The sequence below is a fragment of the Zootoca vivipara genome, chromosome 7, assembly GCF_963506605.1.
Source record: "Zootoca vivipara chromosome 7, rZooViv1.1, whole genome shotgun sequence".
NCBI classification, from domain to species: domain Eukaryota; kingdom Metazoa; phylum Chordata; class Lepidosauria; order Squamata; family Lacertidae; genus Zootoca; species Zootoca vivipara.
The window spans coordinates 67,698,367-67,838,399 of record NC_083282.1 but is presented as its reverse complement, the minus strand read 5'-3'; the positions used below and the strand labels follow the sequence as shown (position 1 = coordinate 67,838,399).

At 44.0% G+C, this 140,033-nt stretch overlaps 1 protein-coding gene across 1 annotated transcript; it reads left to right on the top strand.

The window, feature by feature from the left end:
• The first annotated feature begins 31,256 nt into the window (after window positions 1-31,256).
• On the top strand, window positions 31,257-112,695 carry NECAB3 (N-terminal EF-hand calcium binding protein 3). The gene is made up of 13 exons (XM_035122948.2): window positions 31,257-31,527; window positions 60,372-60,396; window positions 63,685-63,793; window positions 75,842-75,867; window positions 76,795-76,892; window positions 99,596-99,732; window positions 101,250-101,371; window positions 103,827-103,906; window positions 106,530-106,586; window positions 108,514-108,626; window positions 110,460-110,537; window positions 110,844-110,935; window positions 111,567-112,695. Exons 1-13 carry the CDS (start codon window positions 31,411-31,413, stop codon window positions 111,593-111,595), a joined length of 1,083 nt encoding a protein of 360 aa, XP_034978839.1. The 5' UTR covers window positions 31,257-31,410; the 3' UTR covers window positions 111,596-112,695.
• The last annotated feature ends 27,338 nt before the right edge of the window (window positions 112,696-140,033 follow it).

The window sequence follows — 140,033 nt, the reverse complement described above, 5'->3', positions numbered from 1 at the left end:
GGTGTTGCAAAACATTTGGTGGTCTTCTCTAACTCTTCTACTTCATAGTTACCATTCTGGTCACTGGCAGACCATTGCAACGGGGGAGGTAGTTATCTGTGTTCTCCGTATCCTGTGACTTTCACAGAAGGATCCTGTGGTATGTTCAAAAGGCACACTATGAAATGTGGTCATCAATAATGAAAGCTAAAAGACAGCTGAGATAATGAATAAACCACGAGTGCTTTGTGGTGTACACTCCTTGCTGCACTGCTCTCTCTCTGATAGCCTCCCACAATTTTGCCTATGCTCCTGGGGGGGGGGGGGGGATACTGCTGAAGTATCTGAGAGCATTTAGCCTTACATGAGAATAAGTGCATCTTTTGTTCTCTGTGCTATGTCAGGAAGGAATTTGTTCTATCCATAAAAGAAATGAAGGGTGAAAAGTTACTTCCTCAGGCATGTATGCAAGGTGTGTGGCAGAATAGCATTTAAAGAGCTTCTACAATGGTTGGGAAACGGTTTTAGGTCAAGGGCCACATTCCCTTCTGGGCAGTTTCCTGAGGGCCACATGCCATTGAGCGGCAGGGCCGCAGGTAAAAGTGGGTGGAGCGACCTTTGTACAATAGGCTAATTTCTACATACACTTGCATGCACTGCTCTGTCCTCCAGGCAAGTAAAAGTCATGATCAAGGACACATTCCAGCCAGGCAAAGGCACTCAAGGATGATGAGAAGGAATGCTGGTGAGGAGTCGTCCCTTTAGGAGAATTCCATGGGTGCCTAGATGCAAGTTTGGGGCAAGTTCTCTTTGGGGAGAGAGCCCCAGCAGAGATTTAAAATCACAAAACATGCAGCAAAGTAAAATGTGGAAAAGTAGGCTGCTAGCTAGACCTTTAAAATATCCTCTTCTAAGTTTCTTCCAAACATAGAAAGTTTGGTATGTTTAAAAAAATGGTTTACTTACAAACTCTTCACAAGGTCAGATTCATGTGCTTTCCCATATAGCAGCAAGCAAAGGCAGGCAGTTCAACTTAGTTTCAAAAAATGGTAAATGTTTCTAAATTATTTGTATAGGAAACCAAAGATGGCTTGCTAGGGCCACATGATCTGGGCTTGGAGCAACTAGCCCAGACATCCTTACTGGCTGGTTCACACAGTAAAAAGGGGGTGGGGGTGGAAAGAACAAAGAGTTTGGTAACCCTACCTCCCAATGTGAGGGTATGTGGCCTAGTTAAGCCTGGCAGGATTGCTTACTCTATGGTCTTAACCTCTTCATGCCTTAGTTGTTAGTCATGTTGGTTATATGAGGCTGATTTATATCAAATAGGCAACTCCACTTGCCCCCCCCCCAAGTCTGAGGTTCCCCATCCTTGTTCTACATTGTCAAAACTTTCCACATTCTAAGAGACGAAGTTCATTCTCGGCCATGTTATGAACACATGAAATAACAGAATGACTTTCATCATATGGAAATTCACCTGACACCTGATGGGGAGGCAATGCAGGGAATGAGCAGGTCGGCTAATATGCTCTGGACTTTTGTGAGTCCTATTCAATTGTTTCTCTGTATCTGATTGCTCTATTTACCTATGTTGTCCCATGCTTCCTTAATTCATATATTCCAATGCTGGCCCTAGAAAAACTAGTGCTAGGTCAGATTTAGACCAGCTTTACTATGTGTGACAATATTCGTTCCTGAGTGCAATCAACCAATCACACTAAATCAAATTATTATTCTGTTTTTCCCTACTAGAAAAAAAAGGAAGGGGAGAGAAAACTACCCATAAATGTTTAGTAACTCAGCTGACTGCATCTGCAGATGGTACAATGATGCACACAGAATTCTAATGAATTTTATATAAATGATGGAGTTTCCTCTCTCTGGTCGTTTTAAAAGCCACAATATTTAAGGTTGTAGAGGAGGAAAAGCTCTCAGCATTTGCACCCGTAGTTATGGGGGAACTACTGGTGAGAAAGCATCACCCAAAATATTCAGTGGCCAGGTAAGTTATTACATTCAGGGTAATTATATATATATATATTAAATTAATATGCATTTCACATTTGGACTCCCATTTCTAGTGAACTAATGGACTGACTGCAGGTTTATAGAAGAGTTTGGATTTGATATCCCGCTTTATCACTACCCGAAGGAGTCTCAAAGCGGCTAACATTCTCCTTTCTCTTCCTCCCCCACAACAAACACTCTGTGAGGTGAGTGGAGCTGAGAGACTTCAGAGAAGTGTGACTGGCCCAAGGTCACCCAGCAGCTGCATGTGGAGGAGTGGAGACGGGAACCTGGTTCCCCAGATTACGAGTCCACCGCTCTTAACCACTACACCACACATTGTCACCTGGTCACCTAGGGCAAGAGAAAACTGCTTCCAGGAGACCAAATAGAGGCACTTGACAAAGGTCGATCTCTTTCTTTTACTCACACAAATGAGTGTCAGGGGTGTGAGCAGGTAGACAGGCTACTACTACACTTTTGTGGTCATATTTTCAAAGCTGAACTGACCAAACAGTAGCTGCACAGAACACACTGCGAGCTTATTGGCAGTCTGGCCATTCCTCTTCTCTCATGCTGAACAGTCGAAGGGATACCTGAGAGCTTTTAGAGTTCTGCCATCCTTTGCTCAGGAGGACTTCAGTCTCTGTGGCTGAGTGCTTTCTGTGCTTCTGTTAGTGCTAGGGCAGCTATCTGCTTGTTTGCATACGACTTTCCACTTGTTATTATTTAATCAATCTGATGAATATTTCACTCCCGGCTCACTTATGTAAGATTCCTAGTGGTGCTTCAGGTTCCACATCTAGTTGGGAGTCCTTTTTTTGCAAGCTGTTATTGGGTGGCCTATAAATGTCACAAACAAACAATTTTCTGTCTGCGTGGAAAAAAAGCTTAAGTGTGTCCAGTGCAATCTCAGGAAGGAAGCTAGAGGAAACTCAGCAGAGGATTTCTCTCAAGTGCCATTGTGGCAGAAATAGAAGGAAACGTTTACTACATTAGCTAGAGCTAGTCTAGATGGAGGTTTTTTTGGGGGGGGGGGAGGTGCTGGCTGTATGCCTGAGACCTAATTCCTGGAGCCAGCATGGATCCAACTCTTGGAATAGCCAGACTTGTTTCCTGGTAGTAATAATAATAATAATAATAATAATTAATTAATTAATAATTAACAATAGCTTCCAACAGACAATACAATACAATAATCTACAATACAACAATCTATTAAACATTAAAAGCTTCCCTAAACAGGGCTGCCTTCAGATGTCTCCTAAAAGCGGACTAAGTATGGGTCATTAAGGTAACAAAGGAAGTGGCTCTGTGCAAAAAAACAAATATGTGGGGGCCCCTCCCACAACTGCCTGGTAGTTAGAAGACAAAGGTGAGAGTTGTGTGGAAGCTGGCAGGCTGGGCAGCTTGGAGCCAGAGCTATGTCTGATCGCTGTTGGAATTTAAGGCTGTAGCTATGGGACAAGCAAGATGCTTGCTAGCTAAACAATCTAAGGCCTTTTAAACTAAGAGGGGCATTGTTTTGTTTTTTATTATGTTATATATTTTGAGCTTTTGTATTGCAAGCTACCCTGCGATCCTCAGATGAAGAGTGGTATAGAAATTTAATAATAAAATCAATACATTTTTTCCATCACACCCACTGATCTGAAATAATCTCTGTATGCATTTCCCCATACCCTCAGGCTTCACACTCCTGGAAGCAGATATTCAAGCTTATAAATTTTATTATTAAAAACCCTGAATTTGTGCAGTTCCACCCATGCATGCCCGCTAGCCTTTCCAATACATTTTATTCCGGTGTGCTGAAAAACCAGGGAAACGGATTGCCGGGGATCGAGAAGTAGCCAAGGAAACAAGAGAAATATGCTACTGCCACAAATTTTGTAGGGCAGCGAAGTGTTTGAGAGATTTGATCTCTACCATCAGTTTTCCCATATTGTCCTTGACAGCTTGCACCCATGTTTAAAGAAACAGGCTACTTGCACCTGTGAATTTCTGTGAACCAGCCTGAACATTGCATTTTTAAAGGTGTACACCCAATACATGTGTAAATGCAGCAAGCGGGTGTTTGAAAATGCATGCATTGTGCAAGTATGCTTGTCAGAGATATGGGGCTGGGTGTGGCTCCACACTGAGCGTACAGTTGCTGGCAAAGTTGCAATTGCTGCCGTGCATCGTGCGCAGGAGTCGGCAAATTTTGTCTGGCCTTGGTAGCCAACCGAAAATGTGTGGTTACCTGAATCCTGCAGAAGATCAAGGGCAATTCCTTCTCCCCAGCTCCCTGGGGGTTGGGGGCTGTAAGTCAGGCTTCCTCAACCTTTGCCCTCCAGTTGTTTTGAGACTACAATTCCCACCATCCCTGACCACTGGTCCTGCTAGCTAGGGATCATGGGAGTTGTAGGCCAAAAACATCTGGAGGGCTGAGGTTGAGGAAGCCTGCTGTAAGTGAACATCTGCTAACTGCAGGGGATGATGCCATCTCCCCTCCCCAGCTTCACAGTCAAGGAATAAGTCTGGGACTTGTAACTGGGGCATGTGGCATGCGGACCCTGAGGAGCAAGTGTCTTAGACCAGCACAGTGATGAATACCTCTTCCTCCACCCCACCCAGAGTATCCTGCATCCTCCTCTGTTGCAGAGGTTTGCCTGACACCTGCGATTGATGGCTGATTGTCAGTCTCCAGAGCCTACAGTCTGACACTTTTCATCAGCAGTCAATCCGCTTAATTTCAGTTTCCAAAATGTGTCTCAATTTTCTCCAGCGTGTTGGACACAGTTGACAGAGCCTGCTCTGTTTGCTTGAGGCTTGGCAAGTAATTAAAACAGGGAATGCGATAAAAAGGGATTTGAGCATTCGCTCAGAATTATGAGGAAGTACTAGAGGGGGGGGGGTAGCCCTGCCAGCTACAGGAAGCAGAGGAGATAGGCTCTGAAGTTTGTTCTGGGCTTTTGGTATTTGTTATGCAATAGAAGCTGGCCCAGTGCAAAATGCAGACTGAGGTTTTTATTTCCACTTCTCCTGCACTGTGTGAGCACAATTATGGTACTTTAGCCACATAAACTATAGTCTTAAAAAACGTGTTTATCCTGCAGATAATGCAGAAACAAGACAGACTTATGAACAAACATGGGCATGGGCTGGAAATAAACTGATCTATCCAGCCCTGTCTATCACTAATATTATTAACAGTGTTTGCTTTTGCTGTCTGAACGCTTTCCTTGTTTCGATTTAACAATATTTATAATGCTTTGTTCCTCAAGAGCCCTTGTAAGTGTAGTGAGAAGGAGATGCATTTCTAAATGAATAAAACAAGTTCTGCGAGTACAATTCTGCATTGGAGGCTGATCGGTTGGTAGGTTTTGCTTGCCAGCTATCTATTCTGTGCTTTGCAGAGTAGTCCCTACACACCCACTTCCTCATTGTACTGAATTTGGGGATCTAGTGCTGGTCAGAGACTGATATAATAGCAAGGAATTAGCCATGAAGCAGCTGAAATATTCCATGGGCAAACAAATAACAAGCTTTGAGCAATAATATTGTTCCCCTCCAGCACTCTCTATAAATCAAATATTTAAACTGTCAAGAAAAATTCTGTTTGATGCTGATCTCCTAAGCCGCTAATAGAGGGATTCACAATTGAATTCCATGCTCCTGTGAGAGATGCTATAGCACAATGGATGTTGGTGATACAAAGATTCAGGGCTTCTCTTTTTGGCGAATATTTCTTTCTCTAATAATCTGCTTTTTTAAAAAAATGTAACCAGAGTTGCAGATCTTTTGAACAAGACTAATGTCATTCTGCTTCCATCGCAGGGACCACAAACTACACATAATACAGGTGCATCTGTTTTATGCATAGTCTTCTTCTTTTTTTGTACTTGTGAAATCCTTTCCAACTATTCTCTGGCTATGTCAGCAGTGGTGATTACCACTGTGTCTTTTGTGTAGTACAGTATTGGTTCACTTTGCTTGTACTTTTGTATCTAATGATCTGCTTTTTCCAGGATTCTCATGTTAGAAGCACATATTTTTCTGCATATACTTTCTTATTCTGGGGTCACTGAGGAGCCCTTAGAGAAACCTACGAAGCAGTCTTGTTACCATTCCTCTGTCTGTGGCCTGCTCTACACATACAAAAGATTGAAGAGGTAAAATCCTGAAATGGTAGAACGCTCTCTATCACCTCAGATCATGGCTGGAGGAATGTCATTGTTTAATGTTCCCTACAAGTAAAAAATTAGTACATCAGGGAGAGAGTTGGTCTAGGCTCTTCCTTCTGGAAGTGCTAAATTTCCACTTGCAGAGCTTTTGAAATAGATCTACAAATCACCAGTTAGCAATGTCCATTTTACCTGCTCAGGAAGTTACCACTGCTTGATGTGTAAATCAGACATAAGTTCTTCTCACTTATGGTGGACAGAGCTGTACAAATGATTGGTCCAGCTGCAATATCAACATCAATTGTATTTCCCATTATAGACATGGTCAAACTTCATCTCAACAACATTCAATGTTACGCAACTTACACAACGTATCGAACAGAAAAGACTGCCATAAGCCTCTCTGTTTGACCACAAGAAAATGAATTATTATTATTTTACTAGTGGATTTTAGCCCGTTTAAAAACGGGCGCTAGAGGAAGCGGCCTGCCGGGACTGGCTTGGCGGTGGCGGGTCTTCCCGCCACCACCAAGCCAGTTCGCAGCGGGGGCTTTTCGCCGTTTGCCTTCCCCTGAGGGGGAGGCAAACGGCGAAAAACCCCGCCGCGCCGCAATTCGGCTCCGGGACTGGCTTGGCGGTGGCGGGTCTTCCCGCCACCGCCAAGCCAGTCCGCAGCGGGGGCTTTTCGCCGTTTGCCTTCCCCTGGGGGAGGCAAACGGCGAAAAACCCCGCCGCGCCGCAATTCGGCTCCGGGACTGGCTTGGCGGTGGCGGGTCTTCCCGCCACCGCCAAGCCAGTCCGCAGCGGGGGCTTTTCGCCGTTTGCCTTCCCTCGAGGGGGAGGCAAACGGCGAAAAACCCCGCCGCGCCGCAATTCGGCTCCGGGACTGGCTTGGCGGTGGCGGGTCTTCCCGCCACCGCCAAGCCAGTCCGCAGTGGGGTTTTTTCGCCGTTTGCCTTCCCCTGGGGGAGGCAAACGGCGAAAAACCCCGCCGCGCCGCAAATCGGCTCCGGGACTGGCTTGGCGGTGGCGGGTCTTCCCGCCACCGCCAAGCCAGTCCGCAGCGGGGGGTTTTCGCCGTTTGCCTTCCCCTGGGGGAGGCAAACAGCGAAAAACCCCGCCGCGCCGCAATTCGGCTCCGGGACTGGCTTGGCGGTGGCGGGATGTTCCCGCCACCGCCAAGCCAGTCCGCAGCGGGGGCTTTTCGCCGTTTGCCTTCCCCTGGGGGAGGCAAACGGCGAAAAACCCCGCCGCGCCGCAATTCGGCTCCGGGACTGGCTTGGCGGTGGCGGGTCTTCCCGCCACCGCCAAGCCAGTCCGCAGCGGGGGCTTTTCGCCGTTTGCCTTCCCTCGAGGGGGAGGCAAACGGCGAAAAACCCCGCCGCGCCGCAATTCGGCTCCGGGACTGGCTTGGCGGCGGCGGGAAAAAGGGGAGGAATTCCTCCCCTTCTTCCCGCCGCTGCCAAGCCAAAGCGGGCCTCCCTCCGCGCCCGCTGCCGCTTCGGCTTCCTCGGGTTCCCCGAGGAAGCGCCGTCCCATGCCGGAGGTGTGCGGCAAGGCTGCCGGGGGGGGGGAGCGCTTCTCTCCCCCGCCGCCTCACCGCGCACCTCCAGCATGAGACTGGGCTTCGGAGCGGCGGTTGGCGGAGCGGCAGTTGGCTGTTCCCTGTGTCCCGAGAGCACGGGTCCAATCCCTGTGTCCCTGGTTGTCCCTCCGTCCAATCCCTGTGTCTCTGGGGGACATGCGCAGTACCCCAGGGACACACGGGACATCTGGACGCAGGGACAACATGGACATTATTATATAGGATTGTTATTTATTATTTATACCCCGCCCATCTGGCTGGGCCTCTCCGGCCACTCTGGGCAGCTTCCAACAAGTAACAAAATAGATTAAAATACAGTATCACAGATTAAAAACTTCCCTAAACAGGGCTGCCTTTAGGTGTTTTCTAAATGTTAGGTAGTTGTTTATCTCCTTGACCTCCAATGGGAGGGTGTTCCACAGGGCGGGCGCCACTACCGAGAATGGCATGATTCAGGGGGTATATGTCCACAATGTTCAGAAGTCCTGCTAAACCATAGTTTAGTGTGGCATAGATAGGCCACAGTGAGTCTTGGACTTACACACACACCCTTCCCTCTTCTGGAACAGCTGTCAAGGGGGGAAGGGAAGGTGCTCAAGAACCCAAGGTTCACTGCAGCTTGTTTATGATGTGCTAACCTGGGGGCAGAGAACCTCAGACCCAGGGGCCAAATGTGGCTCTCTCTCTGGGTCTCCAAACTTTCCTTATGTTAAGGTTACCAGATGTCCCCTAACAAAATCCATCTATTTAGTAGGAAGTTGAAAAGTGTCAGATTGATCAATGGGAGAAATTGTGGAGTCAAGATATTAAATTTACGGCTTCGTACAGTATAAAAGAAAATTTTATTAAAATGTACCATAGGTGGTACTTAACACCTGTTAAATTGGCTAAAATATATAAATTGAAAAATAATATGTGTTGGAAATGCAATAGGGAACCTGGCACATTTATACATATGTGGTGGACATGTCAGGAAATAAAAAAGTTTTGGCTAATGATACATGAGGAATTAAAGAAAATGATGAAAAAATCGATAAGAAAAAAACCAGAAATTTATTTATTAGGACTGTTAAATGAAAAGATCCCTAAAGAGAATAAAAAAGTGTTTTTATATGCGTGTACAGCGGCCAGGAATATAATAGCCACATATTGGAAGACACAAAAAATACCAACAATGGAGGAATGGATTAGTAAAGTTAGTGAGTATTTACTGATGGCCAAATTGACAGCAGCAGTGAGAAACCAATCGAAACAAAAATTAAGAAGCGAATGGGAATGTTATGATGAATACATCAAAAAATATTATTTAAAAGAGGGTATGCTCTCATGCTTAGGATGAAAGATATGAAGTGATATAAGAAGTAAAGAGTGGAGATAAAGAAGACAAGGATATAGAAATATATAAAAATAGAATGCATGCAGAGAATGTATTTAGAAGAATATGTAATTAATAATATCTACAGAATTAGAATAAGGTTGGAAACAAAAGTTGAGTAAACAGCGGAGGGAAGTCTGAAGGGGGGAGGGGGGAATTGGTGATAGGGGGTAAATTGTATTTTGTGTTCCTTTTTGTTGTATTTTTGTTCTTGAATAAAATATATTTTAAAAAAAAGAAAGAAAGAAAAGTGTCCCTGGATTCATTGACAAAAATCTGGTAACCTTACCTTATGTCATTTCCCCTCCTCAGGCCACACTTCCCACCGGCCCTACTCCATCCCCTCCTCAAACGCTTTTGCCTGGCTGAAACATGTCCTTGAACTGTGGTAATGTGTCTTGCTTGCCTATCTGGAGGTCTGTGCACACATTTGAACCTCTCGTTTTTTGTGTGGCTGTAGGCTACTGTAATAAAGGTAAGTATGGTTGCTGAGCAACAGCATGCAGAGCTCAGTGAAGTGGAAGGCCAGCCTACTGGAAGAGACTCTGAGATGTACTTGCCTGGAGGCTGAATCAGCATCCAAAGTCAGGTCCAGTCTTAGGGTCGGGCAAACAGCAATTTCAGAGGTCAGGGAATCCAATGATCGTGGGTTCAAGGGTCAAGATGAGCAGGAAGCAGCAAGGTCAGACCAGGAATTACAAGCATTGTTACCAGCATCTGACCATAGCTGCCAAGTTATCCCTTTTTTAAAGGGATTTTCCCTTATGCTGAATAGGCTTCCTCGCGAGAAAGGGGAAAACTTGGCAGCTATGGATCTGACTGCTGCTGGAAGCTCTGCTTAAGAAGGCTGCAGTCAGCTGGTTCTCATCAGCACCTTCTCCTCTGTATCCTTGAAGGCTGATCAACTGCAGGCAGAGTCACTCTGCCTTCTCCCCCTTCAGGCTGCTGTTCAGCAGGTGAACACCCATCGCTGTCATGTGTCCACTGGAAGGTTCCTCACGTGAGAGAATGTGGCCCTTGGGCAGAAAAGGACTCCCCACTCCTGTGCCACCCTAGCCAAATGTGGCCAGTTTCTGAATCAATGGGGTGAGGGTGTCTACCACATGACAGCAATAATTTACTGCACAAGTGAATGTGAAAATGAAACACTTTCTATCCATGCAACAGGTCCTGTTGTTCCTACTGTACCCAAATGGAAAGTAGAGGCTGCCTATATTCTCCCACAATGAGTAAGTATTGGCATGCAGAAGATGCTGCTTTTGCAAAGAGCACTCTATCCAACCATTTCCTCTTAGGAGGACAGAAGCAGAACCAGCCCTACAATTGGGCAGAGTGTAGTGGCTGCCTCAGGCAGCTTTTGTTGGGTGTCATGAAAGGACAACCAGTTGTGAATTATGTAATCAATGTATTATTGTTGGTGCAATTTTACTCCCAGGAAGATATGCTTCTGGGATTTCTGAGCTCAGGTTACAAAATAATTTTGCCAGCCTTTGGCACAATGCACCTGGACAGGAGATTTGTTTCACTGAATGCTGCAATGATTTCCAAACTGCTTACACTATACCTGTTGCCCACACAGGAGTACTTATAATCTAGCATTGCAAGGGACTTCACAGATGGAGTGTGCGGTTGAAAAAGTGCAGTGATGAGAGGCTCTATGAGAGCATGCCGTGGTGGAAAATACAATTTCAAAATAGCTTTTGTATGGAATTGATTTGCATAGATGCATATGGCAAGACAGGTGTTCCATCCAAGAGTAATTGCATTGCAAGTATCACATTTCATGCAACAGGACATTGTATCCTTGTAAACATGCTCTGGTCTGATAAAAGTGGAATCCAAACAGAAGGTGAATTAGTTTCAGGTTCCGAATTGCATTGTTGTGGATGATATGCGGACACCCTACATTATGTCTGGGTATAATCCATCACCTCTTTGCCATGCCACTTAATCCACCTGCTCCTTAATCTATGAAAACTGAGTGCAGCAAAGAAAACTGATCAACTCCTGTAAAAGACATGAATTTAATGTTGCTGAAGCACGAGGGTTGCTTCCAGGTGGATGCTTATTATGGCATGCATATTGCTCGTGCATACAAACTTTTCCACACTTCATTCCCCACTTCAAATCTGGATTTACCCTTTTTAGGGGGGGGGATCTGATAATTATTTTTTGCCAATGACACAATGGCCCATTTACAATATTAAGTCCCGATCTTAATATTAAGTAACCTTCATATTAGGCTTCTGGGTTTTTTCCCATAGCAAGATTGCCCGTCCTTTCTGTATTCATATTGTTATTGTGGGCGCCCCCTCAAGCTTCTGGTAGGCACTGCATTTTAAAGGGCATTTTCAGCACGCACCCACACATAAATATGTTTTTTGCTTTAGGTTGGTTCTTAATACCCAAATGTAAAGGCTGTATTAACATGAACAGTCTCTTTTGTACACTCTCTCCTGCGTTCGTACAAGACGCACATGCACGAAGCACCCACGTGTCTTTTGAATGTACTTGACTAGGGATCAATCCCCTTTCAAGTCAATTGAACTCAGTCCTGAATAAATGTGCACACTGAACCTAGATACTGTATCACTGAGCCCTATTTGCTGTCATGGACTGGCTGGATGCAGAGGAGGGCTGGGAGGCACCAGTTGGGGAATTTCCAAGGGAAGAAGGCTCAGACCCAGGTGATTGGTGATGGGATGATGATGAGTGGTCAGGGGGGGGGGAAGAGAGAGCAGACTGGGAGGACAAGGTGTCAGAAGCTGAAGAGGTAACAGGCTTTAGTGAGCAGGAAGAGGCAGTGGCAGAGAGCAGTCCAGAATCAGAGACTGGAGAGGACGCACGCCAAGAGGCAGCAATGAATCAGGCTGGTGAGGCAGCCAGGCTGTTTCCTCCTGCTGCTGTGACCAGCTCCCCTTTCCACTGTTCTCCCAGAACCCAAAGAAGCATGAAGAGGGTGGAGCAAAGACAAACAAGGTGGTGGAGTCTCAGATTGCTTGGAAAGGAACCAGGAAAGGAGACTTGGGGAGTTGTGGGAAGGCAGGGACCTTCAGTCCTCACAACTTCCTCATAGGGGCAGGTACTCCTGGGAAGAGTTGCTGTGCTCACTAGGCATGGACTCCTGGACTGTCTTGTTTCTTTGAATAGAATTAACTTCACTGAAGCCGCATGACTTATTGCCGACCTGCCCCTGTCATTTGGTCTGGCTACACTGCAGCATATCCCTCTGCAGTCTGGAAACGCAAATGAAATTTGAGCTAGTGTGGTGTAGTCAACAAATTCCTTTGTAGAAGCCAAGTTGACATCCACATTCACCCATAAAGTTCACTGGGGTGACTGTGGGCCAGTTGTTCTTTTTCCCTTAGCCAAACTACCCTCACGTGACTGTTTAGTTTATTCCTAAAACAGGGTGGGGGGATTAAACCCCTCTGATTATTAAGGTAACAGTTCAGGGCATGTGTTTGCTGCATCACCGGGGAATATCAGCTAGGGAAAGAAGTTGTAGGATAACAGCAGAAAGTGGGAGAAAATTTAAACATATTGCACCACTTCTCTGCTACAAACTGCATAACAACCCTACTGTTTAGCTGGTGTTGAACCAGGTTCTCAGGTCCAATGCTGCTGTCATTTCAAATCCGTAGTTAGATCCTAGCTGCATGAATGGACATTCTCTCAAATAACATTTCAATTCCTTCTTAGTAAGGCATGAACTGCTCCATCACACCTTCATCTATGGCAAAGAATATCAGTTAAGCTCATTAGCTCTCATTCACAAAGCTCTCCACTGTACTGGGTATCACTGTATGTCTTGCCATGCTCTGGAATCGTTTCTATGCTTTTCACCGCTGAAAACTCATCTCCCGTGCTTTTGAAACTGCTGAGAATATTAATTAATCAGCCAGGCAACGGAACACATCCCTTTCTATTTGTAGATAGAAAGAATTTATCATTCATGTGCAAAGAACCTTGAATGCAAGTCATATATAGCAACACTTCTGCTGCTTGATCACAAGTGGATGCTCATCACTTAGTGAGTGATCAGCCTTATTAATCTAACACTCTTGCCTAATCTCTTGACTTTGTCCTGTGCACTGGATATTACTTGGGGAATTCAGCCTTGATCTGGGATCCCCTTTTTTATTGCATGGAAATGCATTAGCTGGTGTTAAGATGCATATATATGATTTCCCCCCCCCCCCTTCACTTCCCTCTGTGGCCCCCTAGCCTCGTGCTATGGCCCCTATTTACAATTTTTTCACCTGTGGCCCCCTTGGAATATTCTGGGCCCCTGAAAGAGGCCACATGGCCCCTGATTGGGAAACACTAGTCTACACTGGCAGAAGCCTCTCCCAGCCTTGCCTGGGGTAGCCAGAGATTAAACCTGAGACTTCCTGTGTGCAAATCAGGTGGCCCGTCCCCAAATGTAATTATTTTCGCACTGACAGCCAGGTGGACAGATAGGCCACATCCACACCATACATTCAAAGCACATTTGTATCACTTTAGCAGTCATGGCTTCTTCCAAATAATCCCAGGATCCTTAGTCCACCTATCACCGAGCTACAGCTTCCAGCATCCTTAACAAACAACATCTCCCAGGATTCTATTAAGGAAGCCATGCACTTCAAGTGTATAGTCATACCCAACAGAAGTTTGACCAGACTTCCATTGAAAGCCTCCAAGGAAGGAGATTCCACATTCTCTGTGTGGTGGGCAGCCCTTGCAGTTTGGAAGCTTCTTCCAACATGCAACCTGAATCTGCTTCCTTGCAGAGGAAAGGGCCATAGCTGCCAAGTTTTCCCTTTTCTCTTGAGGAAGCCTATTCAGCATAAGGGAAAATCCCTTTAAAAAAGGGATAACTTGGCAGCTATGGAAAGGGCCTCCCTGCTTAAGGGCAAAAACAGCTGCATCGGCATCTGTTCTGGAAACAACAGTGGCTATGCTGTGTTAGCCTTTCCCAACCTGGTGCCCTCCAGAGTTTTGGGACTACAACTCCCATCATTCCCAGCCAGTACTGCTGTGCCACATTAGACAAAGCTAAGCATAATGTGACATCTGAACATTCCATCTCCCCCACTTCCCCCCCTCCTTTTTAAAAACTTTCACTCGAAGAGGGGACACATACATATAAGAATTGCTCCTGTGGCTACCTCTTACACCCTTTCCCCCTGAAACTGTTATATCTTCCTATGATGTTCACGTTTGATGCTAGCTAGTATGCCTTTGGCAAGATGAATGCAGGCTGAATCTCAGCAGTGGTAGCCTGAGTCGGGAGCTTCTTTCAGAATGTCTTGTGTCTCTGCTGTTTCTCACAAGCACCTTTCAAGCGGCAGTACTGGAGGCATCTAGCATTCTTATCACTTCTGCTTATTTGCAGGTAAGCGTAACAGCCAAGCTGGCAAGCACACAGTCACACACTATTACTCTTTAAAGCAACATTAGTTCTTCCTAAAGCAAATGACCCGGATCTGCACCCCTCCCTCCACTTTCTGGTAGCTGCAAACCTCAGGGTCAGAAAAAAATTATATTTGGGTTTGAAATGTTGCCTTACAACAAGGTGGCTAACAGGTGGCTCTCCATATGTTGCTGGACTCCAGCTCTCACCAGCCACAGCCAGCAAGGCCAAGAGATGCTGAGGCTGGTTGTTCAGGCATGGGGGACCCTTTGCAGCCTGAGGGCCACATTCCCTTCTAGGCAATGTCCCAGAAGCTGCATACTAGTGGCAGGTGGGGCCAGAGGGAAAGTGCACTTCACTTTAATAAAGTATGCTAGTTTCTACACATCTCTCTCAATTCTCCATCCAGTTAAGCAAGAAACATTTGTCAGAGTTCCAGTGACCCGTTCCAGCCTGGTGGAAACACTCAAGGAGAGTGCAAAGCTGTAGAGAGTGTGTAGCCTGGAGAAAGTCCCAGGGCCTGATAGAGAGATCACGAGAGCCGTATATGGTCTCCTGGCATGAGGCTCCCCATCCCTCTGGTAGTCTAACAACATCTAGAAAGCCACCAGAGGCTATCCACTCCTTAGAAAGTACAGTCCTATTCCAACCCACTTGTGAATTAATGCTATTCTATTCACTGACTTTTAATTACGGATTGTATGGCTCAAGAACACCCCATACTGAAGCTGCCTGGCCTAGCCAGCGTAAGCCAATGTCCTGCTTATAATGAGAACAATTTTGGAACTCTCTGGGGGTTATTCTGAGAGTGCCTCCAGCACGCAACTCTTTGTGAAATACGGGGAAATGGTCACTCACAGTGATGAGCTTGCGTTTCAAACACATCACACCTGAAGCCCTTGAGATTTATTCTGTTCAGATGAATTTGGGTAACTGTCGCAGCAAGTGCTAGCGTTCATAGCAGTTTAAGCCTGTGATTGGATTTCAATAGGGAAAGAGAGCAATGTCACACAGCCCTCTTTGTCCTCATCTGGCTAAAGAATATATACACACCACCTTTCCCAAATTAGCATTATGGTTCTATTGCTCTCTCTTTCATCACTTTGATTTTCTGGGAAGGTAGTGTGAAGAAGACACCAGTGCTTTGTTCCAATTCCAGCCCTCTTTCCTGAACTTGCTGTCTTTAAATTGTGGGATTTCCTAAATGCAGATCTCCAGGGTCTTGCATGATGGGCTGCTTAGCCCTGGGATTGGGTTTCAGAGCAGCCACTGGAAGCAAAATAAAATAAAATAAATTCCTTCCAGTAGCACCTTAGAGACCAACTAAGTTTGTTATTGGTGTGAGCTTTCGTGTGCATGCACACTTCTTCAGATACATGCTTCAGATACATAACTTAGTTATTAGGGACGCGGGTGGCACTGTGGGTTAAGCCACAGAGCCTAGGGCTTGCTGATCAGAAGGTTGGCGATTCGAATCCCTGCGACGGGGTGAGCTCCCGTTGCTTGGTCCCTGTTCCTGCAAACCTAGCCGTTCGAAAGCACGTCAAAGTGCAAGTAGATAAATAGGTACTGCTCCAGCGGGAAGGTAAACGGTGTTTCTGTGTGCTGCTCTGGTTCACCAGAAGCAGCTTTGTCATGCTGGCCACATGACCTGCAAGCTGTACGCTGGCTCCCTCGGCCAATAAAGCGAGATGAGCACCGCAACCCCAGAGTCAGTCACGACTGGACCTAATGGTCAGGGGTCCCTTTACCTTTACCTTTAAGGTGCTACTGGAAGGATTTTTTTTATTTTGTTTCGACTACAGCAGACCAACATGGCTACCTATCTGTAACTAGAACTGGAAGCAAAGACTCCAGAGATAGCTTTCCAACTCCTTCTGCCCTAAAACTTAAATGTGTTAATGAAATGCATTGTAGGAGAAGTGAAAGTGGATTGGGCATCACTTGACTAGCACAGAGCAATTGGCTTTGAAGCTGGCAAGCTCAAGGTAAACGATTTGGATTCTGAGACTTCTAATCACCCTCCCAAAGGGAATTCTTGTCAGTGATGAGCTTTGCTTTTTCTGACATTCATCACTTAACTGTTGAGAATGAGGACATTTCATTAAAAAATGATGGCACTAAGCATATCTCCTCAGGGCTGCCCTTTTCCCACAGGTAAGTGGTCCTGTGGGAAAACGGGCCAGCAGAGCCACTGGCAAGCCTTCAACTAAAGGTGAGAAGGATCCTGACATTCCTTTTATTCTCAACTTTTATAGCATCATAAATATCATGGAGCGTGACTTCTCCAGCTTTGTGTGAAAATTGTTTCCAGGACTCCTGGGGCAAATCAGTTGCCTCAGGGAGGAGATGGTGCTTACTAAGACCAGATGGACCCACAGGAGCTCGGCTGAAGTGTGTTTTGTGGCAAACTGCATAGCTGGCAATGTTTCACAGATAAGAAAATGGGAACATTGGGTGATATTCAACCAACTTTTACCCACAACAGACCCGTTGAAAATAATGGACTAACTTAGTCATGCTCATTAATTTCCACAGGTCTATTCTAAGTAAAACTTTGTTTTACCCACTCGTCTAACATGAAATTTCAGTACCAAAGACAGTTGCTTAAACAAGCCTGCAGTGCTCTGTTATGTGAACACTTGATGTCTGCCGTATTCCTATATTCAACTATAGCCACTCTTTCCAGGAGTTATTGTCCAGAGAAGGGCTTCTTTTTGCTACACTGTAAAAACATTATTGTCTTAAAATAGGTAATCCATCAGCCAAAGCAGACCTCTGCAGCTGCCGTGTGTGAAATGGCAGGCCGTGCGTTGCATTTTCTATGGTGTTGTGCAGCATACATTTGTGCCTGCTTACTCTTAAGTAAGTCCAACTGAGTTCAATAGAGCCTATTCCCATGTAAGTGTGAAAAGATGGCAGCCTTTGTATTTTATGTACATGTGTCTGGCCTATAAGTGCATCCAAGATGGGGTCCACCCAACCCCCCACATCGCCCCAGAAGGCCTAGATAAGACACAAAGAAAAACTGGGTGAATTATTATTATTTTCTAATCACAGGTGGAGGCCCACCAGTTAGAACTGGGACCAGTGCCTTCTGTTTGCCTTGGAAGAAAAGCTTCCATTTCCAGAGGTCTCTCTCTCTCTCTCTCTAATGCAAATAGCAGGTGCTTGGACCCCTCCTAGTCTGGATCCAGACCACAGAAAGGGACAATTGGTTAAAGACCCCTACCACCATGGCTGTGATCTAGATTGCCCCTCCTGCACCTAATATGCACTTTTAAAAAGTAATTAGAACCACTGTTCATTGTGTGAAATATCATCTTATCTAGATTGGGCTTGAGATGTAAGTACTAGGGACTCTGGGAAGGGTGATTCTAATGACTCATGCTAAACAGATTAACAAGGCATGTTATGCCTAAAGGTTGAAATTTGGAGAGGAACACAGGGAATGATTTAGCAGTGACAATACCAGAAAACAGGGATTGCCCCTGTAAATAGAGACAGTTGGTGGTGCAGATGGCAAAAGAACAACTCTGCCTCCTGAAAAAACATCATGACCAGAGCTTATTCTTTGAACTGAGCAATTAAGGTACCCCTACCTGCCTCAGAAGCTGCAAAATGTCACTAAGGCTGGATCTAGACACATCAAAAAAGCATTTCAGGAAAATGTGTTGTAAACTTTATTACGGGAAGTCACGCTGGCAAAAGACAGGGCTCCACAGTGCCATCTGGTGTCACCGTGTTATAACACATTTTTTCCTTACAATTGTAGCTGAGTCCTAAGAGCAACATAGGAAAACTCCTGATAGACCAGACCAAAAGGCCCAGCCAGTAGCATCTTGCACTCACAGTGGCCAGCCAGATGCCTATAGCATTCTCCCCACTTGTGATTCCCAGAAACTGGCATTCAGAGACATGCCAACATCTCCAGTATGGGAGGCAGTACACAGCTATCATGATTAGCAGCTGCTGATAGCCAAGACTTTGTCTAATTCCTTTTTACGGTGTCCAAATGGGTAGCTGTCAGTAGATCTTGTGCCAGCAAATTCCATAGTTTAAGTACACACTAGGTAAAGAAATGCTTGCTTTTGGCCGCGCTGAACCTTCCAGTGCCCAGCTTCATTTGAGAAAAAAATTGGGAACCATTGGCATCAAGGATGCCAGAGAACAAGGCCAGCTTACTATTCTGTATCAACTGGTCCTTATACAGAAGGGATCAGTGCTTTTTTCCTAGAAAAAGAGGTGCAGGAACTCCCACCTTTTTTGGATGGACAACCCTACATTGTTCAGATTTTTTTTAGGGGTGCCAATACAAAGGTACCTCTGGTTACGAACTTAATTTGTTCTGGAGGTCCGTTCTTATCCTGAAACTGTTCTTAACATGAGGCACCATTAGCGAACGATTACTGCTCCCGCACACGATTACTGCTCGCATCCCGGGGCAAAGTTCGCATCCAGGAGCAACTACTTCCGGGTTAGTGCAGCTCGTAACCTGATGTGTGCACAACCAGGAGCATTCATATCCAGAGGTACCACTGTACTGCACTGCTTGCCGCAACCCAGCAGCTTTCCTGCCAGAATGATTGCCGGAAAGGGGAAGAAAAGGCTCCCTCTGTGCACAGGATAGAAAGGAACAGCCCTCGGGAATCCTGCCTGCTCTCTCACTCCTCCTTTCCCCAGATGATGCTTTTTCTCTCTTTTCCTGAGCTCCAGCTGCCACTTGACAAAACATTCTGAATTCTGCAAAAAGCCAAACAAACCCCAACAACCCTTCAATATTGGCTGCAGCTTGCTGGGGGAGAATCGGCTTTCACACCTTCCCCGTCACAGGACATCTTCACTTTCCATGCTAGTGATAAAATGATGGCTCACTTTGCATAATGCTGAAAGCATTTGCTAAGGTTATGGAGAGGCCTCTGGCTCCTTGGGGATGGCAGAGACGAAAAGATGAGGCCGTGATTAGAGTTCTGTTGACTGAAACAGAACAGCACCAGGCGTCTAGGCTGATTTGGGCATTGGCAACATGCACCTAACCTGAACATAAGATAAGACCAAAAGGCCTATCCAATCTGGCATTCTGTTCTCACAATGGACAACCACCAGATGCTCCCTGGAAAGCCCATCTACTGCTGCTCTCTTTCTCTCTCTGTGTGTGTGTAATTTACTGACAGTAGCTGAGGATCCGTATAGGCACAAAGTGCCTTATAGTCAACAACTCGCCTGGCTGCCATAGGTGACAAGAGATTGCGTGCATGTAAATACTGGGAACTGCATTCCTGGCGGACAAGAGATGGTCCTTAGTGGTGGAGCATCTGCTTTGCATTCAGAAGGCCCCAGGTTCATTCCCTGGCATCTCCAGGTGGGTCTGTGATAGTGTTATCTGTTGATTGCCTCTTTATCCTGTGCTTCTTACATTTTCATCCTGCCTCACCGTGTACATGAAGTGGCGTGCAACAGAACAAATAAACAGCACCTTTGGATTTAAAATGCAACCCTAGAAACAAGCTGATTTGCTGGGGGGGCAGCTGTTCTTTTGGATTCAGGGGCAAGTTTTATTAGCTGCACAGCAAGTGTTGGCCTTAAATGCACATACATAGTCACTAAGGCAAACTACTGAGCATTTAAGCGCTATCATAATAAAAAAAACATTTCCAGGCTATTTCATTCTTACATTCTATCTGTTGTTGGGAGAATCCTTAGACACGAGTGCAAATGATAGGCCTAGAGCCAGTTGGTGCATAGCACATCCTGGGCTGTGCTGGCTTCCCTGTGTCTGTGTAAGAGTAACAGTGCTCTAGTCTATCATATTTATACAGTACTGTTAAAGCCAAAAACATGGCTGACAGTTATGCTCCTGTGGTCATCCAGGGGAAGTTCTGATGGTGCCATCCCATTCCCATGTAGGTCCAAGGGTTGGCAAGCTGCCCTCTTCTACTAGGTTCTCCTAGTCACCGCGATTCTCATGACCTTAAAGAGTTAACCATGAAAACATGGCAGCGGAGATGGCAAACCCACTAGCTTATGAGCTCTGATCTATAATCAGGTTCTCATTCTTTCTCAAATATTTTAGTGGGCTTTGGACAGTCAGTACAGTAATTTGATCCCCCCCTTCATAACCACTCATTTTAATTTATCTTCTCACATTCCCTTATCATAATTGTCAAGAACTCTCAAGCTAAAATGAATAGCAAAGCAGAAAATGGGCATCCTTGTTTCATCTAACCAATTAATCGTCTAAATATTACAGCCCTGATATTTGCTTTGGATAGAACTTAGAAGGAGAGACTTAAATCCCCACTCCCCATCAAGTTTGGCAGAGAGAGAAGGGATTCTGAGTTTGGGTAGGAGTGGTAGTTGATCTCCAAATAAAGCTTTACAGTAAAATCCAGTGCACATTTACTCAGAAGTAAGCCCCATTTAGTTCAATGGGATATACTGCAGAGTACAGTATGTGAGTATAGGACTGCAGCCTCACGGAGCCACCCTGGCCATTCATTCATTCATTCATTCATTCATTCATTTTATTTGTATGGAACTTTTCCACACACAAAAATATTGCCAAAATTGGCTTACAACAAAGAAAAAGGGATGCATTTCAAACAAACACCACAAAACAATTCCATAACAACATAGCAAAAACAATAGCAAATATAATAAGATAGCTCCCAAAACCCCACATTCCAATACTATAACAAGATCACTGAAACAACATGCAGCATCCAATAGCAAAAATAACAAGGGATCTTCGCAGTTTCATCTTAGTCCTAGAAGCACCCCTCCCTGATGTTGCTCAGTGTCCCACTCCTGCAGCAGCTTCTTATAAGGCTCCCAAGGGCAAAGGGTGGGGGAGCCAGCATGGTGTAGTGGTTAAGAGTGGTGGACTTGTAATCAGGTGAACCGGGTTCGCTTCCCCGCTCCTCCACATGCAGCTGCTGGGTGACCTTGGGCTAGTCACACTTCTCTGAAGTCTCTCAGCCTTACTCACCACACAGAGTGTTGTGGTGGAGGAGGAAGGGAAAGGAGATTGTTAGCCGCTTTGAGACTCCTTAAGGAGAGTGAAAGACGAGATATCAAGTCCAAACTCTTCTTCTTCTTCTAGCTGAAAACACCTCTCCCATGACAGCCATCTGTCAGGAATGCTTTGATGGTGTTTCCTGCTTGGCAGGGGGTTGGACTGGATGGCCCTTGTGGTCTCTTCCAACTCTATGATTCTATGATGCTGTTTCCCCTCTTCATTCTCCTTTCCTTCTTTTTCCAGGCCCTTCCAAGTTCTGCAGTGCTTTGAATCCAGTGTAGGCTCACCTTCACTTTAACCTAATCCCTTCAAGTGGCATAGATCAGGAGGTTGAGGTCACATAGTTCGTTGATTGAGCTCTGGTTTAAAATGCGATCCCACAGCCACTTAAATGGGAGAAAGACTGACTGAACGCAGGATCAGGCTACTAATGGCCTCCATGCCTAGTTTTGCTTGATAATTGCACAACTGTGCAGTGAGAGCAAAATTAGGTATTTCATCACAGCAGCGTTTGCACAGGCCACAATGCTTAAGGCAGGTTTGCTGCCGATTTGCTGCTGATCTCATTGCCTCATTGCTATTGCGACAGGGTTTGAACTTTGTCAGTGGTCGCTCTGTGTTGATTGTTATGCACTAATAACCACTTGGGGATTCGGTAGTCTGGAGGGAAGAGCACTGGGTGCCTGAGTCCCTGTAGTTGCTGCTATTGTCATAACAAAAACAAGTGCTTTATGCCAGGTGTGTGCGGAGGGGGGAACAGCCACACAACTTTGGAGAAACAGCCCTCTATAGTTTTCCTGTAAATAGCCCATATGGCTGTTGTTGCAAGGACAGCTGGAAGCAGAAGTATGAAAAATGTTAAGTGTTTGTTAAGGCCCAGTGCTACACAGAAACAATTTGTCAAAGACTCCAGCTTTTGTATCCAGCTTTTTGTGTTGGATAACAAGAGTTAAAATGTATTTCACCCCACTTCCCTTCCAAGAGGACACAACACATGGTGAAAGGATCCCCTGCTGCTACCAAGTGCATTTGAAGGACCTTGTGGTCATTCTCATCTCTGTTACTGATTTTGGAAACATTCCAAATATAATCCATCTAGAGTAAAAAGGAGCCATTTAACATGCCAGGTTGAGGAGTCTCCCAGGAAAAAAGGTAGAAATGATTCTTGGCTCACTTGTTGTGTGCTGTTGTACATACTCTGGTTATCTCCCGCTTGGACTACTACAATGCACCCTACGTGGGGCTCTCTTTGAAGGTGACTCGGAAACTACAACTAATCCAGAATGCCGCTGCCAGACTAGTGACTGGGAGTGGCTGCCAGGACCATATAACACCGGTCCTAAAAGATCTACATTGGCTCCCAGTACATTTCCAAGCACAATTCAAAGTCTTGATGCTGACCTTTAAAGCCCAAACAGTTTTGGACCTGTATACCTGAAGGAGCATCTCCACCCCCATCGTTCAGCCTGGACACTGAGATCCAGCACCAAGGGCCTTATGGCAGTTCCCTCACAGCAAGAAGTGAAATTGCATGGAACCAGGCAGAGCGCCTTCTTGGTAGTGGCACCCACACTGTGGCACCCAGTCAGATGGTCAGGGTATAAATAATTTGTTGTTGTAACAAAGGTCTCATCTGCACTATACATTTAAAGCAGTACTGTACCACTTTAAACAGCCGTGGCTTCTACCAAAGAATCCTGGGAACTGTAGTTTGTTAACGGGGCTGAGAGTTGTTAGGAAACCCCTATTCCAGGCATCCCCAAACATAGGCCCTCCAGATATTTTGGACTACAATTCCCATCTTCCCCGACCACTGGTCCTGTTAGCTAGGGATCATGGGAGTTGTAGGCCAAAACATCTGGAGGGCCACAGTTTGGGGATGCCTGCCCTATTCCCTTCACAGAGCAACACTTCCCTGGGAAGAGGAACTGACTGTTAAATCACTCTGGGAACTGCAGTGACTAATTTGGGGGAAGGTTTGTTGGGCAAAATACGCACCAACCTGAGTGGCAACAGCGGCAGGGTCGACGAAATAACAAAGTCGTCTTCAGTATCTTTGCTTGCTTTTATTTACAATTATATACAACACACTCCTCTACTCCTTTCCTCTCATTTCACAATACATCACCACCACCACACCCATGAACCATTTGCTTAAATACAGAATTCAAAATAGTCAATTACCCAATCACATTACAGTAAGCAAACTCTACCATCAATTATTCAAATTAGCAAAAGCTCACAGGTGTGCTATCATTCAGAACAAGGTTACAAACACACATCTCTGTGTAGCACCATTGACCACATCAGTCTTAAAGGAAAAACCTAACAACCCCCTGCTGGTCAATGATGCGTAGCAGTAACATTCAGCATCTTCTGTGTATGTTTAAGATGCGTAGCTGTTGGCAAAGCTTTTGTGAAAATATCTGCTATTTGCTCTAGTCCAGCTACATATTCAAAAGTAATAATTTTTTCATTAATCATTTGTTTTGCAAACTCCAAACGTAATCGTAACGTTCTGGTACGTTGGGTATTGCCTTCTGATGTCAAAATGGCTATTCCACTTTGGGAATCAATGTGCACAGGTATTGGTAATTTTACTTTTATTTTTAGGTCTGCAAACAACTGCAAAAACCATTCAATGTCTCTGATGGCTTCAGAACATGCACAAAGTTCACTTTCTGTGGTTGACATACAAATTATACGCTGTCTGCGTGTTCTCCATTCAAATGGACATTCATTGTATCTATAAACAAAACCGGACACACCTTTATATTTGAAATGTTCAGACGCATGAGATGCATCACAAAAAATATCGAACCCTGTGTCATTATGCGCCTTAAAATGTAACCTGTAATGCAGTGTGTGTTTAAGATAAAGCACCACTATGGCAAGTTCTTAAAGAAATGGGAGTGCCTGATCACCTAATCTGTCTCCTGAGAAATCTCTATGTGGGACAAGAAGCTACAGTTAGAACTGGATATGGAACAACTGATTGGTTCAAAATTGGGAAAGGAGTACGACAAGGTTGTATATTGTCTCCCTGCTTATTTAACTTATATGCAGAATTCATCATGCGAAAGGCTGGACTAGATGAATCCCAAGCCGGAATTAAGATTGCTGGAAGAAATATCAACAACCTCAGATATGCAGATGACACAACCTTGATGGCAGAAAGCGAGGAGGAATTAAAGAACCTTTTAATGAGGGTGAAAGAGGAGAGCGCAAAATATGGTCTGAAGCTCAACATCAAAAAAACCAAGATCATGGCCACTGGTCCCATCACCTCCTGGCAAATAGAAGGGGAAGAAATGGAGGCAGTGAGAGATTTTACTTTCTTGGGCTCCTTGATCACTGCAGATGGTGACAGCAGTCACGAAATTAAAAGACGCCTGCTTCTTGGGAGAAAAGCAATGACAAACCTAGACAGCATCTTAAAAAGCAGAGACATCACCTTGCCGACAAAGGTCCGTATAGTTAAAGCTATGGTTTTCCCAGTAGTGATGTATGGAAGTGAGAGTTGGACCATAAAGAAGGCTGATCGCCGAAGAATTGATGCTTTTGAATTATGGTGCTGGAGGAGACTCTTGAGAGTCCCATGGACTGCAAGAAGATCAAACCTATCCATTCTTAAGGAAATCAGCCCTGAGTGCTCCCTGGAAGGACGGATCGTGAAGCTGAGGCTCCAATACTTTGGCCACCTCATGAGAAGAGAAGAATCCTTGGAAAAGACCCTGATGTTGGGAAAGATTGAGGGCACTAGGAGAAGGGGACGACAGAGGACAAGATGGTTGGACAGTGTTCTCGAAGCTACGAACATGAGTTTGACCAAACTGCGGGAGGCAGTGCAAGACAGGAGTGCCTGGCGTGCTATGGTCCATGGGGTCACGAAGAGTCGGACACGACTAAACGACTAAACAACAACAACAACCACTCTTTTTAACGCTCGAAAACACTGCTTGGTTGGATTCTCCACAAATGTGGAAAGAAAATTAAAACTGAAAGATATGTCTGGTCTGGACACGCGCTGAATAAAGTTCAGCTTTCCTAATATCGACCGGTAAAGTGTTTTGTCATGAAAAGGTGCATCCTCTTTAGTAAAAGTAAATCCACATGTTAATGGGGTTTCTTTTCCTTTTGCGTTCTCCAAATTCAGCACTTCTATTAAATCTCTTATTTTTGCAGTTTGATGTACAGCAAAGGAACCATCTGCTTCCCTGTCTATTTGCATGGACAGGTAATTCTTAACTTTCCCCAAATCTTTTACATCAAAACGTTTACAAAGTTGAGAAATAAACAACTGATATTCCTTTAAATGTTTACATGAAAATAATAAATCATCAACATAAACGGCCAATTTGACAACAGAATTATCACATTGTTTGGTAAAAATGCAATTATCAGCTTTCCCCTGCACAAATCCAAATTCAATCAAGGTTTGTTTTAAAGTTTCATGCCAATTCCTGCCACTTTGATGTAGGCCATACAGAGATTTGTTTAATTTACAAACTACTCCAGGTGCAGCATCTACACCATCCGGAACTTTCATGTATATGTTTTCATGCAAATCAGCATTAAGATAAGCTGTGGAAATGTCACAATGGTACAATTCACACCCATTTTTAACAGCGTCTAGCATCATCAACTTTATACTTTCAAACTTCACACTCGGAGAAAACACATTCTCATAATCAATGCCTTCCAATTGTTGGTAACCCCTTGCTACTAACCTAGCTTTATATCTCATTACTTTATTTTTATCATTAAGTTTTACTTTGAACACCCATCTTGAGTCTATGACCCGCATATCAGGTGTTTGCTTCACAAAAGTCCAGGTGTTATTTTGATTTAGAGATGCAAGCTCAGAATCTATCGCTTTTCTCCATTGTTGAGCTTGTGACTTTGGCATGGTGTGTATCTCTTTAAAACTTTTTGGTTCAAAATTAACTTGGTTACAGTATACATTGTTTGCAACTCCTTCTATTTCCTCATCAACAGTAGCAATATTTCTACGTTTAAACAACTGCTCCTGTCGTTTCTGCCTTTGTAGCTGTTGTTCATCGATGTAACGCTGTGGCTGTCTAGTTATTCTACTGGAGCGTCTAAGCTCTGGTAAACTTTCACTGTCAGCTTTTAAATTTCCTTCCAAAACTTCAGAAATACGGCTAGTAGAGGGCTTTGGACTTAAAGTATGGTCTGAGTTGTCCATTGCCTCTTGTTCCTCTTTAAACTCACATTCTCCAATCTCTGACTGATTACTGTCAGGATCGGTATCAACTGGCTGCTCGTTAGCATCAGCTGTACTCTTTGGGGATATTTCTTTAAGACCATCACTATCTTGAAACTCAGCTACACCATCCCAGTGTACTGATGGTATAATGCTACGGGTAAGGTGAAACTTTTTTGTGTCTGGTAAATAAATGCGATAATTCCCTTGTTGATATCCCATAAATTTACCTGGGACACCTCTTTCCTGCAGCTTCCCTTTAGCTGGGTAATGCATCATAACATCACTGCCCCAAACACACAAATACTTTAGATTGGGACGCTTTCCAAAAAGCATTTCATAAGGTGTTACTGTTAATGCAGAATGATAGGATCGATTCTTTATATGGGTATAACAGCTCAAACATTCAGCCCAGAAGCTATCAGGAAGTTGAGCATCATGGAGCATTGTTTTTATCCCAGATTGTAGGTTTTTGTTAACAACCTCAGCAATCCCATTCTGCCAGGGACTCCTGGGTGAGGACACTTGGTGTACTGTCCCCTGCGCATTTAGGAACTCTTCAAAATCCTGCGACATAAATTCACCTCCAAGATCAGAGTACAGATTTTGTATATTTTTACCAAAATGAGTCTTAACCCAGTTGCAAAACTTTTTATACATTTCTAGTGCTTGAGACTTCTTAGAGATTGCATATGTCCAAACATATCTGGTTTTCTTGTCCACAAGTGTTAGCCAGAATCGGGACCCTCCAAGAGATTCTGGCAATGGTCCTACTAGATCACAGTGAACCCTTTCAAAAGGCTCTGCTACTTCTCTCATAGTGCTTTTGCCCTTTCGTGCCACCTTAATTTTATGTTTGCAGCATGACAGGCAGTTCATGTAAAATTTACACGGTTTAATCTCTAGACCATTCACTATATCCCGTGTTTTCAAAACATCTGCAAAGTTTTTATGACAAAGCTTGCGGTGAGCTTCATGTAAGCAGTTTTTATGTGGCTGGCAATTTGCCAACCCCTGCCTGCTCCTATTGGCTACACCACAACAGCTATTGCTTCCTCCTGAAGGGGAGTGAAACTTGAGCCTGTAAAGCCCATGAGTCTGTTTTGCATAGAGAACCTGCTTATTGGCCCGATAAAACCGGCACATTTTTTCAGTAAATTTAGCTCTAACACCTTGACGTGCAAACTGATAAACCGATAATAAATTCCCACACAATTCAGGGCAATAAACAACATCTGATATAGTAATATTCAAACTATGCAGTTTTATAGTACCCTTTCCAAGTGAGGGCAAAACTATTCCATTCGCTAAATGCACATTTCCAGTCTCTGGTGTGTAAGTTATGAAGAGACTGCAATTGCTGCACAAGTGCTGCGATGCGCCACTATCGATGATGAAAAAGTCCCAATTACCTCTTTTAACCTCACAAGGCTGTGGTTCTGCAAAGAATGCTTGTGGCTCGGGTCGACTACCTCGCTGTGGTCGCTGCGAAGGCTTCCACGCCTGAGTGGCTGTGCGTCCCTTTTGCGACCTAGAGGAAGTCTTTTTACTCTTTGCTCTGCATTCCGAAGCAAAATGTCCCAAAAGGCCACAGGCAAAGCATTTCTTGTTGGCTCTTAAAGCTACAACATCCCCATTGTCATTTGAATGCACATTCTGCTCTTTGGGAACCTGCATGATTGAGGCATCTCGCCTGTCCAGCTCTGCCATCAGTTTTGCAGTCACGCCTTCGATACTCAGCTGGTCAGGAGGGACCAAAGCGAGCTGGCTTGCGACTGCGTCATACTCTTTGTTTAATGAGCAGAGGATTATAAAACAAAATTGATTAACAGGAACCACAATGTCTCTTCTCAAAAGCTCCAACCTGATTTCCTGTAAATGTCTCAGGTGAGCTGCCAAGTCACCGCCAGGTTGCAGTTTTGCCTGATAAAGCTGGCGGTAAAAAGCCAAGGCTGATGCGGACTCTTTTCTCAAATGGACTGCAGCCAAACTCGCCCACATTTCTTTAGCCGACGTTTTATCTCTGATATACACAACTTGCTGGTCGGACATTGCCATGTTTATAAAAGCTTTGGCTTTGTTATCCCCCCGTATCCATTCAGGGGTGATTATCTGAGGAGGGTCATCTGTGGCGTAGTCAAACAGGTCCTTACATTCGGGTAATCCTCTCATTCTAAAGGACCAAAGAGTATAATTACCATCAGTTAGTTGAGGAAAGGTAAGCGCCGTCTTTTCGCCGTCATCCATCCTGGATATACTTCCGGCTCCTTTTTGACCGGCAGATAGCTCAGCTTCGCAGCCCTCTTAGCAAGCAGTTCAAACACCCATGCGCAGTTCCTGGGCCCATAACCGGATGTTGGGCAAAATATGCACCAACCTGAGTGGCAACAGCGGCAGGGTCGACGAAATAACAAAGTCGTCTTCAGTATCTTTGCTTGCTTTTATTTACAATTATATACAACACACTCCTCTACTCCTTTCCTCTCATTTCACAATACATCACCACCACCACACCCATGAACCATTTGCTTAAATACAGAATTCAAAATAGTCAATTACCCAATCACATTACAGTAAGCAAACTCTACCATCAATTATTCAAATTAGCAAAAGCTCACAGGTGTGCTATCATTCAGAACAAGGTTACAAACACACATCTCTGTGTAGCACCATTGACCACATCAGTCTTAAAGGAAAAACCTAACAAGGTTACCCTCAAGAATAGGAACATAGGAGGTGCTGTGGGTTAAACCACAGAGCCTAGGGCTTGCTGACCAGAAGGTTGGCGGTTCGAATCCCTGCGACGGGGTGAGCTCCCGTTGCTCGGTCCAAGTTCCTGCCAACCTAGCAGTTTGAAAGCACATCAAAGTGCAAGTAGATAAATAGGTACCGCTCCAAGCGGGAAGGTAAATGGCGTTTCCGTGTGCTGCTCTGGCTCGCTAGAAGCAACTTTGTCATGCTGGCCACATGACCTGGAAGCTGTACGCCGGCTCCCTCGACCAATAATGCGAGATGAGCACGCAACCCCAGAGTCAGGGGTCCGTTTACCTTTACCTTACCCTCAAGAATAGCTCCAATCTGTTTTGAGAAATAGCTGTCCTGTTGACGCTGCTGCTGTGGCAATAATTTCTGTTAAAAATCTGGCTGTCTTTTTTGAGGAACGGTTCTTCTTCTACTGTGAGACACTAGGAAACAAAGAGCTTGCTCACTCTCTGAGAACATTTTGTACAGAATACCAGAGCGAAATGAATTGCTTATCAATGTGCATTTATGCCCAAGATCTGAACCTGAGCAAGTTGCTGTTTGCAATCTTGACTCAGCTGTCTACTTCTACATAAAGTCTCCTGTCTCCAGTCAGCAGCACATGGGAGCTATGGCACATAGGTGAACTAGGTGGCTGCCTTGGGTGACAACATTGTAGGGGCCTCAACTGTCAAGGTTGAGAATTGTGGTAGGTGGGGAAATGATTTCCTAATGACTCTCACAGCATTTGTTTGCTCTCCCTCCCAGAAAAAAAGACTAGCAGCTTTGAGTCTTGAGGCAGACTTGTGCCTGTTTACTCAGAAGTAAATCCCACTATGTTCATGGCAAAGATGCTTTCCCCTTTCCAAAAAAAGACAGAAAAAGGGATGCTTTGGGTTGCAGCCTCACAGGCGCCTGGTCCAAGCTTTTTACAGCTTCTGTGAAGCAGGGACAGCTAACTAGAGTGGCTGCATTGTGAAGCCTGTGGAACTCAGTGAGACTTGCTTATAGGTGCTTAGGTGAGTGCAGCCAGTGGTTGCAGCCTGGCTGGCCCAGCAGTTGTTGTTTTTTTGGGGGGGGGGGAGAGCCATCTCTGTGGGAAGGGATATCATTCCTCATGCCAGCTCTCTCACACTGGACCAGCTCCAGTTCCTCTCCATTTGCTTCATTGTTCTAGGGAGGGAAAATTGCCTGCCACTGCCAGTCAGTGTAGACAGTACTGAGCTAGATGGACCAAAGATCAGACCCAGTAGAAGACAGCTTCCTATGTACCGTAACTAACTGCTTGGCCACTTGTTATTCTAACAGCCTCCTAGGCCTTCCTTCTGACATCCTTCCTAAATGCTCAAAGCTGTCAATGCACCCCCCTGCTTTCTTCTTCTTCCCTCCCCAGTTCTTTCAGCAGTTCTTTTCTGACTCCTTTCCTGCACATCAATCAATCAATCATCAATCAATCAATCAATCAATCCTCTTCAGACTGACTGGTGTGACCCAGCGCACTGCCAGGAATCAAGGATCTGCACTCTCTCCTGCTTACAGAAGTGCAGCCTGCAATCCTCGAAGTCAATCCTCCTCTCTGAAGAGAAATCTCTTGCTGACTTTGCCGCTCTGAGGTGATGACGAGAGCCTAATAACAAATCCTGCCACTCAAAGGCCCTGACCAATCGGTGCAGCCAAAGGGAGGGCATTTAGACAGATACACCTACACTGAATGTTGCCGAGAGGCTGGCAAGAGCATCTCTCAGTGCACAGTAGTTGCTGCTTCCAACAACTGCAGAGCAGGCTTGTTCTCTGACAGTCACTGAAACCAGGGCATTCAGCGTGCCAAGCAATCCGGGAAGGCTAGGGTAACTGAGGGACCAGCCTCCCAGCATCTGTGAAAGAAGAACGCAGCAATCTTCAGCGAGAAGATGATGGCATGTACAGAGATGCTGACAATGTGCTTGCTCTCTGCCAAGCACGCGTACAGCCCTGAAGTCAAAGACAGCCTGCAGAACTATGGCAAGGGACTAGCAATCTTCCACGATGTAAGTAGCTGCATGGCACATGTTTTCCCTATGTTGTAAATGGAGAGTGGTTTGAAGAGAAGTACTATGAATGTTTGATTTACCCGCTGCTTCACCTCCCATTTCAAGCTTTCTGGATTTCGTAATTTCCTGCTTCCACCTCCCCTTGGTATGCTCAGAGGTCTGGTTTGAAAAACTTGCCAAGTTCCAAGGAGCAAGGCAAATACAAAGCCCTCGAGTGTTTGTGCTGAAAGTCTTCATGCTACACTTTTGCAGAGAAATGTGTATGTGTGTGTCTTGGAGAGCCAGGGATGTAGTAGAGAGAGAAAAAAATCATGGTATGATTTCAGAATCAGATTAGAAAGAGTTGGACTCTTGTCCCACCTCTTCAAAGTGATCTCCGGCAAATTGTGGTGGATCAGTAAGTTACCCAACTCTACCAAGGGAATAAGAGTGCACTGCATGCAGACCAGTACTTGCAGTAATATTTCTGCTCCATTCACTTTTCAGCCCTCTCCCCATCCTCAATCTAATTTGTATGTATTTCTTCCTGCTGGAATTGTGAGCTTAGTTTTCAAGCTTGCCAAAGTTGAAATTTCACCTGTGCACCCTTGTTCTCGTCAATAAATTATATGGAAGATGTAAAAAGGGAAGGATCTTATACAGGTCATAAAGTAACCTGGTGCAGTTTATACTACAGAAATTAGCAGTTGAAAATTAACAAAATGTCCAAGTGAATGGACATTTAAAACATTGACTAAAGGGTCCACTGGCAAAATAGGAAGAAACTGCAGAATGGCAAGGAAGGAGTGTGAGATTTCTGCCTAGAGAAATTGTGGAATAGTTTCCAGAGCACCATTAGTCCGTTGCAGCAAAATGAAGGGAGAGTCTTGCGGCATGTTAAAGACTAACAATGTTTATTTTGGCATAAGGTTTTGTGGACTAGAGTCCACTTCAACATAAAAGTAGTTCCTCAATGAAGGACAAGTTATTTCATGGAAAATGGAGCCCTGATCTCCCTGTGCTCACACTGTGCTCAGTAGCATTTTGTGTGTGGGGTAGGGAGGGTATCGTTGGTCTGGGGATACTCTAAATGGAACAAATAATATCTTACCTGATCAATGTGCAAAGTATGAAGGAGAGTTAATGCAATGCAACTTCAAGTCTGTGAAAAGCAAGGTGTATTTTCAAGTTTGCTCATTCCTGGAAGTTGCTGTCAAAAGACAGCTCATGCTGCCTCAGGAGTTCCCATCTCAGCTGCTACACTTTCACAGCAAATTGATCGCCTGCAGAAGCAGCTGGTGGTAGGGTTGCCTCCAACTCAGTCCTACTCAGAGTAGACCAATTGAAATTAATTGGCCTAAATTAATCATGGCCATTAATTTAAATGAGTTTGATTTGCGTGGGATGCAATCCAAGGAATGCATCAAGGTTTAACTGGGGTTAAGCATCCAAAAAGAGGAAATGCACAAACCGGGGCTGAATAGGCTTCCTCGCGAGAAAAGGGAAAACTTGGCAGCTATGGCTGGGGAGGGGGGGTGGACAAAAGATTTCAGTGATTTTGATTATATTTGTATATACCAATCTATATGTATGGATGCAAATTTAGAAAGGATTGCTATAATTTAAATGGAATTGCAATGCATTTCACCATAGTGGGGAAGACTGTGACTGTGTGCCTGCTCAGTATAGCTCTAACAAAGGCCTCTTCCTCTGGGTTGCTGTGATCTTTTTTAAAAAAAACTTTATATGCTTTTGTTGTATTGTTTCATCTTGTTTTTACTGTTACACACCACTTTGATAAATTTTTGTGATATGGCGGTACATAAATATTTTTATAAATAAAATGCAATGAAAATTGTACCATGCTTTGAAAATGTTCAATGCACTATGCTTGTTTGATACCATTGATATTATTAGTTTATTTATAGCATTTGCATACCACCTTTCAGTAAAAAAACACACACACAAAACACCCACCACCCGAAGTAATTTATAATCAAAGTTACATAGCTAAAATTTAGAAGAAACATAAGCCCAAGCAACTGAAAACTACTGATAAGTAATAGCAAGACAATTCTGAAAGCATGCACTTCAAAAACAGGGGCCTATGAGATACCAAAATGCATGAGTTTGGAAGCCTGGATCAGTGGTTCCCAATTAGCAAAGTACCATGGACCCCCTGTTTTTCAAAAAACGAAGCAATGGTCCCCTTGCTTTTGAAAAGAAAACACCAAGATATCTCTATGTCAGTTTTTGTTATGTTGATGGTGCCACAAACAGACCCCCTGGGTTCTGCGGACCACCAATTGGGAACCACTGGCCTAGATTATATTAATATACACACTTAGGGGTGGGTTGGTTTGTTTTTATGTGGGGGGCAGGAAGCTGAAGTCTCCATCACCTAGACTTGGAAAAAACATTTTCCCAAAGAAAAGAAAGGGATTTTATTTGTTTGATACACTTTCTCTTTAACAATGTAGCCTGGCCATTGTGTTTTTCCATACTGCAAGGTAGTTCTGACTGCCTTATCTGAAACTAAGTGTCCTTCTGAAATGCAATCCAAAATAGATTATTTTTTTATCAAATCATCAGCAATAACAGATAGGGAGGGCCTTGGGCATGTTGTATCTGCGGGAAATTATGACTGGGAAACGTTCACTACTAGCTTGCGAGTTTCAAGAGAACAACAAAATGAGACAGAAACGGTGGGCTTAAAATGAATTATAAAGTGCCTCTGTTTCCCTGCAGTTATATTTAAAACAGTGACTGCCGGATGGGGAATATTTGAAAACATTTGCTTTCCAAATTTATCACTGATTTGCAGGGATTACCCAGCCACGATTGCACACACTGCCTGTCTCATAAGCTTAAGGACTGGAGACGGTTCTAGATGATGACTGGACGGCTGCGGTTTTCTGCATGCTTCTCTTGAGAGGACATCCCATTGAATGCAAAGGGATTTCCTTTCAAGCCAATGTGCACAAGGTTTCATAAGAACTGAATGATGCAGACAGCTCAGAGCATCTATTAACACTTCCTCCACTCGTGGGCACAGAGAAGAAGGCTTCGGATTTAAAGAAGTTTAAGCATTCAAAACAGTCTTTTGTGTTTGATTCTCTATTCCTACAATACAATACAGACCCTAGCTGAAAGCCCTGTAGCTTCCTGTGCAAAAGCAAAGCTCATAAAAATTTAAGGAGTCGCATATTTCAGCCTACTTGTGTCAGTGCTGTAATGAAACACAAATCTTATTCTACAATAGATTGCCTTTTGGAGGTTCCGGTTTCCGCCGGCAGGAATGGCGGACCTGTTTTCCATCCCTCTGACCTTCGTAAGGAATTTGGCGGTTGCTAGGGGAGTAAATGGCAACCCCCTACCCTCTCCGGGGGTTACGGAGAGGGGCCGCTGGCCCGCGATGCCCCCAGACCCACTCCGACTGTTTATGGAGTGGGGGGAGCTTGGGCTGAAAAGCACTTACGAGGGCCAGGACTCCCGGACGCTAATCTGCATGGCAGGGATTTCCATGGTTAAAGAAGATAATTAGGCTTAAATCTATGGACATACTTCAGAAGGAGGGGAAGAAGCGCTGTTTACTGCTGAGAAATTTATGCTGCTGAGGGAGAGGAGTCAAAGGCTGTATTTCATCTGGAAGAAGGATTGATGGGGACGGAGCGATAAGGGAAGTGAGTTTTTTTTTTTCTTTTCCTTCATATGAGTTACTTCGTACCTTCCCAGACGCGATGTCCTGGCTTGTTTGGAGTGAAAGAGAAGCAAAAGACTGTGTGAGTTGAACTTTATAAACTGTTGTTACTGAGCATATTTTTTAAAGATGTGGAGTTGCCGATGAGAAAAGCCCCCCCCCTAGTCGGACGGAAGGAGTCCTGGACGCGTTCGGAGGATTTATGAGCTGTGACGCACTTTGAATTGGAGCAGCGACCTGAAGCTAAGTTCAGCTATAGGGCAAGGAGATCCATTAATTTACCAAGAGTTTATGGTTTGATGTTTGGGTCTTCTGCCTGGAAAAGCTGTAAATTTTATAAAGATCGTTAATCTACATGGCTATGAGAGAAAACGAAAGTGATTTGAGCTTTTTAAGATGGCGCTGCTTCGACGCAACAGGGAGCTCCAGACTAAGAAGATTTATGGGGAGGCTGGACTGATTAACCCACACAGGAGAAAGAACATCTGTGAAACCTTGTTTGATATTTATCTCAGCAGCTGGGAAACAATCGGTTGAAAGTGGAAAACATCTATGTGACTGTAAGGGGAAGATCTGGATTATTATGAACTTGGAGAGACGATTTGAACTTTAGAAAAAAGACGGCAGTGGACGGTTGCGAGGAATCCCCAATTTCTTGAAGCATGGGAACCCCAAAAAAATTCTCTAGATGATTTGGCATAACATTCGGTTTGATTGATATATATATGTGTATAATTTGAAATAATGAATGTGATATAATTGGTTTTAATTGGAAAATTAATAAAAAAATATATTTTTTAAAAAAATAGATTGCCTTTTGGAAATGCCTAGAGCTCATTATTATTACATGTCTACTCAGAAGTAAGTCCAAGTTCAGTGTGGCTTACTCCCAGGTAAGAGGGTATAGGATTTGCAGCCTTAAATATAGCTAAATTAACAAATCAAGTGCCAATTGCTGCAAAGATGCTATCATAAGCATGTTGCCATGTAAACAATTGTTTGCCCCAGGGAAAATCGCTTTTTTTCATAGAAGCTGGATTGGTGTACTCACTCAGTGTAAGCAAAAAGAGAGGATGAAATCATCCAGTAATTAACCATTTTACTTATGACAATGGCCATAAATCTTAGGAGTGTCTGTTGGAAATGACAACTCAAAGAATAATAATTCAAAGTAGGTCCAGAATTAGCCCTGAAATATGGTGCATTAAAATGTGGAGAAACATAGTTCTAAGTGGGTGTTTTGAATTAAAAGAATGGGTAACAATTTATTATTTTTAATTGTTATTGTTTATTAATTTATATGCTACTTGATTCTGTCTTATTGGGGGTTTTCTTTTTAAAGGGAGGTTCCTAAATAGTTTTATTTTCATAGTTCTGCAAACCTTCTGCTTCCCCATAGCCTATGGACACCTCCCTCTTATTTCCCAGTGACTCTGTTTCAGCTGCAATTCCGCGGGCAATCATTAGCAGAGTTTCCTAGTAGAGCGAGTGATGCCTTCTCATGACATTAGGTGAAAGCGATGAAAGCTAAACCATTTTGTGATAACTTCACTGTGATAAAAAGTAACACGGGGACAAGACTCCAACAAGCCTTCAGCAGTATGGCCATACAGTTGCAACTTTCCCCCAATCACCTTAAGATACCAGATACCATTTTTTAACAGCTGAGCGGTGGAAGCCTTGCTTTGTTGCGCCATTTTCTTTATTGGTATGACATTGTGTGTCAGTGCTATTGTGGGGATGGGTGGTAAATGTCACCATATGTGGATTCCCCCCCCCCCGGAACAATGCAATGAACCTCTTTTACTGCGGCATCTCCTTCTATGCAACTTTTAAAGGAGCAGGTGCGCCAGCTGGGAAGTCAAGAGGGGATGACCATGCTTTGAGTTTAAAAACACTAGTCCCTGGGATTGGTACCCTACAAAAGGGTAGCCGTGCCTCCTACTTTGCACCATGCAGTGTTATTTTTATCTGCTGAGAAGAATAATCTGCACCCAGGGTAAGGTGGCTGTTTGCACTTCAGCAAAAAAAGATGAACTGCATCACCAAAAAGAAGAGAAAATGACATTTGCAGATGCTAAAGTATATGCATAGATGTGAATTACCATAATTTACTTAAAAAGGACAATACATCTCACAGTAGTGGGGAAAACTGACAGGGTGACCTGTGTGTCTCTATTGCCCTGGTGGTAACTGTTGATGGGCAACCTCCAAGCTCCTCCTTAGAGTCCTTCATCTTTTAACTACACTTGGACCAAACAGCTCTTCAAATAGAAAACAGTCTTCTGTAAATATAGGACAGCTGCCCACCCCCCATATGGTTGCTGAAGGGATAGAGGCCACTGGATTATTCTGGGTGAGGTGTGTAGGAGGAGGACCTTGGTTTGGTGGAATGGCCAGTCCGGATTGCAGTGCATACTGCAGAGCTTTAGCATTCCCAACGTGGGTGAGACATGGGGTGGGAGAAGGGAAGATTTGACAGGAAGAGTAAATACTCAGAGCCATTAGATTGCACCACAGCTCATCAGCTTGGTTCAGACATAGTTAATGAAGCTTGTACAATGAAAGCACTCTACTTTGTAGCAATTAATCAGTCTACAGAATTATCTTGCTAATTAGTGCCAAACATCTTGGATTTTGGCTAACGTCCCTGCCATAATGCAAATTATATTTGCTATTTTAGAAGTTAAGACATTCTAGGAAAGGAAAGCAATCATTTTGGACTAAGTGTGTGAGAGAGTACATATGTATGGGTATATGACACATTTGCACACATGTGCACATATGTTTGGCAAGGCAGAGATTAAGATGTTGATGTGTAAAGAGCACTGTAAGTGTGACAGAAATGAGAAGCCATGTTTATTGTATAGTTCCTTTGCAAGGCTCAACAAATATGCCCAACAATGCATGGAAATGATGCTGCTTCTTTTGAAGTTTAGATGCTAACATATTTACATATACCCTGGTCTATTCAAATGATGCAAATTATTGCTGCATTGCAGGGGGATGGACTAGATGGCTTTCGCGGTACCTTTATAGAATTCATGATTCTGTAAATTTATGAAATTTATGAAATTGTTGTTAGAACACTGTATAGCCAGGAGACTAAGACATGTGTCTATCTGTGTGTGATTTTTTTTTTTGTACCATTACCTGTCATTTGATTGAAAAGCAGGGTCTAAAATTCCAAGAAGAAACAAACAAAAGAGAGATCACAGCTTATTATTGTGTGTAAGCACAAAACAGGTAATGTGCGGAATTGATGCAAGTGATTGAAACTGAAACACTGGAAAACCAGGGACAATAAGATTGCAGTAGTCAATCAGGGCATTTACCAGAGTTTTATCTGAGGGGACAAAGAGGAAGCCTGTATTTTTGTAATGGAGAGTAATACAGTATGATTTAATAATGGACAAAGGGGGAAGGGTACAAAGGAGGGGAGGAAAGTCAAAGAGAAAGCCATGGCTTTCTGTGTGATCAATAGTATTGATGGTGTTGTTGACAATAGATAAAAAGAAAGGAATGTGATCTTAAGACATCTAGATGGTTGTAGAGCATGAGGAAAATCTTGTCCAAAGCAGCAAATAGGTGAGAAAATTGAGAATTTGCAGTACCTTGCTCTTCTTAACAGAACTTGACACTAGTTCACTCTTTTATCTAGGACACCATCTAAAATTAATCTATAGCTTTGGTAATATAAAGACTACCAAGTTTCTCCTTATATCCTCCCACTGCCTCACAATGCATCTGTGTGTTCCTCTTAGTCCTGGAGACAGATCTGAGTAACTGCTACATTTTATTTTGGGGGAAAAAACACCAAAGAAATGTGGGCAACAGCCTTTATTGTTTCTTTGCTCCAGAAATCCTAGGTGCAAAGTTAAATACTTTTTGCACCTAGCAGGGTCTTATCTAAATCTGTCTGACACATCAAATGCTCTATCTTAAGTCAGTTACAAACTCTAGACTTTCAGGTGTCAATGTCATGCCTGTCTCATCCCACCTGCATTTCTGATTGAAAAGAAAAATCCCGGTAATAATTTTATTGTGGGGTCCAAGGGGTAAATTGAAAGGAGCTGCTAATAAAATGTTAGAACAGTAGATATGGCTCAACAGGGTGCAGATGACAGCTTGGTCCATCATCTGCTTAGCTCTTTTTATCACTTACTGAGCTAAGAAAAGTTGCCAGCTCATAATCCCGAGGAGCCTGTTTCTTTAAGAACTGCGTAAAAGAGAGACAATCTCACCAGGTATGGATTCTTTTATCATTGCACTTCTCCATGGGGTTGTGGGGCAGCACACTGCAAATTTCTCTCTTCTAAGCCAGTGTTTCTCAACCTTTTTTGGGCCACGGCACACTTGTTCCGTGAAAAAAATCACGAGGCACACCACCATTAAAAAAGTTAAAAAATTTAACTCTGTGCCGCCCTATATAATTATGACTGTAAGAAACACTTGCCAAATATTGCTTTCCGGCGGGTCAGTGTTGGTTATTGGCGGCCGCCAGGCTCGTTTGCAATGAGCTTTGGGAAAGAGTAGGAGAAATATTGCTTTCCGGCGGGTTAGCGTTGTTTATTGGCGGCCGCCAGGCACGTGACCATGCAAATCGCCCTTCTCGTCGCGGCACGTCGCGGCACACCAGCCAGCGTCTCGCGGCACACTAGTGTGCCGCGGAACAGCGGTTGAGAAACGCTGTTCTAAGCAATAGTTAAAGGTGCAAGAGCCCACTCAAGGTCTGCAGCCAACGATCCTAGGGGCAGGTGATGAAATACACCGAGTGACTCACTTTTAAGATAATACACCTTGGACTTTTTCCTTAGCGGTTGCTACCTTCCTGATCCTACTTGACCTTGCCACTTCCATGGCAACTTCCTCTGCACTTTCCCGTAATTGTGGACAAGATGCTCCTTATGCCCAGAAGCATCTGCCTGTCATCCCTTGATGCATCTGTGCTGCTTTGTAGAGAACATTATATATAGCAAACAAAAACAGCCTTATTCCTGGCAGCAGGTGTTACTACTAAGCAGCAGGAAGGTTTAGAAGAGGTAGCAGGGTTGCCAGGGGACAAAGGCAGAGACGTCTGTATTATTTAAACCTGATCTACATTGTGCTTGTAGCTCCACCATTATCAGAGTGTAAAATGCATCCTGATCTTCTTTGTGCCAGTTTTGCAATCTAGGTGGGGCAGAATGGGATGCGAGACTGAATATGGCTCAGAGCCCCTGTTTTGCAGGAGGATCTCCCCCCCAAAAAAGGTGCAATTTCTATCATCAAGGTACAATGTCAGGAAAAATCAGACCTGTCAAAGGTCCTCCCTTCTTTGTAGTTATTAAAGTAGCCTGGTAAATAGTCCACAGAAGCTGCAAAACAAAAAATAAAAATAAAATCACTAGCTTGCTGGAAGCTACTTACCAGAGGAAGGATGGTATGGACATTACTCTTCCTCTAGCAGCCCAATTGATTTCTACTGTGGTAAGAATTTACCTCTATACCACAGGTCCTTGCCCAGGTGAGGGAATAAACTTTTAATAATAATAATAATAATAATAATAATAATAATAATAATAATAATAATAATAGGTGGCATCCAGCAAAATATATATTAAAAAATTAATCAAATATTAAAAGCTTCCCTAAACAGGGCTGCCTTCAGATGTCAGCTAGTTGTTTATTTCCTTGACATTTGATGGGAGGGCGTTCCACAGGGTGGGTGCCACTACCGAGAAGACCCTCTGCCTGGTTCCCTGTAACCTTACTTCTCGCAGGGAAGGAACCGCCAGAAGGCCCTCGGAGCTGGATCTTAGTGTCCAGGCTGAACGATGAAGGTGGAGATGCTCCTTCAGGTATACTGGGCAAAGGCCATTTAGGGCTTTAAAGGTCAGCACCAACACTTTGAATTGTGCTCGGAAACGTACTGGGAGCCAATGTAGGTCTTTAAGGTACAATGTACCTTACATTGTACAAGGTGTAATATAAGCACGAAACCAAGAGAATAGCAAGCACAGTGTCCTGTAGGAGGGATGGAGTGCTCTGCCCATCCTCTCCTAGCCCATTTAGTCACATGCAGTATTCAGAGGCAGTTCCTGGGAGTTACATATGGGCAGAGCTCTCAGGGATTGCTTGCGTGCTTCCCACAAACATCTGGTTGGCTATATGAGAACAGGATGATGGACTAGATGGGCCATTGGCCTTATTTAGCAGGGTCTTAAGCTCTTGTGCATGCAATTCCTTCACACGCACATTGCTGGAAAAGTGAGGAGACCTTGTCGCTGCTTCTCCTCCCTTCTCCAGAGCTGACCCCTGGAAAGTGAGGCTTTGATGGTGGTGTGCTGGGATGATCACCTTCTCATTTTGCCCCAGGCTGCAAAATGGAACAGGTCGCCCCCCACCACCACCTGTTACTGTTTTCACAGCCTCACAAAGCTATGCTCTCCCAAGGATTTGCCCAAACTCTCAACTCAGCCATGAACTTATTGCACAGCCTTATATGCCTCAAACCTTCCGCCCACCCTTTCTGCAATAGGGGGTGGATAATAATGCTGGCCTATCTTGCAGAGGTGTCGAAAGGGTGACAGAGACAATATATGTTGAGCCCTTTGAGCACCTAAGGAAAAACACATTCTGTGAATGCTAAAGGCCATCGTAAATATGTTCTGCTCTTTTTGTTAACAAGAAAGCTGAACGCCTTCTTTTTATGCAACAAAATAGTTTCCAAACAATGCCTTAAAAAACCTGATGCTAAACAAATAAACAACCCCCCCCCCCGGGTTTCCCATGCATATCTAAGATGCTATTGTATTTTGAAATTCTGCCACCTCATTAACCTAGCATGGTGTGAACGAGCCCTTGGGAAAAGTGGGGTGCTTTTGTTAGTACACCCAGCCTCTGCGCCATAGAGGCAAAGAGAACAAATGTGCAGGTGTAAGGCTCTGTCTTTATCGAATTGCTGCTCTGATCATTGCTACATTTTAAGGTCAGCCTTTTTCGATGGCCCCAGTGTTTGCTTTGTAGTTCTAAGAAACCTGCGCTTTTACAAGAAAAATGTGAAAGGTGCCAACAGATGGAATATTTCTGCTGCTGTCTTTGAATGCTTTCAGGGTTTTCTTTTTTTAAGAAAGGTGTTTGGTACGTTTGAGCTAAAAAGACTCAAAATGATAACGCAAAGCAGGAGGTTGCAGCAAAAGGAGCATGGAATGAATGTAAAATTATAACATTTTAGAGTTAGACAGGACCCCGGAGCTCATCTATTCCAACCCCATACAATGCAGGCATCTCCACACATGGTTTCCCCATCCAATTTGAAACCATATTGGACCCTGCTTAGCTTTGCAAATGTGCTGGCAGTTTTATGTGAAGGGTTGCCCTGTAGAAGGTGAGAAAGAAAATGGGGGCAGGTGGAAGGTTCCTGTATAAAGAGCTCTAATGTGCATGATGTGCGATTATGCTATGCAGGTAGAGAAATTGCACAGAATGCAGCATCCTAAAAAATATCAACTTTCCACCCGCAAAAGGACTAGAAAGTTCTGGACAATGCCTAGCTCATCAATAGCTAGTTATTTGATATAAATATATTAATTGATACAGGTCTCATAATTCAGCTTCTCTTAGAGTATTATTTACATTCCTTTGCTTTTTTAAAATCATAGGTAGATGAACATAGTCTTGCCTCTAAGGTTCCAGTGACTCCTCCCAACCTAGAAATGTGGCTTCGGTTTAATCCAATGCCAGTCCTACTCAGAGAAAACCTATTGAAAATAATGAACATGACTAACTTGGGTCCATTAATTTTATTGGGGTCTACACACAGAGTAAAACTTAGTTGGATACCACCCACTGCTTCTCTGGATGTGTTTGACTTTCATTTAGATATCACATTGGCTTGGGAAATGAAAACTTAGCCAGGTAATATAAAAGCTGGCCAGCTTTGCTTAAAACAAGCCTATAGGATATCTTGCTTTGGAAAATATTCCCATTTTTGCTCAGCCAGGAACTCATTAGGGTAATAGCATGTTGTAGGCCAAATTCTTAAAAGGGATTCTCAAATTACTAGATGCTCTGCAGCTTGTGTCCAAGGTAATTTATGACACCTGGAAAATATGCATGCAGAAACTGTAGATCCATAAAGTGTTTTGTAGAAAGAAAAATGAGATCCAGGTGCCTTGTGCCTTTCCCCATGTATTTATGTGCACATTTCTTTATTTTTAGCCGGACCTACTCCCATCAATGTCCTTCCTTCAGAGTTCAAAAATGGCAAAGCGAGGGCCAGGGTCATGAGGATAAATCACAGCAGCATTCCAAAATAATGCTCAATGAAAGTGGGATGGGATGGAGCTGGTGCCCGATTCCACCCCCACCCCCAAATGCACATTCATTGAACTTTTTTTTTTAAAAAAAACACTTTAAAAGGGGCTTTCGATGAGGATTTAAGAAGAAAAACAATTAAATAAAGATGAGCATCTTTGCCATTTTTAAAAGTACGTGAATGGATGATATCCACATACGCAGATTTTATCTTTTATCTTGCAAGCCTCTGCTATGCTGTGTCTCACACTCATAGGCCCTTTTTGTATGGTCTTGTCCCAGGGCACAGCTTAAAGATTTTCTCTTGCTGTTAACTTGGCAAGCTGAGCCTAGGAACAGAGAGTCATGCTGGGTTCTCACTGACTCATCCACCATTATCTGTACCAATAATTCTGTCTTTTGAACAACTGCACTGATGATGAAGGGACCTGAATAGAATCCAGCTCATCATCCCCGAGACACATTGGCTTCTTAGGAAGGGAAATAGCAGGAGGGAGCATGAGATGAGAATATTTGACCCAACTTAGACAGGGAAGCAGCACTTTTCAAATAATTTTTCTTAACCGGTCGGCAAGTGCATTAACACTGTCAGAATGGAAATTCTAGGTCTTAGGGACAAATACAAAAAGTAGGAGGAGGACAAAGGGTTAATGCAGCTGCTTTTCTTCACCTTGTCAGTATATTACTACACTTGTGTGAGGGGGCTATTTTGACCAGAGAAAGGAGGGGTGGATAACCCTTTCCCCTCCTCCTGTTTTTGTGCTTGAAATTGTCCCCATTCCAGAAGCACTGTTTGCTTGGAAATCCTGTAAGGGGGGTGGGTTTGAATCTTGAAAAACAGCTTTTGGGTCAACTTGGAGCAGAAATTACAACCTGAAAAAGAGACAATGCATGTACTTTTGTAAACCAAGAAAATCTTTAATAAAAACAATTTTTTTTAAAAAAAATGGAGCAGAAATCTAGCAGGTAGCGGAAAGATTAAGCACTCCTTGCTACTCCTATGTTCAAAACATAGTTCAGAACTTTCTGTGTGAAATGAATTTGCCTCTTTTATTAGTACTAAGGGGCCATCGAGTTGGATGAGAAAAGGGCAAAAGAATGTCTCTGCCAGATTAGTGGATGCTTCTGGAAATAATTCAAGAAGTCAAATTTCTTCCTGCTTTGTCATATTGTGATAGACGCATTGTGAAAAATTAGAGAAAAGCAATAATTTTCCATTGCACAGCTCACCAAGTTAATTTATTGCCTCTTCCTTATATAGTTTGAAGCCAATGCACTAATATAAAAGGATTTGAATCAGCCAAGCTTTTTTTAATTGAACTGCTTTTTTTCTTAAATATCTAGGCCAAAGTCATAAGTACGTTCCATTAACAGAAAATGTGACTCGGCTTACTCGTGAGTAATGCTGCAACCCGATGCACATGTGCTAGGGTCTTAATCTCCAAGTGAAGCAGGCCTCTTTCCTTCCTCCTCAACCCAAATCTTTGGGGAAGGTCAAAAAGCATATTGCTCCTGTGTGGGCCATCACACAGCTCCAATGCCATAGATGTGAATTTTGCCAATACATACAGTAACACCTCCGCGAATGTCCACCTTGTCTAGCACCCATTCCGACGAACGTTCAGTTCTCCATCATCCCTCCCTGGAAGTCTGTTTGTTCATATTTTTTTTAGTTCTCGTGAAAAGTTGTCAGCATTTTAATATGCGTTTCTCCAAAAAACACAATTTTTGCCTGTGTGCAGCATTGCCTTAATGTACCCATTTTTGCAAGCAATTTCCCCTAATATATTGCACTTTTGTATTTTCACTACTATGTCTTTTTATGCACACTTTTAACATACACATTTTTATGTGCATTATTTGACTGACAAGGTGCAACACAAAATATGCAGAAGGGAAAAAAATTGAAGGATAGTTATGTTTCAGTCAGCATATTATTTTGGGAAGTGCAGAGTAGGTAGGCTCATTTCAAAATGTGAACCTGACTGGATTCCCAGCCCCACCCCCAAAAGCTGGTGATCGAACAGGAGTAGTCCAATGCTTTGACTGGCTGGCCCAGCAAACGAAAAAGTTGATTTTTAGGAAATACATTAAGCAACTTGTTGCTTTTTTTTTAAGCTACTGTAAAACTTTGGCTTTTCTCATCACATGGAAAGCTACTGCAGTATATTGCAACTATATGCAAATATTTAACTGTGTAGCCAGGGGGGCTAACATTGGCTGCTGTAGAGAGGATTGCAGCTGTCATTCAGTTGCCCATTCTTAGGCATGAAGATAGTACTAATTGAGATTGCTATTATTAGCATGCTTTGTTCTAAGGAATCTAGATTAGATGGGATGGCAGGTTATCATTTCACACATCGAAATTTATGCTTGCATTAACTCAAGCCATGACAGCTTCCTTCTTGTTGAACTTTTCTTTTTCTCCTTATGACACCCGGTCTAACACAACTGGAAATTAGTCAGAGGGGAAATGGTAAAAAAATGAGAGGCAAATGAGAAGAGGAACTTTCCCCCAATAGTCTGATACATGCAGTCCTCCAAACACTTGGCACAGAATCAGAAGATGTGTCTTTTCCAAAATTTGACAATGCTACAGTTCGCCATGACTTCTAGTACTCACAGCGATGTGCAATGCATCTCTCATAGATTTATGAGGTTGCAAGTAACTACATTCATCCACTAGGTGCTCATGGTTTGAATGGCACTGGGGAGCTTTGCGACTAAGGCTCAAACATCAAAAAACTGTTTCAGTTAGACACATTGTAAACTTTATTATGGGAAATCACATTGGTGAAAGACAGGTGTCATCTGGTGTCACAGTGTCACATATATACAGTCAAACCTCGGTTCCTGAACGCCTCCGTTTTGGAATGTTTCGGCTCCTGAACGCCAAAAGCCCGGAAGTAACTGCTCCGGTTTTCGAACGATTTTCAGAAGCCAAACATGCTACGTGACTTCCGTTTTGAGTTTCCCTATTGTTTCAGTTTCAGTTTCCGGTTGTCAAATGTTTCGGAAGTCGAATGGTCTTCTGGAACGGATTGCGTTCGACTTCCGAGGTTTGACTGTACAACACTTTTTCTTTACAAATGTACCTGAGTCCTAAATCTGCAATTCATTTAGCTAAGCAGGATGGGAGAAGTGGAAGAGCAGAGTCTTTACTGGGCAAGGCTTCCTGCTTCACAGCCCCTCAACCACCCAACAGTCTGTCCTCGCTTGACAGATGGTGCAAGAATTTACAGCGCAAGTAGGTCAGAGGGCCTTTTACGACAAGTTGCTCAGGCTCTTAGCACAGCAACCTTGACTAGTAGCCTTGCTATTTCAAGGATTGCGAATCAAAAGGAAGAGCAGCTGTCAGGCCAATTCATATTTAATAAGAGGATGCATGCTGCGAATGTAAAGGACAGTTTGTAGGGAAATGCCATCTCTCTGCCATGTACAGCTGTAAGTGCTTCCTTTTTTGTGTATATGTGTTGCTCTTGGACACTTCAGCCTAGCCAGGCAGTGTACAATAGACAGGAGTTTTATATTAGCAAATGAGGGATAATACATCCCACCTGCGGTCTGCACCCTCCCTGTACCTACACAGGGAATATGAAATGCCAACACACTGCAAGATACTATTATTGCCCTGCCAACAGCTGCTCCTGCAGAAAAACAACTGATGAGCAGTAATTGTACACAGGAAGAAAACAAATTCAGTGCATGAAACACTCCTCTCTTTTTTTGCATTCATTATTACATATTCGGCTACCTGAAAAGGAAGTTGAATCACCATTTAGGTAATGAACTTTTGTGCTAGGAGAACATTTGTAAAGATTTATTTAAGAGACTGAAGAGAATTGCACCAAAGTCTGGGTCACTTTTGAGCTTGTGAAAGTTCCAGAGTCAAGGGAAAGCAAATCCTCATAGGATAAGGGCCCTCTTAAAAGCATTCACGGAAGTTGCAGTCCTGTGCACACTTACTAGGAAGGAAGGCTGAGATCCTAACCCTCATTAAAGGTAAAGGTAAAGGGACCCCTGACCATTAGGTCCAGTCGTGACCGACTCTGGGGTTGCGCGCTCATCTCGCATTATTGGCCGAGGGAGCCGGCGTATAGCTTCCAGGTCATGTGGCCAGCATGACAAAGCCGCTTCTGGCAAACCAGAGCAGCACATGGAAACGCCGTTTACCTTCCCTTACCTATTTATCTACTTGCATTTTGACGTGCTTTCGGAAAAAAAGGTAAAGGGCCCCTGACAGTTAAGGCCAGTCACGAACGACTCTGGGGTTGAGGCGCTCATCTCGCTTTACTGGCTGAGGGAGCTGGCATTTGTCTGCAGACAGTTTTACTGGGTCATGTGGCCAGCATGACTAAGCCGCTTCTGGCAAAACCGGAGCAGCACACGGAAACGCCGTTTACCTACATGCCAGAGCAGTACCTATTTATCTACTTGACTTGATGTGCTTTTGAACTGCTAGGTGGGCAGGAGCTGGGACCGAGCAATGGGAGCTCACCCCGTCATGGGGTTTCGAACCGTCAACCTTCCGATCAGCAAGCTCTAGGCTCAGTGGTTTAGACCACAGCGCCACCCACAGTAAGCCCTATTAAATAGGACTTCAGAGTGAATTATTAAGATTGCACTGTTAAGTTCCATCAAACTCAGTAGGGGCTTATTTCTGGGTAAGCATCCATCCAATTGCACTGCAAAGGCATACTATCCACCTTATGTAACAAATTGTTTTCAGCTGGCCAACAAATAACTCTGGGAATTCTAGTTTGGTAAAAAGCTGAGAATTCATATTTAGAGATTCCTCTCCCTCCAACCTCTACAACTGAACTAACATTCACAGGCTTTCATTAGATGAAATTAACATCATAGTTAAAGACCAGTTTTTAAGTCTGTAGTGAAGATATGCTTTGCAGAAGATATTCTGTGAATACTTTAAATATATATATAAATTCAATGATTATAATGAGAAAATGCAAGACCCCCGCCCCCACCCCTCTGGGGACAGAAGTTTATAACTACCAGAATAGAGCAAAAAAGAGGACATATTTGTAGGTGGGCTGGAGCGGGGGAGAGAAAACTAGTCATAATTGTGTGTGTGTGCAGTAAAAGACAAAAGGTGTATTGAAATATTTAATAATGGTAATTAAAAATGAAAATGGCATACCCTCCAACATTTTGTGAGGAAAATTTGGGGCACCCCCCCATCCTGCATCTCAGTCGTTCACCCCCTCCCTGCTGCTGACCCCTTCCTCACCTGCCTGCTCGCCCCCTCTTCTCTCCCCTCTTCCTTTGCTGTCTTTGGCCTTCTGCTCATGAGATGTTGCTTCTCTAGACGACGTGAGGCTGAGCGGCCATGAAAAGGCCACACCAGGCCTGGCGGCCACTGGACACAATCCAAAGCCTAGCACAGCCCCTGGAAGGCCGCTTCAGGCCTTGCAGCTGCTGGAGACAACACAAGGTCTAGTCTAGTGCATCCCCCTGCCGGCTGCCCAAAGTACAGACGGATGAAGGTGAGGAAGCGGTGACAGGGCCTGCTGGATCCTGAGCCATTCTTACTGCCATTGTGTGGAATCATTGGACCTGATTCAGGCATGATAGCTGTGCCAGTGATTCAGCCCAGATTGGGCCCAGTCACTTTGCCTCCCTTAGTGGCTCCACCACTTCACCAAGTCCTGGTGGCAGTGGGAGGAGGTTAGGATTGTGTCCTAATAGTGCACTCTCATGCATAGCTACTCAGAAGTAACTTCTGTTGATTTCAGAGGGGTTTACTCTCAAGAAGTAGGCATAGGATTGCAGCCTAAATGAGTGAATGGCAGTTATAGTGACTCCCAAGGTGGTTTTGTTTTGTTTGTTTGTTTGCTTGTTTTAAACCCATTTCCTATTAGAACAGCTCAAGTCTTAAAACAAATCTAGAAACCAACAGGGGGAAAGTTCTAACCAAACAGCACTAACAGCAGAGCAGTTGAAGCGCAATGTCGGAGAAAGCTATACGACGATGAAAGAGCAAAAATAATTTGCTGAATCTAATGATGGCGCTGTGGAAATTGTAGAATTGTATCGTCCACTAATTTATTTAAAAGATTTGTAACCTGTCTTTCAGTATTTCTATTCCTAGGCTGGCTCACATTTTATCACAACTGCAAATAGTTGAAACTAATTTAAAACAAATTAAAACTGCAAAAGCAATAAAAAAGAAGGGTAGCAGCAGAATAAAAGCAATTTCAACAGTCCTGAATTTTTTAAAAAAAGGTATTTACTTTGTGCCCAAAAGGGAACTGAGCTGGCGGCAAGCAAGCTTCCTTGGGAGAGAGGGGGCAGGTATTTCTGAGGTGGGTGCTGCATAACCTTATTTCTTCTTGAGTAAGATGAGTAAGACTGTCTTCTGTGAACACGGTCTTAACAGGTAGGCAGCCGTGTTGGTCTGGTATAGTCGAAACAAAATAAAAAAATTCCTTCCAGTAGCACCTTAGAGACCAACTAAGTTTGTCATTGGTATGAGCTTTCGTGTGCATCCACACTTCTTCAGATACACTGAAACAGAAGTATCTGAAGAAGTGTGCATGCACACGAAATTTCATATCAATGACAAACTTAGTTGGTCTCTAAGGTGCTACTGGAAGGAAATATTTATTTTGTTACAGTCTTAACAGTGAGTCCATAAGTGACTGTGGAGGCCAATTCTGGATCCACGCGCCCTTCCAGAGTGGGGACATAGGTTTCTGGGCAGGAGTTGATCATGGTAGGGCTTGCTAAATGTGCCTTCCTCTTAGCACGTTTCTCCCTTGCGTCCTGAGTTCGAGCATCTTCAAAGTCCATGACACCTTTGATGAAGGCTGTTCTCCAACTGGAGCTCTTGCAGGCCAGTGTTTCCCAATTGTCAGTGTTTATCCTACATTTTTTTTAGATTTGCCTTGAGAGAGTCTCTAAACCTCTTTTGTTGACCATCAGCATTATGCTTTCCATGTTTAAGTTCGGAATAGAGTAGTTGCTTTGGAATACGATAATCCGGAATCCGAACAACATGACCAATCCAATGAAGTTGATGTTGAAGAATCGTTGCTTCGACACTGGTGATCTTTGCTTCTTCCAGTACACTAGCATTAGTTCACCTATCTTCCCAAGTGATATGTAGAATTTTTCAGAGACACTGTTGATGGAATATTTCGAGGAGCTGGAGATGGTGTTTATAAGTGGTCCATGTTTCACAAGCGTACAGTAAGCTTGGTAGTATAATAGCTTTGTAAACCAGCATTGTGGTTTCCCTTGAATGTCCTGGTCCTCTCCTCAAACACTCTGCACTTCAATCGGGAGAAAGCTGTACTCGCAGAGCTCAGGTGATGCTGTATTTTGGCATCAATGTTGGCCCTTGTGGAAAGATAATTGCGTAGGTAGGAGAAGTGATTGACACTTTCCAACGTTACACCATTGAATAGGATTTGTGGAGCTGCAGAGGGGTTGTTTTGTGCTTGTTGGATGTTGAGCAATATGCCAAGCTTTTCATAAGCTTCTGCGAAGATATTTAGGATGGTTTGGAGTTCGTCCTCTGAGTGTGCACACACTACATTGTCATCAGCATACTGAAGCTCTATGACAGAAGTTATGGTAACTTCATTCTTTGCTTTCAGCCTACTCAGATGAAAGAACTTTCCATCTATTCAATATATGATATCTAATTCGATGGGGAGTTTCCCTTTGACAATGTGTGGGATCACGGCAATGAAAATAATAAATAGAGTTGGGGTGATAACACAACCCTGTTTAACACCTGATCCCACTGTGAATGGTTCACTTTGGGAGCCATTGTTATCTGCGATTGTTGCTGTCATAGTATCATGGAGGAGCTGAAGGATGTTCACAAATTTATCTGGGCAGTCGATTTTCAGAATGACAGTCCACAGGGCATTATGATTTAGTGTTGAAGGCCTTAGGCAGGTCAATAAACGTCATAGGGTTGGTTTTGCTCCCTGCATTTTTCTTGAAGCTGTGAAAATAATGTCCAGTGTCCCCCTAGAAGGTTGAAAACCATTTTGGGATTCAAGAAGCGTAGCTTTGGATAGAGTTAGGAGACGGTTTGCTAAGATCCTTGCAATAATTTTGCCGGCCATAGTTAATAAAGAGATGCATTGATAGTTTCTGCAATCCATTCAATCACCTTTTTGAAAAGAGATCCATAATTTTGGCACCCCTAAAGTCTGCTGGGATCTCCTCTCTCTCCCAGATTCCCCCCCCCCAAATGAGCTTGAGAAGTTGTTGTGTAAGTTCCATTCTGCTGCCTTTGAAGACTTTGGCAGGTCCGCTGGCTTTGTTGTTTTTCAGTTGGTTAATAGCTGCACACAACTCTGTCAGATTTGGCGATACTGCAAGCTCATCTCTAATTTGTTTTTGCAGAATTTGTGAGAGGACCTCTGCAGCTGCGGGGGAGTTGCGGTTAAGGGGATACTGGCAATGTTCTTTCCAGTGCAATGCAATAGCTGCTTTATCTTTGGCATCACTCAGTGATATCTACCTTTGTCCACTTGTGGATGTCATAATGGGGCTAACAGGACTCACCTGACCACCTGATTGCAGTCATGCCATAATACCCCTCTTGAAGCATTCTCCTTTGGAGTTAATGCATTGCTGCTGCTAACTGGGATTGGGAGGGGAAGGAGGAAGGCGGTGGCAAGGTTAGTGCAAACACTAGTGGAGCCAATCCAATGCTCCCACCATTTGCTACACAATGATCTGACCAACACCTTGTCTTCCCCCTCTGCCTCCCAGTAAGCAATAACGTGGCTGATTGGAGGTCAGGTGAGCACTTCCACTCACCAATAAAAGTGTTTCCAGCTACCAATCTCTGCTTAAAAAAATATTAGTATATGAACAAGGATGGGCTTGGTTAATAGTTCAACGGCTGTACTATCTAATCAATTTAAGAGTTTTAAAATCTCAGATGCTTTAAGTGAGCAGATATATGCAACAATGAGCAGACCATGACTAAAAACATAACAGAGCAGGGAAAGAATTAAACTAAAGGGGGGGGGGACTTTGATACACCAAAAAACTGTAACTGAAGAATCCCCAACCAATCCATACCTCATTAAAACCTCAGAAACTGCAGTGACCCACTTATTAGCACCCCCTCCTTGCTAAGCACGTCTTAGTAGCTGCTGCCCCATGAAGTTCTTTGCGTGGTTCTTCACAAAAGGAGAAAGGGAGCTTTGAAAAGATCAAACATGGGGACAGGGCGGCTGTCTGCTGTGTTCCTGTGCCATTCGCTTACCCCCTGTTTCCCGACCATATTTCTTAACATTAAAGCTACACTTTCGATTCACCTCAGGCTCAGGACGTTCATATCGCTTTTGGTAATGAACAGTTGTTGCCTCCCTGAGCAATTTCCTGAAACTTTGTCTTTCTCATTTAAACACCAACACACAAACAGCTGCAAAATGCACTACTAGGTAATGGAATGTGCTGAGTAATAATTACTGGTGAGAAACCAACCTTGCAGGTATCCAGAGATCAGCAGATTTGGGGCTTTGCTGAACAATGGAGAAGAAATGAACCTGAGAAAGAAAGGGCTTGGTGGAAAGGAGTTTGTTGTTGTTGGTTTGATTGCAAGGAAGGAGGGAAAGAAAGAGAAGGAGTCCCCTTTCATTGGACTGCTACTAGCCTCTGCTTGTAGAGTTGTTATTTCTTCATAATGTTGCTTCTGAGCTTGGCCAGCCCGAGGTATTCTGCTGCCTGAGCCAGAGAAGAAAATGGACCCCCCCCTAACGAGATACATGGTATTGAAGGCCAGATAAACTTATGCCGGCAACTGAGCCAGAAAATCTCACAAGCACCTCTCCTTTTCCCTGGCTGAAACATTTTATAATAATAAATTAAACAATTAAAAGTTTGCTGCCGCTTCATGACACTCAAAATCATCTGCCTGAAGCAGTCACCTCACCCTGCCTCATGGCAAGGCCAGCCCTGACCATGTGCATGTGCGCACACACCACACCACCCCGCATTTCACAGTTCCTATAATTGAACTGCAATCTACCACCCGCGCTCGCTTGTCACTTGGGCACCAAAAGGTACATGCCTCCCTCTTTCACTTGTCACATACCCTCTAACACTTCCCAAATGAAAATGCGACCTGCGTGTCACTCTGCTATTCTCGTACCAAGGAATGATGCGGAAGCTCCACACACACACTTCACATCACATATTATGAAAACGGTCCATCTGCTCTTTGCTGTATGAATTTTCTCAGCCGTAACCTGACCTATGCTCTCTCTTTTTAAAAATAGTTTCCCCCCCTTTTGTATAAAGAGATGCTGCTGGGGCTGGGTGGGAGGGATGTCATTGTCATAGGAACGGAGGAAGCTGCCTTATACTGAGTCAGACCATTGGTCTATTTAGCCCAGTATTCTTGACCCTGATTGGCAGTGGCTCTGCAGGGGTTCAGGGAGGACACTCTCCCAGCCTTACCTGGAGAAAGAGGGGATTGGTTACTGAGGATTGCAAATCAGGGTTTCTACCACTCCCTGGGGGTGTGCACTACATGGCATGTTAATATTGGTTAATGTACATAGCACTGTGTGTGTATTAGAGTCAAGGTACATCTTCCTCAGCCTTTGCCCCCAAATGCAAGAGATTTAACTTGTATAAGTCGGGGAAAGATGGCTGGGTACCATGTAGAATGGTAGATATAGTAACCCACACTAATCAAACTTGGGCATCCACTCTCAAAGGGGGGGGGGAGGATAGTGACTCTGCTAGGCAGTGTGGTGGAGTCTCCTTCTTTGGAGGTCTTTAAGCAGAGGCTTGACAGCCATATGTCAAGAATGCTTTGATGGTGTTTCCTGCTTGGCAGGGGGTTGGACTGGATGGCCCTTGTGGTCTCTTCCAACTCTATGATTCTATGATTCTAGGCTAGTCACACTTCTCTGAAGTCTCTCAGCCCCACCCACCTCACAGAGTGTCTGTTGTGGGGGAGGAAGGGAAAGGAGAATGTTAGCCGCTTTGAGATTCCTTCGGGTAGTGATAAAGCGGAATATCAAATCCAAACTCCGCTTCACTTCTAGGCACACCCAACTCTCATAGATCCCGACAGGGAAATTTCAATCCTGCACACATAGGGCATGTAAGTCCAGGCAGTTGTATATCCCTTAGATCTTGAGAGCAAATCATTAAGAAATAAACACTCAAGGAAGCAAATCCACTGAGAAATTCGTTTTGCATGGGGAATGTTTCCTTCTAAAACTTAGAAAGATCCCTAGTGGATAAAAAAGTTTCCTTATTTAGATGCAAAACTCTCTTAAATCTGGCTAATGGACTCTTTGATTGATATTTTTGTGCTAAGATAGCATCGCTGGTTGTCTCCCTCAGGAAGCCATTACCTAACACTGGCAAGATGAGAACAGATTTATTTTCCTGCAGCAGCTTCAAAGGTTGTGCTGAGCTGTTCCTTGGGCTGGAAAAGTCTTTAACTCCGAATTAAATAAATTAAATCAGAAGGCATTTGAAATTGGGCGCTTCATGAGTGTCAAGATCCTAACAAAAGTTCTAGCATAGGAAAGAAAAGCATTTTGAGGATAAAACCACTTGCATCCACCACAATTTAGATTCTGTAGTTTTGGCAGTCAGTCTGTGAAGGTGTCCTAAAGCATTACCTGGTCCTGTGATGATGGATGAACTTCAGATGACAGGGCCCAAGAATGTGGACAAAGTGTTTGGAATTTGACCACTTGTAAGCTTGTCTACTCTGGATCTTTTACTTCTAGCGGGGAGGGAATAGCTGGCTAATATGTCAACTATGACTGTATCTGAATGGGGATAGCCTTACTATTCTTGTAAGGGATGGAGGCTAAATTTGATCCAGTTCACACTTAACGCTGAACTTACCTACTTTGCACTTTCTGATAAACTATAGGAACTGGGGAGAAATAGCCATCCTCTGAAATTCACACTTTCCTGAATTTTACAATGCAGTTCTCTAGCCAAATAATGAGCACAAAAATGCATATCCTACAGTAATGTGTGTCTAAGAATGCTTATACTCCTAAAAAATAACATATTAATTCCGTACACAAATGTGTATACTGTATTTGGAGAAATTTTGCAATAGAATGCTGGTGAATTTCCAGGAAGACTTAAAGATACATATATAATAAACTAATGTAGAAATGTAGAGAAATCAAGATTGGAAATATGAGAAACTAAGAGCAACTGAAATTGGCAGATTTGACTCAGGTAACCTCCCATCTGGATTACTAAAGCATGTTGTATGTGGGGCTGCAGATAGCCCAGAAACTTCATTTAGTACAGAGTATAGTGGTTTGAGTCATAGCTGCCAAGTTTTCGCTTTTCTCGCGAGGAAGCCTATTCAGCATAAGGGAAAATCCCTGTAAAAAAGGGATAACTTGGCAGCTATGGTTTGAGTTCCAGCTGCAACTGGGCATTACAAACATATTACATCAATACTTAAACCTTCACTGCCTCTTGATCAGTTAAAAGGTATGGTTCTGACCTATAAAGCTCATGGCTTGGGACCTTGCTACGCCTGGTATTGCCTCCCATTTCCTCATAATGCAACTCTTTCATTGCATCAAGGTCTTGTCTTGCACATCCCCACATTGTAATGGAGGCATACCTGCCAAGTTTCTTGCGGAGAAATCCAGGATCGGCAGCCGTGCAACACATAGATGGGCAAAGCGACACCGAAAGTTGCGTCTACGCACTTCCAGACATGCGTAGACGCGACTTCCGGCACCGGCACTGGCCATTTTCTGGTGCCCATAGATGGGCAAAGCAGCACCAGAAAAATGGCCGCCGACAGGAACCAAAATAAGGGAGATTAACGGGAGAGGAGCTGAAACGGGAGACCTCCGGGAAACAGTAAGGAAAAACGGGGGTTTCCCAGGAAATATGGGGTACTTGGCAGCTATGTAATGGAGTTGTGAAACTGATGCTGTTTTTTAAGAGCAATAAAGAAATAAAAATAATGAAGAGAAGAGAGAAGACCACTTGTCTGCTTATCTGCTCCAGAACAACCCCATGGCAGCTCTTGTGAGTCATCCCTGAAAAGCCATGGCTTTGTAGGCTACAAGTCCGTCAGTGCAGCAAAATAGGTCTCTTGAATGCACATCAGTGGAAAAGCAACTTGGAAGCTTTGTCCATTATAATACTGCAGTGTCTTTGTCAGCTTTTAACAAATGAGCATGACAGATTACTATATTTCCAGTGCAACTGAAGAAAGCCAAATGTGTCCTGATTATATCAGTCCACACCAGCAAGTGGAGAGATAAGGGTAGGATGGTCCATCTGCTTTGAAGATGTGAGAGTGAGGAAGGAAAGTCAGGCACCAAATTATTTTTAAATTCCTGCTTCTAATGATTCAAATTCTCCCAACAGTCACAAAAGAGATCATTATAGATTGCAGCATGTATCACGCACGAAATGTAGAACTGGATTCTTCCATGACCCTCATTTCCCCAGAAAATTGGCTGCCTGTATTGAATGCTTTTATCATTTTAAAAACAATTTCATGAAGATACTTCTGGCAACTGGGACAAAATCAAATATTAGTATGACCTCGCAAGTGGGGAACAAGAGCAGCTAATGAGAGGGAGCTTGTCTCAGCAGGATAGATTTATATGAGGTGCTGCAGAAGAGTGGATTTTAATTTACTGTCTCAGTAGCAGCCTATGCTGGTGGTCTGGGTCTTCCTACTGTCTCCCCCAGGGGAAAGTGAAATGTCAGATGTGAAATTGTGATGAAGAGGCATGGAAAGAAGAATTTGGGAAGACTCCAGAGATTCTCCCACCTCCCCGTTTTCACATTTGCAATTTAATGAGTCACCAGATATAAGGTCAGGTAAGGTAAAGGACACCTGGACGGTTAGGTCCAGTCAAAGGTGACTATGCAGCGCGGTGCGCATCTCACCAGGAGGGAGGGAGGGAGCTGGCGTTTGTCCACAGACAGCTTTCCGGGTCATGTGGCCAGCATGACTAAAGCGCTTCTGGCTCAACTGAACACTGTGACGGAAAGCAGAGCGCACAGAAACGCCGTTTACCTTCCTGCTGCAGTGGTACTTATTTATCTACTTGCACTGGTGTGCTTTCAAACTGCTAGGTTGGCAGAAGCGGGGACAGAGCAACAGGAGCTCACCCCATCATGGGGATTCAAACTGCTGACCTTCTGATCAGCAAGCCCAAGAGGATCAGTAGTTTAGACCACAGTGTTACCCACGTCCCTTAACCCCCTAGGACCTGAAAGTGACCATATTTCACACAAAAGCTTCAGAGAAAGATGAATGCAAATGTTAATAGAAATATATATTATCTCCACTGACTGCTGTTGTGAATTAGTTATTCTGTTCTTATATATAACTGGACTCTGCTGCATAGCTAAAACAAGTCCTTGATCAAGTGAGTGATAATAATAGACCCCTGCAAACCTTCCCCACTGAACACGGATTGTTTGGAGACTGCTGGGGGTCGGGAAGTGACATACATTGGCTCCCAGTACTTTTCCAAGAAAAATTCAAAGTGTTGGTGCTGACCTTTAAATCCCTAAAAGGCCTCAGTCTAGTATACCTGAAGGAGTGTCTCCACTCCCATTGCTCAGCCCGGACACTGAGGTCCAGCTCTGAGGACCTTCTGGCAGATCCCTCACTGCGAGAACCGAAGTTACAGGGAACCAGGCAGATGGCCTTCTCGGTTGTGGCACCCGCCCTGTGAAACGCCCTCCCATCAGATGTCAAGGAAATAAGCAACTAGCTGACATCTGAAGGCAGCATGCCAAGCTACCCACCACCTTGTCCCTTTCCTGGCAATGATGCACAGCATTGGGAAGCCAGGACAGAAACACAGTCCAACCTGTGCTGCCCCGGCAGCCATTACTGATTACAATAATATAACATGAAAACCTCATATCTGAACAAAGTGTGCGTCTATATACGTATCGATGCCTACCTACCAAATGAGGGTATCACTTTTGTTTCTTATGAAGTCAGTTGTAGTTTATGAAACTGTATGCCAGTTAGCCTCTAAGATGCCATAGGACGATTTTCCTGTTAAAGGCATTTAATGTATGGGGGAATCTGGTTTCTTTACTGCTGTCGGATTCAGGGATATGTTCCCCTTTGACAGCAAAAGGCAATGCACTTAAAAGTTTTGTTCGGGTGTATTTTAAGCCAAATCCTCTTTTGTTTAAAGCTGCTGAAAATTTAAAGACATGAGCGTAACTGTAATGTAGCAGAGATGCAGTCTGGGTTTTTCTTTTTCGTGAGGCTCCCTCGTGTGCTCTTACCTATAAAGTGTAAAGGAGCGAAAGGATGTTCCTGAATGCCTTATGTTAAAGCACAGTCAAACCTCCATGGGGGCCTTGAAAATTAAAGGCTAGAAACAGGTCTCTGAATCTGCAACTAAAAACTCTTCCCTAACCATCCTGCTAGCCACCAGGCCATATTTTTGTGCTCTTGTAAGATGAACTTAAAGAAGGCTGAAGAATTGTTGCTTTTGAATTATGGTGCTGAAGGAGACTTTTGAAAGTCCCATGGACTGCAAGAAGATCAAACCTATCCATTCTTAAGGAAATCAGCCCTGAGTGCTCACTGGAAGGACAGATCCTGAAGCTGAGGCTCCAATACTTTGGCCACCTCATGAGGAGAGAAGATTCCGTGGAAAAGACCCTGATGTTGGGAAAGATTGAGGGCACTAGGAGAAGGGGACGACAGAGGACGAGATGGTTGGACAGTGTTCTCAAAGCTACGAACATGAGTTTGACCAAACTGCGGGAGGCAGTGGAAGACAGGAGTGCCTGGCATGCTCTGGTCCATGGGGTCACGAAGAGTCAGACACGACTAAACAACAAACAACAACAAGATGAACTGTCCCACAGCAGAGCCCCACCCCCATTCAAGCAGAAACGATCAGCGTGACATAGGAATGCCCAGCACCAACACAGTGGATATATTGGTGCTGAAATGACACCAGTGATGATGATACCCGGAACTCTGGTGCCTATAAAGGTTGCCCATTAGTTTTGGCTTTGTTGCCTGTTCCTTTACTCCTGCTAATCTGCTACTTCCAATGAAATCAAATCCTCCACATGCTTCACCACAGCGCACACAGTGCACTAGCCCTTCTGTACCATGTTCCACATGTGCGCTACTGTAGTGTGACTGTCTATCATCCCAATATCTGTGGGGGAGTGGGTGGGCTCAGTCTGTACTGACAGTGGAACTCCCATCTATGGTTGAATTAGCCCAGTCCTGACCTGCAATAATACAGAAGGGAAATCATATCATAGAATCACAGAATTGTATAATTGCAGAGCTGGAAGGGACACAAAGGGCCATCTTGTCCAGCCCCTGCAGTGCAGGAATCACAGCTAAATAGCAACACAAGTATCAAACTTAAATGCTTTTAACTAAAGCCAACGGGGTGTGGGTGAATTACAAAATCAAAGCATGCAAGTGATTGCAATAACTCTCAATATTTACAACAATCTGGTATTGCTTTATAGTGAGAAACCCATTATCAGTATGAGAGATTACAATATCCAATTCCCTCATCCTCTCAGCACAATGATTTTTGCTTGCACAATGGGATTTTTCCCCTCTCCGCCCCCTATGTACACTGGTGCGAATGGGCTAATGGAAGAGGAATCTGCCTCTTTCTGGGGCACTTCACTCATTTCCTGTCGTATTTTACAGTGACAAACCAAGAAAGAAGCTAATGTCTGGAGATACCTGGTAACTAGAGCTAAATTCATTAGGGCTTGTCATATGGATTGAGCTGGTTGAAGGAGCTACTAATTTTTATAGACACACATGTATGCAAAAAGAATTTCCCACCCACGTTTTTGTTGCTGAATGTGATTTTTGTCTTTTCAGGTTTTTCGACGAGCTGACAAGAATGGTGAGTGACCTGCCTATGTGATTTCCTTGCTCTTCTTTTTTATTTATTTATGTCTCATTATTTAAATACCAGTATATAACGTTAGTCTATCTCAAAGACTAGGCTTGAGCAACCGGCAAGCCCTCTTACCCCACAACCACTAAGCTTACTCAGGCATCTTTGGTGGAGGACTTTATCAAAATCTTTTTAAAAGCCCAGGTACACAATATCTAGTGGAACATCCCAATCAATATGTTTGTTGACACTCCCAAAGAACTCTAAAAGATTAGTTGGAAAATACTTACATCTATGGAAGCCATTCTGGTTTCTCTTCAGCAAGACTTGTTCTTCTAGATGTGTTGTCATTTTATCTTTAACAACGCTTTCCACCTGTTTTCCCATAACAGAACTTAAGCTAATCAGCCTGTGATTTCCAAATCCTCCTGGATACATTTTTTTAAAAAAATTGATGCTACATTGATCACTTTCCAGTCCTCAGCTATGGTGACTTATCTTAGAGACAAGTTACTTTTTTTTGTTAGAAACTCAGCAGCTTTACATTTGGATTCTTAAAGAACTCTTGGGTGGGTGCTATCCAAACCCAGTAACTTGTCAGCTTTTGTTTTGTCAATAAGTCCTAGAACTTTGTGTCTTGTCACCACTCTTTGCCTTAGTTCATTCTTCCTGGACACTGAGGTCCAGCACCGAGGGCCTTCTGGTGGTTCCCTCATTGCGAGATGCCAAGTTGCAGGGAACTAGACAGAGGGCCTTCTCGGTGGTGGCGCCTGCCCTGTGGAACGCCCTCCCAACAGATGTCAAAGAGAAAACAACTACCAGACTTTTAGAAGACATCTGAAGGCAGCCCTGTTCAGGGAGGCTTTTAATGTTTAATAGATTATTGTGTTTTATTTTTCTGTTGGAAGCCACCCAGAGTGGCTGGGGAAACCCAGCCAGATGGGCGGGGTATACATAATAAATAATAATAATAATAATTATTAATTATTATTATTATTATTATTATTATTATTATTATTATTATTATTATTAGTTCCTCAGACTCTGTTCCCAAGAAAGTTAGTTAAGGAACTGGGATATGTCCTATGTCTTCTGTGCTGAAGACAGATACAAATAATTCATTCAGCTTCTTTGCAATCTCCATTTTTCCCATTAGCAAACCTTTGGTTCCCTTGTTGTCCAGAGGCCTAGCCACCTTCCTAGCCAGGTCCCTGCTTCTAATGTTTGAAAGCCAACCAGGAAAACATATGAGTGGAAGTTGGGACCTGGTTCTCCCCATTCCTAGTCCTGCATTCTACCACTCTAGCTCTCATAATTTCTGAGATTTTCATAATTTCTGAGCAACCATGAGAGCTAGAAACTTTATGATAAATGAAGGCCAATGTTGACTAGTTTCCAAGTTCTTCAACAGATAAGCAAACTCCAGTCCTCATGGGTGAGTGGATACATCCAGGCTCTTCTAGAGCCTTGCTGACCCAGTCTGTGACCTATGGTTCAATTTAATCCCATGATGTTTCTGCCATTCCTGTGCCCCCTGCTGTCTATCACTTTGGCAATTGCTGTCTATTATTTCCCATATCCATGCATCCTTGACCTTGTCATACAAACCTGCATGTCAATCATCATCTATTAATGCTGATCTTTCATTGCTATTCTGCTATCTGCTCTGACCTTTATATCCCCCATGGCTGCTGTGTTCACACTCCTGTCACTCCCAGGAAACAGATCTGAATTTTATTATTTATATATCTTTTTAGTTTTATTATGCACACTTGCCCATTTGGCATTTCATTTTTTGTTCCACTTTTAGTGTATTTTGCAATTGTTTTCTCAGTGTCTCACAACACTGGCCATTTTAAGTTTTCCCATTTACAGGAGGAAAACTGAGTCCAGTCTGTATTGGCTCACTCAGATTGCACCCATAGCTGGATTTTAACCCTGGTTTCATAAGTCCATTCTTTGGGCAGCTTTCTTTATTCATAGGAAACGGCAAGCTGAAAAGAAGCAGAAGGTCTGTGCATTAGCTAACCACCGCTGCCAAGATATGACTAAGGAGGAGATAATGTGGATGTGAAAAGGATGTGCATGTAGACAGGCCCCTAGTATCCTGCACAGACTGTGGATTGGTTCATACCTGCATGTGTGCTGCTGGAAGCCTCTGTGCAGGTTCAGAATCATAAGTCTTACTTCAGTAGAGCACCTGCACTTCCTCCAAGATGCACCTTGGCAGTGGTGGTCAGTAAACATGCAGAACCCTTTGGTTTTCAGTGTCTACATGTCCTATGGCTGCTCAATGGAGCATAAGCGCTTAAGAAACACCTGCTGGATCAGGCCAGTGACCCGTCTAGTTCAGCATCCTGTTCTCACATTGGCTACCCAGGTGCCTGTGGCAAACCCTCAAACACTCCCCACCTATGGTTTTCACCAGCTGGTATTCAGAATCATTACTGCCTCCGACCATGGAGGCAGAGCATAATCGACATTTTATTTATGTATTTATTTTCTTTTATTTCTATACCGCCCTATACCTGAAGGTTCACAGAAAATATCAAATACATAAAATCAAAACAAAAGTAACAACCCAATAAACGCCAGAGAGCCAGCATTTTAAAATGGGTATCGGATGTAGATCAAGTCAGGCAAAGGCCTTGTTAAAAAGGAACGTTTTTGCCTGGCCCCTAAAGGTGTATAATGAAGGCGGCAGGCGAACTTCCCTGGGGAGAGCATTCCACAGACGGGGAGCTGCTGCAGAGAAGGCCCGTTCTTGTGTTGCCACCCTCCGGACCTCTCGAGGAGGAGGCACACGAAGAAGGGCCTCACAAGATGATATCAAGGTCCGGGTAGGTTCATATAGGAAGAGGCGGTCCTAACTAATAGCCACTGATCTCCAAGTGAGTGGGAGTGATCTCCAAGCATGGACAGTGTGATATGTCAGCCGGGAACCCATGGATCTAATCTGCGTCAGCCTCTGCCATCTCAGTGAAAACCTGCGTCTTCAGCACTGCTGATGTTGCTCAACAGAGACCTATGAATTCCTAGACGAGTAGCCCTGTTAGTCTGTCACACAACAGCAAATAATCTTGTGGCACCTTCCTAAAGATGGCCGTAATATATCTGGTAGTCTTCAAGGTGCCACAAGATTCCTTGTTGTTTTTCCATGAATTCCGGGCTCCAGTGTTGTACCATAATCTCTTCCTGTTGCACAGCTTGCTGAATTAGACAAAATAACAGAGACTCATGTTGCTCTCATCTCTGCAAAGGTATAATTATTCCTTCTCTTTCATTCAAATGTAGATGATGGGAAGTTGTCATTTGAAGAATTTAAGAACTGTTGTGCCGATGGCATCCTCAACTCTGAAGAACTGTGGGAGTTGTTCAGTGGCATTGACAGGCGTCAGTCAGGGTAAGGAGGCGTCTGTTAAGTGTTAAGTCTGTTAAGGAGATTTCAAGCAGACTCAATTCCCCCTCCCAACACCCCAAGACCCATTGCACTATATCAGATTAGCATGCACTTAAAGCAAATGGGTGCATTTCATAGACAACAAAGATAATATTCTACATTGGAGTTCTCATGAAAGTACCCTTAAATAAACTGGACTTAACTGATATGGAACGTAAAGCTTTGTCTCAGCAATACAGAATATGTAAGCATGCCATGAAAGGATCAAGAATATGACTAGATGGTGGCCTGGATTGCATGTAGTGCCAAGACAAACCATGGTTTAGGTGAATGCACAAATTTCCAGAGAGGAAATTGTGACTGCTTAGCTCCTCCTCTCGTCCTGTTGCTGCGGCACTGCTGTGTACTACGCTATTGATTGGCCACACCAAGCTGAGCTCATGGCTTGTTTACAGAGGAGGAGACTAACCATGAGCCTGGGTTTGGATGACATGCTAAACTGTGGCTTTGTCACAGCAGCAGCAGGACCAGAGGAGGAACAAAGTGGCCACAATCCCCTCTCCAGGCACTGGCATGCTGGCATGTTTCCACTAAAGCAGTTTGGCTTAGTGCTATATATGAGCTGAGCCACATGAGATTTCATTCTACTTAAATTGGTTTAGTCCTATTCCTTCTTGCTGTATTTTGAGTTTTGAAGTATACAATAACTGGTATATGTAGAAGAATCTGCCTTAAGCTTTGGGATTTGTCTGAATCAATCGTCCTCAGCCTGTTGCCCTCCAGTTGACACCTGAGACTAATGAAGATGTAGTCCAATATATATGGAGGGCACCAGGTTTGGGAAGGCTTGGCTAGATGACATTCAATCATCCTCCAAATCATCAAGGATTTCATCCAGTGAGACTGCAGAATAGTTTGTCTGTGAGCTACATAAGGATGCATGATGTCGATATGGGAGCATCATGGAGCTTGAAGATGGAACTCGGTAAGCCTGGGAATTAAAAGCTGTTTTAAAAATAGTCCAGACTCTGATCGTAATTAAGATAGAGTGTTAACTTCACAGCAGTATGCTTGAATTGCATGGATCAAAATCTGCTTTGCTATTTTTGTCCTAGTGCAGATTTAAATGGCATGTAAACCCTCTATGAAATATGCAGGCAAGATGTTTGTTTGTTTGTTTGTTGGCTTGCTTCTAAGCACTACAGTGTGGTTTTGTCCATCACAGCGAAACTTCAATTACACTGTAAGATAGTTGGCCTTTCTGCTGCATTGTCTCAGCTTGGCCCCTTCGCTTGTTTTGAATAGACAGCATCCAGACAAGAGACAAACTTCCCAAAGGAAAACAGCTAGAAATGCTTCAGTCCTCCCTTCATGTGAGCTAGTAAATAAACCAGGGCATCTACAGTTAACTTTCATTTCCCATTTGGTCCAAACTAGGAAACTGTGGTCAACAGCTTTGGAAGCAACCAGGATATTAAACCAGTTTCAAACTGGTTTAATATCCTGTCGTGTTCCAAAGCTGGTAATCACCCCCTGTATGGACAAAATGGGAAGATGTGGTTAGTTAGAGATTTCCTGGTCTTTTTGATGACTTGGATGATTGTCTGAATATGGTGCAATGCATGATTATCATACCTGGTCATCTCCTTGCAAATATATATCTGACAGGGAATTCTCCATGCAGTTTGTGGGGTTAGGCTATATGATATTCCACAGCATGCGCTTGCTGTAGCTGGTGTCATTTTACTGATCTTAATACAGATCAGCTTTTGGTGCTTGATCCTTACAAAAAAAAAAAAGCTGCAGTTGTGTTTGGATGCCCAAAGCAAATCCATGTGTATTGTTTACTGTGGCTGTGCTGCTAAACTGATAAATGGAAAACTGAAAAGTGCCACTGTAACAGATTAAAAAAAAAAGACAAGTCATGTGAATTGACCCTGAGTGATCACCAACATGTGTCATCTGAGATGAAGGACTTGTGAGCCTGAGGGTTCAACTGTCAGGAGAATTTGGGTCCTGACCCTGACCACCATTGTCCACTGGAGACATAGAATTGATTTCAGCACCTGCTCTTGTTGCTCAGTTAAGTGTGTGAATACCTGGTCTCAGGTTTATCTTTGCCAGGCAAACTAATTTCATGCCCATATAAATAAAACATGTTTCAATGAGAAAGGAAGACAGATGGAGCAAGTCAGGGTCAGATTTTGTTTTCCCTTTGTTTCTTTTAATAAAAGTTCCGAGTGACCTTGGAGAATTGGGTCAGAACAGTGTTTAAAATCTCAAAACTATCACAAATCCTGCCAGAAACAATACAACCTATGGGAAAGAACGGGACTTTTTTATTCTTTAAAAAAATTATTTCTTCTTTTTTTTGTTCCTTTCCATGGGTTTGTTAGTAGCAACAATTATTGGCACTACCTTTGAGATTTTTAACTATGCTTTATTAATTGCATTAAATGGTTATATTCCTTGATGAAAAATAATTAAAATGCATTAGACTGAATGCACCCAGAGGTCGCCTTGGCTCTCATCTCATCCTAAACGCCTCACCCCAATGCAAGTTGTCTTTAGTGAAATGGGTTTTTCATTTATTTATTTTTTAAAGCCTACAGTTAACCAGGGGCAAAAATAGAATGAGTATATACACCAGGAGCAGCAATGCTTCTCTTTTTTCTTTTGCACTGTGATGTGTTGGTTTTTTTAAAAAAAAAAATACAACATAGAACAGATACAATCAAAACAGGTGGGCAGCTACCACCAATATATGGAGTTACATACAAGTAGACCATCAGTCATACAGCATGAGACATTATTATACTATAGGAGACCCAAACCCAACAGATTGAGAGTTAATAGAAGAAATGAAAACAAACCAATTGGTCTCAAATATATGACTAGTAGATTCACCTCTAGCCACTCTACATGTTTGTGTGAGCTTACCTGCTAATGCTAGGGGCCATGCCTATCACACCAGTTTTGTATGTTATAGCCATTCCCATCTTGCAGTGATGCTTTTCTTAAACCAATTTCAGCTCCCCTCCCCACCCTTTGTTGCCTGACAAAACTACAAAGAAATTTGCTAGGGGGCTTTAACCTCTGCATTCATGTGTCCCACAGTGAGTCCTCACACCTTCCATCATCTGCCAAGCAGCTTCTCTCATGCTAGTATTGCCATATTTCAAAAAGTAAAATTCCTGACATCCTAACCCTACTGATTTTTAAACCTGAAAACCAGGACATGTCAGGAATTTTCCTGATGTATGGCAAGCCTATCCCATACTGTCATTTGCAGCAGGCGAAACACCAGAATCTGAGTCACACAGAGGTTAGCAGTAAAGTAACCCACCTTCAGAAGAACCCATGCTTCTGTCATCCATATACTTCTCAATGTATACTGTTAGCAAGCTGGTAAGCAGGAACTCTCTGACGCTTGTGGTCTTGGGGACAAGGAGTTGCTCACATTGAGCATTAAAGCAGCCATCTGTCTTCAGCTTCTTGACCTGAGTCTCACTGGCTGCTGTAATACAACAGCAACCAGTTCTGCCTTTTGGTGTTTGTTGCTGCTAGAAGCCTGAGAGGAACGAGCCTCTTGATTCTGGCCTCCACAATGTTCAAGACACATTAGGAATTAGCCCATCTGCGTCAACTGGCTTGGGGTTGAGATTGCTGCTGCACAGAGCAGGAGCTTTGCTGGCGCTTTATAGAGGACAGTAATGAATGCATACAAGCTCCAATGCTTGCAGTTTAAGCTGAGGAAAGAGAATCCTCTGCTTTCAGCTTAGGAAAGTTTCTGAGTAGCCTCTCTCTTAAATAAGCACTGGGAAATAAAGTGGCCCTTTGTCACGACAGCATAATATAACCAGGGCTTTGCTTCAAAATCGGTGATTGTAAAAAGTTGCCTTATTTTGAGTCACACCACTGATCCATCTAGATTAGTACTGTCTATAGCGGCTGGCAGAAGCTCTCTACAGAGTTTCACAGAAAGGTCATTTACAATCCTAACTGGGGATCCAAGCAGTGAAGCTAAGACTTTGTCCACTTGCAAAACTGATGCCCTACCACTGAGGTGCCACCTCTTCCCTCTGCCAAGGGACACCACTGGAACATGTGGAACAACCATAGCATACTGTAGATTACTTTTCGGTGTTCTTTATTATTTAAATTGTGTTTCTGGGTTGTATTCCACTTACCACTGCTTATTGTGGCAATCAGCCCCGTGACCTTCAGATACAGGGTGGGAGATAAATTTTAAAATGAATAAATAAAATGCTAATTGAAGGAATATTAAGAAAACAATTAAATGCATGTGCTGTAGATTGCATGCATGTATTTACACATGAGGAGGGGGGAAAGCTATGGGGGAAGCCTATGTTGTCATTACATTATTCTGCATAGGAGGAAATGCCCTTTTAAAAAAGATGGCACTTGCCATCTGCAGCTTGTATAAGTTTACAGTTTGTTTGCAAGCCACTGCACAGAATTTTAAGTGGGAAAGTGGCATATGAACATTTGAAATAAAAACAAATCAAAAATGTTTTCAAATTTGCTGGCTGAGGTATCCAGGGCCCCTTTTTCTTCTTTCAGAATGGTTTAATTCCTTAACCTAACACTGATTTATTACCTAGATGTGGCATCCCTGAATGACAGGGTGCCTGCGGCCATGCTCTGAGTGCCTTCCTCGCATCTCAGTAGCAGCACATCTTGTCTTTTGGGATTAATTCATGAAAGGTTTTCAAGCCCAGAGGTCATGTAGGTGAAAAGCCTGGCCGCTCCCATGTTAGAAATTCAGCACTCAACATAGCAAGCATTCTTCAAATGTTCACTTTGACCAGGCAAAAATGAGCTCGCCAGTGGTTTCCAAAATATAAAAGGAAATTATTCCTTCCTAGACACCCCACGTAAATAATGTACTCCGTCTTGACAGGTTTCCTACATATAACATCACGCTTCATGCCCCTTTCCAATTTTCAAGGGATGCCTGCAATAATTTCAAGGGGACATTGGTGGGCCTACATTTTGGGGGCCCTTCGCAACTAGCAATGAGGTCTGGGTAGAATCATAGAATCATAGAGTTGGAAGAGACCACAAGGGCCATCCAGTCCAACCCCCTGCCAAGCAGGAAACACCATCAAAGCATTCTTGACATATGGCTGTCAAGCCTCTGCTTAAAGACCTCCAAAGAAGGAGACTCCACCACACTCCTTGGTAGCAAATTCCACTGCCGAACAGCTCTTACTGTCAGGAAGTTCTTCCTAATGTTTAGGTGGAATCTTCTTTCTTGAAGTTTGAATCCATTGTTATGGATTGGGCACCCCAAAGACAACCATTGTAATCTTCTTCAATGGGGTTGTTCCATGACAAATCACCATACCTCTATACCATCTGTGCTACTGACTGTATAAATCTGGGATTGTTGTGCTATATAGAACAATAAAATAACTAATTTGAGTTATGCCACTCAAATTGGGTCTACCAGACCCATAAAAAAAGCAAAAGAAAAAAGCAAAAGAAAAAAAAGCAATGTGGACTAAAGTTGCTTCTGGTGCCCCTCCGGGATTAGGGGCCCTGAAGCTGAAGCTTCATCAGTTTCATAGCAGATTCACCCTGCATGGGGATGTGCAGATCTCTGAACAAATTAAAAAAGATGTATGGTTTGGTTATTCATTGTCCTTGTACAAATACCCATTGTGAAAAGAAGAGGGGAGGACAGAGGGGCAAGATGAGAAGCGGTACAACAATATAGTCCTCATACACTGTCAGGGGGACTCCTTACAGGGACCCTCCTCCAGTCATCCTGACCAGCACTTCGCCCACTGACAGCGCTAGCAGTGGGTCAGGAGGAGAGAATGAGGAATGGAGCGGGGTGGAGAGAGGGCTCTCACATACGTCAGAGCCTAGGCACCGACCCAGCTGGCCAGAGAGGGAAGGACAGTGCAGCGAGGTGCCAGAGCCTCTGCAAAGCTCCAGCCGAAGGACGGGAGAAGGAACGCAGCCCCTTCTGGCGCCCGAATTGAGGCGCGCGCCCACACGCAGGGCTAGGGGGAGGCGCTTTGGGGTGCCCAGGCTTTTATGCTGGCCGAAGAGCTGGAAACAGCCATTGCCGGGTTCTGAATCAGACTAGGCAGTCATGTTTTCTGATATCTCTGCACTGTAAATAATATGCACAATAAAACTCTGAAAGACAGAGCGGACTGGAGCATCTTTACTCGAGAGTAGCCGCAACAATCCCCTGACATACACTATACAGTGGTACCTTGGTTGTCGAACTTAATCCATTCCGGGAGTCCGTTCAACTCCCGGAACAGTTCAAAAACCAAAGTGCGGCTTCCGATTGGCTGCAGGAGCTTCCTGCACTCAATCAGAAGCCGCAGAAGCCAAGAGGACGTTCAGCTTCCAAAAAACATTCACAAACCAGAACACTCACTTCTGGGTTTGTGGCTTTCGGGAGCCAAAACGTCTGAGTACCAAGGTGTTTGACAACCAAGGTACGACTGTATACGAATAGCAAACTCGGTTCTCTGAGTGTGGATCCTTATGTAGCCAAAACAGCACCATCTGTGCACAAGAGGAAGGAATCAGCAGGCTTGGGGGGGGGGAACCCAGTTCTGTGGAAGTACAATTTTAAAAATGGGGGGGAGGGATGACCGGGTGTGTGTGGAATAACCCAATGAGAACAAAGCAGGCTTAGTGGCTAAGGAATGCTGCCTGCCTGCCTAGGGGCATGGGCAGGATGCAAAAGTAGCAGGGAGGCAGAATGGAATGGAAGGGGGCATGGATGGGACCCTGTACATTTCATAGACTTCTTCACTGGAGTGCCATGGTCCCAGAGAAAGCAAAAGACACCCTGTACTCAGAGAAACAGAGTGACAGAGGAACTGGTGGGAAGCAGAATGTTGCGGTAGGAGAAATACCTGTCACAATACGGATCTAAATTTAGTCAGAATAGCAATACCTAGGACTGCTCCTTTGTAAGTGATTAGGAAGTGGAAGCAGCCGTCTCTTGCAGTACATCCTCTGAGAGCGTGGAGATGGGGAGGTACAAACAGCACACAATGTTTCGTGCATATTTGAGAGCTGGGTTTTTTATCCCCACCCCCTGCTGTCAATGGCACCAAGAGCCATGGGAATAATGTGCTTTACCTTCTGAAATATCACACCTTGGGCACTAGGGTGGCATCGCTTCCCTTAATGATGCCTCAACCTGGGTCTGAAGCAATTTCCCTGAAGTGATTAAATTAACCTAGATTAATCTCAGGCAACAAAAGGTACTCTGAAAGGTAATTGAGGGAGCCTGAAGAATATGGAGGTGCTGTGGTGAGATGGCTGGCTCCGTAGGGAGTCGGCGAAGGAAATCCAAGGAAGAAGAGCGCTTGGAATTGTATTTGTGCAATGAAGATCATTCCTAATGAGTTTCTCGAGCTGGCAGGCTGCTGATTTCCTAGAATGGAACGTTAACATGTCTGAGTGACTTTTCACTGCCCTTGTCTGATGTGAAGAAAAGGCTGCACAAATGAGAATAAAAAGCATCTCTTATGGATAAGTTATCTGATGCTGACACTGTAAGAGAGGCAATCTTCACAATCAGATTGGGCAAGGAAATTGATTTGGTCAGGTCCAGCATGATTTATCTCCTGTGTATGAACACGGCGGCTAGGTTGCTTGTGGGGGACAAGCCAGTATAGAATGCCTTGCTTGCGGGATTTACAGTGTTTGCCAATTTGCTACTGGTGCAAGTTAAAGCTGATGGTGAAAACTTCTTCCTCCTCCTCCTCCTCCTCCCCCCCCCACCTTTCCCCCTTACAAGACTCAAAGGTGGCTTACAGATAAAAACAAGAATCACTAAAAATATAGAAAATCAACAACCATTAAAACAATTAAACATTAAGAGAATCAAAACTACATACATATACAAAATGTGTTTAAAACCAGGTGGAAAGGAGAAATAGAGCTGGGTGTCATCAGCATACTGGTGACACCAGACCCAAAACTCTGGACAACCTCTCCCAGCAGTTTCAAGCCCCATCCCAGCAAGGCGGCCCATCAAGGATGGTTGATGGTATCAAAAGCATGTATTTCATGTATTTGTGCTTTTAACTGTTTTTAATCATCTTAAATCACCTAGAAATGGTAGTTTTGTAGGCAATTAGTTAATTGAAATACCAATAATAATAGGCGAGTGTATCCATTCTGCTGCTGGGAGGTGGAGATTGTAGGATTTTGTCCTATATACTTAGTACTAAATCACACCAGGGTTTTGGTGTGTTTTTTGGCTTTTAGACTGTGATCACAAAAGCTCATAACACATACCTGCAGTTACACTCGGGGCTGCCTCTTGTGTTTGTTTACTTAAATATTTATATCCCATCTTTCGGCCTTGAAGTTTACAAGGTAAAGAAGAACAAGAGTTTTGTTTTTAAATCAATTAAGGGTTTAGAACATTCCGCAGTGTGGATTGCCTGCAGCCACTGTGCTAGCATTGAGTCAGGTTAGGCACTTCACTGGCTGAGGTGCTCAAGGGGCTCAGAAGGACTCCTTTACTGGCCTGACTTAGCTGTGCCACTGCTCCCTGCCAGCCCTATGAAGTCTAGATGCAAAGCAGGGGTATTGCGTTTCAGGAAAAGCAAGATGGCAGGTGGTCACAGTGGATGGGAGGTTAGCTTTTAACTAAAATACCTCCCTGCATCCATGGCAACAGCAGCAGAGGTGGTGGTGGTGGGGGAATAATCTCTTGGCATATTGGCGTGTGTGTGCATTAGCAGGTTGGGGCATCATACTGAAGGCTGCCGCTGACCCGCCTCTCAAGGAACGTATGACTAGTACCAGCACTGTATTCTTTGAGTGCATTGGCTTCATTCCTCCTTAATTTATTGCGTTGCTGGTTACGCTGTATAACTGTATCTGCAGATTTTTTTAAAGTTTTCCATGCTGGCCTGAAATCCATGTTTGAACAAAGGGCAATTTGTACATTTTAAAACGAACTAAATAAAAATGAGAAACAATTAATACAAAAAGCAAGATAATGGTTATAATGAAGTGCAGGGAACAGCAGAACCATCGTATGCAGGCAACACATCAATAAAACAAGGGCGGCGGCGGGGGAATAGCAATAAGAACACAGGTACAGCAATCTCTCTCCTTCCCCCTTCAGGTTTTGTAGAAATGAAATGCCTCTAGCAAGCCAATCTGGGCCTGGAAGAACGTTTAAATATTTTGTTTTGCTTTATTTGTTTTACTGAATTTCTCAGATTTCACACAAGTACCGTGTATCGGATGGGACGCGGGTAGCGCTGTGGTCTAAACCACAGAGCCTTCGGCTTGCCGATCAGAAGGTTAGCGGTTCAAATCCCCACGGCGGGGTGAGCTCCTGTTGCTCGGTCCTGCTCCTGCCCACCTAGCAGTTCGAAAGCATGTCAAATGCAAGTAGATAAATAGGTACCGCTCTGGTGGGAAGGTAAATGGCGTTTCTGTGCAGTGCTCTGGATTCGCCAGAAGCGGCCAGCAAAGTGAGATGAGCGTGCAACCCCAGAGTCGTCTGCAACTGGACCTAACAGTCAGGGGTCCCTTTAACCTTTACCTAGGAATGGTGTCTTCTATAAAACAAATGGCAAATCACTTTTTACATTGAACATGTTATAGAATTAGTATTAGTACTGAGTCAAAATGAAGTGAAAACCACATTTCTGTTTAGATTCTGTTCTGTTTTAAAGTCCTGGGCAAAGACCTCTCTGCCTGGTTTTTCTCAAGGTTTGCCTGTGCATTAAATAATTCAGCATTTTAATTATTAATTGGTTAATGTTTGTTACAAATTCAGAAGATGAAAAGGGCTAGATAAGTGCCGAGTGCAGTTGGCTCCCTTAGGGAAGTGGGTCTTATCAGGAGTGTTCAGTTTTTATATGTGGGGATTGTTCCAGTGTTTTATTATTAACTGGATGGCAGCCATCAGACACAGTTTTGGAGGCTGCCTTGATAAATCTCCGAAGCCAAAAGTCTAAGGTTAAATAATAATGCACAATGTTTTCAATAGGCATAGGATGGTCTAGGCAAAGAATGGCTCAGTGCAAATGGTGGGGGAAGTAAATAACCTGCTCCAGTAAATAGACCCAGGTGGCGCTGTGGTTAAACCACTGAGCCTAGGGCTTGCTGATCAGAAGGTCGGCGGTTCTACAGCGGGAAGGTAAACGGTGTTTCCGTGTGCTGCTCTGGTTCGCCAGAAGCGGCTTTGTCATGCTGGCCACATGACCTGGAAGCTATACGCCGGCTCCCTCGGCCAATAATGCGAGATGAGCGCGCAACCCCAGAGTCAGTCACGACTGGACCTAATGGTCAGGGGTCCTTTACCTTTCCCTACACATGCTGTGTCCTCCCCAAATCAGCACCGGAGGGTATGGGGAACCCCAACCCCTAGAACAGATTTAGGGGAGGGAGATGGGGGGGGGAGAGAGGAGTTCATTGTGTAGGCAGAAATCCTTGCCCTCATTCTGATTTGTTTGCAGGGAGATTGGGTGACATTGGCTATTTCATACCCTCCAAGTGTCCCGATTTTCCGGGGACAGTCTTGGAATTACAGGAGTCACCCCAGCTTCTGATTTGATCCTGAAATGTTCCTATTTCCTTTGCCAGTGCTGCCACCTCCAAGCTTGGGGAGGAGGATGAGCTAGCACTTGCCCTCAGTGACGGCTGCTGCGAGGGAGCATACTGTTGTCTCTCCACGGTCTCTCCATGACCATCATTGCCAGCCCCTCTCCCTCTCCCTCTCTTGGGCAGCTCAGAGCAGCTGCTGGAGAGCAGGTGAGGTGGAGGAGAGGCTGCGGCAGCCAAGGCCCAGACCCACGTGACTCTGAGGGGCAGGTAGAGGACAGGGCTGCCCTGGATGGGAGGAAAGGGAGAGCAGAGCAGAGCGCAGGGAGTCTTGATTTAATTTTTTTAATTCTTCATGCATCCACATCTATTCTTGCCATTTTCTATAATTTATTTATTGCTGTGTATTTTTTTTAATCTACCAAAAAATAAAAAAATAAAATAAAATAGTCTATATTTGCATCTGAGGAATGTTGGAGGCTATGATATTTAACGAGCACTTACTCTTATTGGGTTGAAGGGAGGCTACACATCTGGGAGGCTAGAATTCCCTGGGAAGATGGATTGACCGTTACACCACTCTGGAAACTGTAGGTCTGGGGGGTAGGGTCCTCTTGACAACTCTGTGCACCCTTAACTACAGTTCCCAGGAATTTTTTTTGTGGGGGGGGGGGAGCCACAACTGCTTGAAGTGTTATGCCATTGCTTAAAATGGATGGTGCAGATTATTTCCAGTGGCTTTTCTTCCCAGGTGGAAGTGCTCAGAATTGCATCCTTCGCCTGTGCTCAGTGTCTTTTCAGCATATATCGCATAAGGGCTGCATGGAGTGGTTTTTATCATTATTGTTATTACTACTATGCCGCTGGCTGTGCAATAAAATTCCTCCGTAATGTACCTTTCCGCCCTTTTCCTTAAAAAAAAAAATCTGGCTTAAGTGAGGCATCTATTTTCATTAAAAAGAAAAGGTGGCGCAATGTCATTACTGAGACAGAAGGTTGAAAGCTGCACTGTGAAAAATGTAAAATGTATGGGTGCCAGAAGCTCAGATGGGGGGGGGGGAGATTGGTCACGTTGCATTGGCATATGAGAGCGCTGGAAGTCTTACCCTTTACAAAGCGGTCCTGTTGTGGTGAAGGTGGTGGAGATTCCTTTGAAGGAGTTACACAATGTCCTAAGGATTGCAGTGCGACCAAAGTGGGTGGTGGGTGGCTTTCCCCCCATTTTTACCCCCACCCTATTCCAGTCAACGGCCTGCTTAGTGCAAATGTCTGAATGTGCGAGCTGCCAGAGAGGAGAGTGTGGCTTCTTTGCTCCTCCTCTGCTGCCCTGTTGTGAGCTAAGACATAGCTTCGCTTAGAGTGCTGCCTGAAAATATGGTTCCTCTTTCATCCGATTCCAGCACCTGTTTCTCGTCTAAGGTTTAGACCTATCATCTCACCTGAGTTTCTTTTCTTTTTCTCGGTCTCTTGCAGCAATTTAGAGACGGAGAAGTTCTGCGGTAAGTAGGCCATTTACTTCCTTGCTATGAAAAATGTACTTCTAGGCATATTATTCACTAAGTGCCCACAAAGCATGTGGGTTTTGCTCCTCTGCTGAAGTTTATCCCCACCCCACCCCCAAGATGGGGCACTAAACAAAAAGGAGGTTTCCTGGTGATACAATACTCCATACTTCAGGGAAGAGAAGAGATACTTTGGGGGCATAGCTGCCAAGTCTCCCTTTTTTTGTGGGAAACCCCCGGATTTTAATCCGTTTCCCGCTGTTATCCCGAATAGAAAAAAATCCTGGAAATCCCCCAGATTTCCTACCTGCCAGGGAGGCTCCATTTCAGGCACCGCTCTGCCCATGTCTGGGCACCAGAAATTGGGCAGAGCAGCACCGGAAGTCGCTTCTACACATGTCTGGACATGCGTAGAAGCGACTTCCGCTGCTGCGCCGCTGCTGATCCCGCATTTTTCAGTGGGAGACTTGGCAGCTATGTTGGGGGAGAGATGTAGCTCAGCAATAGAGAATCTCCCTTGCATGCTGAGGGACCCGGGCTCAGTCTGCAGCATCTCCAGATATACCTGAGAGAGAGCCTGCCTGAAACTGTGGGAAGCTGCTGCCAGCCAGCATAGCTGCCAAGTTTTCCCTTTTCTCGCGAGGAAGCCTATTCAGCATAAGGGAATTTCCCTTAAAAAGGGGGAGAACTTGGCAGCTATGCCAGCCAGTGTAGACAATACTGAGCTAGATGGAACAATAGTCTGACTCAGTAGAAGGCAGCTTCCTGTGTTCCTAGGTACTCTATGATACTACTGGCCACTTCCCCCAACGATGACAACACAGATGTAAATATTAGTAGAGGCAACATTTCTTTAAAAAGCAGGTGTGGGACAAAACTGGCATGCCATTTTGAAATCTTCACAAGCTTTTTCTCCTACTGCAGAGTATTTCTCGGACTACCTTGGGGAATACAGGCATGTCCTGTCTGCCTTGGAGCAACTCAACACTGCTGTCCTGTCAGCCATGGATAAAACCAAACTGGTAGGTGTGCATTCCTTCTGATATGGGCATGAATGGAGCCAGTAACACTGTATATGTTTTGACACTGCCAGCTTTAATTAGCCTCCAATCACTCTTTGTTTCCAACTCTTTATAATGGAACATTAGTTCATGTGTGAATATCCCAGGATAAATAAATAGGCAATAAATAGGCATCCAGTCAATGAGGCATATGGTGAGATTGTATTCCTGTGTGTATGGTTCTCATGGTTCTCAAGAGAAAAGTTGAAGTTTGTATTTCATAAACAAAAATATAGATATAATGAAATTCATTTTATTTTTCTCCAAACTGGAATAAGGCTCTTCAGAGACAATAGAGACTTGGGTCACCGTTCTGTACAGTGCCTCTAACGTCTGAGGGCTTGTGGGTCACTTTGCCTCATATCCAGTAGAAAAGCTTTCTAGGCTTGATAGAGGGTTTGTGAATAGAGTTGCCAGTTTACAACCCGAACGTATTCTACACACCTTTAAAAGTTCTGCATCTGTAGCTGCAATCCTAAACACACTTACTAGGGCATAAGTTCTGCTGAATAAAGTGGGACTTGCATCTGATGTATATAGGAATGCACTGTAGGAGAACAGGTGCAGCCATACCTTCTCCTGCTCTGTTCCTCCATCATTCCTGTCTCCCATCTACCCCTACTCCCAATTTTGCTTTGCAGCATGGAGGGGGGGGTGAGCTCAGTGGAGAAACAGATCAGCTTGGGCTCTGTCATTTCCAGCAGAATTTGGGATGTTCAAAGGTATGAGTGCAACATCCCTAAAGGGCATCCTTTGTGGAAACTCCAAGGGTCCAAGTTCCCTTTTCAGGTATTGATAATGTTAGGAAAGTTCAGACACTGATGCTGTTGTCCATCATTTTGAAACTCTGATTCCATCCTGTTTTCTAGCTAATTAAGATGACATAACATGTGTATTATCATTTAAAACAGTTTAAATCTGTTTGCAACCTTATATCTTACTTAATGTGTCCACTCTAGTTATTTCATTAGTTTTATATTGATTCCAGTACAGAATAAATGGTGCCCAATTCTATCGAATCATCTTATATACTCATCACCACTATATTTCATGTCTTCTTTAGCCATTGTTGAGTTGTATCAAACTCAGTTTTAGTCACAGTAAACCTACTGAAATTAGTGGACCTAAGTTAGTCATGAACTGCGACGGCGGGTGGCGCTGTGGGTCACAGAGCCTTGGGCTTGCCGATCAGAAGGACGGCAGTTTGAATCCCCGAGACGGGGTGAGCTCCCATTGCTTGGTCCCAGCTCCTGCCAACCTAGCAGTTTGAAAGCACGTCAAATTGCAAGTAGATAAATAGGTACCGCTCTGGCGGGAAGGTGAAAGGTGTTTCTGTGCACTGCTCTGGTTTGCCGGAAGCAGCTTAGTGATGCTGGCCACATGACCCAGAAGCTGTCTGCGGACAAACGTCAGCTCCCTCGGCGTATAGAGCAAGATGAGCGCCGCAACCCCAGAGTCATCCACAACTGGACCTAACGGTCAGGGGTACCTTTACCTTTTTAAGTTATTCATGTTCATTAATTTCATTAGGTCTGGTTTGAGACCCAAATGCAACATTGTCAACATCTGTGATACCAAGACATCCGATCTTTTCTCATCCTATGTTTCACGTACCCTAGAAGCATTGTAACTGGGCTCATTTGTTTGTGACATCTCATTATTTATATGATAGTACCACTATTTTTCCTCCCAGTGGTTGATATTATTATGAATAACAATTTTGATTGTTCTCAGCGATGAATTCAGAAGTTTTTGCCTCCTAGGAAATGGCTGCAGTCAGACTCCACAAGTCCAAAGAGATTTGCTGGAAAAAGTCACTAATTCCATAAGGATGAAAAAAAATCTGTTTGAGCTAAGAATCTGTTTTTCAGGCATAATCTGTGAATGCAAGATGGGCATCTATTTAACTGAATATGCTCCTAGCAGAGAATTAATCACTGAGCTTAACTGTACAGCATTTGCTTCTTTTTGCAAGCTCCATTTCTGTAGCTAAAAGGCAGAAGGTTGTACTTCTTACCAAAACCTAACCCTGTGAAACCCTCTTAAAACCTTCCGCCAGTGTATTATGTTTGCAGTTGAGTGCCCTCCATGTTAAACCCGATGTGTGAGAGAAAACCTTAGAGAATAATGAACGAGAAAAACTTCCTGGGAATAGTTTTTTTTAGTCTTAAATGTGCAAAACAATTTCATTTTTGTGCTCAAATTCTTACTCTCATTTAGGTTGAGGGGGAAATTGCAGGGACTTTGCCTTTCAGGTGAAATGTCAGGTGCACCTGTGTCTATGCATGCATGTGAAAATATTTCTGGGTCTTTCTAGGTCAATATTCAGTGGTTGGAGAAGATTCATATGATACTCCTTACCCTCAAGCATTATGTCAGCTGTAAAAGAAAAGAAAAGAAAGACTGTGATTGGGTGTGCACACACCTGTTTACGCTGCATCCAGTGTGCCGCTACCCTGAAATAATGTGCATTGATGCATTTTTCCCCAAACCAGCTTTGCTCTGAATTGAGATAATGAACAAACTAGCTGTGTTTCAAGCCAGTAATGTCAACAGAGCCTGAAACAGCAACTAATTTTTGCCATTTCTATTTTTTTTCCTGGGTGAAAAGGAGATTTTAAGTAGACCCGAAATATTTCCTAAAACTAGGGTGGATTTAACTGAGGACAGTGCTCTTTGTGAAGGGCAGAAGTGTTGCCAACTGTGCTTTGCCTCACAGGGCTGCTGCACTATTGTTTGCAATGCATAAATTCTGTTCATTGGACTTTTCACATCACCTCATCCCTATTCTAGGACAAAACTTTACCTGCTAAATTTTTGCCTGTTAAAAGGCTGGGACAGAGGGAGGGATTACAGCGGGGGCATATGAAGGGGGTGGGGGCGGTCCACCCCGGGTGCCACCCTGAGGGGTGACAAGATGGCCCGCTGCCCCCCCCCCAGCTGTAGAGCAGTCGAGGGCATGTGCACAGTCAGTATGGGTGCCGCTTGTGCAGCGTCCATACGAGCTGCTGCGGGTGTGCACTCAGTCTGTACAATTCGCCCCACCCCTCGGTGTCCCACCCTGGGTGCTGGAGAGGGTTCCTTCGCCACTGGATTACAGGAAGAGAACTGGCAGGGTTGACCCTCCAGAGAGACTTTTTGGAGGGTGCAGGTGGCTTTGGAGAAAGGAGGCTGGAAAATCTCCTTCCATGATCTTCTGTCAGTTAACGTATGAGCCAAATCGATTTATGTGCTTGGCTATGCACTCTTTAAGGAGATGAGTGTAAAAAAAAAATTAAATCATCTCAGAAAATTAAAAGAAAGTTCCTTAGTTGTTATAAAAAAGCCCAAATGTTTAGACCAGAAGGTTGTCAATTAAATGAAAGATTCAAAATAGGGCTGCTGACTTTTCTTCTGGAAGAGGTTGTTTAACAGCAGGATGACGGGCGAAAATTCAACAGGTGGAGCCCTCCCAGTATGGAGGTGCTTTATCTGGGAAAGTATTAATAGGCTAAGGTAGCATCAGCTTCTGCTTGCCTCAGCAGGAGTCTCAGTAGGCAGAGGAAGAGGAGAAAACACATCTCATTATGCCAGGCTGTATGGTTGCAAAGGTTGAAAAGCTCCCAGTGCTGGTGGAGAAGGAAGGAGAGACATTTGGATCCTGGAAGGATTCCATCCTGGAGAGAAAATGGCATGGGCTCAACAATGCAACAGCAGATCAATAATGTATGCTGCTAAAGGTCCCAAATGGGGAGGCATTACGGTATATTAGGCTGTCACGCAGGCTTCCTTCTTCAGGTGGTCCTAGACTCCTCTAAAGTGATGCATCTCAAATGGATTTCACCTGAGATCCCTTCTATTTGTCAAAAGGGAGTTAATCCAAACCTCATTCAATATCCTGTGCATTCAAGGACGGGCTCTAGCTCAGTGGGTGAGCACCTGCCTTGCACCCAGAAAGTCCCAGGTTCAGTCCTTGGGGTCACCAAGTACAGCTGGGAGAGCCTCACAGCCTGAAATCCCAGAGAGCCACTGCCAGGCTGTGTAAACAATACGGAGCTAGATGGACTATTGTTCTGGCTCTGTCCATCCCATTTCCCTTTCAGTGTCTCTCTCTGATATTTACATTACTCAAGTTTCTTCACATATTGATGCGGCCACTTGGGGGTTATTCACTATAGCGGGGCTGTAGAAGGGTACACCACATTTAACCAGAGGGGAATTGAGCCGTAGGGTAAGTTGTGTCTCATGCTGCTCAAGTGATACCAGAAGAACCCTGAGGATATGCTGCCTTGTTTGGAGAACCATCAAGGCTACTCTGAACTTCCGCACCTCTCAGGGAAGGTTGAGCAAAACAATGCTAAGACCTAACAGTTCTTTATTGATTTACATGGGGCTGCTTGTCTTCCAGCAATCCATTATGTAATACAGTGCTGAGACAGCATTGATTGCTAAGCAGGAGGTTATATTTATTACCATGTTCCTGGGATTTAGAGCAACCTGGCGACTTCTAGATGTTTTAGACTACAACTCCCCTGAGTCCTTGATAGCCGTCTGGTTGGCAAAGGCTGATTTGGAGCAATACCATCCAGACAAGCTTTGTTAGGGGGAAACGGAAGGCCTAACTTGATGTGAGCCATGACTGGATCTCCCAATATATATTTTTTTCTTCTTTCTTTTGGAAGGTCGATCAAAGCACCTAACAGAGTGTCTAAACTGGGAGACAGCCATTTCTCTGATCAGAATGACATGAAGCTGATAACCTTGCTGGAGATGGGGAAGGAAAGATATGAGGAACCTGTTTTTCCTTTTTCTTCTCCTGTGGGTGTTTTGATTGGGGGGAATGGTGCAAGGAAAAGGGTTAGACCCCTAAGCGTCAGTACTCAAATGTCATCTGCCCACCCCCATGTCTGCTTTTAAACTTTCAAAAAGTTATTGGGAGAACTGAATTTCCATTTGGCCCCAAACTAACTACTTGCTTGTTTATTGAATTTTTGCCCAATCCAGCAAGGAGAGAGAGATAATTCTGTGCCAATCACCCTTCCCAAAGACTTGAACAAATGAATGTTGTATTTAGCTGTTGGTGAAAATATGCCAGTACGGGGAAGAGACACAATCCCATGAGGAGAAACTTCCACAATCAGAGGGGGGGGGAGCTACCACATAGAAGGCCCTGAAGCCATGTAAAACTAAATCTCCATGGGAGGACAAAAAAATCCACATATGAAAATGGCTCTTAGTGTCTTCTCTTTGGGGTCTTCAACATTTAACAATCCTTTGTCTCTGCTCTCATGATTACAGTTCTTCTCCATAGGAACTGAAAGCATTCAAACTTAATAATACAAGTAGAATCACTGGATTCTATTTTGGACACAAATCTATTGGAGAGATAATTCAATGTGCTCAGCAGGAGAGGAGTGTGATAGATTTCTGCTGTTTCCTGTGATTCAATTCCCCTATAGTAATAGGCATGGCCCAAAGGTCACATCTAAGCAGGGAGCCTGATATTTGAATGGGATACCCACTTCTCTGACTTGATTAAGGCATGTGTGCACAAATTTGGCCTATCTCTAGTCTCACTTTATGACGATAGACATTTTGTATAGACTTGAAAATAGAAGTGGGGCTGAGAGACAAAAATGACTGTAGTAGAAAAGTTGAGGTGCAATAGAACCAAACTAGATGGAATGGGCACAGAAGCCTGCTTCTTTTCAGAGGCCCAACCCATTCGCATATAAAATAGATGACAGTCAGTCATCCTGGGCTTGGGGCCTGCTGGGGAAATTGTAGCAATGGGGCAAGGCAAGGCAAATCAGAACCTTGGTCAGTTCCCAGTGGGCCCTGATGGCTGAGCTTTGGAGGAAGATAATTGAGGTGATGCTGGGACCCAGATGTAAATGGCATGATACATTTTGAAATAGGAAAAGGAAGTTATGTTCTGCAAACAGAATTTTGTGTGTGAAATATCACATTCTTTAGGCCTATATAATTTCTGGAGAATGCTGAAGGAAGACCCATCTCCTTGTTAGCATTTGCCGCCCGGGGCCACTTAGGGTGAAGGGCAGGTAATGAATAAATAATAACAAATGCTAATCACACCAAGACTAATTTTTATTTATTTATTTTGTTAGTTACCTAACACAGCAGACTGTCTCTAGGTGCCTTGCAGTTATGTTTGGTCCTCAGCTATCAAGTTAGGACATCTTGTGACAGACAGATACCTCATTTTTAAAGAGCCCTCTTTCTTGCAGCTGATGGGAAAGACCATGATTCTGCAATGCAATCTTCATACAAATATAAATCTAGTAGTTACATATATAAGGAATATAATATAATAATAATATATTTTGACTTTCTCTGCTATTGCAGAGGAGCACCACATTTATGTTGCATTTGAGTTAATGGGCTCACTGTTTGATTTTGTTTTGCTTTCATTTCTTCATTTCTTTTAGAAAATTGGCAACAGGTATGAAGTTTTAATGATCAGATAAGTAGAATGCATAATGCGTAAAGTTGGTCATGTTGTAATGAATGATACTTCTTTTTATCTCCATTTGAGTGTAGAAATGATGGGTAGCCGTGCATTTTTCTCTTCTCGCATTTCCATTTCCATTTGCTAAAGAAAAACCTGTTTCCACAGAGAGTTTAGGCGCACAATCAGACCTCCATTTATTTAACTCCCATTGATTTCAAGGAGAAAGAGCTGAGAGCAGAAATCAATACGACACAAAGCACCGAATTTTGGTTGGATACAAAATACAATTGCATTTGGAAAGCCACTGTGTTCTTGCTGTTTTCTCTCTTCCCCATTATGCTTTTGCCTTATCTTTGTCGAAGCATTTTCTTTGCCTACTTGAATTTCTCATGCACATAAGCTGCCCCATGCTCATGATAGTCTTCTTTGTTCATCCAAAAGCCATTGAAAGAGCTGAGTGAGGCCACCAAAGAGCCCCCAAGCCATGCTGCCTTGCCTCTTGCTGGGGAAGCCAGGATTTTTATAGGGTGCCCCCTGCCATGAAGCAAGCCTTGCAGTTCCTTGCACATCCTCTCTGGAAAGCCAGGAAACAACGAAGAACCTCCTGATAATACAACATTATGCATGAGCTCTCCTTGAAACTCGGCTGGAAACTTCTGCAAACTTTGGAAAGCCAAGATATGAAGTCCCGGGGAGTTCTGGCTCAACAGATGTGGCCTGAAGAGTGGCTCTGGGCAGCAAATACGTTCTTTGTCTAACATTAACAAGTGCCCGTCAGGGATCTGAACGCTCACAGGGTCCTGGCAAGCCTTGCCTTGAAGATCCCTTTCATAGTCCATGGACACATAGCAGTACTGTTTTGTAAGCCGGGCCACCATCTTTTTATCCAAGGACCCAAGAAGGTGTGGATCATTGGAACTGTCCAGCAGTAGGGTATGCATGTACTTGCAGAGAGCCCTCCCAGCCACATCAAGTCGGTAGGTGCCTTCCTTCCAGGTTTGCCCAGAGTAGATTGGAGTGACATGAGAAACCCCCGCCCCTGCCTCCACAGTCAGTCCAGTGACTCTACCACAGGCGCAGAGGGAGAGGAATCCTGTGTTGGCCACATGTAAAGCTGGGACACCAAAGCTCTCAAAAAACACCTCTGCCATCTTCTCTCTGTTTGTAGGAGGGCAGGAGGGAGAGTCACTCATCAACATAGGATGCTCCTCAACAGGCACTCTCAATCCACAGTAGAAGAGATGGCTCCACAGATTCTCCATAGCCTCCCAGTCCACTATGATGCCATGCCTAACTGGATGGTCTGGGGATCTTCTGGAGCTGTCCTTGGCATGGACACTACAGGAAATATATAGATGTTTGTCTTGAGTTGTCCACAGATCGGTGGGAGGCAAGTATGTTGTCTTCATGGAAATCCTTGGCCTCTCCTCTCCTGCAAAGCCTGATCGGCTGAAGGCACTGCCATTGTCTACCACAATCGCAACTTTCCCCATAGTGTTGCCCCTTTCCTGATGCCCTCTTCTGACTTTGCGGAAGTGGAATTATGTTGGCAGAATTGGAGTGGGATAAAGGCTCTAGTCACCCTGCCAAAAAACCAAAGCATAAGTAAAGAAGGAATGAGGCTGTGAATTCCCTTGGTAGTCAACTGCTGAAGTGAAAGTAGGATTCCTGTTGAGCACCAGAGTCAGGATATCTGAGCAATCTTACTGGAGCAGTGCTCAACACAACACAATTGTTACTTACAGGAGTGAGTCCCTTTGGGATCCATTTTGGTTGCAGCACTGCAGTCCATAGCAATCAGATAAAACAGGGGTCCCCAAACTACGGCCCCCGGGCCGGATGCGGCCCAATCGGCCTTCCAATCCGGCCCGCGACGACCCCCGCCGCCCGCTGCCGCCGCCCGCTCTCACGGCGCGCGGCGCAGCGACGATCTAAAAAATCGGCGAAAATCCTTTGTGCGCATGCGTATGGGCCTCTCCCGACCCGGAAGAGGTCATTTCTGGTGCACTTCCGGGTCGGGGGAGGCCCATACGCATGCGCACAAGCGATTTTCGGCGATTTTTTCCCCGCCCGTGTGCGTGTGCGCATGCGCACGGGCGCGCACTCCCCCGCCCTCCGGCCCGCTGCGCGCGCACTCCCCTGCCCTCCGGCCCACCGCGCGGTAAGTCTGGGGACCCCTGAGATAAAACATGGTGCTGCAATACACCAAGGTTTTGTGTTTCTTCATGGACTCAAAATAAATAACAAGTGACGTGACCATCGTGACCACTACTGATGTATTGCTGTTTTTGTTAGCACCCTGAACCCTTAATACTGCATAGACAAGACTGAACAGATGTTAAGGACTTACATACCGGTAGTGCTGGTATGCACACTCAGTAGTAGAAACACAACCTGGTTTGCATGTAACACTAAGCCATGGTTTATAAACCTTGATTTAACTTAAGCACAGTTAAGCCTGATTGACCATACCTGCACCATACCTGCACTTTGGTTTATGTGTTAACCAAGGTTTGCAGCTGGTTTATAAACCTTGGTTTATGTTAACCATGGCTTAGCTTAACATGGAATGCATTCCAAAGGATATGCTATCATGTCTACTTCAGAATTCATGGTTTATTACAGATCCCCAAGTGTGCTTACATAGGAAAGTGTTGTGGAAATAAAGACATTGTTATTATAAGATACTGAGATAAAGCCTGTTGCCTGTTCATTCATCCTGATATGTTTGTGTGGAGGTTAAATGTCACTAGTGGCTATTATCCCATGTTTTCCAATGCACTATTTTTATTTGGGGGGGGTGGACTTTATGGCTGTTAGAAAGGTGATGGGGAAAATGTGCTAGAATGTACAGGATAAGAAACACTTTTTTGTGAATGAACAGCCCTACGAAAAGGCATAGCAGAGACATGTGTGCAGCTTGTAGCTGCCCAGTGTGTATTTCATGCTTCCCACAGGTCTCATATCCTGATATCCCCACTCAGATAGTAGGTCCCAGCACTTTCCTTGGTTGCACTTATGGTGCATCTCCATGGGTTTTGCATGGAAACTGGTTGCCTTATTGGCAGGGGCGCCAACTTGCCCTACACATTGAGGGGGCGTGCTCATGGGACACTGCCCAGCATGTGCCGGGTGGGGGTGGGACATGGGGAGGGCAATCTTTGCGCTTGCTAGTCCCAGCCTATGCCTGGTTCCTGGGCTGCCGGGCAGAGACTGGGGTGCATGGGGGTGGCAGGGGTGACGGCACCCTCAATATTGGGGGGGTGCAGCCCCGTCCCAAAAATATTTGGGGAGCTGGAGCCCCTTGCCATCCCATAAACCCAGCTTCCTTGCTTCTTGGGAGTTTTATTTATTTAAAATACTGTAGCTATAACTTGCCCTTTATCCAAAGATCCCATGGCAGGGAACATACATAAAACACCATCCGTCTACCAAAATAATGAAGATAAAATAAACTAGAATGTCCTCATGTGGTGCTACAGTGGACAATCAATAATAACCCTTCCTGAGATTGACCATTGTTGGTTAGTGGAATCGATTTCATACCTTGTCATATATCTCCTCCTGTTTACCTTTAACTCATCTGAGGAGCCTCTGGATATTAGAAAACTTTAGCATGACAGTGGGGAGGTCCTGAATGAGATGGCCAAAGGAAGGAAATGCCCAGCTTTGATGGGAATTCTTAGAACCTGTTGTGGTTTCTCTTCCTAACATGGATTTCCTTCTCTTGTGACTTCATTGGGTTCTGTTATGCGTAGTTCCATGGCAATGCAGTTGCAATGCAGCAGTGTGTGATCTGTGGCCCCCTCAGGCGTTGTTGAGCCCCAGCTCCCATTATGCCCAGGCAACATCGCCAACACTCTGGAAGGCCACAATCTCCCCCCTTGAAAAGCTTTTGAAGGGAGTGGGCTCTGCATTGATGTCAAATCCAAGTAGCATTGGCTGTGTTTATTCATTTTGGATTGTACCCCTCCTTTTCTTCACAAAGCTCAAAGCATTGTTTGTGAGGTTTCCAGGTGGTCTCTCATCCAGAGCCGAAATATGTTTAGCTTCATTTCTGAAACATCATCATGACCTCTCAGACCATTAAACAAACAAAAACTGCAGATGATTAGAAATAAGTATAAAGTCAATAAATCCCAGCAGAATGATACCGTAAAATGAAAATCAGTTATAAAAATGGGGAAATAACTGCGCAATTTTACTATTATTGATTTAAAAGTCTCCATCTGGAGCTAAAATACACACTTCTGCAAGGAGGGCATTCCATAGACTGGGCTCTGCAATTGAAAAGGGCCCTATTCCATTTACCACCCATCTAACCTCAGAGGGCAAAGGGACCCACAGAAGAGCCTCAAAAGAAAGAAGCATGGAGGATATTTATGTTTTGTGAAGATTACAGGCTTCTTACACATGACATTTTTGCATATGTTGTCATTCAGCAACATACCTGTCACAACAATGTGTTTTAATTTCTGCACTTAACATATTGAAATGATTTCCTTGTAAAAAGAATCACATATAGACAATATAAGAATGTAAGAAGAGCCTGCTGGATCAGGCCAATGGCTCGTCTAGTTCCGTATGCTGGTCTCACAGTGGCCAACCAGATGCCTTTGGGATCCCTGCAAGCAGGACGTAAATGAAGTAGCCCTCTCTTGCTCCTCGGCCCAGCCAGCACTGGCAAATGGCATACAGTGGCTTGCCACCTACGGTAGCAAAGGTAATATGTAACAATCATGAACAGCAGCCACTGATAGCCTTATCCACCATGACCATAAGGATTGCCTAGATGGACAAAGGGTCCACCTAGTCCCCAGCAAAGGCCAGCGAGATGCTTTGGGAAGCTTTCTGGGTAGCAACCATAAATCAGTGGTACAGCGTGACTATCGTGCTCCATCCCTGGCATCTCCAGTTAAAGCCATCAAATAGCAGATGGGAAAGACCTCTTCTGCCTGAAACCCTGGAGAGCCACCATCAGTCAGTGGACGGTACTAGATTAGAAAGACAAATAGTGTGACCTGCTATATGGCAAATTCTGTATTTCAAGCCCACAGGCCAGACATAATATAACAGGGGCACCTTGTTGTTTATCAACAGCATCCAGAAAAATCAAATATATCCCGCCTCTAACCTTGGAAGTTCTGTTTGACCTATCATGGCTAATATCCAGTAGCATAAGAATTCCCAAACTATAAAAGCCTATGGAAATGTGAATTGGTGGTATCTGAGCTGAGTATGGATGTGATTTTGGAGCACCGTGCCCTTGTAGTCCCAAGCTACATGCCAATTTTTTTTCAGAATACATCGTTATTTCTCAATAAATGCTGTAATCAGTTGACTGGCCCTTCAGAGGATGAGAGGGAGGCCTGTTCTTAAAGTGCCTGCTAGGACTGGAGCTGAGAAACTCTTAATCTTTGACGTCCTTGCAGGTACTCTGTAAACAGGTATTCTGTGTATATGATTCTCCCTCCAAAACACCCAATAAAGCCACAGGAGCTGTGGAAATGCCTTCCCACTTGCCACTCAATTCCCCTCAATTGTTCCACTGTTTTCAGGCTTTGGAACCCACAACAACCTGATTCCCTCATGAGGCACCAACATGAAGGCTCCCAAAGGAAGCAAAATGCTCATAGCTTATAGTTAAGAGTGAGAGGTGAATTGGGGCCTCTCCCTATTACTATTATTCTTCATTCAGCAATGTTACAACTGTTAGTTCCCAATCAGCAATTGCTGGTGCAACATCTTACAGCTATTTCTCTTCTGGATTCTTTGGATGGTGTCTGCTGGATTTTCTAGGAGGGCCATACCTGTTTCTTGGCTGACAGCCTCAAGGAACCTGTGTAGCTTGCCTTTTACGATGATGGGCTTGATTGCCCGAATGATTCTAGCATGCTTGTGCATTAATATTGTACAATGATAATTATTCAACCCGGGAACAGAACCTGTGTCCCTCCAGTTGTTGCTGGACTATAATTCTCATCATCCCTGACCATTGGCCATTCTGGCGTTGCTGGCTAGGGCTGATGGTAGTCAGAATACAACATCTGGAAAACCCAAGGTTCCTCATCTCTGCCTTAACCCATTAAGCCTTACTTTAACCTCACATTGCCCTTGTAATCGGCATGATAGCAACACGTGAGAACAGGCCCTTGTTCTCGCCCCACTTTCAAGCACACACTAAAGGTGACCAGCCTTTTTGAGATGCTCAGCTTGGTTTATTGCCTTCCCGTGTCCTGGAGGTTTTTGTTTCTGTACCCTTGATCTGGCAATGTCTGCTGATCACAGTCCAGGTGGTCCTCTCAGGCCTACTACCGGATGTATGGTGTACCAATATTTGGTTTTATTTTTGGCAACCGTGGAGTCTCCGTCTGCGTTGGCCCCTGTCTTTTCAGCCTCCACCAAGAAAAACATTGTGAGAATCCTCCGCAGTTGGTTGTCGCCATCTCCTCCTCCCCGTCGGGCTGCTGAAGGAAACGGCAATAAGGGGCTGGGACTGCCTCCACGGTAGCCCCTTGGCTCTTGCCGGCCACAAAAATTTACCCTGCTCCCCAGGGGGAGAGTGAAGAGGGGGAGGACTTTGGAGCCATGAGACAATTTTCCAAGAGGAGGAAGCAGGACTAACTTGACCTGTAAGCAAAACAGAATCTTCCTAATAAACTGAAACATTCCTCCCTCAAGCACAAGAATTCTCCCTGGTCCATTTCTGCAGCCCGAGTCAAGCACTTGATTGGACCTCATAGTCTCAGCTATTGCCTCCTGACAGATATTCAAACACTGTTGGCTTCCTCTCATGTGACTCTTGCAGTGGCTGCCATTGAACTAGAAGAGTCTCTGGGTGCTGCAGCTGACCCAGAATGCAGCAACAAGGTTGTTAGTGGGCACCAGAGGGACTGTGTTTGTTGCATGGTCTATCCTGCAGCATCCTCACTGAGTGCCCGTTTGAGTGCCCTTTTGTTTCTTGGCACAATTAAAAGTGTTTAAAGCCCTAAATGTCCAGTGTACCTATGGGATCGCCACCTATGGGAAACAGATGGGCAGGGCATAAATTATCATCATCATCATCATTATCATCATCATCTTTCAATCCAACCTGCCCTTCTCTGTGTCCCTCTGGAGGTGGAGGCACAGTTGATGACAGCAAGAGATTGGGGCTTCTAAGTGACTGCAGAATCCCACCTTGTTCTATGAATTGTGATTTGGTAGCTAGCTGGTATTTAAGACAGCATCTTAAAAAGCAGAGACATCACTTTGCCGACAAAGGTCCGTATAGTTAAAGCTATGGTTTTCCCAGTAGTGATGTATGGAAGTGAGAGCTGGACCATAAAGAAGGCTGATCGTCGAAGAATTGATGCTTTTGAATTATGGTGCTGGAGGAGACTCTTGAGAGTCCCATGGACTGCTAGAAGATCAAACCTATCTATTCTTAAGGAAATCAGCCCTGAGTGCTCCCTGGAAGGACAGATCGTGAAGCTGAGGCTCCAATACTTTGGCCACCTCATGAGAAGAGAAGAATCCTTGGAAAAGACCCTGATGTTGGGAAAGATTGAGGGCACTAGGAGAAGGGGACGACAGAGGACGAGATGGTTGGACAGTGTTCTCGAAGCTACGAACATGAGTTTGACCAAACTGCGGGAGGCAGTGCAAGACAGGAGTGCCTGGCGTGCTATGGTCCATGGGGTCACGAAGAGTCGGACACGACTAAACGACTAAACAACAACAAAAGCTAGCTGGTAAAGACATTTTTATTCAGGCACATTTTTGCCTGCTAAATACTATGAAGGTCATTTTTTACCTGTTAACACTGCCATTGTTTTTTAAACAGATCTTTAATGTTGCATTTTTAAAATATATATAGTAGTGTTGTGATTTTAAAGTTGTCCTGAGTGGGGCATGGGCCCTAGAAGGGTGGGGCAGATCTAGGGTAGGGGTGGGCAAGAGGTAGACTGGGATCTACTGGTAAATCAGTGGATGATTTGCTGTAATCAGTTGTGTTCAGTAGTAATGAAATCTAATGCACTAGTGCAGGGGTCCCCAACCTGCGGCCCATGGGCCGGAAGCAGCTCGTGGAGGCCGTTTAACCGGCCCACGAGTCGCCTCCCCGAACCAAACCACCCGCTCGGTGACTCCCTGCGTGCTGCGCTAAACTGGCACAGCGTGGCCCAGAGTCTCTCTTCCGCGGTTCCAGAAATCGCTTCTGTGCATGCCCAGATGCCGGAAATCACATCTGTGCATGTTCGCGGCACCAGAAATCGCTTTTGCACGTGCCAGACACCAAAAATCGCTTCTGCGCATGCATGATTTTGGGCGTCTGGGCATGCGCAGAAGCGATTTCCAGTATCACGCTCACTGGCCCGGCCCGCAGAGGATCTCCGTGGGAGTGATCCAGATTCCAGACCATGCCCGGTAAGCCTTGCCGACCCCTGCACTAGTGGAACTGAGGAAGCTTAGTCTCAGTTCTTTATAGTGTTCCCTCTTAAGGTTGATTGCATTCAAAATTTGGGAAAGAAGAGAGACTTGGAGTGAATTAGGGAATGTGGTGCTCCATGAAGAAATAGTTGCAGGAACAGCAAGGACAAAGCAGCAAAAGGGTGAAACTGCAAAACTAAATAAATTGTGTCATTACCATCACAGGAAACTGGTGTGTGTGTGTGTGTGTGTGTGTGTGTGTGTGTGTGTTGTGCAGAAAAATCTCTAGGTCTCACTAGCAGGAAATCCTTTTAATCTCTATAACCTAGAGTTAGCTAACCTTCATTAGGAGCAAAGATATGTTACCGTTCATATCAGGCCAATGGCCTGATCCAGCAGGCTATTCTTAATGTTCTTACATTGTTAGCCACCTCCACATCTTGTTCAAATACACCATTTAATGAAATGCTGTGTGAAGCAGGATTTCCTTTTGTCTGTTGCAAACCTCTCATCCTTCAGCTTCATTGGTTGACCATTCCTTTGGATGGTCAATAGATGTCTCTTCTCGAGAGCTGACTGAGAAGAATTAGGTCCTTTCCACACTTGCCATTTATCATGGCACTGTTGCTATTTGACCCGGCTTTTTAAAGAGTTAATGTGTAGCTTGATTGCCTGCACTTTTGCTCACATGTCACAGTTATTAGAGAGTGACTTTGAGGTTTTGCTTTCCAAACTAAGGGTGAGTTGGGCCCTCATGAGAAGAGTGCCACTGCTGTAGTTATATCCCTCAAGTACCCTTGTGTCCCTCAGCAAATGTCAGAGTTGCGAGCGTGTGCACTGAGATAGACGTTTCACAGCTTTTATCGTTTTTTATTTTAATGCCTGTTGTGCTGGAATATTGTGGGAGGATAGGAGATTAGAAGAGGATCTGCATGTCTGCCTGAACTATGGTGAACCTTGTTAATGTGATGGAATTTTGTCTGCAGCTAATCATTGAAGTCATGGGCAGTACATTGACTCAGTGCAATTGACTCCTTTTGCCATATACAGGGTGAGTCCTTTAAAAGAGGCCCCGTGGATACAGAGTACACATGTTCCAAGGGGCCTCTTTTAAAAGACTCACCCTGTATATATCCCTCCTCTGAACAGAGCTTGCGTGCCGACAGCTTGCAGTGGTCAGGGGGAAGCAAAACAGGCGTCTCTCACACCCTTCCACACAAAAACTGAGACAGTGCTTACACAATGCCACACAAATGATCCATTCCAGATCTTTCACAAAAGCGAGTTTTTTTGTGGTAGAAGAAAAAGCGTGCACAGGGGCGAGGGTAGTGCAACATTTCAAAATACTAGCTGATTAATAATGAAGCTGCTCGGCAACATGCCAGAAAAGAAACCCTGATGGAAAGAACAATTATGCCACCATAAATGGAAACCTCTCCAATATTTTTGAAGATCACCAGCACCACTTATAGAATGTGACACCACCAACCTACATGGAGGGGGCAGGGGAGAGAGGGGTATGTGTGAAGGACCCACAGTTATGACCTTTGGGACCAGAAACAAGGCTGCAGTGAAGCCTGAAAAGGTTTTTGAAATGTCTTTCTTTGGTGCTGAATGGACAGCAAAGTAGGCCCTGGGTGGCTTTTTCCGGGGAGAGCCTCCCGCAGTTGGGATGGCAGTGCTGAGAATACTCACTCCCAGGTCTCTTTTCAGATGGCGGTGACGCTGTGGTCCCTGGGTGTAGTTCATGGGTAGCCAAGATGATTGTTGAGCAATTACTCCCCAGGTAACATGGTCAAGGATGGTGGGAATTGTAGTCCCGTAATATCTGGAGGGCAACACATTCGCTACCGCTAGTCTTGTCAGCCATTATGGCACAATCTCTGCATGCAGAAATAGCTTGGCAGGAGAGAAACTTTGTGAAGGGGGAGGATGTGTATTATATCCAGTTGTACAAGACTGCAGAAAGAGGGTATGTAGGGGGGTACCCTCAGCTTGTGGTGTTTTTTGGGGGGAGGATATGGGGGAGCAACTAATCGACTGGTACTTACAGTGGACTTGTCTTTCTTCAAGCAGATTAAAATTCCCCTTTTGTCCTTATCCTGGTCTGCAGACTTATCAGCCTTATTTTTCTTAATTTTTCTGTGGGAGATGTTATTCCCCATCATGCCACCAAAGTAGTGGCTCTCCTCCTGGGGAAGCAGCTATGCTAATGTTGCTACCAGCCCCTCCTGTGGCTGGGAGATTAACACCAGGTGCTATTGTGATGTCATCCAAGTTCCTAGGCCAATCTTACAATGGCTGAGAGATATACAGCTGAGACCTTGCAAGTCACCAGTGGCTGGGATCTTTCCTTTCCTTTTGCCCTTTGTTCTCTGTCACTGAACCACAACAACCAGGAAACAGGAATATATTTGAACTGAGCAGACCACATGGAGTTCTCCAGATGTTATGGAACTGCAACCTTATCAACCTCCATCGAGCATGGCCAGTGATAAGAGCTGATAGGAAATTGTAGTCCAGTGTTTGGAGAGCACTGCACGGACTTCCTCTGGTTTAGAAGGTCTGTGTTGGGCCCAGCATCATTTCACAGTGTGCTGTTTTTGACCCTGAAAGCCTTACACAACTTAGGATCGCCATACCTAAACAACTTCCTGTCTCCACCTGAACCTCTCTGGACCCTGAGATAATCATCTGCAGTCCTTTTCTGTGTGACCCCTTTGAGAGAGAATTGGAGGGTGGCAACAAGAGAACAGGAATTCTCTGTAGCATTCACCCCATTTATGGAAAGCTCTCTCTAAGGAGGTCTGTGTGGCACCAACCATGTCATTGTTTCAGTGACAGGCAATGACATCTTTTTTTCTTGGACATTTGGGAAGGCACTAATGATAACAGTAGGACCCAGGTGGCGCTGTGGGGTAAACCACAGAGTCTAGGGCTTGCTGATCAGAAGGTTGGCGGTTCGAATCCCTGCAACGGGGTGAGCTTCCGTTGCTTGGTCCCAGCTCCTGCCCACCTAGCAGTTTGAAAGCACATCAAAGTGCAAGTAGATAAATAGGGACCGCTCCGGCGGGAAGGTAAACGGCGTTTCCGTGTGCTGCTCTGGTTCGCCAGAAGTAGCTTTGTCATGCTGGCCACATGACCCGGAAGCTGTCTGCGGACAAACGCCGGCTCCCTCGGCCTATAGAGCGAGATGAGCGTCGCAACCCCAGAGTCGGACACGACTGGACCTGATGGTCAAGGACCCCTTTACCTTTACCTTTAATGATAACAGTATTGTGCTGTTGAATCTGTTTTTTGTTCTTTATTTAGTTTTGTGTTGTATTTTTTTTACTAGTTGTAAACCACTTTAGTGGGAAGTGATTTATAAATTGAATAAACCTAACCTGATGTGACCAGATCTAACCTAATCACTGCATTTTTCTTGCTTTTCATCTTCTTTGTTGCTTTATCTCCATTTATGAGGGAAAGGGTCTTCCAGATGTGGTTGGCACCCAAATGCCAGCCTGCATTTCTCACCCATTTAACCTGGATGTACCCTTTACAGCAAAAATCAGATAAGTTTTTTTTAAAAAAAACAACAACAACTTAACAATCATCCAACATCTAATGCCCCTGTTTAGAAACATCCAAACAGACAGATTCTCCACCCCACTGCATGATTGTTTCTCCAAGATAATTTTGCAAAGCAGAGATAGCTGGAAAGTAGATTCATCATGTCTCTGCGAAATGGAATTTTGAAAGAAGGAGGAATGCAGAAGAAAGGGGAAATTAGCATATTTATGAAGCGAAAAGGAACAGGAGGGGGAAGCTCCTGTGGCCAGAGGATGTACACTGGAGTTTGCCTTTTGCTAATCTGCAGTGTGCTGGCTCTTAATGAATAAAAAAAAACCCTCTTCCTCCCTTTCAATGGAAATGGAAGTGCATTGTTCAAGAGCAGCAACCAGGCGGATGCTGTCAGCTGATGGAGTATCTCATAGAAATTGCAGTGGGGTGATACTTACCTTGGTAAAATGGCCCCTCACTTTTTCCCCCCTATCAGCTTATTGTGTGCAGTTCTGGCATCTTTCCTGTTCTTTAATTTATGAGCCCCTTTTTTGTATCTAATTATTCATTGCCTCCTTATGCTACTTGGTAATTTATCTCCTACACAGAAATGGTTCTGTCTGCGTCAGGCTGCATGGTGGCTCCTGTAATCAAACTTCCCACCACCAGTGAACAGCTGAACTGGGGATGGCAGACACAAACAGGACAATGTTTTAGGATTGGTTTCAGACAACAGTCTTGCTTTTAGTAAACCAATCGATTACAGAAGTTTGTAGCTCCTCAATTAGGTATATAGTATTTTAGGAAATCTTAGCGACATTGTATGCTTCGAGAGGTGTGCTGACCTGTGAGCACCTCTTAAACCTGGGCTTTGACACTTGAGATGCATATTTTAGGACTTGGCTTACTCTGGTGATTGTATTTGGTTTTAAATTGTTGTGACCCACCCTAGGACCTTAGGGCAAAGGGTGGGCCATAAATTCTTATTTTTATTAGTAGCAGAATCATAGAACAGTAGAGTTGGAAGGGACTCCAAGGGTCCTCTAGTCCAACCCCCTGCAATGCAGGAATCTTTTTGCCCAATGTGGGGCTTGAGCCCCTGACCCTGAGATTAAGAGTCTCATGCTCTACCAACTGAGTAGTGTTACATTTAATTTATGGAGGCCTTTAAACCAGAGATCACAAACCTGTGGCTGAATTACAACCTCCATCAGCCCCAGCCAGCCTGGCCAATGGCCAGGGATGGGGGAATGTCTTTCAGCAACATTTGCAGGTTTCCATTGCATTAGGCCAGGGGTCAGCAAACTTTTTCAGCAGGGGGCCGGTCCACTATCCCTCAGACCTTGTTGGGGGCCGGACTATATTTTGAAGAAAAAAATGAACGAATTCCTATGCCCCACAAATAACCCAGAGATGCTTTTAAAAATAAAAGCACACATTCTACTCATGTAAAAACACACTGATTCCTGGACCATTCACAGGCTGGATTTAGAAGGCGATTGGGCCGGATCTGGGCCCCGGGCCTTAGTTTGCCTACCCATGCATTAGGGCAGGCATCCCTAAACTGTGGCCCTCCAGATCTTTTGGCCTACAACTCCCATGACCCCTAGCTAACAGGACCAGTGGTCGGGGAAGATGGGAATTGTAGTCCAAAACATCTGGAGGGCCAAGTTTGGGGGTGCCTGCATTAGGGCTCCCATCAGCCACAACAACTCTTATTCCCATTTTTACCACTGGGGGGCTCTGTAGAGGTGCATTCTACAACTCATTCCACACCAACACTATTCATTAGAACAACATGTAAGTAAGAACTCGAACTTGAGTTTGCTTATTTCCTCCTCCCTTCCAATCCATTTTCCTTCAGTGTCATGTGTTTTTACATTGTAACCTCAGAGACAGGGGCTGCCTGGGTTTTTTTTTTATTTAGTGATTTGTAAACTGCCCAAGGAATCCTTTTTGGTTGAAGAGCCGGGTAAAAAAAACATTCCCTAACGAAAATAAATAGCTGAGACCACCATTGAGCAAAAGAGAAAGATAGAGGTTGAACCAAATATGCGTGGTTCAGGGGGAGAAAACAAAAATGTGTGGTTCAGAGGACTAATTTTGTCTGTCCATGCAAATGACACCCTCAGGATAAGTCAGGAAAGTCCACTACTGAGAGCTTGTGTAGTATTGTGGGCAAGGAGGCTCATTGAGAAGCCAGGAACTCCCTGCTTCAAATCTTGCCCCTGCCATGAATTCATTGGGTAGGATTCTTGGGCAGGCCTCTCTCATACTAACCCCCCCCCCAACACACACACACATCCTGCCGCAATATGGGAATAATCAATGCTGTTTTTCTGGAAAAAGAGGTGTTGGAACTCACTAAGAACACCTCCCTCGTTCTCTTAGAATGGCAAAGGTGCCTGAGAGGTACCAGAACTGAGTTCTGGTGAGTACCGTCTGAAAAAAGCCCTGGGAATAATAATACCAAACTACTTTTACAGGTAGTCATGAAAGCGTTTGACTGTTCTGAAAGGCTGCTGCTGCTGTTGCTGCTGCTGTTTTTGCTAGTCTTCCTCTCCATCTGCTTTGTTGGACTGGCTGTAAAAAGCACACAGCCCAGTCATTCTTCAGCTTCCATTTTGTGCTGGCAAATACAGCGCAAACTTACACAAAGGGCTTGACTGCAATACAAGCGAGGAACCGAGTTCAAGACTTGGCCAAGACTGCACTACGGCAGGAGTGGAACTTCAGCCCAGTCATGGATTAAAGGCCCTTTCTTTTGCCACTGAGTCATAGCACTTGTCATCTGAGTGACCTTCCACAGAGGACAGATCCCCTTAACATCCATCTAAACCTCCATAGGAATTAATCAACTAATTGCACTAATAATGTAATGCATTTGGGTCTTCTGGAGATGGATTGACTCTCTTGTTCAAAATCTACCCTGCAATTTATGGATACTTGCCATCACCAGCATCTTACACAATGTACTCTTCCTTTTAGAGTTTCAGAGTCAGGTGGCAAATTTCAATAAGCTAAGAAATGCAAAATAAATGTGGTGCTATATCTGTTCAGCTAGAATCGAAGGCTCATATTATATCCCGCCCCCATCCTAATAAAATAAGATATAACAAACTTTAATCCATGGCCATCTGTCATGGATGCTGTAGTTGAGATTCCTGCACTGCAGGGGGTTGGACTAGATGACCCTCGGGACCCCTTTCAGCTCTATGATTCTATGAAACAGATTCTATGAAACTACGTTTATTTTGCCATTGCTTCTGTGCTTTAAACAACACTTGCAATGCCCACTTTATACCTGTTCAGCACAACCTATGTTCCAATTATCCAAGGATCCTACAGCTACTGTTACATCTAATACACCTACAATTGGATTAAAAGTATAGTCTCTCGATGGAAACTTTTCTGCCAGATGACTGAATCCACAATTATATAATCAGGTCAGGCCTTATAGATTTGTGCTCACAATAGCAATTTATCTGGATGGATGAAGTAGCCTTTTTATGCGGATCATCTTTATTGTACCGAAAAATGGAGGAGAACAGAAGCTTCACAATATTGCATTATTACCTGTGCTCTGGTAGTGTGGCAAATAACACACACACACACACACACACACACACACACACACACACACACACACACACCTTTGTTCCATTGTGTGTGAAAACAGAGGCTCTTCATTTGCAGCGTAGCTTGGTGCATAAAGCACTTCTTATTTATTCATTTTCATTATCACCGAACAAAGCCCACTGGTGTGTGTGTGTGTGTGTGTGTGTAATCTTAAACTTAATTGCAGCAGGGAAGTTAACACTTCAAAAGAAACTAACAAACAAATGTGCCTGCTAATATTTCAAAGATCTAATGATTATATGCTCCTGGTTTAATTTTATGTGAGAATGCTTTGAGCATTGTTTGATTTGTAATTATAATTCCTCCCCCCCAACCCCCCCAACAGTGCAGAGCTTCTGTTTGTGTGCCCCCCTCTTTCATCATTTATGGAAAGTAACCCAGCAGTTAATACTTATCTCAATGCATTTCTTTCTCTTAGTTACTGAGGATATTGAAGACTCCCCTTTATATTTATGCATTTGGCATTCCTTGGATAAAACATGTTAGAGTGCAGCGGCATGGTACTGACTGTGTCTTCCCCTCAAGAGCAAGAGCAATGGTAGAAATTCTGGGGACATAGTGTTTAGAAGTATTGAGCTGTCCCCCTGTGTCCCCCAACCCCCTGCCCTCGCTCCTCCAGGTATATGAGAGTTCCTCCAAAATGGAACAGTTTGTGACCCGCTTCCTACTTCGCGAGACGATGAACCAGCTGCAGTCCCTGCAGGTCTCACTGGAATGTGCTGCAGACACCATTGAAGAACAGGCTGGCCGAGAAAGGTACAAGAAATGGCTGGGGGAATGGGAAAGAGATGCAAAGGCGCCACCAAAATGTGAGGAGAAAGGCTCTCTGGGAATGCCACTTCATGTGATAATGGCCTCAGAGCACTTCCTTCCTTCCTTCCTCTTATCCTTGTCTCAAACCAGAGGGATAGGCTCCACCCACACCTGGAACTTTATTTTGCTACTGATATTTTATCTGCCCACAAAGTCAAATAGGGACAGTGGCAGGACTGGAGTGGATTGTGCAGTCTACATCCAGCATCCCATTCTGGCACGGGGTTTCTCCCAGTCCCCACTATTTCTGGGGGCAGTTTCTGCATTTCCTGCCTGGTTGAATGCTGCAGTGCTGTTCTGGAGGTCAGAGGAGCTGCCACATACCGGTAGACATTCAGTTGCAGAGACAGGAATAATACGCAATCCCCACCTGGGAGAAGCAACCCACAGGAACTGAGAGGAACCAATATTTCATTCATATTAGATCCGATCTCCCAAAGCGAATACCACTTTTCGTATCCTTGAATTTTTCAGAATTACAGTACTAGTAAATAATACAATGCTTTAGAAAAAGCCCCCACAGATTTTAGACCAAGAGTGTTCTTAGGATATGTCTCCTTTGTGCCATGAAGAATGAGGGGCCTTGTTTGCAGAAACTCACACAGCAGAAGTGACTCTTAGGCATGTATTGCTGGCTATGATTCTCTTTAGAACTCATATAACCCCTATTTTAAAACAGCTGCTTTGGGTGGCAGTTCATTTCCAGGCCCAGTTTAAGGTGTTAATACTATGTTTAAACCCCTAAATGACTTAGGCCCCTAATACCTGAAAGACTACCTCAGGCATCCCCAAACTGCGGCCCTCCAGATGTTTTAGCCTACAACTCCCATGATCCCTAGCTATCAGGACCAGCGGTCGGGGAAGGTGGGAATTGTAGTCCAAAACATCTAGAGGGCTGATGCCTGGACTACCTCTTTCCCTACAGTCCCCCCTGGGTGTTAAGAACAGCAGAGGAGGCCCTATTGGTTCCACCTCCTTCAGAGGTTTTTTTTTGGGGGGGGGGTGTCCTGGGAGAAGACATTCTCTGGCAGCTGTGTGTGTCTGCTGCCTTCATCACACAGTTTTGGGTGAATGCTGAAGATACATCTCTTTACGCTATCTGTAATTTAACTGTTTTTAATATTGAATTTTAAATTGTTGCAACCTGATCTGGGACCTGATGGTGAAGGGCAGGTAATACATTGAAAAAATAATAAGATTGTCTGATTAGAATGGCGGCAATTATAGATATTCGAAACCCTCAGAATTTGAAGCATGGGGAAGCAAAAATTTTATAATTTGGCATAATATTTGGTTTAATAGATATATATTTGTATAATTTGGAATAATTGGTTTGATATGATTGATTTGTAAGTGAAAATCTAATAAAAATTGATTTTAAAAAAGAAGAAAAAAATAAGATTGTCGCCGCCATCATCATCATCATCATCATCATCATCATCTCATTTTGTGCTTTTCAGGAATGATGTTACCAAATCAGAAGCTTTTGTTGGTCCACGCACTGCTAAAAGATGTGGTCGTAGAGCTCAGAAGAACATCTGCTTGTCTCCGACAGATCCTTATTCAGGGATGCTCACCACAGGTACTGGCAGGTTTCCCATCCCTCTTGTCAGACTTCACATTGATATGAGGCTGGCTGCTTCACTGCCAGAAGCAGAGGGGTAGCTTCTGGAAAAATAGGGTATAAAAATGTCTGAATGCAGTAACAAAGTATTGTTCAAATTCCCTGGCCACCGTCAACAATGGCCTGGTGCATACAGCCGTAGGCATCACCTGGTTTCTCATCACTTGAGCGCTATTATTATTATTATTATTATTATTATTATTATTATTATTATTATTATTAGATCCTATCCATCTAGCCACTCTGGGCTGCTTACAGCACATATAAAGACATAGTAAAACGTGTTTACATGTTTACTCCCATGTAGAGTGCTCACATCTAGCAGCAGAGCAGGACCATGCTTCTAGTTTTGCATCCCACCCCACCGTTGCATCGTCTTCCTACCTCCAGACCTTTGGCAACTTGAGCACAGAGGTAATAGAGGCCCCTGATGCAAATGAAACATTCGACCACTCATGCATGCATAAGGACTCCACGCACCGAGAACAGGACTTGAAGCACAGCCCCTCCCCTGTTGCTACATGTTAGTGTCCTCCATGCGAGCGGACACATGAACAGGGCCTTGATTGCTCAATGATCTGGCGACTTGGTGTGTGCTGTGTTTCGAAAAAAAGCATGGTCATGAAAGGTTATATGGAAATTCTAGGTACAGAGTTTGATACACGGGGGCTTATTCATGCAAGTCGCCATTTGATGCTGAAGTCAGCATGTGAGGGACACAAATTATTTATTTACCTATTTTAATAATTTATACAGCACTAAATACTGCCGTTTCTAAGTGGTGTACACGAGGGATACAAGAGGTACACCAAAAGGTAGGCACACTTAATGCCTTCATAACAAGAAACACTGTGCCTTTCTTTCTAATGAATTGCTGCAAATCAGGGCCTAAGTAGACCTTTGACTGTACTACAGCACTAAGATCAGAGATCTGCTGCCGCCTTTAACTATCCTTTTACTGGCAGAGGCGAATCTCTGATCTTAGTGTTGTAGTACAGTCAAAGGTCTACTTAGGCCCTGATTTGCAGCAATTCATTAGAAAGAAAGGCACAGTGTTTCTTGTTATGAAGGCATTAAGTGGGCCTACCTTTTGGTGTTAATCTCCACAGCACTAAGACTGGAGATAAGCCCCCTGCTTGCTCTTTGGTAATAAAAGGCAGCAACAGTGGCTTATCTCTAACCTTAGCACTGTGCAGTCAGGTGACTGACAGGTAGGTGGCCACACCCACTTATCAAAATAGCCCACGAGGCTGGGCTACTTCTAGGTCAGGCCTTCCAGCCTGATCCTTTTCCCCACCCCACCCTACAAGGAACTGCCTCCAGCCCACATCTCCAAAGTAATGTCAAGTAAAAGAAACACCTGACATGATATCATCACTTTCTGCATTCTCCACCCTTTTCACTCCAAATAATTGGCTACTGCTTTCAAGGGTGGGGGAATGCTAGGTGTGACAATGTCACACCATGCAAGTCTCTTACCAGGGAGACACATGGGGCAGACATCAATCAGTGGCAACAACTCAGTCCATGTAACATCTAGTTAGGCCCTGAGGCATCGTTCAAACAAGCCTGGAAGTAGCTTGAAAGCCCATTTCTGATCTGTGAGCCAACAACAGGCCAGGGCTCTCCCATGTTACAGTTTTCACCACAACAGCAGCAGTGTTAAGAAAGTACACTCACACATGAAAACCTATCAGAAGTGGCCGTGGCTATTTTACCAGGCAGAGGTCCTGTCTGTGTTGCAGCACAGAGCATATTATTCTAAGGCGGGGGTGGCCAACTCCCAAGAAAGAGACTGCAATCTACCCCCTTTTGGGGGGTTCAGGTCAAAGTTGTTGAGCAGGCACGTCCAACAAGTAGATCGTGATCTACCAGTAGATCACTGGACATCTGCAGTAGATCACTGCTAGATCATTGGCTCCCCCCCCCCAAAGAAGCTGAACAACTGCGGCTCCCCTGAAAAAAGCTCAACATTTTACCTCCTCCCTTAAAAAAACTCAACAACTTTGACCCGAACCCTCCCCCCAAATGGGCCTTCCTTCTTCCTAAAAAAAAGCTCAACAACTTTGACCCGAACCCCAGTTCACTGCCAGTTTTTAACTCTGTGAGTAGATCGCAGTCTCTTGGGAGTTGGCCACCCCTGTTCTAAGGAAACCATTATGGGGAGGGAGGGAGGGAAAGAGAGAGCATTGCCTTCCTTTGTGGGCTGGAGTGGGCAATGCCACAGGGTCAAGGAGGAATAACAAACAAATAGACCTGCCTTATTTGTGCTAAAATGAAGGAGTGAAGGTTTGCCATGCCATCCATCTGTCTGCTGACACTACAGAAGTACTCCCTATCCGCTGAACTACAGGCAGGAGGAGACATTGCATGATTTCATCTCCGGCTTCTCCCTTTCCCCCATTGCATCCAGGTGTTTGTGTGGAAACTGGCAGCCAGTGGACACCTGAGATCGACCAACTACAACAGCTTATTGACAAACTGGAATGTAAGGTGGGCCAACAGATGGAACTGGTAGTAATAATACATGGTGGAGATTCTGTGTAGAACAGAGATGCATTTTCCCAAGAACCTGGCTGCTTCTCAGGGCATTTGGATCTGGTCCAAAATACAACTTAATTCACTTTAACATCACCTTCTGTTGGGGCAGTTCAGGTTCTCCCTAGACATATCTGACTGAATTCTCTATCCTTCGACCAGGGAATATTTGAGCATAAAACCCTATAATCAGGCATTACTTTCCCAGCCTCTCAAAGTCAACTTGCCTACCGGCAAGAGTTTAGAAAATTTGACACCCCCCCCCCCCAATTAGGCCCCACCTTTGTGCCTTTTCTTAGTAGATTATGCTTTAAACCCATCTTTAAGCTAGTTTTAAACTGTCACAATTACCAGTCAAGGGACCCTAAAATATGTAGTTATAGTAAGAGGGGGAAGTACAGAAGCCAAGTGTCAATAGAAATATTGCAACCTTTCTTATAAGGTTTATTGCATTAACCAAAGCAACCGATATTAACCAACCAAGTCTGAAATGTAAATGGCTTATGTATGCTGGGCCTCATTTTGTGACTCTGATGTGTTTCAAATATATGTACATGCAATGCCTGCCTAATACATTATGAGTTGGAGATCTAGATATTGCTCCTGGTGGTGGAAGAGGGTAGGTGACTCCTGGCCACCCCCCTGTAACCCGCACCACCACCTCCCACACTGTTTCAGAGGGTTGGGTGAACCCTGGAGGACCGAGTGAATTGGCAAATGTTGCCTCCCTCCACCTCCCAGCAGAATCCCTCTGTTGCCTCACAAAGGCTGAAAGGAGCCTTTCTGTCTGTGGGAGGTGTAGTCTGGATCCAACCAGAGTCTGTTCAATGTACAGCATCATATATATTTCAAAACAAAGTGGCAGTAAAAATCCTAAATAAAGTTCTGTACTTAAACAAAATGGTTTTCTTCCCAGGGTGAAGACAAAGGAATAAAAGTTTTTATAGAATTGTTTATGGTGCTAGGAGTCCCTTGTCTAAAGAATGTATAAATAATGCTTTACACTTCAGAGGGAGGTGACACATTCTCACAGCTTATATTAAGGTCCATATTCTTTCTGCTGAAATTGAACCTAGCCAAAATCCTAGAATGAAACAGGGAACTAAGGAGTATCTTTAGGGTGTTTACTGTGAAATATTCCAGAACGGTAGCTATGTTAACCTGCTGCAAAAAAAGGGGGGGGGAGGTCTTGTGGTATCTTAAAGCATAGCTGTCAAGTTTTCCCTTTTCTCACGAGGAAGCCTATTCAGCATAAGGGAATTTCCCTTTAAAAAAGGGAGAATTTGACAGCTATGCTTAAAGACTAACAAATTCATTATGGCATAAGCTCAGCGAAGTCAACCGTTGTCCACAAAAGTTTATGCCACACAATACATTAATGCATATATTAACATGTCAGAAAATTTTGTTCTTTCCACTTTCCAATCTTTCTGGAGAAGGACCATATCTTAGTAGCAGGACATCTGCTTTGCATGCAGAAGGTGCCAGGTACAATCCCCAGCATCTACAGGTATGTCTCCTACCTGAAATCCCAGACAGCTGCTGCCAGTCAGTGTACACTACTGAGTGAGATGGGCCAGTGGCCATAGCTGCCAAGTTATCCCTTTTTTACAGGGATTTTCCCTTATGCTGAATAGGCTTCCTCGTGAGAAAAGCGAAAACTTGGCAGCTATGCCAGTGGCCTGACTCAGTATAAGGCAGGCTTCCTAGGCTCCTATGACATAGGTTCCTATATACCATTTGACTCACTTCCTCGGGTTTTTTTACCGTTCCGCCTATGAAAGAAGACGGGACTTCTCTGCTGATGAGATAATGAAATTTCATCCTCATTACCTTGGAGCTGATTCATATATGCATGCTCGTCATTTGCAGCTGAAAGTGTGAACTGCCTCTGTTGAAAATCATTGTGTCCAGAGATAGGAAGGTTCTGCCTAAGGTGTGTGGTCTCTTAAGAGAGTTCCATACGTATGAAATACCATCTGATGTTACCCTGATCAAGTAATTCCTACACATTACACTCATTCGTAACACATTCCATGAGACATCAAATAACCAGCAGCTAAAACTCCCACTGGTTCATGTCTGGATACCAATAAAAATGGCTGGTTTTGCTTCTGGGAAGAGCTCAAATGCACACAGGCTCGCCTAAAGGGAGTGGGATTCCAAATCTGAAAAGCCCTGTTCTCAGTCTGTCATGCTTCTTCTCATATATTACATTGCATCAGGCCAACCTAGCAGGGTTTTTTGCTCTGACATACTTCTATGCAGTTTTTTTTCCTAAAAAAAAAAAGTTTAGGGGTACTCTCATTTTGACTCAAGAAACCCATTTTATAGTTCAAATCGGGGGAAATAGATACAGTAAATGGACAAAAGTACAAAGATTCACAAAATGTTTAGGGGTATGCTTACCCCTATGTACGCCCAGAAAGAAAGCACTTCTTCAATGACAGCCAAGTCTTGGTTTGTAGCAACTGTGAATGCTGGCAAAAAAAGGGCAGTCATTAAATCAATGATACATTTCACACTTTGACATTCATTTTCCTCCTTTTGCAATAATTGTGCATTTCTGTCTATTCAGAGTCCAAGGCTGGAACCTCTGAAAGATGATGTGGTCTGCAAAGGAAGAGATTCTTCTGTAAGTTTAATTGTGACTGTTCCATTTATTTGATAATCAAAATGAGCAAATCCTTCAGCCAATGTGCTTGGGATACTATTAATATACTGGTGGCTTCCCTCATACGCCTGTCCACCTCTGCCGCTCGCAAGAGATCAGAGCCTGCATTCGGGAGAGACACAGCGTAGCACTGTGTCTCTCCCAACCGCAGGCTCCGATCCCTGCTCTTGCGAGGGGCAGAGGCGGGCAGCTACAGAGGTGGACAGGGCGATGGAGAAGCAGCCGAAAGGAGCCCTTTTGGGTGCTCTTTCTCCGCCCTGCCTCCGCCTCTGATGGTCTCAAGAGATCAGAGCCTGCATTTGGGAGAGGCACAGCATAGCACTTTGTCTCTCCCGACCACAGGCTCCAATCCCTGCTCTTGCTAGGGACAGAGGCGGGGGGGGGGGGGGTCGGCCGAGTGGCCAAAAGGAGCACCCCCCGCCTCTGCAGCTGCCCGCCTTTGCCGCTAGCAAGAGCAGGGATCGGAGCCTGCAGAGGCTCGGCAGCAGAGGCATCCCTCCGCTCGGATTGCAGCGGCAGCCGAGGGTTCCCCGCTGCCGGAGCCATGGCATTCGCTCCATAGGACGCACAGAGATTTCCCCTTACTCTTGAGGAGGAAAAAAGTGTGTCCTATGGAGCGAAAAATATGGTAGGTTGGCACAATTACAGTGGATTAAAGCATTCTGTTGCTTCAGTACAACAAATTCTCTTTAAGAGATAAATAAATGGGCTTTTTGCCTTTAGGATAGTGATGGTGAAATGTATTGGAAAGCATGGGAATGAACAAATGAGTAATGGGGAGACATTGAAATGCCCCACAAACAAATCAGGATGGATGCAGGGTAAATACTCATTGAAGGGTATTGTCTCTGCAACCAAACCAGAACAAAAGTGTAATAAATACCAAAAACAATCCAACCTCCATGTAAGTTGCATGCAAGCAAATCAGGATGAATGTTCAATAAATGGGTTTTCTGGAGGTACCCAACAAAAATTGCAGAAGCCATAGTGTGTCTTTAAATGAACAGCTTTTCACATGAGTTTTGGACTAAAACCATACCTAAAGTGGGTAAGTCATCTCCCAGGAACAATTGTGTTGTTCCAAGAACTTTGCCCACTTTGCATTTCTCATTCGTGGAGCTTAATCAATGTATGATCACAGGAAGGTCCCCAAAACATCTGCCATACCCTTTGCACAAAGGACAGGTAAAAGAAAGGAAAGGAGGGATGGATGGATGAGCCAAATGCATGCTAAAAAGTTTTCTGTGCCAGTTAGAAATATGCTACATATGATGGGGAGCTATAGTGCACTATCAATGCTTCTGGGATCTCTTATTATCTGCATGCTCTGGATCAAGACTACAGGAAGGCACCATACTAGGGATGGTTGCCTCTTAAGCAATAATACACACATCTTCCTGATCTATCTTTCTCTGTTACTCTCTGTCTGTCATTGGCTTCTTCCATAAAGTTGCCAAATCAATATACAGTGCTACCTCGACTTACGAAGACGATCCGTTCCGCAGCCGTCTTCGTAAGTTGAAGTCTTCGGTTGTCGAAGTGCCGCTTTTGCGCATATGCGAAGCGCGATTTCATGCTTCTGCGCATGCGCCGACCCCGTGCGCCGCTTTGCGCAGGCACAGAACGCGCACGCAGGGCGAAAAGACTTCTGGGGTTGTCAACTTCGGAAGTCGAAACCTTTGGAAGTCGAATTGTTCGGTTGTTGAGGTACCACTGTAAGTGGGTGTTGCAGAACCTGTTTGGATGTGCGTGTTTCTAAGTGGAAATGCAGTCCTTAGATACAAAGGGCTGCCTTTGATCATAGGGATATTGTATGTAGCATACTGGAACTGGCTCTATCGCCCCTCACCATCTCTCTTCCCCCTCCTGCCTCTGCCACTTTCTGCAGCACATCCTGGTGGCACAGAGACAGATCTCAGTGGCAGACAGTGGATTAGAGGCATTCCGCCAAGCTCTCCAATCCTACACAGAAATCACCGCCGGACAGAGCAGCTGCCTACAGTAAGTCTTCCAGAGTTTGACTTTCATAGGCTGTTTGGATGAGAAATGCTGTTAAGAACAGCAATTGTGGCTTTTGTCGAACTCTCCATCTTCAGGCTATTAATTTTAACTCACTCCCTCAAACAGCTTGGTGGTATTATTTAGAACAAAGATACAGGGTAGCTTTATAGTTAATCCTGGAGGGGGGGGGGAGAATATATGAACTAAATTGCCGACCTAACATCCCCCATAAAGTAGATGAATGCTGCACTACAAGAGACAGACTCATTACAGGGAAATATTATTACTCTTTTTCTGTGCAGATGGCAAAACAAACAGAAGCACAGAAAGAAAACTGCACACTCAGATGATTGTGAATGCAGACTCTGCCCCCCCTTTCCTAGTTCTGTAATTATTTTTCCTGTTGGAAAATGCATTAAGTAATTGGAAATGTATTAGTAACTGCCTGTATTTTACTTCCAAATACTGGAAAAACAAAACAAAAGCATTCATCATTGAAACAGTGAGAAAGGAAGAGTCAGCAGATTAAGTTACTGAATTAATGAACATACAGTAGTAGTAATAATAATAATAATAATAATAATAATAATAATAATAATAATAATAAAAAACAACTTTGGGAAGGTATTAGCATTAATCAATTATCTTCATGGGAAAGTTGGCACAATTTCATTATTTGCTGGACTTGGTCGTGTGATGGCAGTTCTTCAAGGCAGGATATGGTCTGAGGGAGTATGAGACTACAGTATGACCTTGCTGGGTCTGAAACTATAGGACAGGCATCCCCAAACTGCGGCCCTCCAGATGTTTTGGCCTACAACTCCCATGGTCCCTAGCTAACAGAACCAGTGGTCGGGGAAGATGGGAATTGTAGTCCAAAACATCTGGAGGGCCAAAGTTTGGGGATGCCTGCTATAGGAGAACCAAAACACAGCCATCTTTCAGAAGTTACTGTACAAACTTTTCTCTGCAGTTCTCCAACCAAATAATGTTTGGAGAAATGAATATATTTGGGGGAAAGCATGCATAGAAATGAATATGTATAGTGAAAATAACAGGTAGTTGCTAGCAAAAATGTGTATATTAGCCAAAACTGCATACAAAAATATGTTTATTAGGAGAAGGGCACACCTAAAATGCTGAAGCATTTTAATGAGGATTTTAAAAAATGAAATTTGCAAAATGCTGCAGAAATGTGGAGAACCAAATCTAAGATTGGAAAAATGAGAAACTGGGAGATCTGAAATCAACAAATCCTTTGCTCCCCAATCATCAGCATCCTCCAAACCATTAGGCCGATTTATGTGTGCCGTGACCTCATCACAGCCACCCACGTTGCACATCATTGGCAGTTCCCACTGGCAGGAAAACAACATGGGTAACTATGCCTTAAGACTTACAAGAGAGTGGAAGGAAACTTGACACAGGGCTACTATTTTTGCCAGCAAGTATACCATCCAGTTCCACTCAGAAAAGGTTCTGTGAACAGGTCCTATTTAGTAGAGTTTGAGGCTACGTATCAATTCTTGTGAGCGAAGAATATCGGCATGTCCAGCAATTTCATTAAAGTCAAGGTGATGTGGAATGTCAAAGTATCAGATAAAAAATTCAATGTCTGCTAGTCTGCCGAATGGAGGCTGTGCAAAAAAATGGGGCCATCACAACAAGCCAAATGATCCTTTGAATAGCACTGGCAGTTCTTAAACATCCTTGTGAAGATGGTTCAAGAGCGAGGCTGGCTGTGAAACTTGGGATCCCATTTATATACAGTAGACTATACACTGACATGTAGCGATAACATTTTCCCTCATGGCCTGTCTTCTTTTCCTGTAGTGTGTCTGCCCACAAACTGTCGAGCGATGCCTGCTTCATCCTCTATGAGTTTTGGCAAGATGTAGCTTCATGGAGAAGGTTGGTGACTCCTGACAATTCATGCAGTATTTGTGGGGAGACGGAGTGGTGGGGGGAGGCCTCAACGCTGATGTCCAGTACTCAGGGATGATGGGAGTTGTAGTTCAGCAACATCTGAAAGGCAATAATATCTCCTAATATCTCCTAATAGATATAGATATAGATGATATAGATATAGATATAGATATAGATATAGATTATAGATATAGATTATAGATATAGATATAGATATAGATATAGATATAGATATAGATATAGATATAGATATAGATAGATACCATCCCAACTCCTCCTGTTTCTTTGCAGCCACCTGCAATCAAACTACAGCAAAAAGTTTCAGCATGCCATCACTGACTTATTGGACTCTCCAGAACTTTTGACCACCATGCTCTTTCCAGGTTGAGTACTGATCAATGCAGATTTGCAATTTTCTTTCCACCATTTTATTGCTTTTTTTAAAAGTGCATCAGACCTAGAGATGGGAAGGCCTGGGGGGACGGGACGGAAAAAACTGCTTTGGAAAAGGGGGGGGGGAACTGCTTTCCCCCCAAAAAAAATTGTTTACGTTTTTTCCCCCAGGCCTTCCCATCTCTAATCAGTCCTCTTAACATTACTGTACATTAGAAACAGGTCACATAGTGTGTCTCTATTCTAATGAGGATTTTAAAAAATGAAATTTTTGTTCCATACATCATGGTCCTTAGAATAAGTTGGAGTTATTCTTGCAAAAGAAATACTTAAATTTTTTTAGACTAAATTGTAGCCCAGTCTGTCTGTTTGAGCAGGGCTGGTCCAAGCCATTTTGGCACCTGAGTTAGTCCCCATAATGGTGCCTTGCCCTCTGCACCAGGGAAGAAGGGGTCAGGGAAGATCTATATCAGGAACAAATGGGGTGGGGAAAGAAAGATAGACATTGGGTTCTCCTGCCCCCAGTGGACCCTGCTGCCTAGGGTGGTCACCTCACCATGCCTCATGGGTGGGCCGGTCCTGCCTTTGAGTTTTGTGAACCCCTTGTTTTTGTTTCCTCAGCTTGCTGGTGGATCATGAACAATAACTGATCTCCCCATGGCATTCCCTCAAGGCAGCCAGCATGTGGATGGAGCAAGCATTCTCTTTGAAAGACAGCCTTCCCTCCAGGGTTGTCCTCCCACCCTCTTCATTGTTGCTTTTCTCATCTATATTAATGTGGAATGCTTTTACCTTCTTTCCTTCTGCAGCTTTGGGAATGGGGCAGCACTTTGGAATGCACCCTGCAATCCTTCCTGAGCGTTGTTTTCCTGCCACCTCCTACCATTTTAACCTTAGGAGTTTCACCCAGAATAATGTCATGGCCTTGCTAGCCCCTTTGGATTGTTGGTGCTACAACAGTCGGTTTATCCGGCATAGCATGATGTACCTCCACTGTCGGAGGCAGTACGGCTATGAATTCCTATTGCCGGGAATCTCAGGTAGAAAGAGTGCCGTTGCGCTTAGGTCCTACTTGTGGGGCTTCCCATAGGAATCTGATTGCCCGCCCACCACATGAACATGGGCCTTTGGCCCATCTAGCAAGCTCTGAGCATGGTGCCACAAAGGGAACACAATTCATACAGATTGTTGTGGAGATGTGAGGCTATAACTCTTGAGGTGCAAGGCCAATATTGGAGCTGTATATTGTCATCCCACAAAGCTCTGGAGATTAATTAATGAGAAGACAGATCACTTTTTAGGTCAGCTATAACCAGCGCTTTCCTGCCCTGTGACTGAGGTCATTGCAGAGTGCTTAGGAAACTTTGATCAAGGAGAGTAAAATTAGAAGATTCTCCAGTAAGGATCAATGTTTTGCATTAGGGGCTGTGTGCATTTTGTGATGCTGCAGAATCTGAGAGATCTACACTGGCTCCCAGTACGTTTCCGAGCACAATTCAAAAGTGTTGGTACTGACCTTTAAAGCCCTAAATGGCCTCGGTCCTGTATACCTGAAGGAGCGTCTCCACCCCCACCATTCTGGCGGTTCCCTCGTTGCGAGAAGCCAAGTTGCAGGGAACCAGACAGAGGGCCTTCTCGGTAGTGGCACCCACCCTGTGGAACGCCCTCCCAGCAGATGTCAAGGCAATAAGTAACTATTTTACTTTTAGAAGACAACTGAAGGCGGCCCTGTTTAGGGAAGTTTTTAATGTTTGACGCTGTACTGTTTTTATTATTCGGTTGGAAGCCGCCCAGAGTGGCTGGGGAAACCCAGCCAGATGGGTGGGGTATAAATAATAATAAATAATAATAATAATAATCCCCACCCATCTGGCTGAGTCTCCCCAGACACTCTGGGCGGCTCCAAATCGAATATTAAAACAATGCAGCATTAAATATTAAAAAATAATAATAATAAGTGAAACAACAACAACAATTATACATACATACATCCTAGTCTGACCTCTGAGAACTACCGTAGGTGCCATATCTGCAATGTTCGGTTCAAGTTAAATGGCAGCTCCTGACCTTTTCCAAATCTGCCTTACTTGTTAATGTGATTTTTCTGAGCATCACTTCCTCAATTTATTGATGCATTTATAGTACCCTTGACAGTGTATTCCCTACTAACAAGCTTAAAGAAAGGTGGTTCAGCTGCTAGTGCTAAAGAAGGAACGTCTGAGAGGCAAATAGGTCATAATTAGCATCAGAGCCAGAATAGACAATGCCATCTATGGTATCACAGTACCATGAATAGCTGACAGAGGAAATTTTGCCCTCTTGTTTTCTTTGCTTCAATATACGGTAGACATTTGGGTCAGAATCTCACCAATGTACATGCAGCAAAAGAGTATGACCAGTGCTATTTTTCTTGGGGGGAAATTGTGCCAGAACTCAGCATGAACTCCTCCTTTGTTCTCCTAAAATGGCAATGGTGCCCACCTGAGAGGTGCCAGAACTGAGTTCCAGTGAGTTCCAGCTGAAAAAGCCCTGAGTGTGACTTAGGGAGCTATGATCCTACAAATGCTTATCTGAGAGAAAGTCCCATTGAACTCCATAGGAATTACTTCTGCATATACATGAATAGAATTGCACTGTTAGGCTGTAGTCTTATGCATATTTTCCTGGAGAAAGCCCCAATAGGGTTTCAGTAAACATGTTGAATTGAACTCTTAATCCTGAAAAGGGATATCCACTGGGGTGCCCTCCAGATGTTGTGAACTACAACTCTCATCAGCCCCAGCTAGCATGGCCAATGGTCAGGGATGATGGGAGTTGTAGTCCCCAGCATTGTGATTGGGGGGGGGGGACACCCACCAGATTGGCTATCTCTGATCTAAAACTAGCCTCAACTACCTTTTTGGCTTTGAGAATATTCTCAAAGAAACATAGGAATATAGATGAGCATCACCAACAGAATTTTAATTATCCTCCTAAAAAATAGAAAACTTGGTGAAAACAGTGTCTCTTTGTGGGTGGGTGTGTTAATTTTATGTATTTACTGGATTTCAAGATTGCTCTTCTTTATCCATAGCAATCACAAGGCCATTTCTCACCAATTTCTCCAACAATCTTAACACACATGGTCAATAATAAAAGCACATTTTCATCTCAAAACACAGCAGTGTAGAGTAATAAGCCAGGGTTTTGAACAACTAAATTACCCTCCATCAAAAAACACTCAATACTGTCTTTTCACATTGGTTTTTCGGGTGCCTTGCAAGACTGCAAATAATATAAAACATAACAAAAAGAGAGAGAAGAAAAAAAAACCCACCATAAAGCAAGAATTAAAAGTATCATAGAACCAGCTCAGTTTTTAAAAAGCTGACATTTGAAACATGGTCCTGAAATGTCTGTCCTTCACACATCATCTTATTAAAATCTGCAAAGAATGACCGCTCCCCACATTAAATGGGGGGCAACTTTTGCATGGTCATCCCTGGATCCCAGGTAGTTCGGACAGGCTGCATCCTCCCCAGGCTGGATACCTGGGGTCTCCGCCTACCCCAGCCAATCGTCCAATCCCACCTGGGGAGGCATTGCAAGGGGATCGGCCAGGTAAGGGAAGGGACCATACAACCCACACAACAGAAGGTGAATCTTACCTTTGCAAAGGTGAAGGGGTTGCTCAAATGGGTGTGGCATATGGCTGTACTGTGATGTATGCTTTGTCCCTAAGCAGTGGTGCATTGATGGTGGCTGCTGCCCCTGGGCCGAAGAAATTTGCTCCACCCATTCAATAATAAATCCTACATGTCTACTCAGAAATAATTCCTGCTAGATGGCATGAGGTTTGCTCTCAGGGTTGTCTTAAACATGTCGGGCGCCCGGGCGCCGTGGTGCGATGATTGCTCCGGCGCCCCACCCCGCCCTGTTTCTCACCGCGGCAGGCGGGCGCAGCCCCACGGCACCCCCCTGGCGGCCCGATGCCCTGATGCTTGCCTTAGAGCCGGCCCTGTTTGCTCTCATATAAAAGGTAAAGGTAAAGGGACCCCTGACAATTAAGTCCACTCACAGGTAAGTGGGGCTATAACTGTGTTGAATCCTAAATAGGGTCAATCTGGGTTGGCTTCCTCCTCCACGCAGCTTTGGGGGCAGGAGACAGAAGCAGACTGCCTGATAAACACAATAATCCTATTCTCTCTCTCTCTCTCTCTCTCTCTCTCTCTCTCTCTCTCTCTCTCTCTCTCTCACACACACACACACACACACACCCCTCTCCCCCCACCAACTCAACAGTGTTGCAGCTTGGATGGAAATAATCTACTGGAGTTTCAAGGCAAATTTTTAAAACCATTTGGGCTTTGGGAAAGGGAGCGTGTAACTTGCTTTATTTTATTTTGGGGGAAATGAATAAAAATTACGTCATTAACAAGAGACAAGCTTTCTAGAAGGCACAGGTGTGTGTGTGCTGGCAAGTGAAACTATGGGGAATGATCCAGACAAAGATAATCAACTTTAAAGCCCTATTGAATTGAATGGTATGCGAAAAATGCTTAATTTTGGCTGGATCATGTCCTGTGATTTATACCATGGGACAAAGATAACTGAAACTTCAGTCTATTCAGCATAGTGGACATCAAAAGGGAGGGAAATAATCAGGGGGAGGGTAGATATTTATTTTCTCTGATGGGGCTGGTCCTTCATGCTGCTCCATGCTATTCTCTAGGGGGTCAGCAAACCTTTTCAGCAGGGGGCTGGTCCACTGTCCCTCAGAGCTTGTGGGGGGCTGGACCATATTTTGAAGAAGAAAAATGAACAAATTCCTATGCCCCACAAATAATCCAGAGATGCATTTTAAATAAAAGGACACATTCTACTCATGTGAAAACATGCTGATTCCTGGACCGTCCGCATGCTGGATTGAGAAGGCAGTTGGGCCAGATCCGCCCCCCTGGCCTTAGTTTGCCTCCCCATGCCATAGCTGCCAAGTTATCCCCTTTTTAAAGGGATTTTCCCTTATGCTGAATAGGCTTCCTCGCGAGAAAAGGGAAAACTTGGCAGCTATGCCCCATGCTCTAGGTCTTACTTCTAAGTAGACATGCAAATGATCTGGCTACTCTCTTACAATCTGCAGTACCATGTGGGGAATAATTGTGACCTACTTTACCAGGGTGCTGTAACAAGGTAAGAGCCTGAGATGAAGTGTGTGGAGCATTAGAAATGATATGTAAACATAGAAAGCATCGCCTTCCTAGAGAAGAGAAACAAAGTCTGACCTGTCAGCTCAAAAGCATGGGGGAAAGGAGAAAGGCCAGGCCTGCTGCTGCTGCTGCCATGTAGAAGCTTCCTCCTGCATGTCATCTCTCAAATGGAAGCAGTTTAGCTCACATGTGCAGTGGCTGCTCAGCATAAAAAAGCCCAACATGGAATGACACCATGCTTTGATGGTGTTTCCTGCTTGGCAGGGGGTTGGACTGGATGGCCCTTGTGGTCTCTTCCAACTCTATGATTCTATGAATCTCAGGTAATTTATGTCACCCAGTCAGTGCATGCAAGCTGAATTGCAATTGCTCCTATTCAGGAGCCTGTGGTGCAAATCTTCCCATGAATCCCAAACCAACTAGCCTAGGAGCAGGGTGGTCTGCCAGACAATGATCCAAACAAACACGGCTTCTTCAAATTTGCCGCCCTGTGCAACTGCCTGGTTTCCCCTCCTGCAAATACGTCTCTGTCCTTAAGGGGAAAAAAATGATTCGCAGAAAGCCCTCCTGCCCCTCTATTGTGGTTCCAGATGGCAGGCCACTGCCAACAGGCAGCTTAGCAAAATTTATTCTGCTGTGAATAAAATGAACCTGAAACAAAAGCAACAACAACAAAGAAGAACAGAAAATTGCACGCTTTTAAAATCAAGACATTGATTTCTCTGAAGTGGCACTTTGCCATCTGTAGCGCGTTCCATGTTCTGTGAATAATTTTTCCAGTAAAATAAGGAGTCGTTTTCAAAACGAGAGAGGGAGAGAGAGAGAAGCAGCTTCGTTTATTTTACTAATGCCTGGTTATTTAGTATTCCTTTTGTGTATATTCAAGGCTCTGCCTGTATTCAGTATCTGACACATGGCTGTGTTATCCAGTTTTCCTTATCTCTTAATAAACAATTCCACACTCCTGGACTGGATTGGTTGAGTTTTAAGTCTGCCTCCTCTGATGAATTTTCCTAAATGGATTTGGGTGAATGACCAAAGCTAATGAGAGTGCAGGTTCCCTGATGGAACTCTTCAGAATAAGGCCACTCAGAAACACTTATTCTCTTATAAATAAAGTGAACCTTAACACGCATACAAAAACCTAAAAAACCAAGGGAAAGCATAAAATAGCGAGCCGGGGGGGGGGGCACACGGAATCAAGGCATTGATTTCTCTGAAGTGGCACTTTGATGCTTTGCCATCTGTATTTTCTCTATAAATGTGCCTTTGCATTCAATGTTTTTTTATTATTAAAAAAATACATATTTTTAGCAGGTTCATTTTGAAATGTCTTGTTTATTTGAACATTTAGGGGAAAGAACCCAGGGTAGTCTTCTTTAGTAGTGGAATTTGAAGGAAGGCTTTGATAACTACAGAAGCTGGGTATTCAGTACAGGATAAGAAGCTAATCCTTAGATGATATGATGGGATACTTCAATGGATCGTGAGGGCATTGCTTGTGGGTTGCCTGGGTGCCAGTAATGGATGTGAAAGATTACAGGGGCAGATGTCAGTGGATCTTCAACGACACTGGGGCATATTTCATTATCAGCTCTAGTAAGCAAAACATCTGAGAACTCTACTAGCGGTGCTTTCACGAGGTGCCAACATTTCTACTGGCTACTACTGATTCTTGCTCTCTCATAGCAGAGTTAGCACATCAGCGATTGCGTCAGGCCCATTAAAACTTGGTTAGATTTACATCTGCCACCACCCACCTTTAAACAAACGTTCCCCACAAAAATACTTAGGCTGGACTAAATCACAGGCAGCTAGCTTTGCAAACAAGTGAATATTTTACTCACAGCGTTACAGCAAACATCTGTTGGCAGTAAAATGAAGATGAAAAGGGTTCCAAACAACTTTTAAAAAGAAAATAATTTGGTTTCTTTACAAAACCAATCTTGCAATCTTCAGGTTAGCAAAGATGCAGGCTCATTTTAGAGAGATTCAGTTCACTTGCAGGGATCCATGGCCACATGTTTCCTCCAGGGAGAACAAAGAGGGGAAAACTGAGAGGAAAGGGCGCAGAGGCTGCTGAGAGCCTGCTAAACCTCACCTACTCGGGTAGCTAGAGCTCAGGGCTCAAGTTGACCTTTTCATGCATGTGAGTCAATAACTGTATATTACAACATTGCCTCCTCCTAGGATTGTGTGTTCCCCTCTCCCTCTGTGTGGCCAGGAGGAGGAGTTCAAAAGCTTCTGCTTCCACACTGAACTTTGGTTAACGTCAGTTATGGTTAGTTTAAGCAAGCTGCTTTCAGAAACCACAGTCTGAAGTTGGTTTATGTGGGAGAGCATCTGCTTTGTATGTGGAAGGTGCTGGGTTCAGTCTCTCCAGCATCTCTAAGTAGGACTGGGAGGTACCATGGTGTGAAACTGGTAGTTAGCTTCCGCTGAAGCTGCTTGCCTACCTACTCCAGCCCCCATTGTGCATTTGTTTGTGTGCTGTGTGTGCTCCATGAGTTCATGCGCATACAAGCATGTGCACACACTCGCATGCAGCCATTGGAGGGGTGGCGAACTCTCTATTGAGCTAGATGGGCCAATGGTTTGGTTCAGTATGAAGCAGCTTCATATGCTCCTATGTAAACCGGTAGTATGGAGTCTTTGAGCCCAAATATAGCAAAGATATTGCATTAAATATATTTTCAGGCATCTTGGAGTGCTTTCTTATTTGGGGTTTGTAACATAAAGGCACCACCCTCCCTTTTATGCGGGCCTGCATAATTTTGGCACCAGATGAAGGATGCTTGAAATAGTCTCCATATGGCAGCCTTAATGTTTTGAACAGCTTTCTGGGTGGAACCACCTGTGGACGCTCCAACATGGCACCACTGGGCATTTTTAGTCATGGCGGCCAATGGGGTTACTGGAACTCAGGGTGATCCACATGGCAAACTGCTCCTACATTTTGCAGCGATCATATGGAACAGTTGCCATGCAGAGACAACTTTGAGCAGTCCCACGTGACAGCTTTAACTGGCTGTCTTTGCTCTGTAATGTCCAAAAACAATTTTATCCACCTGCCTATTACCCTTCAACAACCGCTGTTCTCTTGGGGATGATTTTACAAATCATAACACTAGCCCAAAGAGGTGGCTCTATTGCTTTGTGACTGACTGCACGTTACTTGTCCTGTTGTGCTAAAGATATATGGGGAGAGGCATCTTTAGAGATGGCAGGATTCAAATACAGTACAGACTGCTGAACTTACAAAACTCTGCCCGCTCCATTGGCACTGGAAGAGATACATGGTTTGTCCTTCCTTCACAATGTTATCAGTTGTTCTACGACTTATCAATGTTGTTGTTTGCAGTGGGGCCTCATCTGAGGGCTATTTTTCTCCCCAGAAGACCTACTATCTGTTTTGTTGTCTAGTCCTAAGACGGGCAGAAAAATCAATGCCTGTTATGCTAACATCAATCACCTGTCTTATTTTACCAGGCTTGTTGCTAACATTTATGCAACCGTTCTTCATCAGATAAGGTTCATTCTTGAACCTTTAATGTACTGTTCAGCATCAAAGGAAGGACTGTCCAGCAGTCATACAGTTTTAACACCCACCACTATTTCTCCAGCACTCCTTTTATCAGTCGTACGAAAGGGATCTGGTGGTGGTGGTGTTTTCTTTTGGGAAATCAAAACAGGCCACATTTCCATTTGTGAAATTGCGGCAACAAGCCCCATCTGCTTTCACAAACTGACAAGAGACCTAAAGATAGAGAGCATCTGTGATTTCTCATAGGTGATTTTATGCAAACAAGGCTTGCAGAAACTCAGATTTGGTCCACAATTTTGTATATGCAGCAGGAGTCGCCTGTTCTGCTTCCAATTACTCTCACTTTACACCAGTAAGCAGAATTTCACCCCATCCCCATGACTCATTTATGCCACTGCAACAGCTGGACTAACCACTGAGAATTAAGCTGCAATCCTAAACTCACTTACATGGGAGCAAGCCCTATATAAATCAATGGGACTTACTTCTGGGTAAGGATGGGGGAGAAATGGGGTTCAGTGCACATTCAAAGGCAAACCTACCAAATTTTCAATCTCCAAAACAGTATTAGAAATGAAACACAGCCATATTTTAAAATTTGAACTTTTACAAATTTTCTGATACATGTCTCCAACCAATGTTTACACAAATAGATGTATTGGGGAAAGTGTTCATAAAATTGTTGTTTCCCCTTTAAGACTGATGTGGTCAATGGTGCTACACAGAGATGTGTGTTTGTAACCTTGATCTGAATGATAGCACACCTGTGAGCTTTTGCTAATTTGAATAATTGAAGGTAGAGTTTGCTTACTGTAATGTGATTGGGTAATTGACTATTTTGAATTCTGTATTTAAGCTACCCAAATGGTTCATGGGTGTGGTGGTGATGGATTGTGAAATGAGAGGAAAGGAGTAGAGGAGTGTGTTGTATATAATTGTAAATAAAAGCAAGCAAAGATACTGAAGACGACTTTGTTATTTCGTCGACCCTGCTGCTGTTGCCACTCGGTTGGTGTGTATTGCCCAACAAAAATATGTACATTAGTCAAAAAGGCATACAAAACAGATATTTCTTATAATAAATTTGCACTAACGTGCTGAAAATTTTTCATGAGGATTTTTAGATTAAGAACATTCCAAATTGTTGCAGAAACAGGAGGAACTGAATTTACGACTGGGGAAATGAGAAAATCAGGGAACAAAAATCAACAGATACCTCTACCCTTACTTGAATAGGCATTGTTAAGATTGCAATCTTAGTTACCTTCACTTGTACTTTTACCGATGCTGTTTTGAATCATTTAATACTGAGTCACAGCTAGGTGTGTCTCCCTTGCTTTTTGCTACTCAGTCCTGCTCAACATCCATACTTTCAAGTGTCAGTCATGCATGGTTGTACTGACATTTCGTTAAATTTGTTATGGGTTAGGTTTTAACGTGAAGGGGTTATGATATTAATGCATGTTGACCCAACGTGTTGCCTCCCCAAACTGAGATGTGTGTCTCCCCAGCCGTGCTCCTGCGCAAGTCAAGTGCCCCCACGAGATCATGGTGCCCAAAATGGCCTCCAGCTCTCACAGGGGAAAACAACATCCCAGTTTTTCTGGGACACTTTTGGGGTATGTTAATGATAATCATACTTAGTTTAATTGCGATATTTTTGTAGCCCACCCTGGAACTATACCATAGAAATCACCCTATAAACATGTGAAGACACAATGGCATTCAAAAATGTATGGGGAGCCTCCATGGATGCAAACGGTCCCCTGCTGAAGACAGTCACCTACTAAGAGCTGGTAGGTGATTGAAATAACAGTGGAGGGGGCTGCTCATCCCCACTAGCCCACTCTCCATACTTCGTGTTAAAAAGCAATCAAAATTACCGGTAACTCCTGAAAAGGGCCACTGTTGCTCCATCTGACACATGATGGGAGAAAATTAGATGGTGTCCAAACTGATTTTTAATAAAGTGTGTCCAAAATTTGTGCTTTCCCACCATTGAGCTATTCCTAATACATTTCCTCAAAACCAAAGATTCTCTTAACAAGGCTTCTCGGGACACAGTTTGAAATCCAGTCTTCTAGAACCTTCCATATTGAACAATGTGACCGTTCACTACATCTGGCATCTGTATTATTTGCTGTTTGTGGGTTTTATATCCCAGACTGATGCACTGCCAAAAAGAGAGGAATTCACCAAGGATTCAGCAGAAGAGGGCATTGATCTGCATAAAAATTGCATATGGCGATTTAGATGCACAGATGCAAATTGGGAAACAGCTACTCTGAGCTAATAGAAGTGCAATACACCAAAGTGGGAAATACTGTGACCAGGTAACATGTGCCAGCTCAGTTTGCTGTTCCGTGTTGTTGATAAGCTTCAAGATTCCTGTCCTTCTTTTTCATGGTTCTTTATCTTTAAAATGGACTTAGAAGGAACAACCCTTCAAAGTGAGGATACCTCCGGACAGAGAGCACTTCAGTTTAGAGGGCTGTCTCTGTAAAGTCAGACACGTGGACTACAATTCCCATCATCCCTGACCACTGGTCCTGTTAGCTAGGGATCATGGGAATTGTAGGCCAAAACATCTGGAGGGCCGCAGTTTGGGGATGCCTGCCCTACAGCTTTAGCATTTCTGCATCCATCCCTGAGAAGGCTCTTGCCTTGGGACTCTTCTGGCACCACACTTGCATAAATCTACACATTCTCCTGGTGTCTTTGAAGCCCAGTTTTCCCCACCACAGAGCAGGAGGGCCAAAGCCAGGTCTGCCCATGTGGTCATCACAGCTGGGAGAGTGAGAAAATGAGTCGGAGTCAAGAAAGGCACAATAGCAGGGGAAAGGCCATGGGGTTCCTTCCTGCTGTGTGCCTGATGCTCCTCATCTCCCCAGCAGAACTGCCCTGTTATGTTTGCTGCATAATAGATGAACCAGACTGTCTATCTGGGAGTGGCAGTGAGCAGCCACCATCTCCCCCCATCTGTGTAGCAGAAGGGCATCATGTCAACACAGGAACTGTGCGGAAAGGTGCCTGGCATGCTCAATAAGGGAAGAAAGTGACTGTGCTCTGGGCAGCTCAGCATGACTTGCCAGAGGGAGCATTAGCAGGACCTTTCAGGAACACAATGGTCAGGGTCAGGTATAACAGCACTCTGGGTTAACAGCTGTTGACCACAGGAGAAAACCTGCATTTGGTTGGGTGCAATCACAGAAGTGAAGGGAGAGGCAAGAGAGATGTAGTGGCTGTGGCAACAAGACGTGCAGGAAGAGGCTGCAGGAGCAGGAAGAGAAAGGAGGACTGTGGACAGAACTTATTTCCAAATTTAAGCTTCCAATCACAGCAAACAATTCAAATAAACACAACCTTTTAATATTCTGCAGCTTTCCTGGCTACTGAGAAGTTGTTACTTTAATGAGCAGAGCCTGAAGTTATTTCTGAGTACTACCAATCCCTATTGCATCATTTTGGGTTAATGACCTTTTTTGTACACTGTCCACCTGGCTTTTTTAAAAGGTACCATAAAAAGCCACTAGCAGAAGATGAGACAGGGAACTAACCGTATCATTTGTCAGGGTATGACTTCTGCACTGCAGGTGGTTGGATTGGATTACCCATTGGGTTCCTCCCAACTCTACAATTCTATGATTCATGCATATTGGTGTCCCTCCTACCAAGAGGTGATGCTCTCAGCCCTTACACACTTAGAGGGTCATGTGAGGCCTTTATTACAGGATATACAAGAAATGTGGTACCTACAACAAACTGAATTAACAACCATCACCCTGAAGTTTGGCAGTTGAAATATGATAAATCCCAGAACACTGGGACGTATAATCCAATCAGTTTGAAGTGAACATTTGATGAACTCTCTTAACATTCTGCCTCTTCAAGGTGCTGCTGATTTGATTGGTCACATTGAAATCACTAGACCGTCCTAAGAAGAGAGAAATTATAGGTGTTTAAATTATTCCTTTGAGGTACCAGTATTTATTCCAATAACAGATGGAAGTACCCAGCCCAACACACTACCTTGAGGAGGACACAGATGAGGAAAGACAGGCAACTCCACTCAGTGGGAGCCCCTCAATGGTACGTTCCCATGGGCCTTCCCAACCTAAAGACATAGCTCTTTTGCCTCCCTCCAACTCACAGGTTGGCCCAATAACATCCCATCCCATCCCTTTCACATTGTAGAAGTGCAGAATTGGTTGAGAACCCTTTGAGTCAGAACAGCTAGCTCCTCAAGCAGGTGGGGCCAACTACAATGCAGGCCTTGCCAGCCTACGTAAGGCCTCAGGTGGGCCTAGCTCTTTCCTAAGACATCACATTTCAGAGCTTAACTAGCAGGATTAGTGGATGCTGCTCTTTGCCTGACCTTGTTTTCGTGTTCCCACTTCACTTAGAAATCCAAGTAGGACAAATACAGTATACACAGGGAACCAAATAATTGGACCTAAACAAGAAAATATGCCCCCTCCCTCCACATTGTCCATCTTGCAATGCCAAGGTGGTGCTAGAAGGATGGCAGCCTTCCATTGCTGGGAGATGGCAGCTATTGCTATAAGGTTCTGTGTACCTGGAAAAGGGCAGTGTTGACTTTGGTCCACTTAACATTTAGCATGGAAGGCAAGGTAATTCCTCTCCTGAGCATGCCTAGAACAGAGAACAGCCAATGGACACGTCATTACTTAGTTGAGCAGCCCCTCATGAAATGTTAGCTCCTGTTCCCTCAGCTGAAGCCCTCTGTTTTCTGTGAAACAGCTGCCTGGCTTACCATTCATGGCTGGTAGGAAGCTGTTTGTATGAAGGTTGTAGATGTACTCATGGAGCTTCTGGGCCTGGAATATAGGACACTCTTTAAGTAGAATCATATAAATGCCTGACTCCCACATTTAGTACACATTTTAAATCCATATATATCCACCACATGTACTTTAAGACTTTTTTTTTAAGGATTGGGCTGTCTTTTAAGGACTATAATAAAAGTGGATTCAAGTGATCTATTGAAATCCATGCACAGTCAGCTTCATCAGGAAGCTTTTCACATAATCCATTAATAACCCATTTGCCTGGTGGCTAGGGTGTATTCAGCTTTCATTCTCAGATGCCAAACCACAAAGCTGTACCTAAGCCAGGTAGATAAGTTTGTGCAGAATGCGCGGAACAAGAAGACATGTAGGCAAAGATACACTTGGAGTAGAGAGAACTTTACCTCCTCCTAGACTAGAGTATCTGGCTATAAAACATGCAGTCAATATCCTCAAGCCCTCTTGGATCAGGTTGTGCATTGAAGGCTCATGCTATACAGCACACCCTATTGTTTCATGCAAAATAGATTGATTTGCCTGTAGCATATTTCAGGTCTTGAAGAGAAGACTTACATTGGTAGAACCAACAGATGAGGTTGCCTGAACACCATCAAAGCTACAGGGAAAGATAGCAATCAGATTAGGCTGGGAAATGCAAGCTATGACTCTCTACAGCAGTGGCTTTCAACCAGTGTGCCATGGCTGTATTCCTTATTTCTACTAGCTGCTAACAATCTCTCACTACTAACTGAAAACAAATCTACAGTAGTAAGAAAAATACTGATACCTCTTTTGTGACAAAGAGATTAACACTTTGCCATTAGAAGCTGAGAGCTTTGCATTGAAGGTGATGATCTGCAACAATAACAAAAATATGTATCATTGCAAATGGCTGGACTGGCACAGCCTCAATTACAGTCTTAGCTGTTTAAAAAAAGGTGCTGTGGCATCTTAAGGGCTAACAAATTTATTATGGCACCACAGACTAGCGTCTACTTGTAGAATTGTAGTCCAAAACATCTGGAGGGCCGAAGTTTGGGGGTGCCTGGGCTAGGATAATCTTACAAGTTTGTGTTTACTGTATGGGGGCATGTGTATGAATCTTGCATGTATAAGGGAGGGTTAGCTGAGGTGAACTTGGCCATCGGCAGAATATAATTAGTGCACCGTGGCCAATGTGCTGTGCAATTCTTGTTTTTTTCTGCATTTTGCAAAGTTTATTTAAGAACATAAGAAGAGCCTGATGGATCGGATCAATGGCTCATCAAGCCCAGCATCCTGTTCTCACAGGGCCCACCCAGATCCCATGCGGTATTTATTGGTTTACACTGCTCCTGGAATCTTTTGATCAGAGATTGGGAACCTGTGGCTCTCCAATTGCTGTTTGACTCCCAACTCTCATCAGCATGGCCAATTGACAGAGGTTGTTGGAGTTGTAGCCAGTCAACATCTGAAAGACCCTGGAGGCTTCCGGGTTCAGCGCCAGCGTCGATCGGCGGGGTTTCGTCTCGTCTCCGAGACGGCCCGTCTCTGCTAGGAGTGGGGAGGGCAGCGAGAGCGACGCTGCGCCCCTTAGAACCTCGGGAAGGGCGTCCCGAGGGCAATTTGCTCAGCACAGACCCAATCCGGACTCCCCAACTCTTCGGCTAGCTCTAATAAGAGCTCCGGAGTGAGGAGGGTAGAAGTCGCGGGGGCCATTTTGAGCGGCAACGTTATTCTAGCAGGGAGAAGCTTCAAGCCGAAGGCGGAGAGCGCTGGATTCTTCTGAAAATAAAGCGATTGGAAAAGACTGTAAGTAATCTCACGATTTGGATTATAAAACAATTTGGATCTGGGAGAGAGGGGAGAAAAGAGGAAGCCACCCCCCCCCCACGGTAACAAAGAGACAGTAAATAGAAACCCGAAGCCATAAACAGAAGATTTGTAATTCAAAAGGATCCCTCAAAGGCATCAAAGAGAATCTCCCCTTTGATGCAGGGTGAAAAGGGGAGAGAGACTGTGGTTTATGACTGCCCTGCAGCAAGAGGTAAGCCTAAGAAAAACCTTTCTTTCCCTTGGGAGCCGGCAGCCCAGACAACCCAGTGAGTTGATCAGGATTTATAAGTCAATTTTTACTTCACTTTGTATTTCTGGACTTTGTGGAATTTCTTTTTTGACTTAAGTGCTTGTGAAATGTGAGTTCGAACTTTATTGTTAATAAGACTTGAAGAATGCAGCCAGCTTGTTAAAATGGAGTCGAGAAAATAAACTGTGATCATATTCCACCCCACGTGACAAGTTTTGACCTTGGCAGGACTGAAATATGTCAACAAAAAAGTGTTCCCCTGAGTTCCAGCGGTCTGTTTTGACCTTAATGTGGGAAACAAGAATAGAGCTATGTCAAGAGGAGACACGACGGCAAGTGTTACAGCAAAAATTCCAGGAGGTGATGGCGGAATATGATTTTTTAGGAGATGAAGCTTTTGACACTGAAAAAGATGAATGTGAGAATGACAATGATGGGGAAGGAAAAGATGAGGATGAGGACTGTGATGATTCAACACAAAATGAAGCACACCACGGAAAAAATGATGACTCTACTCTACAAAAAGTTGGATGGAGTGCCCTGCTTTTGAGGGGGGCACGATTGGTATTATTGGAATTCCAGAACACCCACAGGGAAGAAGGAAAAAATATGCAGAGAAGAGAAGAAATCCAGGGGTCCTGTATGGTGGTCTGGATGGCAAAAGACTGTAAACAGGGGGTGGGGTGAAGGGAAAGTGATGTTGTGATTATAAGGATGGATGGATTAACAGGTTTATAACTGGTCTGCTGACTTTGGAATTTGCTGGATTGGGGGGGTGGAGCCGGTAATCGGGGATGTAAGGTTAAATTGAGAATAGTTATAGTTTTAAAAGTGAATGGATTTTGGAAAATGTGAAAATATGGAGGCTTATAGAGGGAGGAAAAAAAAATTAGGCACGGGAAGAGAAAATGGGAGTTTGATTTTTCAGTGATTTGAATATTAGATGAAAATGCTAACAATTGATTTATAAGTTGTATAAGATACAAAGGTGTATTTTTATAAAGTAAGAAACTGTTGCAGATGATAAAAAAGGGATGAAAACCGGGGAAGGGGGGGGAGGGGAAGCCCACAAAATATGGTTTTACAACTATGAATGCAAGAAATTTTTTTTTCTGTTTTGTACTGTTTTTTTCTTTCTTTTTTCGCTCTTTCTTTTTTCCCTTTTTTCCTATATCTATTTTTCTCTTTTTTTGGTATGATAATAGATGGTTGGATGGATGTCCTCCTGCATACTGCCCTGGTTTGCTGGAGCTCCCTGGTGGCAGGGGGGGGGCTTTGGGGTCAGGGGAGGGGGGGTAGGACAGAAATCCAAGCATAAAATGGACCATCTCTGACTGTTCACATACATGGGATACTTCTGTGGCAGGGGAGGACCCATGTGGGTGGGTAGGAAGGAGGTGGAAAAGGGGTTTAAGTATGTACCGTCTTTTTGTTTTTTTTGTATTTTGTAAAATTAATAAAAAGTATGTTCAAAAAAAAAAAACATCTGAAAGACCCTGGTTCCTATCTCTGCTTTTGATGAAGGTGAAAACTTTTTTAGATAAATAAATAAAATAGAGGTCATGCAGGTGTTTTGCTTCAATACTCACAACTTCCCAATGCAGGACAGACTGACCACTTACAAACACATCAGACCAAAGAGGCTGTTTCACCACAACACTCTGGCTGTCTATGGAAATGAGTGGAAAATTTGAGCCTCTTATCTTTACCACCAAAGGTTGTGGAGCAGGGAAGTGCTCAGAAATCTGCAAGAGAAGGCAAGGTGTCATGAGCTTCTGGTATGTGTGTGTGTCTGCCACTTCTACAGACCTTCGTTCCCATTAGGACACGACACAATTCCATGACTATTACCCTAAAGAATGGTCTCATGAGACAATGTGATTTAGAATGCAGACACTGTGTTCAGGTTCTGCTACCAAAAGAGCTTTTAATGCAAATATATATTCAGCAGATTCCAAGCTTAACAAGCATATAAGATTCTAATACTTAGGCAAGCATATCAGTGCATCTAGGCAGCTAATTAGTTAGACTTTGTATGCAACAACAGTAATTGCCTGCTGACTTTATTCATGCAAATTTGTATTAAGCACTTCTTTTTTTAACCAAACAAACTTTGGGTTGAATGGCTTAGTTATGTCCTGCACTACATAAGCAGGCAATCCTATCAATATCTTCTCAAAAGGAAGCCTCACTGAGTTCAATGGAGCTTTAATGACTCTCAGTATATCTTTAATTGCAAAATGTGCTGGATTATGGAGAAAGCTAGAGAGTTCCAGAAAAACATCTACTTCTGCTTCATTGACTATGCAAAAGCATTTGACTGTGTCGACCACAGCAAACTATGGCAAGTTCTTAAAGAAATGGGAGTGCCTGATCACCTCATCTGTCTCCTGAGAAATCTCTATGTGGGACAAGAAGCTACAATTAGAACTGGATATGGAACAACTGATTGGTTCAAAATTGGGAAAGGAGTACGACAAGGCTGTATATTGTCTCGCTGCTTATTTAACTTTTATGCAGAATTCATCATGCAAAAGGCTGGACTGGATGAATCCCAAGCTGGAATTAAGATTGCTAGAAGAAATATCAACAACCTCAGATATGCTGATGACACAACCTTAATGGCAGAAAGTGAGGAGGAATTAAAGAACCTTTTAATGAGGGTGAAAGAGGAAAGCGCAAAATATGGTCTGAAGCTCAACATCAAAAAAACTAAGATCATGGCCACTGGTCCCATCACCTCCTGGCAAATAGAAGGGGAAGAAATGGAGGCAGTGAGAGATTTTACTTTCTTGGGTTCCATGATCACTGCAGATGGTGACAGCAGTCACAAAATTAAAAGACGCCTGCTTCTTGGGAGAAAAGCAATGACAAACCTAGACAGCATCTTAAAAAGCAGAGACATCACCTTGCCGACAAAGCTCCGTATAGTTTAAGCTATGGTTTTCCCAGTAGTGATGTATGGAAGTGAGAGCTGGACCATAAAGAAGGCTGATCGCCGAAGAATTGATGCTTTTGAATTATGGTGCTGGAGGAGACTCTTGAGAGTCCCATGGACTGCAAGAAGATCAAACCTATCCATTCTTAAGGAAATCAGCCCTGAGTGCTCCCTGGAAGGACAGATCGTGAAGCTGAGGCTCCAATACTTTGGCCACCTCATGAGATAAGAAGACTCCCTGGAAAAGACCCTGATGTTGGGAAAGATTGAGGGTACTAGGAGAAGGGGACGACAGAGGATGAGATGGTTGGACAGTGTTCTCAAAGCTACTAACATGAATCTGACCAAACTGCGGGAAGATCAAGTGCTTGATTTGAATGGCCTATTGCCAAAGGAGCATAAAAAGAAAACACACTAACCTTTGTAATTGCACTTGCCAAGTCAGTTGTCACAAGTTGTTTCTGCTGATAAAGGGAATAGTAAAGTGAATCAGCTTTGGATATCTCTAATTAATTTCTGAAACACTCTCATTCAGGGCTAGCAGGCCAACAGGAGAAATCAAAAAGGCCACCCACCAAACAGCAGCTTAAGCGCCCTCTTCCCTTCTCCCAGGTTAGAACCATTCACTCTGTCTCTCTTCCTCTCTCCTTTCACTCTGCATACAAAAAGGGCTTACGTAGGTAGTTGGAACCAAATAACTCCAATACTGTATGAGCTAACACACCACTTTGGAGGCTGGATGGGAAACAGCGGAAGGGACACTGTGTTGCCTTGCTTTAAAGCAGGGACAAGGAACCCTGACAAGAGAGTTTGGCTTCTGTGTTGTGCTGTGAGAAAAGGACTTCCTTACTTGCAGTGCAGCACAGAAAAGCTCCCCACTCCCACACTTCCGGTCCGTTGCGCCGGCCAGAGGACGCAGGGACCTCAAGCTCCGAAGTCCCTGGCATCGCGGAAGGGGGGGATTCCGCGGGGCGCGCGGATTCCCCGAAAGAACCCCGGGAAGAGCGTCCCGGGGGCTTAGAGTCCAGCGGAGCTCCGTTTCGCGATTCCTCCGCTGCCCAGAGACCCAGTAGAGTCCCTGAGAGCCAGCGGAGTGAAGAGTCGCGGGAGCCATTTTGGACAACATCGTTACCTCCGAAGAAGCGAAGCCTCGAGTCTTCTGCCTGTTAACGGCGGATTTTTCCAAAGAACAACTAAGACTGGAAGAAAGTAAGTGAAATCTCTAATTGGAACTTTGAAACAAATTCGGAAAAATAAATTGGAACAATAGGAAGAGATTTAAAAAAAACGGAAGTCGATCTCTTCCTAATGGGGAATCAAGAGGCGCATTAAATATTCCAAAGCCGAAAGGGAAATTGTCTGATTGTGGAACCCGAGAGAAAGAAAGACTTTGCTAACCCTTTTCGGCCCCCGGAGCCAGCACCCCTTGAGGCTCAGCAAGATTATTAAGGGGGAAAGTGCTTTGACAGTATGTATATTATGTTTTGTTTTGTTTTGTTTATATTAAAATCAATAAAAATTATTATAAAAAAAGAAAAGCTCCCCCCTCCCCTTGGCCTCTCTATTTCTCCTCTCTCACAGCCCCTTGCATTGGTCTGTCTTCCGCCTCTTGGGCCCTGCCCCCTCCTGCCACTTAATATCTCTCTCTCTCTCTCTCTCTCTCTCTCTCTCTCTCTCTCTCTCTCTCTCTCTCTACCTCTCCCTCTCCCTCTCCTGTCTCCAAGAGCACCCAACCCTTAACCTCTTTCTCCCCCACCTAACCTCTAGCCCTATCTTTTCTTTCCCTGTCCCATTGCTTAAATTATGAGTGTTATCTCTGTGTGTCAAGTGTGCTCTTCCTATTGGGACCTCTGGCTCCCCTTAGCACTAGCTCTACCTGCTGTTAGCTGCCTTGCCCTCTGCTCTGTCCTTTGCCCCACCGGCCTTAGTGGTCATCGGCTGCTGTCTGTGTCCAAGCACATTTTGTTTGGGGTTTTTTGTTTCATCTGATTGTCATGGGTTCTAGGAGTCCATTGTTGAGGAGACTTGCTGGAACAATCAGGATTTTCCTACTTCGTACATTTTTTTGATAAGCCTGGCACTAAACTTCATCCACAAAGCATAGGGAGAAGCAACTTGAGAAATGGCATTTGAACAAATAAAATGATATTTGAATGAACAACGGTTCTTTTGCACTCTCAAAACCATAATGCCCCTCTCTCAAACAAGATGAGCAAAAGAAAAGGTGTGTGCAAAGGCAAGGAGAAGGAGAAGCGTCTGATTATGAAAGATGAGGGCAGGAATAAGGGACATTGCAAGACATATCTTCAAAGTGACCACAGAAACAATATTACTTTCTTAACAAGACAGTCAGTTTCAGAGGGAGAAGCCAGGAAGCAGGAAGCTAATTAGGGGCAATCAGTGATAGGACAGGGGATGAGGAGCAAACCATTTCCATTCATCATGCTATTTTTAGAGAAAGTGTGCTTGAAAATGATCTGGTGAAATTACAATAGAAGGAAGGAGATGCACAGCCAATTATGCATCCTCTGGCTTGACGATGACCTTTTATGTTCTATGAGGCTATGCTGTCCTAGAAATAGAAGCAATCCTCAAAACCAGGAAATGTCCAGTCATCCTGCCCTAAATCTACCATGGATAACCTTGGAACAGTCCTCTATAGCAGGGGAGCTGGTGGTCCTTCAGCTGTTATTGCACTCCAGCCCCATCCAGCATGGGCAACCATCAAGGATGATGGGCAATATAGCCCGGCAGCATGTGGAGGACCATAGGTCCCCCACCTCTACTATAATATAGATGTAGTAGTTACTGTTCCATTGCTTGGGTGGTTGCTTGTTGCAATTTCATATCTCCATGAAGCTTTTCTTAGTGTAAGATTTGCATGAGGCTTTTAAATGATGGACGAAGAACATAATCAAAGCAATCGCTGGAAACAAGCTTGTAATGAAAGTATTTCTCTGGTGCAAACTGGGTTCATTAGCAGAAATTAGCAGTAAAATGCTGGTGAATTTTCAGAACGTTTACACACACACACACACACACACACACACACACTGCAAATAGCTGCAGAAATGTCATAAACTGAATTTAAGATTGGAAAAATGAGAAATCAAGAGAAGCCAAAAATGACAGATTCAACCATCCCTACCTAGCTCTACACAAGCGCAAGTAATGGAGATGGGGTTGCCCGTTTTTCTCTTGGGCAACAAGCTTAATCTACAGAAATTAGCTTTTAATAGTTATCTCAAGGTTGGTAAAAGCTTTGCCTGGTGCTTCTGTACACTAAGCTACTGTTAAAAGCACAGCCACAGAGGCCAGTGAAAAAAAATTATCAGCCCTTGGTGAAGAGCAGATTCTAGAATGGAAAGGGGCGCTTTTCGTGAGAACGTCAATGGATCCATCAGAGGGTGGGGGGGGGGGGCATAAGAGAAGTAAAGGGAGAAAGGGAAACAAGAACATAAGAGACTTGCTGGCCGGTCAGAGCAAAGGTCTGTTTAGGCCAGCATCCTCTTTTCTACAGCAGCCAAACAGATGCCCACAAGCAAGATATGAATCCATCTCCCGTTGTTGCTCCCCTTCATGCTCCTAAAATATAGAATCACCGGTGTGGGGAGTGGAGTTGCAAGGGCTCACAGGTGCACATGTATGGCTAAGAGTAGGTGGTTTTGGCAGCATTCCGTCTACAGCCACAAAATGTATAGCACCAACACTGTGTCATATAGAAGCACGGAAACCCAAAGGTTATGGCCACTTTACCCCTGCTCCTTTGGTAAGGTTGGCACTGCAGCCTCCAGTCAGGGCAGCAATCCCAGCGCTGATGAAATCCTTGCTCAGAGTCAAGTGGAAGTTAGTGCCAGACTGTGGAGTCGCTTGGAAAAGTGTGGTGCTGTGTGGGTTTCCCGGAAGAGAAACCTGAAATGTAGCCTGGTGGGAGATCCAAGGGGGAAATGCAGGACATCTTTGTTAATCCTTTAAAGAGAGTACATCAGCCTTAAAGGGCTCCTTCCCAACTATTTGCAGGAACTTTGTTTGCTGGTTTGAGAATCACGTATTTCAAAAACCCACTTTATCCCCTTATATACCCAATCAACCACTGCGCTCTGCAGAAGAGGGTCTCCTGCAGATAACTTCAGGATTCTGCAGGAATCAGGACTTCAGCATGCTGGTTTTCCCTCCTGTTGTGTATTAGGACAGACCCCATCTGTTATCATTTGGGTCTACTAAAGACCTTCCTCTTTCAGCAAGCCTTTTAAGTGGAGATCTTATCCCCATCTGTATTGGAACTATTCTAAAACTATTTTTACACGTGGAATTGTCTTTATATGTTTTAAGATCACCACTGTTTCATTCATGTTTTGATTGTATATTTTATTGCTTTATCCCACCCTGGGATCTTGTGGTGAAGGATGAGTAAGGAAAATACAGAGCTACAGAAATAAAACACTCTAACCCTCAGTCAAGCTCTGTGCTCTTTAGTCTTACAGATGTCATTAGACTTAAGGCCATGGACCCAGATGGGGAGTTTTGGCTAAGGCTGGGCTGATTATCCTCTCACCCAACACACACACACACACACACACATCCTCTCCCTCTCCCTCTCCCTTTTGTCTACCTTTCCCCTCAACCTACTAGTTTTCTTTCGTTAGGAATTTCTGGTGTTGGGTACCATTCAGTCATGCAATTCCACTCCCCCCACATATCCTGAAATGGTACCTTCCCAAGAGAGCTGTGCCATGTGCTTCTTCTTATAAAGGCAGACCTTGAGAAATAAAACAGGAACAGCAGCAGAAAGGCACACAAGAACTACATCTACGCCTGACTTCCATTGCCACAATCACGAGGCAAGAAAAGAGGTTATAGATATGGGGATTAGTCAGAATTTCATAACGCAACCTGTTCTCCAAAGCCAAGAATAATACTTGCCTGATAAGGAATCAGGAAATACCTATCGCTTACTTTAGGGGAACCTATTAGATCATAATGGATGGTCCCAAATGTTCCAACAGGAACTGCAGCTGCAGAGAAATACAGAGAGATTGTTGAATCACGTGCAAGACCCATGAAAGAGCATGTGGCTATTGGGACCTGAGCCACCTCTTTCATGCTGCTCCTTTAAATTGTAAGGTTAAAACAGACTTGAAAAGTACATTCAGTTCAACCATTTGCCTCAAGCCTAAGAAATAGGGCAGGCTATCAGACAAGGGCAATTGTTGCTTATGATGCTCAATGAGTTAATTGGTGTTCCTGAATACAGACCACTTCCATTGATGGATTGACTTAATAAAACGGTGGCGAATCACTGTGAGATAACCATACCTAATTTAAGGCATAGAACGCTTGGAGAGTTACCAGCTGATTTCTTAACTTCTGTTTCCAAACAAGGTTATCTGTTAGCTTCTGCTAGGCTGTTCCACAAAGTCTCCCCAGCAGAAGCAAAGGTTGTTGGAAAAAGACAATGTCATCAGCAACTTACAAGCCAGTGTACTCAGAAGTGACACATTAAGGATGTCAGCCACCAATCGGATACAGTGATGGATCTGTAAAACAGAGTGATGTAGAGCACACAGTAAAGAATCAAACACACAAAGTCAGGAAGAGAATAATTTGGAATGGGAAGGACTATTACCAAGTCCTCCTGAAACAAGGGGCTGAGAGACTTATTTAAGAATCATGTAAAATGTATATTTTGGGATAGAACTGCACAATGAATTAGCTATCCTAGGAATTTCTTATGGATTTTCTGAATTTCACTCAGGTCAGGGCTGAATACCTGCAGACACTTCTAGGCTGTAGTGATTTTTGGGTGGGATTCAATCACATATTAGCAAATCCAGGTTGCACAATTATAGTCGAACAGGAGGTTTTGCACAACAACCCCACTTCCCCTCAAACATTGGACTTTTTGCAAGAAGGAAAGTGATGGGGAAATGCAAAGGGAAATGTGGAATAACACTTGCTTTGACACAGCATTGTCTAGCTTCCCCACAAACAAATCGCAGCAAATGCTCCTTAAATAGTCAAGGTCATCTAATCTCCCTGCAGACAAATCAGGATCCAAATGTCCTATGTGTCTGCAACACAGAAACTTCTGTGTATATCCTGTAATAGTAAACCCAAAGCAAGGGAGACACACTTTTGTCCCCAAATAGAGAAAACGCAGTGCTGGAGAACTTTGTCAACTTTACTCCACTGTGAGTTGCATGCTCTTGATTAGGAAGAAACTCCTGTGGTTCACATGAACCTACATAATTCACATTTCTCAAACCAATATGCAAACTTAAAGACAGTTATCTTTTGAAATTTGTGCCGAATTTCACGATGCAGTTCTCCAATAAAAAATTTGGTACAAAGATGCATTATTTCAGGGGAAATTGAGCACAAAAACACATATATTCGTGAAAAGAAATAGTTGCCCAGCTTACCACATCAATCAAAATTGTCCAGACCACAGATTGCATGTTGTTCTCATCTGGTCCAGCCACACTGAGCAAAAGTATCAATAAGCATGTAGAAAATTCAGTATTCCTATTGCTTTGCAATTCTTATCTCGCATTCTAAAGCTTAAACCTAGGTTGGTTTCAAAACAGGGATACAGATATAAAGGAAGAACATGAAAAAGTTAGAGAATATATGCTGCTGGCAAATGGCTGGGTATATTCCGCAGGTACAAACACTGAAAAATAATTTCAACTTCAACCTTTGAAAGAGGCCTGATAGTCTTCAAGTTACACATGCAGAAACCCACAACTGAAGACAAAAATGCCTGTTTGATGGCAAATTAGAAAAGTTGCGGAGTATAATTAGGTTGCAGCCAAAAATGTTGCCACAAAGTTCAATCAGATTTTATCATCATCAAAATTGCTGCAGTTTTTGCCATTATTCTTCACTTTGGGTTAGACTCATGGGCCAATCCAACAGAGGTGCATTTAAAATCTAGACTGAAACTTATCTGCTTAACCCGGAAAAATGGCACTAACAGCAGGAGCCTGAGCCAGCTATTTATTTCTACTCTTTGGTTTTATCTCAGATTTGTATTTGAAATGTATCCTTCTCTGCTCATGACCTTCTTCAGTTACCAGAGTATGAATTATCTTCCCCATTCACCTCTTTTGCTGTTTGACGTGAATATCATTGATAAAGATCCTTGAAGCTTCAATGATGAATATCTGATTCTTGGAAGAATCCCAGAGTAGTTTGGATACAACATCAATCTTGACTTTCACTTCAGAACTGAAGACGCCACTCTTGGTGCTAAACTCCAAGGAAAAGCAAATAAGCAATTTTTCTCTTTTTTTACAAGGGCTCGGGATGTTGGCAGAACAACAACAACTCTTAATGACTGCATCTGCATTCCTATGAAAGCCATCACCATTGAGTTGGACTGTTAATAATATTTTTGTTCCTTAGAATTTTATTTCAAAGAAATTCCCAATGTACGTAATCAGATTTGAGTTAGAGCCAAGACTATAGACATTAAGGATTAACAGATTATAGTTCTGGTCTCTGTCATTTTATCATGTTTTAACCATAATTCTGTTCTGTTCCATCTCTGCACTTATATGAATTTATTATTATTATTAATTTAAATCATTTCAAAGTATATTGTAATGTGCATTTTCTCTCAAAGTACGTATGCAAAACACTTATTTTATCTAGAAGATTAGCCTGTAAATGTGTATTTTGATGAGAAACTATGTCACATTATTTGGAGAAGTGCAAAATGTGTTGGACAACTATTTTATTTTCTTCAAAAATAGACCTAATTTTCCAAATGCAGCTAACATATCAAAATAAAACAATAAAAACCAAAACAACCCACAAATTTAATCCCAACACATAATCTGAATTTTAACATACAATTTCCAGCAAACATAACATCTCCAACTTCATTTAAAAATTCAGGTAGGTAGCCGTGTTGGTCTGACGCAGTCGAAATATATTTAAAAATATTTTTAAAATGTCCAGTAGCACCTTAGAGCCCAACTAAGTTTGTTCTTGGTATAAACTTTCATGTGCATGCAAGCTTATACCAAGAACAAACTTAGTTGGTCTCCAAGGTGCTACTGGACTTTAAATTTTTTATATATATTTCATTTAAAAATACTAGCAACATAAAACTTAGTCTGCTAAGACTTAGAACCAATGCACACATTCATTCAAGATGTAATGATCCCATTCTGCATAGGAATTCACAGAGATTAATCATCCCTATGGACAATTCATTTGCCCTCTAAAACATATTAAACAGTGGTAACCAGCCATTTCACAGGGGCAGCCCATTTTTATATCATACCCTGCAACCCTAAGCACATTTGCCAGAGAGTAAGTCCCATTCAGCAAAGTGCAATTTACTTTTCAATAAAGGTACTTTGTCTTGTGCGGCTAATGAGCCAATTTACAAAAAAAAACTATTTGGTTGATGCTTGAAAGGCAGGACGAGAACCAATGGCTGGAAATTGCAAGGAAGCAGATTTTGGTTAAGCGTCATGTGTAACGTTCTAATTGTAAGACCTGTTCAGCTGTCAAACTGAATTCCTTGGGAGGTGGTGGGCCCTTCATCTTCACTGCTGCTTTTAAATCAGAGGCTGGGTGGTCATCTGTCAGGGATGCTCTAGTAGTTGTGTCATACATTGCATACCCCATATAAAGCGGAGGGTTGGAGTAGATGACCCGTAAGGCCACTTGCAACTCCATAATTCTATTAAACATTATTGAACGTTTATCTTGGGATGAACATTTGTTCAGAAACTTTAACTGACATCAGGGCACAATAGTACACATTGTGGATGGAAATGAGCTACTGGGCACAGGTGACAACGGGGCTCTTTGACTTCCTATTGCCAAGGTTCAGGCAAGAATTCTCTTGACAGCAGCCACAGTGTAACTTCATGAAAGGGTATCTATGGAGATTGGAAGTCTGGTCCAACTTCTGCCTGTGCCGTTTTGCAGCTCAAGCCAACTGTTAGAAATGCAAAGGTGTGTTTGATGCACTTCTGGCTGTCAGCCCAATCTCTTTGGACACTTACCTTTCACCTTTTATGGAAATTTCGACTGGAAGGGAAAGGTGGACCTTGTCACCAGAAGAAAACTTCATCAAAGTTGGAAGAATTGTAATTTTTGTAATGGCCAAGCTGAAAAAAAGCAGGGAGAGTATTGAGAAGAGACAGCCAAGCAGGTCTTTTACTGCAATCTCTCCTCCCCCCAAGCAGACTTCTGGTGAGAACTGAATAGTAATGAAAGAATCATTGGATTCCTTACCAGACTGAAAGACAATCAATGACCCATTGTTGCGTCTAGCAACCACCTTCATCTGTAACTAGCTTGCTTGTAAAGACAGGTCTTGGGGGGGGGGTGCCTTGGTACCCCTTGTCTAAAGCAAAGACGATGTTGCTTCCAGATAATCTGTTTATTTATCCTAATTTGTTGGTGGGTAGATATGACAACGTTGAGCATCCATTTTGATTGGTTTGCAGGGAGGTTAGATGACATTGCATCAGGCAAATATTATATCCCATGGTGCATTGCTCTAGAGCAGGTATGGAAAACCTGCAGCTCTCCAGATGTTGCCAGACTACAGCTCCTATAATCCCTGACCATTGACCACAATGGCTGGGACTGATGGGAACTGAAATCCAAGAACATCTGGTGGGCCACAGGTTCCCCACCCCTATTGTAGGGGCACCTGAATATATATATATATATATATAGGCTTTGAGGGCAGAGCATAGCCTATAACATCTGTAAAGATACCGCCCTGGTCTGGGCTATGCATGCCAATCATGATGAGAGCTGTCTGAAGGCAGTGATATACTTACTGCGTTATACTTTGTATCACTTTGAGCATCTCTGTTTCGTCTGCCTTGTTTCTCAAGCTTCCAGTCAGTTTTGTGTCTTCTCTGCCTTTTAAGAGCTCACTTACATCTTTGATTGTCTTCGGCAGTGAGTTTGTTATGTCCAGTGGCAGCAGTTGCTGGATCACCTCTGACAGTAAGCCTTGTATATCTGAAAGTGGGAGGTGGTACACTGACTTCCGCACATACCAACTTTAAGGGAGTCACAGAACACGGAAGGTCACAAAATGCAAGGGCTGGGGTATCACAACGATCCATCATCACAGTTAAATAACCTGACAAATTCCCAGAGAAAAGGCTGACCATGATTTAAGGCATCTATTACTTTATGATAAATAGAGAATCTTTGCAAAGCAAGGAGATAAAGTGGGAAGGGGGGAACTTTTGTACACGGTGTTATCTCTTCTGCCTGTAAATGCTGGATTCAACTACAAACTTTTAAATTGCAAAAGAAGGTCAGCTGTTGTTGTTTTCTCGACCTGAGCAGAGCTCCTAGCACTGGGGGGTTGGTGGGGAATGGCTTGTGGGAAATTGATGACATGTTTCAGGGATCCAGAATAACCTGTGAAACCACCAGACGTTTAGGAAAATAGCAACAAAGGAAGTCTTATCACCTACATCTTTTGCCATTTGACTGGCCACTGTTTGCAGCAGAATGCTAGATAAAAATGAACACCTGGTCCAATCCAGAAAGAC

What these genes read in the sequence shown, in the direction of transcription:
- NECAB3 (XM_035122948.2), top strand. Translation starts at nt 31,411, where the DNA reads ATGATGGCATGTACAGAGATGCTGACAATGTGCTTGCTCTCTGCCAAG. An exon ending in CCATGGATAAAACCAAACTG is followed by an intron (nt 76,893 to 99,595) that starts GTAGGTGTGCAT and finishes TCGCTCCTCCAG; the next exon opens with GTATATGAGAGTTCCTCCAA. An exon ending in GATGTAGCTTCATGGAGAAG is followed by an intron (nt 110,538 to 110,843) that starts GTTGGTGACTCC and finishes GTTTCTTTGCAG; the next exon opens with CCACCTGCAATCAAACTACA.